Below are 114277 nucleotides of genomic sequence, written 5' to 3' on the forward strand. Positions count from 1 at the left end.
CTCGACTTGCACATCCCATGTAGGGCACTGTATAAAGCGGTTGTTATGGCTGTACAAGTGTACGTCGGATAGTTGGTCCAAAAGGTTGTCAGATGGCCAGCTCATAACTTCAGCCACCTACCACAGTTCCATTAATGCATATGATCTGAGATTTCCTTGTTTTATTTGGGTGATTACAATGCTCAGAGATTTATGATTTTATAGAACATAATTTACACTCATTTGAAGTCACTTCTGAGTTTCATATGTCGTGTGTCATCTACCTATATGGGCTCACTTGTCTTTTTTAAGAAAAAATTGTTAATACAAAACAATCTGTACATTCATTCTACTGGTTTGCCCCAGTGTGTGCAATTTTAAGGGTAGATTATTAGCAAATTTTAGTAGTCTACTAAAATTGCACATCACATACCTTTAAATTAGCACTACAATTCAGACATTTTTCTTTTCATAACATTTGGCAGCTGTTTCAGCAGCAAAATGTTTTCGATCATACAGCCATATGTCTTTTATATTCCTGCCGTTTATTTAGTCCAATTATCTACAGGAAAATATGGAAAGACCCCGAAAAACAGCGTCTGTCGTTTTATTGACGTGATGATATTTTTTTAACTCACGTCCCATTTTAATTAACTATTGTCCTTAATCATATCATTTTATCATAATTACATTTAATTGGTGTTATTATCAATAGCAAGAAAAATAATAACATGAGGGGTGCCGCAAAGGTTGTTTTATTTTTAATTATTTTTGTAAGTGGCACCTCTTTTATGACATTACGATAGTTTCAAGCGCATGGCAAAGCTGCGATTGCTGTCTGGGGAACAGCGTCATCTAGTGGACAAAGTATACTTAACGTTGGCACTGAATCCAGTACAATGGCAGGCTGGTTTGTAAAGTAAAAATGCTTTTCACCTGAAACATTTTCTTCAGGTAAAATGAAGTGGCGCTTCCGTAAACTAATCGCAATTAAGATAATGCATTTCATGCTTAGACGGTTAAACTTTAATCTGATCTCTCAAATCTATATTTGGTCACAGAGACTAAAAACACATCTGAAAAACGTAATCATATTGGCTTCGGCAAAACGCTCAGATCTATTCTTCATACAAAACGTCATGCGTTTTTCAAACAGGGACCATGTGTTTCAAGTGAGTGCAATTCATTCCGTGTGCAGTCATTCTTCATTTCCACTTACCAGTTCATGCATTGTGTGAATTTATTTTGCCATTTGAACATGACGTTCCCATTTCTTAAAATCTATCAAACGCATAGTTTGTAAAACGATCATTATTTTACGCCAATATCAGAAATGCCACACATAATTTGGTAAAGTGTCTTGACAGGATGAGTAAAAATACGAGTTTGAAAAACACACATCTGCTTAGAAAAACGTAAGGAATAGCGCTTAAGCGATTGACAAAAGTAGGCTACAATAGAACGTGTTTTGGTTACATGGACATTACATAGTTATTTTCCATATTGTTGAAAATAACCACTATATTGTTAGGATTAGGGCAACAAAAACTGGAAAATAAACAAGAAAGAGCGTGCGAAACTGTGTTTGATATCAAATCTCACGTCATATAGTCAGAACTGCCCGACATTTTTATTAACATTTGACAATTATTCACACGTTAAAGCATCGGCATTCACGTTAAGAATCTGCTTAAAAAACAATAGCCTAAAACGTGCTAACAATATAAACAGAATTTTGATTGCCCCGTGTGCCATCTGAGCTAAAAGCGAACACATAATGCAATTTTAAGTGACATTCAAACATAAGATGAATTATATCTGTATGCTAAAAACAACTAAACTCCTGCACGCCGGCGTACTATAAACAAACAAACAAACATTTTTACAGAAATAGGCCAAAACCTGCAAGTGCACGAATGCTAAAGAAACCTCATGTCGTAAGAGACGGGGTAGCCTAGTTGTTAAACGAGAACACGGCCGTGTTCTAACATTCACAGAATTAAAATGTATTTTTCCAAGCATCTGGCGAATACGGGGTCATTTCTGATAGAGTAGCCTATTAAACCCACCAGTAGCACTTGTCGTGAACTATCAAAATAAAGTTATCTAAAATGTGGTGAAAACAACAGTAAAAGGCCATCCTGTAAAAAGCCATTTCAGATACTATAATTATGCAGATGATTGTGCCAGTACTATTTGTTTTAAATACTTCACTTCGGCACAGAGGGACGCCAACTGATTCCTCAGTCCACGCTCGTTCAGTTCTGCGGTGTGTTCCGGGGGGTACGCACTTTGCGTTCCAGGCCACGGTTTTCTTGCAATTTCATTGACGTTGTTGGCAATTTTTCCAAAAACAGAAAACGCAAAGGGGCCGCTCTTGTGGGATGTGCAGGTCATAGTTTCTTCTAATGTCTCGACTTCCTCTCTGGGCGAAACGGTGCTACCAGAGTTGGACCAAGCGAAATTCAGACATTCTGCTGTCTTGTGTTGGCCGTTTTCTTGAAAATCTGTCTTTCCTGAACTCAGTGTATTTACTCCGCTTTGTACCTCGCCTCCATCTCTTGAACACAAAACGTTAGCGTCAGAGTTCGAAGAGACTTCGCTGATTGTTTCATCCATTCCTCTTGTAGAATTTTGAGTTATCGAGCGTTGGTCATTGTATAATTTGGTACCGATGGCCTTGAATCTCAATTTATGAGGTAAAAACGGCACATGTATCCCAGAATCTAGCGTCTTCTTGCTGGGCGGGCTGTCCTTAGCGTTGTTTTCGCGGGAGCTAGTGTCAAGTGCGCTGCGTTCCTGGTTCGAGTATGTCAGTTGATTTGCGAAATCGTGGGACTCGCGTCGCTCTTGCATCACGGTATTTATCGCATCATTCTTGTATGGGTACGTATCCATGTAAGTGACAGACACTGGATCTTGATTAAGGGAACAGTGCGTTTCCTTATCTAGAACTGTGTCGCATCTTACCGGGATATCGAAAGTGCTGGAGGCATAATTCCTTACTTGCAGACTGGTGTCCTCACTACGGGCACTGGTATTACTGTGACACACGTATTCATTATTTTGACCTGCCACGTAAGGACTAAGCTCTAAAGTTGTGAAAGTATTCACATTCGCTGGGGAGCTGCCATCCAGCTCAATTCTCGATGCAGTATTTACAGAAAATGTGCGACACGCGTCAGAGTTTGAAGGGACAAAACAATTCATCGACCCGGCGCAATTTGTAAATCTGTCCTGGAACAATGCTTTGGAAACTCCATAGTAAGGGCCGAATGACGGATTTGTTGTAGGGTAATGGAAGCAGGGGTCAGAACAGTCCTGGCCATTCAGCATTTTTGGAGCGATTTCACAGTTATCTCGCACTGCAGTGAAACGATAATTTACAGCCGACAGCGTCGCTTTCAACTTCTCATTCTCTCGGAGAAGTTCGACTGCGCGCGTTTCTAAAAGAAACTCTTCCATTCGCCTGCGCTGTCTTGATCTTCTGGCCGCCTCGTTATTTCTTTTCCTTTTAACCCAGTAATTGTTGTCTTTTTGCTCATCCGGCGTAAACTCTCTTTTTCTCCGCGATCCACCATTGCCCTCGCAAGTGGGAGTCGATCTTAAGCCAAAGAAACTTTTCGCACACAGCCGAAATGGGTTTCGTGGACTTTCTCCGCTGTGTAATTCTTGAGATGTAATGGGGTAGCAAGGGGAAGACGACATACTTCGAAAGGCAGAACTCTCGTTGCCCCTGTAAGTTCCAGAATCGTTGCGTACCCCTGTCATCCCACGAGGAAGTCCGTATTCAATTCCAGCAGGTTGTGAGTGCAGATCTTTGTCCATCCTTTACAGTCAATTCAAACACTTGAGGTACCGTGTGACACTATGAAATTTCTTCGGTCTTAAGTCACGCCTATACCTTCGCAAAACTGGCAGATGGCTGCACTACGATCATTGTTACTCTTTGATTGGTTTAGGTAAATCTGTATTTGATTGGTTCAGCTTTTGATTGGTTTACTTAATTGTATTAAGACACCAAAAACATCATCTTAGATGCAGAATAGGCGAAGACAAAATGTCATATGCTTCAACATCCGGGCAATCAACCTTAGCATGAGTAAAGACATTTTCACACCAAGTTCACTCGGCAAGTGATCCGCACCTGTTGCATTTTCAGACCGACTTTACATTTTCCAACTTAAGCTCGATTTCTTCAACTTCAGGAAAGTAGAACCGAATTTGAATTGACATGCAGACAAATTCAGTTTCACTTGGTGCCACAGGCGGACCAAAATTTTTATTGGTTTCCACTTTCAGTTGTGCTCAGCTTGCTTGGCGTTTTTGTGCAGCGGAAGTTCTTTGTTGAATCTACAGGTATGAAACTGGGAGGATGACGGCTCCTCACTCGATGTACTCTTGCTTTCTCCTTAGGTCACGCCAGTTAACTGCATATTTGTGGAAGACTTATCTTTTTTGAAACAGCTCAGGAGCAGTATACACAACAGGCAGTAGAAGCAAAATAACCGCCTTTTCTCAGTAAGAGTACAATTTTATGCTCAATATAAGTGGTTACTTCCCTGTTGCACCTGTTCGTTTGTTTGTTAATTTACATCCTTGCACAATTGTCAAGACTACATATGTAGCTCCAAACAAACTCAACGCCCCCTCTATTTGAATGAAATAAAACGAACCAAGTGTATAGCGCTTGAAGTCGAATTTATAGTATACGACGATCAAACTGTGAACTGGAAGGACATCCTTAATGGGAGTTCATAGTGGTCTAAACTGCGTTTTAAGCCCTGCTAATGTCGTTGCAATTAGCCTTAGGCGACCTCACATTCCTTCTTATAGTCTGGGGCTGTTTATTTATAGTTTGAATGCGGAGAAAAAAAAAATCAAGACAATGCGCATGACATCAATAGATACTGTCCAGTAAATGTGTCTCACATCTTCTCAAAATAACCAACTGAATATTTACCTACGCAGCTCACATACCGTACCTTGCAAAAGATCACAGCAGTTTTAAGATTCAAATGTATGACTGGTAAAATTTACTAAACACAATGCATATCACTGTCAAGGGGGTTAGGCATTTTGTGACGTAATTTCGGTAAGCTCTTTTGTCTTTGATTTGCCAACTATTACGCAAGTTTGTCTTGCAGAGATCTTGCAATTTGACCCTTGCTGAACGGTACAATTATTAACCTAAACGGACACGCATAAGCATCATCTAATGACACATTGTAATCTCGCCAAAAATAATATTCATAGTGCATCAAGATATCGGTGTAAATCTAAATTGCTCACAGCAAACAAGCTATATAACAGAGCAGCTGTTTTGGTTGAGAGTTACACCCAGAGCCGCCTTACCGAAACTAATGTGAATTAATGTGAACTACTTTTCTTATCAGATTGTATAAGGACTTATCTGTGACTTTACAGTGACATTATTTTGTAAAGTAATTATGAAATGAGAGAAGAATCCCAACATAGTATTCGACAAATTGAGGTATTTTTCAATTTCTGACTTTTGATTTAAGATACATGTAAAAACATATATGATAGAAATATATTTTTAATTGTTCTTGTGTTTAATGTTGACTATTCATGTATTTTATTTTTTATGATGAGTTCTGAAAGAAATATAATTGAAAATACAAATGTTAGTAAAGGGAATCACAGTAGACTTAGGCAGTGCCTCCTTCAAACAATAATGCTATTGTCACCGGTTATGGCTTAGTGTATTTGTATTGCTTGTTGAAGGTACACTCAGACAGGAAGTGAGAAGGTACTAATGTGACAATCTGCTCAGCAGATGCACTTATCATAGGTGACTTGGATAATTTATTCATTGAAGCAATTCAGGTTGAGTACCTTTGCTATAAGTTCCAACAGCAGTGCCCCAACTTGGCAATTTAACCTGCAACTTTCAGGCGATATGACCATCTCCTTAACCACTACACCACCCCATCTTCTTCACTGGCTCCTATTCATTTAGTGAATCACATTACCTAGCTTGGCTTGTATGATTACATTGTCCATTCCAAGTTCATTTCAAGCTGTCTTAAGGGGTGTAATTGACTTAAGACCTTAATAAGCACTAATCTTTAAGGTTATTAAGGGTGCGCAAAACAAGATAACCAACCATAAATTTGTGCAAGCTTGTTCTGTGGAGCTTTCCGATCTTTCAATACATTGGGTCGTTTTATGTAGTTGAATCTGGTAAGACCATTTGATTTTAGTATGTTTCTTATGGTATTCCATATGCAAAATCATTGACCTTTTATTGATTTATCAGTATTTTTTGATAGACTTGGCTCTCAACTATATTTGTCATGTTATTTTTAACTGAAATGGCTGGTAAACTTGTTTGGTTCCATATTTCCAGGATCACATTACAGAACTCAGTGTTTAAATGGGATTGCCAACAACTTCTGTTGTTCCTGGAGCAAAACAGGACTGAACATACTACAGCCTTTTTTTTAATAATGTATCATTTTATTGGATACTCCACGTGGCTGGATGTACACAATATACGGGTAACGTCCATTACAATTATAAAAGATGATGATCACTTTCGTGAGCTTTACAAAAAAAAATCATCTTTGAAACAAAAAGCAAGTACCTGTTTGCTAGGACACAAAGAGAGGTAATACCACTGGCTAAACAAACCCCTCCAAGGACGGAAGGTTAAAGACACATTACGAGCTGGGTTTTAAAAAAAATCTGTACTTCAGAAGGACAGCTATTTTAAAACATCATAAACATAAATTATAAATCTGTACAACAGGGCTTTCAGAAATGAGCAATGAGCATTAAAGAGGGATAAAATCAGATAATAGTGATGAAAGATAACCTCTAAGGGTAGCCAAAAAACGAGAGTATCCGTACCTCCCCGATGTTTCTCAGTGTGGTTTGAATATTCTGTGTAGGTGCTGGATTGCACATGAAAAGTCATGCAGAGAAATCACATGTACATGTTCAGAGAAGTTGTTTAGCAGAAAAACTCAATGCACATTAACAGTTATTGGGGTCTCTTCACCAATAATATCATTAGCAGTGTATCCATAGACATTGAAATAGCTGACCCTCAACACTCAAGTCATGTTCACTGTTTATTGAGTCAGGGTTCAGCCAACTTAAAAAATTCCAGCACTGGTGTATCAGCCTGTACCCTGAGGCTGAATAACTCTTGGGGTAATTTCTCCCTAAAAGTGAGCATGTGTACAAAAACATCATCATTTTCTCTCTCACTATAAACCACAGTATGATCTCTTTTTTTTGCACATACCAAGAAATTTAAGTCAGGAACATCAAAAGAAGGCAACTTCAGAAATCCTAGGCATAAAAGTCTTGCTTGATGTTGCACAGCAACAGTAAGAAAACAACTTCTTCTGAATGGCTTTGCAACACTTATGATAAGAAAAAACACTGTCCACCCTTCGTGCTAGCACTCTCTCCCAGAACAGAGGGGTGATAAACTTGATTCTTCATCGCAAATCAACGACAAGCAGCTTTCGGGATCCAGTTCCCAAAGCCAAGCGGCCAGGCTCCAGAGGAATGGCCTTGAGCACTGCTGGCGTGCAAATGCACCAGCAACCGCAAAGGAACCTATAAATAACATTCAGTTATTGGTCTCTTTTTTTCAATTGCATTCCCTTCACTTTATTTTTCAGCTGTCGTACTCTTTATTACAAATGAACATCTGTTGTTTCGAAGGCGGGCTTGGCTCTTCTTTTAAGGTCCGAGTTCTTGGAGGGCGTCTCCCCTCTTACGCCTCCATGTGAATTTCGGGGTCCTCCATCAAAGGGGTGTCGTTGTCCCCCAGCAGCTCCGTCTCGGGGACGGACACGTCTTCACCGTGCAGGCCGGCTTGGGACGCCCCGTCGGCCGCGTCATCCTCGGCCGCTGCCTTGGCGTCCTCCGTCAGCAGGCCAGCGCGCTCCGTCCCCGAGGCGTTGGAGGGCGCCGTGGTGACATAGCCCGTGCTGGTGGAGCCGCTGCCGCTGTGGTGTGAGCCGGCCTTGGGCGCGGCCGGTGGGTGCATCTGCTGAGGTGGCATCTGCATGGGGATCTGCATGGGGTAGAAGTTCTGCAGGTAGGGGTAGGCCGGCATGGGCTGGTAGCCATTGACGGGGATGTAGAGCTGCGGCGGCACCATGGGCCGCATCTGGCCCTTCATGGGCATGAACTGGGCCTGCGGGAAGGGCGAGGCCTTGGGCTTGGGGCTGACATAGCGGGTGGCGCTCATGTTGCTGACGGGGCTGGTGCTGAGGGAGCTGGTCTGCGTGGTGTTGCTGGCCCCTGAGGCCTGGGCTGAGCTGTTGTAGTTGGACAGGCTCTCCCAGGTGCGCAGCCTGGTGTGAATCTCCTTGAAGCGGGGCCGGCGGGCCGGGAACTCGTTCCAGCACTCCAGCATCAGCGTGTAGATCCAGGCGGGGCAGTCGTCCGGGCAGGAGAGCACCTGCCTGGTCCTCACCATCTCCATCACATCCTGGTTGGAGTAGCCGCAGTAGGGCTGGAGCCCGTAGCTGAAGATCTCCCACAGCACCACGCCGTAGGACCAGATGTCCGAGTCGGTGGAGAACTTGCCGTAGACGATGGCCTCCGGGGACATCCAGCGGATGGGGAAGGGGTTAGTCCCGGTCAGCTTGTAGTAGTCGGCCGAGTAGACATCCCGGTACAGGCCCAGGTCCAGGATCTTGACGTTGAGCTTGTCGCAGACCAGGATGTTGCGCGTGGCCAGGTCCTTGTGCACCACGTGGTGGCTGGACAGGTACTCCATCCCGGCGGCCACCTGCGTGACGATGTGCAGGAAGTCGGCCTGCTCCAGGGTGGACTTGACTGTCTTGTCATCGTCGGAGCTGCCCACGTCTGAGTGGGGCGAGCGCATGACCAGGAACTCGTGCAGGTCGCCGTGGCCTGAATAGCTGAAGATCATGCTGATTGGCTGCTCCTTGGTGACCACGCCCAGCAGGCAGACGATGTTGGGGTGCTGGAGGCGGGACCTGAGCATCGCCTCGTGACGGAACTCCTCGCGCAGGGTCCCCTCGTCCTTGTCCTTGACGGTCTTGATGGCCACCACCTGTGTCTGCTCACCGGGGGCAGTGCCGTACAGGTGACCCTTGTACACCTTCCCGAAGCGGTCCTCCCCGAGCTCCTCCATGAAGCGCACCGCTGACAGGTTGATCTCTCTCAGCTTCGTCTGAGGACGAGAGGACGGTCACAGAATGAGTTGAACCATTATGGATGGATTCATAAAGAGATTCCTTTAAGCAATATATTACAGTTAGGTTGAATTGTATACCAAATGATCCTAGGTTTTGAATAAACAGACAAACTGAGAAACAAACATTGACATGGACATTACCCTAGTTATTAGTGTGTTATTTTATAGTTCTGGTTAATGTATAGGTATGGCTATTTTGTGATATACAGATGTATTTCTGTTATGGGTGGAGAAGGTATGGTAGGTGTACAGGTGTAGTTAACGTGCGGAGTGTGGTCGTGGTTTGCCTGTGCGGTTGAGGTTGTGTTCAGTTCAGTCAACTGGGTAGGGTTGTATTTATTGTATGCAGCTGGGGTTGTGTTTAGTGTATTGGGTGTGGTTGTGCTGCGTTTAGTCTAATGGGCACAGTTAATATGTGCAGTTGTGATTAGTGTCTATGACTAGAACCCACTGCAAGCTTTCTGCAGTTGTGTTTGTAGTTAGCGTATCTGACTGGGAGTGTGTTCAATGTATTGGGTGTGTTGTGATTCGCGTGTACGACCGATGTGTGCGCGCAGCTGAGATTTCTGCACGGTCCTGGGATGGGTACCTGGTGCTTGTGCTGGTTGAGCAGGGGCAGCTCCATGTCCTGACTGGGTGAGGCAGTGAGCTGCCGGCGAGGGGGCGTGTCCGAGGACTCCTTCTGCTTGTTCCGGCACATGCAGACCAGGAAGAAGAGGCAGGCGATGACCAGCGGGATGGCGATACTGGGGATGAGGATGAACAGGATCTCCTTCTTCAGGTTCTCAGGGGGTTCTGGGAACGCAAACAACATGGAGCGCTCATGATTTACCACATGATTTACATTCCATTCCATTACGTTACATTATTCTCATTTGGAAGCACTCTTATACAGAGCGACTTACATAGGCTACAATTTTTTACATGTTATCCATTTACACAACTGGATACTTAGGCAATTGTAAGTTGAGTACCTTGCCCAAGAGTACTGCAGCAGTGGATGCTCTTTACCATTACATTACACTGCTGTCTTACATTAAAACATATATGCATTTGATACAAATGGACCAAGGATATAGCATCCCTTTCCTATGAAATTGCTTCAGATCACTATGGAGAGCTAATTATGAGGTATTGTAAGATCAACACTCATCTGCATTAGTAACATCATTGAGAGGGATAAGAATTACCAGGAATATATTACCACTAGTTCCTTTTACAAATATAGAAAACACAACACATTTCTTTCACAAAGAACTGAAAGAATACCAAACACCGATCAGTACTTGATCAACAGCTCAGACCACCCTAGATAAGAACTCAGTTTGAATGCAAACTAGCACACGCACTGTGTCTCCGGGACCAGAGCTGAAGGGTACATTCATTGCACGGCCCAGGACCAGGGCTGAGAGGTACTCACTGCAGGGCCTGACGTCACACAGGTCCACCCGCACGTGCTTATCCATGGTGAAGCACCAGGGTCCCTCCATCTGCCCCCCGGGGTTTCGGCAGAAGTTGTGGCCGCCCCTCAGCTCCGGGTACTCCATGGGCGTCAGGTGGTGGCTGTGGGGGTACTGTGTGTTCCAAGGCTGGCACCGGTAGCCCAGCTTGGTGACACTCACCGTGCCCCTGTAGTCAGCCCCGCTGCCATTGTAGCAGCTGTGATCTGGGGGAGAATCTTTCACAGGCATTGAGAATTAGCAGGGGTGCGCACTCCACTGGCTTTACACATCTCACTCACAATAATGTACACAGTGCATTTTGGAAAGTATTAATACTTGAAAGAGCACTGTTGTGCTAGCTACCGCACTCAATTCACGAGACAGTCAAGTTTGTAACCATGACCTGCCACTAGAGGGCGCACTAGACAAGCAAGTCCCCAGAAGAAATGTCCCAAAATCGCAAGTGAAGAAAAAGCCAAGTAGTACAGAGGGGGAAACAGAACCAAAGCACATTAAATGAGGAATGTTTTCAGCTCACATAAACTACAATTAGAATCTTAAAATGAAGACCTCTGTTCAATATAACTGCAATGCTCATCCTCTACTTTGAGAAATGGAGCAAGTTGAGCAAGTTTTACTTTTTTCCCCCACTTGCTCAAAGGTAACATGCCCGGCCTTGAGATTTATCAGCACAGTGCCTTACTTTTTTTCTTATTTTACAAAATGCTTTTTTTACATATATGTTATCAACCCACACTCCAGAGCTGTACAATAGATCTGGCACTGTGATGGCCAACCTGCAGGCACAATTTAGCCCATGTTCAGAGCATTTTTTCATCATTTCAATTCATTCAATTCATTCAACACTTTCAAATTCAAACTTAGGAAAAGTGAAATACAGGCAATGTTGCTTTAAATTCACCATTTGCCTCCCCCTGGCTGACTACTACATTCCTGCCTGCATGCTCCTTTTAATGCAACAAACTGCAAAACAACCTCTCTCTACATGGACAAGTCTCATTCCATTCTATTCCACTGAATTCAGTTCAGAGGGTCAAAATGGGCTGCTATCTTCCTTGTTCCTTTTTAGTGGGCACTTTAATGCCCATGAAATAAAGTTTTACCGTATTCTATTTTCAATTCAATTTTATTTGTATAGCGCTTTTTATGACATAAGTTGTCAGAAAGCAGCTTTACATTGTTACCAGGCCTGAGACCCCCTGAGAGCAAGCCTAAGGCAACACTGGCAAGGAAAAATTCCCTAACTAACAGGAAGAAATCTTGACCAGAACCCGGCTCAGAGGGGGAGCCCATCTGCTTCTGGCCGGCACCGGCAATTTTCTGTTGTATTTGGAGGGTGAGGAAGCAGGCAGCAGGGGCACCTACATTTCTCCAGCTTCTCGACAGGCACCCCGATGCGCATGCAGGTGGCGGCCTCGGGCGAGCCGGGGTGCGGCAGCAGGTGGCAGCTGGGAAGCTCCAGCTGCATGAGGATCAGTGGGTTGGAGCGGGCGATGGTGTACTCGGTGTGGCACAGGTCGTTCTCCAGGGCCTCGCACTCATCCCGGCAGAGCTGGCGCCGCCGGGGACCCCGCGCGCCCTCGTCGCACAGCGGGAAGACGTAGTGGCAGAAGGAGGGGATGGCGAACTGGGAGCACTGGTCCGACAGGTGCGTGGACGTGCCGATCATGGTGAACGCGGCTGAGGGGACACGGAGTGGAGACTGTCAGCTCCGAGGGCAGGTTACCGTGGAGACGACGGTAAGAAGAACACACGCTTAAACGGTCTTGGTTAAGAAGAACACACTTAAAACACTGAGACCCGATCAGGAGCAGAACAGAACGATACCAAACAACTGGACCCTGAGACGTCTTGTAATTTACCACAGAGACGAAACAAAGACCTTCAGTGCCTCGCCAGTCAGAATGAGTTAACACATGTCAGATGCTCTGAAAACCCAAAAGAACATTTTTTTTTTTTTACTCTCCTCTAATTGTTACACTAGCTCAAACACTGGACACACAGGGCCGGCAAACGCCTGATCATGTCTTCCGGGGTCTCTTTAGTCCAAACTCTTAATCAGTCTAATGTCCCTTGATAAATGACCACACACTACAAGTATTCTGCTGCTGGAGATTTGATCATTGGGAGGAAATTATGTAGAACTGCTGTTCTGTCACCCCTAGCTACATGGCAGCCCACCTGTTTAATTTAATGTTCTTTCTTCATTGAATTTTAGGATGGAAATTACAGTACCATTACACAGCAGTCTGAACTACTCCAGATCTTTGCAGCTAACAGTTCACATTATGCAAGACACTATGTTAATACTTCAAGTATTCCTTAATGCAACTGCAGCTACAGTCATAAAGCACATAACTTCTACATTGTTCTTACTTAAACACTAGTTCTCTTTGCTTTATCATGTGTACTATGCTTGAGAACCTCAGACCAAATGTAGACATTCATACATAAATATGAATATATTTTTGATAAGAGAACAAGCACATATTAAACTATCAACAACATCTGCAGAATTTTGAATGAAGTACATTAAGCAAGGTAGAACAGATCTCTTTTTCCATGTGTAATTTCTCTTCCTACGGTTTCCACTGGAGATAAGGACAATCTGTTCTCTGTTGAAATATTACATATGAATATAGGGTAATGAAATTAAATAAACTCAATTTCCTGAGAGAAACTAAGCCAAATATTGCCTCAGTAGAATGACTGACTTTGAGCTGACAGATTGTAGGGCATTATGTATGCACAGTTCTGTGAGTACTGCTTATGCTCTAAGACTTTGTGATATCACTGAACTTCAAAGTTTTATTGTAATGTCTTCATTGCACGATATCTTTCTGTGAATTGTTATGCAATTCCAACTGAACCTGACATCTGTTGTCATTTCTTAGTTCTCTGTGTTCCAAATGTTCCAAGCAAGCAGTTTGAAGCAGTCATGGTTTTACAGATCAGATGTGCAAAAAAAAAAAAAAAAAAATCCACCAGTCAAATTCAGTTGCATTACAAATCCATTCCCATATGTTTTCCTTGTGAAAAAATTATATCACAGTGCACCAATCTACAAACCTCTACTACTGTTCTTACCAAATCACAGAAAACGTACATGAAAGGACATGAAAGGAGACCTCTAAAGAGTGATCCAATACAATCTGAAAGGCTGGGGCTACAAAAAGCAGTCTCAGTGAGTGAGCGCAGACTTGACAGTTATCTTGCTTGACGAAGTCCTTGTTTTCATTTTTTTTTTTTGCTAAAGGTGGTTGAGACATTTCTGTTTCTTCGGGGTTTGCAATTTTGTTTTGACACATTGAGGTGGTGTTTGATGAAGAACCTGATGTAAGACATGCACCTGAAGCTTAATCCAGGAATTAAAGGAGTTTGCCGGCGGGTGGTACACAAAGACAGTGTAAGAATGGAAATCGCTTTCATTCCCAGAGCCGACACCTCTGATTCAAGTAATCATACCGACAAAGCAACACAAAAACAAACATGAACTAACTTATTCAGTCTATTCAGTCTCACCTCAAAGGGACACGCCCTTTGCTTGGAGTAATAAATTTGTGAAAGCATTACTTTTTTTTGGTTTGTTTCTTACATTACATTATTGGCATTTACCAGACCCTTTTATCCGGTGTGACTTATATAGGTTACAGCTTTTACATATTATCCATTTATACAGATGGATATTTACTGAGGCAATTCTGGGTTAAGTACTTTTCCCAAGGGTACAGCAGCAGTGAACCCAGTGGAGAATTAAACCAGCAACCTTTCGGTTACAAGCCCTGCTCCTTATCGCTATGTTAAACTGCCATCCCAAACTGTTCTTAACAAGACGTTATGTATAGAGGTCAGCAAACTGAGCAGAAACATTGAGTGAGTGATGTAAAACTTAACGCTTGCTGAAACCCCTTCCTCAAAGCTAAGGACAAAGCATGTTGGTCTTTGAATCTCTGGTGCTGGTTATCCATGACTTACCAGAAGTAGAAGGCAAATTGGAAGGTAGAAAACACTGTATTGCTACCACAAAGGCAACTTTCTCAGTGTCAATGCTGAAACATGTAGTGTTGTAATGTATTTTGGATACTTTGTTGTAGGGACTGTTGTATCATAGTATACTTGTCAGATTGCACAAGTTAACTTGTGGTAGGGCTCAAATAGTGTTGTTCTCACACTCACTGGTCTGGGAATGTTGTTATCCTAGTCTGACACCGTTGCTCATTTAACTTCAACGGATACACTTATGTTCTATTGTGCTGGAAGTTGCTCTGGATAAGAACGTCTGCTAAATGAATGTAATGTAACGTAATGTAATGTAATCTGGGTGAAATCACTCACCTGTGATGCGGTTCTCACTCTCCCCCTGCATCTGCAGGGACTCCACGTAGATGCTGCGGTTCCCGATGAACCGGGCACAGGCGATGCCACGGTACGGCTGGCAGAAGCCCTTCTCATGGGACCTGCCGGAACACAGACTGCTCATAAGCCCAGAGTCCATTTCCTGTCCGTAATTAACCAATGCCCATAGGACCCTGCAGAGGCCTGCTGTCTAATTGGACACTGGCAGCCACTGGCAGTTCCCTTACCTCTCCCATACAGGCTGTGGGTTCTACAGGCCTGCTCATTTATTTTGCACTCTATGTGAAAATGTTACATCCCCACGATCAGGGTTCGTGTGCCAGCTCACTTTTGATACTTTGATGATGATTAATTATGAAGGAAACATTTTATGTAAATCTGTGATGTTTTCTTTTAACTTTATGCAGAAAAATTATGTTTGCACTTCCAACAGCACAGTAAAACTAAGAATTTCTTCCCTGCATCACATCTGCTCCCCGGTCAAATCTTTCCCAGCACTGCCATGTTTGAGTTCAGAATCTGTTTCCAAAGCAAACGATCTGTGCCATGACTGGTGATACACTTCTCATGGGGGGGTTTGTAATGCAAAACTTCCCATTTTCATGCACTACGGAAGGTGGTTTTCGGCACTACAACCAAATGAGAAAACTTTACGCTTCTCCTGTAATGTAATATCCCCCTTCAGAGCAGCTGCCATCAAATTGGCACCAGGTTGGTATTTTAATTAGATTGCTTGCTCTAGAAGAGGTACTTTATTTCCCCTGTGCAACAGGACCCATATGTCAGCCTGAAAGGGGAGGGTCACATATGGACCAATGCATGACAATAACATGACACAAAGTGTTTGAGCCGCAGTGAATTATGTCATGAGGAAAAAAAGCAAAAACGCAAGCAACCATTAACTTGAATTTGCATTTCTGGAAATAAAGATATTCATTAAATAATAAAGAAAAAATGTTCAGCATTTTTGGTGGGGAATGAGGTGTAACACTGGAAAAATGGGGGAAGAAGTCTGTAGGAAAGATCTTACACCGCAAAACACGAACAGCCAATGCTTGTGGGTACTTATATATGTGCTGAGGAAAATAGGACTTAAGAGTGTTACTTTGGAGCATTCACTCCATCAACTCTAAAATGAACTTTTAACTAATTACTTTTGATTGTAATGTGACTGAAAATACAACTGTTCTTACGATAATCCACAGGTAAGATTTTCCACCGCGATGAGAAGAGAAACAATGTGTGAGGGTTACAGAGCGTCACATGCTACGCATCTCCCAGTCTGTCTGTGCAGAATCCTGCCACTTAACCGGGAAAAACAAACAAACTGCTGAATTTAACATGCAGTCTGAGGCACAGAGAAGTTGCTTATATGGGCAAAATGCTATTAACTGATTAGCACCTTCAGCAGCCCTGCCTGTTACAGAGGTGTGAAGGGGGAACCTGAGGTGAACGGAGTTTTTTGTGCCTTCTGCTCTAGGGAGCTGAATTGCAGTGTGCTACCTGAAGTCAGGCGTGCCGCTTGCTCTAGTTCCACCATGCAACATTTTTACAGGACTGAATGAGCTGCAAGTAAGGGATAATAAACACATTCTAAATCTTCACTGCTGAAGCCTTTGAAATGGCAATTTGCACTGGAGAGGGACTGGTCCCTTTCAGAGTGTGCCAAACGATTTTTCACACATTTGTCCAAAACGCAAATCAAATCTGTTTTTCTTCTCAGCTTCAGACTGAAATCTGTTTTTGAGACACAAAGAATCATCTGAGCTGGTTCCACTTCAATCTGGAGAGAAACTACTCCAGGAAGAGTGTTTTTTCCTCTTTGAGCCCTTTAAATTACAGCTACAAGGATATATCTCTTAACTGCCTACAGTACATTAATTACAGCCCTGTGAGAAATCCCCTGGGCAGACATGAAGTTGAAATTTCCTTTACCCATCTTTTAGACATCTCTGGCCTTGTTTGTGTCTCCCTGTCTGACTCTACTCCGGGGGAAAAACAAAGCACAGAGGGCAACCATGACAAGACGCTCCGGAGACAGGGCCGAGATTCCGAGTGACAGCTCCGGAGAGTTTTACGGGCTGCGAGAGAGTCGAGGAACATGGGGTTCGGAACACTGAGGGTCGACGAGGGGCGGCAAAGGCCTGAATTCTCCATTAGCGTCGGAGCGGCGTTCCCCACGGGCGGCGCACTGGAGGCGGTCCCCATCCCTCAGATCCGGGCGGAGAGGAACGTCTGGCAGGCTGTAATTTATGTCACCACGACATTATCCCTTTCAACAACGAAGGGGAGCCGGACGGGAAACACAGCGAACTCGAAAACTGTCTGCGCTGGGAAGGCGTTTCAGTGACCTTTCAGCCAGCCACTTCGCATGCATAAAAACATCTCATAGCACTAGGGAGGGAAGCTGCAACGCTGTACGGGTTGTCTACACCATCGTGTTACCTTCGACATTATGCAGCAGGGACAAAAAAAAGGGAAAAACTGGAAAAAGCATGGCAATAACGTGGTTTGGTGGTGAGCGCAATGGACTGCGGAGCTGAGGATTGTGGGATTGAACTCTCAGTGGGACACTGCTGTTTTCCTTACAGCGGAGCTCTTTCCCCGACATGTTCAAATTAACTCAACAAAACTATCAGCGAGCAATACTGCGGATGAGAGCAAAAAATGACCGATCCGCCGCTAAATACCAGCACCACTCACGAACGACAGCCCAGGGGGCAAGGCCGAAATGACTTGCAGGCCGAATGTGGTGCTGCATTCAGACCGATGATAAGTCTGATGGAGTGTTGCACAGTGACTGAGGATGCTGGTGTTGAGATGCTGGGGGGAATATGGGCCACTCCTCTGGTGAACACTGCCTTCACAACACACACACACACACACACACACACACACACACACCGGGGATGTGACACGTGATCTGAACACCGAACGAGGTCAGGAAAAGAACAGGCCTGACTCACTGCTGTGAGGAAAACAGCCAGCGTTTGCTGGCGGCCCCCTCCGCCAGCACGGCTTAATCAGCTACAGACCTTTTCAAAGCAAATCCAGTACTTCAGAGACACGTTTGGTCGTACATTAATCTGTGTTTGTACTCCAAGTTAGTTTTGCTCAATATTTTTGCGTACACATGTTGAATATTTTATTTGAGTCCATCTGATATTGTAGTCACTGTCATCGTCATTAACAAAGCAATCAAACACCTTGATGGCTTATTAGTTCTAGGTTTCTGGAGTTCCATCACAGATTATGCTGTCAGGACTACCCAAGATGCTTTGCTTACAAAAGACATACTAGCAGCTGAGCTCTGTGCCCTGTCAAGAGAGTATGGGGGAATCAAACACAAGAAAGCACTATTCAAGACACAAAGGCTGCAGACAAGGACAATTTTGTTCCTCTGAGCTACTCTGGTGGCTTACATGTGAACATGATACATTAATTGCAAACACTCGGTGAATTTCCATTGCGAGACAAAAGGGCAAAAACACTCAACGGCCAAAAGCTGCAAGGAAAAGCGATGCAACTCGCCAGCGAAGGCATAACTCATCCGGATAAAAGCGCAAAAAAAAAAAAAAAAAAATCAACCTGAGAAGTTGCTGCTTTGCCTTAATATGGATTCAACAGAAGGGCTGGGTAAGATCAGCTGATGACAATCATCTGGCGAAGCAGCAAAGGGCACTTTCTGTAAAACATCCTTCCCCCAGCATTCAATATTCCCAGCTCTGCCCACCCATACCGTAAACAAAAACAGAGTGATCAGTACCAGACAACCCTGTGCTCGCGCTCGAGTCCTCAGACTGTGGCAGCACACAGACCCCACCAGATACCTCCCAAATCACTGAGGAGGGGTTCACTGTCACCTCTCAAAGCTCAAGGCTGTATTACGTCTATAAATCAGGTCCACGGTTTCGCTGCCAGTTCAGAGAACATGTCAGGCCTCTACTACATCTTTCACTTGTTTCAACCTCACGACTCTGTGAGTGGACATGGCACAGAAGCTAGAATCGCCCAGCGTTTTTCATTTTTCATTTTCTTCAAGCAACGCACCACTATTTGCCAAAGGAGCTGTCAATGCCTAAACCCGCAGTTCTTACAGAGTCAATAACATATGGTTACAATTTCTGTGCAGTTTGGATTGACTGCAGGGGTTGTTTTTTTTTCAAGCTCATGTTTGAAAAGAGGGGGCTTAACAAGAATTAGATTTACTTCCCTGTTAGCCAAAATATGGAAAAAGGTAGAACAAATAAATACATAAATAAATAAGGGACGTAAGAAAACAAATGGAAACCGTTGCGAGGGCCTCCGATGTTGCTGCAGCCTAAACCTGCTCATGAGAGTTCATGAGATTTCAATGGCTGGCCGTGGTTTCAAAACCAGAGCAGTGCTTATAACAGCTTGAAGTGGGGAATCATGGGTAAACACCTAACATCTGACAGCGAGTATTCTCAAACACAGTCCCAAGGATCAACAAGGATGGGGGGGATGCATTGCATTCATGTTTCTGTGTTTTCACAGGTGTACAGAAAAACACATTTATTATGTTCTCCCAGATGCACACATGCAATTCCAGCATCTAGAACTACAGTACTTGCACACATGCTGATGTGTTTGATAACTGCTTACATGGCAATAGTCAACATCTTTTGAGCATGAACATGGGAGACTGTTAAAGTGCTATTGTTTGCTGTCCTTCTCAATAATGTATTTCTCCATGCAAAGTACAGCAGTGGCACTGACATCCATGAGTGTATTATAACCCAGATGTGCTGTCTTGTGGTATTGCTTTTTCATTGTTGCCTCTGTTCCTTAACTTGTAGCATGTCCACTCTTGAAAACATCCTTTCATTCACATTTTGAACTGCTGATTATCCATGCAATTGCACAAAACAGAAGAAGTCTGCAAACTGTATTTATGTAAAAAGGTCTTAAGACTGTAAAACTTCAAAGCAACTGCAGTCATGGTGTGGTTTTCTAAACCACGCAGAAAGGAAAACTAATTTATCTACAACTTCCAAGGCTGGCTGTGCTAAAACTGGCATGGCTGGTTATGCTTTATTTGTTTCCTTTTTTACAAAGGATGGGAAAGGCCGCAGGAGAACAGGTCGGACAGTGGTGACCATTAAGGTTGTATCCTCCCCTGCGCCTGTTATGAAAACATGTTAACTTCATTTAACATCAAACGTCCACTTTGTGCGTCACTGAAAACTCGCGCACTTAAACGTCTTCCTTTCGGATGCTAGGAGCAAGGCAGCTAGGAATACGAAATGCCCTCCCTTGAAATTCAATCCTCAGAAATGCCAGTCTGAGATTTCACAGAGGGATCCAAACTCCCGACTTGTGGAGAGGCCCTGAACAGAGGACTATTTGTGCGACTCCGAATAGGGCACGTAAGCAGGTCGCGTAAAAAGAGGCGGAGAAACAGAGGAACCTATTTCAGGAACATTTTACCTGCAGCAAGTTAAAGTGCACATTACTTTCGGTCGGAAACGCACTGACAACGCTTTAGAAAATAAAAAGTATGTTCTAGAGCCATAAAACACTTTTTTGGTTTGCGGCAGACCGTGTTTAGAGGTCTTTTTCTTCGGCCAAGACGATCCCACACAGATATGATGGGTAATTGAATTACCGATAAAAGATGTTGCTTGGAAACAACACGTAAGTAGACCGTTTTGTTAAAAATACAGCACAACAAAACAGTGTGCTCTGTCTGAGAAAGCCCCCATTGGACAAGACGTAGTTTTCTCGGTCCGCAGCCAGCGCGTCTCTGATGTTCTCCACATGGCCCCACTCCAATTCGGTATATTGTGAAGATGCTGAATAAAGGACTATGGCCTCATAGAGTTGTCTCCGTTTTAAAATATTCCAGCCTTTACAGTTTTATTAGTTCAGGAAAACACACGGCATTAATCTGTCCAATGAACACAAGGCCACACAATCGGCATTTAAAAACGAGAAGGACACACTATTTTTTCTGACGAACAATCAGACATGATCTCTTAAGGAATGAGATAATAAAGCCACGCTTACAAGAACTCACACAGGCAGGTTTTGAATATTTTGATGCTTTCTGAGATGTTTTTGAGAAGTCTAGGTACACAGGAATAACGAACTGGGAGGATCAATTAAACCCTACACAAATAAACAAGCTAATTACTGGTAAGTTCTATAAAAGATCGCATTTTTCTGGGAAAACAGAACAAAAACTTTGTGTAACAGAGAACGCAGACTACGCGGTTCAGAAATATAGTACAAAATGGCTACAATTGTATCCGTCCAGGGCACGGCGCTGACAGCGAATAATGCGTGTAAATATATTAGATTTACCTTAGCAAAATATTTTTCCCAGTCACCAAATCACCTTTAATTGTATTCATATGCGAAACCGATTTAGTGCTGGCAGAAATGATAACGTCTAAACGTTTAAATAACGTCTTCATAGATAATACTCTTGAGATATGCCATTCCGTTCTAAATGGCATTCAGATGAAAAGCGTGGACTTTTAAACTATCACTTGTGTGATCAGAGAAACAAAACCATCTGGTAGGCTACACAAAGAAGCTGGGATAAAATCATGATGAGGACTGAAGCCGTTCTTTAAATGTTAGAAATCTAATGGAGATATTTATTTTTATCTTCATTTTGGCTTCTTAGCTTATCTTCCTTTCACAACATTTCACCAAGAATACTACAGTCAACCATTGAAAGACTCTACAGTCTGGCCCAAGATGCATGCAACCGCAAGGTGGCGACACTTCACCCACAAGAGTGAAGATCACGATAAAGGGGGGCTGGCAAAAAAACAAAAAAAACACTCATCAATGCCTTCCATAATACGGAGTCAAGGGTTAACAGGCGAACGTTATTCTTTATCATACAAATAGTACCGACAGAGCATTGGGAATCCCATAGAACTATGTCTGCCCAATAAAATGGGAGAGAAATGTCTATGACATCTTTACTACAGCTCACTTAAACCTGCACTGACGTCTTTCCCCTCTGGCGGAATCGAGAAAGGACGCGGGGCTCGTCTCTTTCCTTTCATGGGCAGCGTGTCTCTCGAACTCGCTCGCGGCACCAGGGCGGGAGGCCAAAACCGAGCGCGCTGGAGGGCTCTGATTCAGAGATACAAAGGCATTCCTGCAGTCTGGAATTTATGACAGCGGACTAATCCGCCTGTGACCTGCGTCTGAAGAAAGCATTAGCACCCCGTTATATTACTGCAGGGGCCTGCGGGAGCATCCTCGCGCGGACCCAGTCATCGCAAGCCTCGCGGCTACCTCTGAGCAGCGTTGCAGCGCAGGAGCGCGAGGGCCACAGGGTGTTTTCTCGACGGACCGCGTTTGGGAACTAAATGAGATCTAAACTTGCTGCTAATCAAATTCGCAAACAGGCCAAGCACTGATTCTCTCACGTGTTCTGTCGTTCTACACATATATAACTTTGTATACGTCATTTGACACTAACTGCACAGATAAGTGGGGAAAAATAACGCAGTACCATTTCAAACAAAGACTCTACCTCCTTGAAAACGCCAAAGCTACCAACGTTGAGCACAAAGAAATGAAACATAACCAAGTGATGATGCATCTTGACCAAGTTAAACATTCCCTGGCTGCAAATGCAATGAGGCTGTAAGGACAGCTAAGTGGTCCAAGAATCTGGTGCCAGCAGACCTGTTACATTACCTCTTTATAGAGCTCTTTATACGCTCAGAGCTGGACTACAATTTGGCTTTAAAATACCGCCCAAAGAGCTGGGACATGCCGTGAGTTTCCTTTAAAAAAAACGGACCCAAAATGTTCCTGTTCTGGGTTCCTGTTCGCCAAACGTTTCCTGTTTTACTTGTTTTATTCGCTTCTGTGAGAGCCGCTTTTCATTCAGACATTGTGCTATTTATTTTAACGTATGTAGGGACAATTAGGACCCTGCCTCACGTTTTCATTCCTAAACAGAGAGTGACTGCTGGCTTTCTTCGCTCTCAGATAAATTAGGCAGAGCCGGGCCCATGACAGAATGGCCCTTTTGTTCTGTCTAAAAGGGTCCCAAACAACCCTCCACTACACCTTTGCAAGGTTCTCGGGTCTGTCCCTTCCCATTAACCCCCCAACCCCCTCCCCCCCACTACCACCACCCCCAAGGTAGGCTTTGTTAGACTCTGAATCCAATAAGAGATCTCAGAAGGGGACACTCTAGAAGCACTGCAGGGGTTTGTGTCCACGGGTTAAACTGTGGGATCCAAGGGGATTGTGGGTCTGTTTGGTTAAGCATGTCCTTGAGGTCAGCGGAGTGAAATTATAGCCTGTAACACCAGGTCTTGCTGTGCAGGGGAGGCCAGTGAACCATCAGACAGACACATTTCCTATACAGTCCCAATTATATCATTTGTTAGTTAAGAGTATTGAAAAGTCAGACATGTAAGAACTGGAGTTTGGTTTGGCCTAGAAACACATTTACAGTAGGTTTACGGCTTGTTCTTGACTTGTTTCCCATATTCAGGCAATAGAATTGCTTGAGTACTAAACTTACTGTCAGTGTTGTGCAGGCCATATATTCAACAATGTGGCAGGGTTGGGGAAGATGAGATTGTAGGTGGGGGTGACTAGAGTACAAAATAACTCAGCTACAAACATCTGTAACCTTTAGATTTAACAGGCCTACTCTTAACATGAATCAATGTTCTTTCCCATTCGGAGCAACCCACTGCTGTCTGACTTCCTTTGATGAAATCTGTGGTTACATTCGCGCAATAAAGTCACAGTCTACATGTCTGTAGTACACACTACAAAAGTGCCAAGAATTCAATGTTAAGGCAAGTCTGCAGGAGTATGCAGATCTTAGATGGATGATTAGTTAGTCTAGATGCTACTGTTAGTGTACTGTAAGGCTGTGATGTGGTGTCACACACATGCATGTGCGCGCACACACACACACACACACACACACACACACACACATAAAAAAAGCTACTCACGGGTCATCTGGGCCATGTGTCGGAGACTGCCCTGTAGAATGGAAGGAGGAGAGGAGTGAGAAAGGGGGGGGGAGGTGGAGGAGTGTGCCTAACATTGTCCAGTCACTTCCTCTACACACCACTGCTTCAGCTGCATGCTTTTGTATTTCTGTTCCAAACACATAATCACAGTCCAAGAGACAAGCTGTAGGAATTACCATAGTGTGACAGGGTTTTTTTTTTTTTTTTGTAGAAGAATTAGCGCTGTGAGACAGCATGGAGTCCCCAGAAGTGACATCTTGTTTTTTGACATGGTTGTCAACCTACTGACAATGTTCAGAGTGGGTATTCTACCACACCATAATTGTGTGGTTATTTATTTCTAATGTAGCAAAATAATAATAATAATAATAATAATAATAATAATAAATAATAGCTAAAACCCATCATTATCATCTTATATATGTTTACAAAAGCACAATAATTATAATTAAAATATAATGTAATTCAAACCATTGTGTAAACCACATTGTGTTTGCTTTGCACATTAAAAGTGAATAGATTTTTAAATTGTATATGTAAGGCAGATGTGCTCAATATACTTTGTAGAAACTATAGATGCACCTCCAGAAGACAGGTTCATGTACCAAGCAAACACAGCTGGGAAAAGACAACACAGGTGGTATCTGGGAAGTTTGTAATTAGCATGTGGCTTTAGTTCTCAATGTGGAACTCCTTTATCATGCGGTCTGTATGAAACATACTGTCTTCTGACCAACTCTTACAGACACTTTCCAGCACTTGGACGAGGAGCAGTTTATATTTCTCCCTGTGACACTGTTTACGTCAAGTGGTTTTGTCCGTTTCCCTCGAACAGAAAGGCTCTGACTGTCCACTCTTTCATCTAAGTTACTTCAGTGTTGAAAGACTGGAACTTTGTGGAGTCTTGTTTAAAACAAAAAACACTTGTTTTTACAAAGAGGACTTTGTAGACAAGAAAGTCTTGTTCTTTACAAAGCTCTTTACTTTGTAGACAAGCAGCTTCCTGAATACACTTGAAAAAATACTCATGGATGTGCTTTAGAATGCCACTGGGACAACTGGAAATGTTGCCATCTGAATACAATCATAACGTAAGTGTTTTGTTAAAAAAAAAAAAAAAAAACATTGTAGATTTGTCAGCATCCAGCAAAATGGCAGATTGTACTTGGATGTAAACGGGGAGATTTATACTGGTGCCCTCAAATAAATCAATACCAATGCCAGGGTAAGATTTTCTACAGATGGCCCTTGTTTAAATACTGACATGGTACTGTTCCAGCCCTCTCTGACACATGATTTTCCCAAATAATGACCGCAAATAACCAGGCAGGAAAGAAAATATAATAAGTGCTATGATGGAATAAAGATTGGTTATATAAAAGCAAACCAGTAGTGCCTGACTGAATGCATGGATTCATCCTTACATCCACTAAGCAGAGAGAGCAGATGTATGTTAAGTGAAAAACCTAATTATAACAAATCTTTTGATATTTCAATAAGATTTTTGTCTTTTCATGTCTGATGGACACCAAGCTGCATATGTCCACGAAACACAATTTTTAATGTTTTGAGAGGAAGATTCTGATATAATTTAAAGGCATGAAATCTGTAAATCTGTAAAAACCATTTGCTGTAATTTTTACCCTGTGTTACAGAATTTACTGAAAATCTGGTTTCTTCTTCTCATTCAAATCATGGCCATATTTCAATTCAGTTACAGTTTACAGTTGCTGGAGCAAATATTTGGCATGAATATGAATATGCACTTTATGCAACTGTAAATTACATTTGCTCTTCTTTCAGGTGGTAAAATTATTTGTTAAACGGTGAAAGAAACTAAGTAAAGATATTGAAAAAGCAGAGGAAAAAGCAAAAGAGGGAGGACAGCACAAATGAGTGTGACACAGACTGTGTATGAGAGCTAGCATAATAGAAAGAGTGTAAGGGTTTGAAAGAGCCAGAGAGAGGGGGAGTGTGTGTGCATGTGAGCGAGAGAGAGGGATAGAAAGAGTGTGAGAGGGAGAGAGAGAGTGTGTGACAGTGTGTGTGTGTGTGTGTGTGAGAGAGAGAGAGGGGGAGAGGTGTGAGAGAGAAAACCTCAGTCTCTTACCAAGTCTGACATAGAGAACTCCCGTGGCAGAGATGACCTTCACGGAGTTGGAGGCCACGCACTGGTAGTACCCCGTGTCGGTGGTGTCCAGGTCCTGGATCCGCAGCTTGGAGCCGGACTCGGTCTTCCTGATGGAGATCCGGCCCTGCTCTGGCACCACCGGGGCATCATTTTTCAGCCACTTGATGTTGGGCTTGGGGTTCCCCATCACCTTGCAGTGCAGCGTGGCCGTCTGGCCCTGCACTATGGTGATATTGTTCACCGGCTCCAGAAACTCCAAGTAGTACCCTAGTGGGGGGAGAGGGTCAGAAAGGGTCAGAGGTCAGGGCCCAGAAGATGAATGTAGGCTTTAATAGCTCACCCCCCCACCCCCCCCTTTTCCCCCAGCCCCTCAGTTCACTCAGCCGGTTTGGAAATTGCTGCCTGGAATGAGCCGCTGAAAGAGCCTCGCTCCGAGCCAGAGGAGCAAATTGCCTTCCTGTTCGTGTTGGATACAGGCACCGCATTCCCATTCCAGATACCTCTCCTCTCAGAGAACAGGATAAACACGACATGACCGGTCAGCATCTGTTCGCTACGGCGCTGACCTCCCCGTTTGATGGCCTAATCCCGCCCTGAACGGGTGAACTCGGGACCACGCAAGCGGCGACATCTGGATGAAGTAACTTTTCAGCGAGACAAACTTCTTCCAGCAAAAAGGACCACCCCCACCCCCCCACCCCCACGGACCCGCGTGAGGATAAACGTGAAATGTTGCATTACAGTTCAGCTTAATTTCGCAACAGACAAGTTTCATAATTCAAGTAGCTGTTATTTTGCTATTCTATCACGCAGCAATTTGTTCTGTCTGCAGGCGAGGATGTTCTGTAGTGTTGATTCCCCTGGCTCAAACCTCTTAAAAATACATGGCCTGTAAAAGAGTGGCCATTATTCAATTACTCAAAAAAAGAGAAAACTATTCAAAGCATTAACCACATCCTCTTATGCTAGAGGGGGGGATTCAAATGTTTTATTCTTTCAGTAGATCTCTTCCAACAATGCTACATTGTGATGAATAAAAGACCTCCATACCTGCAAGATGTTTGCTCACATGCCTTTCAAACCAAGGGGAAATTTTGAGGGGTTGAAAAAAATTTGTCGCATTCCATCACAGCCAATGGTATCTTCTATACCCCCACCCCCATCCCCATCCCCACAATTTGGGGGCCACAATTTTGAATAATGTATTAAAACCAACCCCCAGGTTCATACCTAAAGATGTGGTAACTGCAGCTATCATAAATCATAAGCTTTCACAGTTTGAATTAGTAGATGGGTCACTTGCCAATTTCAACCCACCCAAAGCCTTGCACATAAGCCCACAGTCCCACTGCAAAGTCCTTCTGGTAAGGAAATGCTATGCCACAATTCAAGGTATCACAGGTGAATAACTGCAGGCAATCTTTAGTTTGGGAGCACAGTGCCTCAAAGCTTCATCCTGAATGTCTGTTCTTTTGTTCAGCGGACCTGAACGGCGTGGACTTTTCCCGGCTGCCCGTGGAGATGTGACGGCGAAGGCAACACATCTGAGAGGTGAGGAATGGCACAGCTGTGGGCTTTGTCACCTCCCTTTTTACCGTCTACAAAGGGTAAAGGACGGAGGTGACAGGTACTGCCCACACGCCAGAGAGCTTAGAGCTCGTCACGTGACCAGCGTGGCCAATCACAAACCAATGGGCCTTCATGGGACAGGCGGGCAGGTCTTTAAAGTTCAAACCCCTGGCCACCCTTCCAAAAATCTATCCCAGCATGCCTCCTACACTTCCTCCAGTCATGTGATATCAGCAATAAGGTGGCTGTCACTAACAAGCAGGCAACCAATAGCAACACTCTGGCAAAGACCAGGGGGTGGAGCTTTATACCAAATGAGGTAACCTGACCTTACGTCACCACCACTCCAAGCAGCTGCGCAGATGTGAGCCGAATGCACAAAGGCGTTGCTAGAGAAAGCGAAAAAAAAAAAAACCTAAACAAAAACAAACTGAAACCCACTACACTTAAAACGACGAAAGCCGCCACATCATGCAGAAAGTATTACTGTTCTCTGCCACTGAAGTAGAAACAACCGTTCTGAGAGGGCCGTTGTTATCGGGGGGTGTAATGACAGGATGTGCATCACTTAAGCAAAGGGGGAGCTGGCAGATGCTGATCTCTGACTAGAGGAGACGAGTCTGCATCTGTGTATGGGTGGGTGGGGGGTGAGATCCTGGTTCAGGGGGGGCAGGTTCAAACAGGCTCGTCGGAGCAGCGGGCGTAACAGATCTCGGCCCGCTCCTGTGGGCATGGTCTGTTAACTTTCGGCGTGAAGAGGAGCCGGTGAGCACGCGAGCCTCCGCTGACCCCCCCCCATTCCTGGCGGGAAGGACAGTGCAGGACTAGACCCAGCAAACGCATCCAACGCAAGAGGATTCTTATCTTAAAAACATTCCGGCAGATTTCTTGAAGAAGAGGACCGGAGGTCTGTTCTCTGTAAAGATATTTGAAAGAAGACAGTTTTCTCTTATCCCCTGCCCCCTTAGCATGTGCATATAACTGGAATTTGTAAGTAATGTTAACTCTTTTCTCCAAGAGTTTAATGGGATGCACAATGCCTATACACTAAATTGATGTGCATACATCACAGGCAGACTCAAGTAATCAAGTGCTTTGTGCTTAACCAGTGAGTGTTAGCTCCCTCCAGCTTTGTGATAGGGATGTTTCATGTCTGGTTGTGAAAGATTAAGGAATATACTCTTATATATGATCTTATATATACTCACACGGTTTGTAATAGTGTACATCCACACACATTTGGCATTAAGCCAATACTAACAACAAAGTATCTCCTAGCTTGCATTTTTAGTCCTATACTTTGTGACCAAGAACTCAGAGAGACTGCTGTAATTTCAATAATTAGATTGATTAACCTCAATTAAGAGTGCAGCACAACACATTCTAATCAAATTTTAAACCATTCTTAAAATGTCAGAGTTTATAGTCTGCCAAAAATGGCTATGCTTTGCTCTTACTCGGTCATGAAATCTCCTCCAAATAATCGTACATACAACAGCACAGGCAGAATGCCATTGCTGCAGTAAGGAAATAAACCCTTACCAATGTGTGACACAGTGGGTATGTTCACATCACTGACTGCAGCCAAAGATGGTGGGCGTACTGACATTTTTTTATAATGTGTAATGCAAGGAGATTACTAAGTATGAATGCCCGTGTTGTTATTCTATGGTCCTTGTTGAAGTAATACTAACTGACGCATGCTTTATCCTTGGACATAAAACACAGGCATAACCCACAGGTTGTGGCTTCAAAGAAATGCGATCTGCTGATCCGATATGGCAGATCTGAAAATACAATTCAATTCAACAATTTGCCTTTTCACAAAGGGCTCGATGTTAACTCAAGCAGCCAAAATGTAACTCAAATGTCAACCTCCCACATTAACCAATACCAGCATACTAGATTAGTGGGCCAAACAGAGAGCAAGGAAAATGTGAACACTCCAAATTGACAATAATTTAATCGCTATGGTGTTTCTTTAATTTTTTTTTTTCTTTTTATCCTGGAGGGCATGAGGGTGTTGGCTGCCTTACAGCTGTTGATTCAGGCAAATCCACAAGAAAGCTCTCTCAGAAGAAGGGCAGAGGGACAATCGCTGCTTGGCATGGGATTCTCGAGTTCAGACAGCTGACCTGGAGTCCAAAAGTCACCTGTAGGTCCTGTAATGTGATTAATCATTTTACCACCATAATCCCTGTTACACACAGGGCGTGATGGAGACACAAATAGCTCCACAGTGCTGGGCCAAAGGTTTTCCCATGATTCTCGGTGACGTTTCAGGACATCCACACCGGACAAGTTTACCCGACACCTTTTAAGCAGTTGTTTGTGTAACTCAAATGCTGATCAAATTTTGTCAACCAATTCAAGTGGACAAAATGCCTTTAAAAGACTTAAGTAGGTGTAATGACCTAAGGTATGGCTCTGAGGAAAAAAAAGCGTGGAATACCTGGCAATGTAGGCAAGAGAACAAAAAAGTACAATGTCACTTTCTTCTGGGAAGTGATGATTAAGATTTCAACTCAGACTTCATCCGAATGGCTAAAGTAATCATGAACACTGCCACTAAGTCTATTCTCACTGAAAAGCACAATGTTGGCTACATATCACTACTAATCTCCCACATGAATAATGAATACCTTTGTAGGAAGATGGATGGCGGGTGATGCCCAGCAAGGCCAAGGCTTTAAACGGAAAGGTGCTACCAACAAAGTTGGACCTTAATTGGTTGTGTGTAATGCTTACACCTAAAACATTTTTAGGGGGCTTTACTTGTTTTCTCCTCTTACAGCTAAGCTTTATTCTGCTGTGCCGTCAGTATACTGGGTCAGGGCATGTAGCTTGGGTAATGGTGGGGGGTGGAGGGAGAGGGGATAACATGCCAGGTACTAAACTGAGTCATGCCCATTCTCCATTTCATACTTCGGTAGGGGAGGCCTTATCGCCAGTCTTGCCTCACTTGGAGCTGCCTTCGCTTCAGTGCATGAGTCTACCTGGCAGCTGCCTGCTGTTCTGAAGCCAGCTTTCATATCACCTCTGAGGTGGTTTAAAGCCAGGTCTGAACTGACAACTGTGCAATGACAATGGAGCTAGAGAAGCGCTGGCAATAATGTGCATTTGTGCACATTTTACATTCCGATGAGTCATTTTATATTGGTTCATCAGCACTCCAGAACACTATACTCCCTTAGCTAGCAGTGCTTCCTGTGTGTTTGTTCAAAAGGACACTTAGCGGTCTCCTTTGGACCTCACCCTTCCAGCAGGTTCATACATTCCCCATCTTTCTTATTTATCCTCAGAAGAGGTCTCTGCATTTCCTGCGCTTGGAACGTCAACTGTTCCTGTCCCAGCATGCTAGATAACACGCCACAAGCAAAACGTCACACTGGGTTTTCCCCCTGATGTATACACTAGTGACACAGTTGGAAAAAAATTCTGTTTACCTCTGTTTGGGTCACAACGGTGTCAAAAAGTGCCTTTTTGCACTTTTAACTTGTGTGGTTTTAATTTAGTTGGTAATAAATATTAATGAAGGCATCTGATTTCTTTTCCAAATGTTAAGATCAAGAACTTACTCAGATGGGTGTGTGGAAAAGTCTCACATTCGTGTAATTAGCTGTCATCATTAATAATAACACAATATTTATTGAGGGACTCTGAACACAACCAAACATCAAATATGTTCACATGTGAGGAAAAGATGTGAAAAGAGCAAAGCAATAGATAATTGAAAGGTTCAGAGGATTTGAAAATAAACTATAAATCATACACAAATATATACAAAGACAACAAAATTTAAGAGTTTTGAAGGTGGTGGTTTTTCCTGGTGCAGTGTGAATAGTACCACAGCAGCAATTTGCCATCGTTTTGCCAACATCAGTCCCTAGTGTGAATAGTAACCAGTGGGTAAAGACAGCTTTTCAACACCTACAAACCACCTATACGTCTGATGTGAGAGGCTCTTTCATGTCTCTTTATTGACCCCAGGTCAGCGTTAATTAGGAATATCTTGAAGGTGCATGTCCCCCGCTTTGATGGACTGCAGAGTATACTTAATTCGCTTTCTCCAAAGGTATGCTCACCTCATCTTACTGATTACAGCTCAGTAGAGAAACAAGGGAATACCGCAGCAAACACAAAGCACAGTTTCCAACCAACTAATGCACCAGAAATGTGGCTGTCCAACGGGTCATGCACGGCCTGACGACAAACGCAATGGAAACAAATCTGAAGGGGCCAATCACGGCAGACCTCTCTCTGGTGATGTCACTGTCTCTAGGTTTAATTAGAGCTGCTCCCCCTCACCACCGCCACTACTTGAAATGCAGCCATTTTTGAAGCAACAGCAGCTGGCTCACAGATACAAAAATGTTCGCCTGCTTTTTCAGCAGTTGCTGGGACGATGAGCAAAACCAGGGGTGATGACATGAGATCGGGGACTTGAAAAATTACTTGAAGAGTTTTTTCTTTCTCCCTATTAGCCAAAGCTCAGCCAAAAAAACTAACAGCATTATGAGGGAATAGAGACACAAGAGGGTCTTTTTTGGACAGACATTTACAATATGGGGCAACACATTGCATAGCAGTTGTTTTGATGTAAATGTACTCCCGGATTAAAAAAAAAAAACAACCAAATTTAGATAAGAAATATGTTATACATATGACCAGATGACACCAACAGAGCCCTTTTATTTACAACCGAAAAGCAATAAGAAGATAAATTTCCAGATGCTGTGGTGTATCGGCTTGAAACTGTGCCTAACTCATAAATCCCTAGGCGAACTTCTTCATCAATACTGGCCAAAAGCTAAACCCCTTTATGGCCGGGCCATCTACATATCAAATAGCAATGGGGCGCACTCGATTGGTTCGGCTCTTCCGAGAGGAATAACGAGAGGAGGGGGAGGAGGGTGGGGACAGCCACAGGGAGCGCAGAGCTTCTCGGCGGTTAGCCTGAACGGTCACCCCCACACAACTAATGCAGTCTGACCACGCAGAGAAATAAACACTGATTGCTGTCTTCACAAGGCCACCCTCTGCACACAGGCCCACCAGAATGAATATCTGATGGTTTTCATCTCTGTGCCCTCCAGGATACCAACGGCAGAGCCGCCTGAACCAAGTATCTGCGATGACTCTGCATACAGACAAACTGAAAATCATTTCAAGGTGACTGATGGGTAAGTACAGGTAGGATGGGAGTTTGGGACACGGCGCTGGGTTACCTAACAAGCGGGAACTGCTACTGTAGAGTAGTCACATATGAGCTTTAAACACTGTCACATGCTACACTGAAAGTTAAATGTTAGGCATAAGAAGACTGTTACACTGAAAAATTATAAACTGAACTTAAGAGAACAGGATGGTGGTGGAGTTATTAAAAAAAGAGAAAAATACTCCTCAGTGGATGTGGTCCATTACATCATTTAATTGCCATTTCCCCATCAGACAAAGAATCTTGACTCTCAGCAACTGGGCTGTATTTTTGTAGTCTGACCAAGAGGACGCTGTTGATGAGGACCAATCAGGAGCCAGAATGAGTGAAAAAAACCTCTAAAACACACCCCTTCCCATGTTAAACCCGCAATGCAGAGAGAATACACATGATGGGAGGTTAAATCCACCGTGATTAAAAGTCTGAATTGGCTGCTTTCCTAAAACACACCTATAAATCCAGGACCGGCGCAGCTCTCGAGAACATGAGCTGCCCTCTGTTGATATGTCCAATTAAGCCAATCATTTAATCATAGTAACCGTGCCAAACGCTGCCACAACAGTGCTTAATAAAGCCAGACAAATTACACATTAAAGCACGGTACCAAGCCTGTACCAGTGAATCATTTGTCAGTCACAACGGAGGAGGCTGGAGAGCCTTTGAAGCTTCAGAAAAGCAGAGAAAACATGCGGGAATTCCCACAATGCAATTCTTCCCTCATAGCAGCGCAATCGCATTGTATGCCGACAAAATCAAATGCAAAAAATTATGTACAATAACTCACCCTGTGCATAATCAATCACTGACACAAGCCATGTGATTTTTATTTCACAGACACAAACAAGAAGAAAAAGAAAAAGGGGAAAAAGCATTTCCAAAACAAGCTGACCCACAAAGGGAGCTGCATACCAAGAGGGCTTGTGCTGACCCTACAAGACTCGTCAGCTGTGGGGAAATCGTGACCAGATATAATTAGATAAAAGGGCCATGACATGCTATGTGAAATCGAACTGACATGTCTTGGGTTAGCACACACGTAGTACTTCAGAGTTTGAGTAGTAAACCCAAAACAAGAAATGGATGACAGTAATTCAGACGTTATACTGAATGCGATATTCCCTAAAGGTATGGTCGATGTGTCATTAGGGAAAAAAAATGGAGACCCAAAGTCTGATTGCAGAGCACATGATACCAAAGAGACTGCCGACCACAACTCATCACGCTGACTCCCTCTGACGTGACAAATCTTGACCCAGCAATCACGTCACGACAACCTGATTTTCCCCCAGAACCGTCTTGCTGGAAGGAATAGTCTTACTGTCAGCCCGGCTTAAAATTCCACTGTTTGGCGATGTCTCAGGACGCAGACCCTTTCAGATTCTCAGTGGAATCCGCTTCTGTGGGAAAATTCAACTCCTTGGTGCACAAACACCTCAGAGCAATACACCAGAACAGCACGTACACCAATCAGGTTCCATTTCCTCCTTAAACTAGCAGCTTCAAATGTCACGTGCACATACATTTCTTTCATATTTTAAGGGTATTATACAGAAAGGACTGTATGGTCAAAACACAAACACAGAGCAGAGCCATTGATTTTTCTGATTCCAAGTTCAGTTATTGGATGCTTTTCACTATTTTACTTCACAGAGAAATACACTTTTCACACCTTTCATTGTGGAAAAAGCGCACTTTTAACATGACATCAGACTTTAGGATATCATACTGAGACCTAAAATAAGCCCCTGAAATGACCATATGTGGTTATATAACAGTTTTGAGCGACTGTGCTTTAGGTGCATGCTGACCGGGGTTGGCTCTCAAAAACATCGGCCTCTGGTCATTTTCCCCCCCTCACCCAGAGCCGTCACTACCGTGAAGGTGGAGGGGCTCAATTTCTCTCTGAGGGCTGGGGTTCGTTTTCAAAACGGACGTCCCTCGAAACGCCGCGCCTGCACGCCTCCGCCGCCAGCGCCTTCGAAAACTATTACTGCTTACTCTAGTCCTGAGCCCCTAGACGGGTGGCCAACGCAAACAGTCTCCTTGGTGCAGCATTCTATTTTCCCCTCCCTGGTATTAAACAGACCTGCCAAGGCGAAGTGGTAGGTTTTCCTGAAATTACGCCGTGATTTATGCGCACTGCACATGCAGGCGCGTGAAACGCACACAGAGCCACACACCCCCCAAACAAATATTAAAGCCCCGCGGATCAAGGCCGTGATCTTCAAACTCCTGTCGGTAATATACAGTTTGACATCCGTGTAATTACCCAGAACGCTATAAACATTCATAGAGTCATTAATTACGCTAATACGCAGCGCTGTGTGGCTGCGGCCCTGTCTGCCATCACGCAGTTTGTTTCGACTCAGGGGCTTGTGGAGTGGGGCACTGCAAGGGTCCTGCCATGCAGGCCAGGTTACCAGTTTACAGTATTTGGAGGAAAAGGATGGGGGGGGATGGAGGAAAATTTTTTTTTTAAAAAGGCTATCGGGACAAATGTTTTATTCCACCATAATTGCTTCCTTGGTCTGCAATCACAGAGAGTTAGTGAAGCGTGTGGGGAGGCCTAGGTTTGGGGGAATGGGGGGGGGTGTGTACGCCCTACTTGCCTCAAGCTCTAATTGCAGCGTCCCCTTAAAGGGAAACGTAATCCAAACTCCATTGAAACGGCAGTGGAATAGCTGGCCGGTTTCGGTAAGGAGAGAGCATGACAAAAGAGAACAGAGGACACCAGGGGCTGAAGAACAGAGGGCCTCTTCCCCGGCCGGAGTTTTAGAGAGAGTGGGCCAAGCCTGGAAGCAAGTCAAAGGCCCATCCTTTCTTCCCTCCCGAATACGTGAGGCCCGAAACATCACACGAGCCCCGCCATAATGCAAACTGTTATTCTCCAGAGGGAGATAAGAGCGCACATCCATCACTGGGTTTGTCCTGCTGATGGCACACAGCTGTGGAGCTGGTTCACTCCGCCCATTCAGGGTTCACGGCTCCCTCTTCTAAGGGCCCCGATTTGTGCGTTGACAGAGGGGGAGAGTTACCTTGGGACGTTGGCAGGCCTCCGCTCTGTGCTTCAGCCAGGCCCTCGCTGTCTCCAGGCTGGGACAGGTTTGCATCCGCTACAGAGGCAGGAGACAGAACACACAAACACATTAGTGTGAGCTTTCCACTTGCATTACACAAAACCTTAACGTATGTTACTGTGGGCATTCCACTTGCATTACACAGAAGACAGAGGCACATTACTGTGAGCGTTCAACTCGCATTACCCAGAACATTACACAAGACACATGTGTGAGATTTCCATTCGTGCTACACAGAAGACAAAGGCATGCACCCTCTCCTGCTTTCCTTGGGATTTGTTCCAATTACTTTCACACCTTAAACACAAAGATGATGTCAAAACACCAGAGGGACCCACAAAATCAGAACTCAGAGCCTAAATATTAATTATAAATTGTGCAACCTAATCTAATGTAAAATGTGTTCAAGGCAGTAACTGGGATCGTGCAGCACTGTGGACAAAACATTGGGCCATATTTCAGTTGCTGACAGGAAGTGAGGTCCAGCTGTAGTTTAAAGGTACCATATATATTCCAGCCATGGACTTCATTTCCCATAAGCACCATCCCAAACCACTGCATAAAATTGTGTCTATTAAACTCAGTCCAGGTTATTAGTGAATAAAGGACAGGTCAATGCTTCTGATCTGTTGCTGCGTGGTTTCAACCTCCTTTAAGTGCAAAGGGAGTTTGGTCTGATATAACGGAAATTGCACTTGGAGTACTCTTCGCCAGACAACCCCCGCTGTGGTTCATCCGGGGGCAGAAATGCCGTTTCTGAAAATTAATTGCGCGATTAACGATTAAGCTATTTGATGACTGAGTCGTGGTTAACCAGATCAGCTGGCAGGACTCTGGATGGCCGTGTGCGCGCAGCTCGAGCGTGCCTGCTGAAAAGAGCACGGAGAGGAGCATCCAGAAACGCTGCGATGGGACGAGGTGAACTCGCAACGAGGACTTAATTTGATACAGCTGCTTCGAGAAATGACGGGAAAAAAAAACGATAGGAGGAGTCTAAAGGGATCTGACATTTACTGAGAAACTACAATTGCCAACAGCATAAGGAGACAGAGACTTAATGAAACAAAAGATATTTCATCCTTACAACATCCATGACCAATAAAGTTATCGTTCATTCTCACAAAAAAAGGAAAAAAAAATGGGATGCAGTTCAACTGTTTCTGAGAGTTGGGGGGGGAGATCATGATAACTCATGTAGTCCTGACAAATTTAAACATAAAAAATATCAGCTTTGGGCTTTGATTCAAAGGGAAAAAAGACTGAATAAGAATTCCTGAGGGAAAAGAATACCAGATACTTCAAATTCACAGGCTTTTTTTGAACCAAAAAAGCTAGGGGGCTACAATGATACAACATTGGTACATTGGTAAGAGCTCCATCTTCACACATGTCCATGGATAATTACATCACTAAATGGCTGTTCTGCTGATGTTTAAGAAGCATACCAGATGTAATCACAGCCTAATTACATACTTAGTTAATACCAAAATGACTTCCTTTGTACAATAAATGATACGTGCGAAAAAAATTATAGATGTGTTAGGTGAGGGATAACTTATGTCTTCTGGTCAAAGGTAGGAATGACGAGTTATTTCTCCAAACAATAAGAAAAAAAAAAATCAAACATTCCTCTTCTACCCCCACACAGATCTTTTTCACCCCAACCTGAAGAGATCTCTTCTTTTCAGACAGCTGCTCTCTTTCATCTAGCCCAAAAGACATGAGAAAGATCAACACTGCAGTCAGAATTATGTAACCGTAAATGCCCCCCCCCCCCCCCGCCAAACTTTACGGCAGTTCAGTTTCTCTTGTTTAACGTGCCTCCAAGACCATATGTATAAAACCGCATTCGGCGTTCCGTTAGCAGCTGGACAGGCTGAGGTCATCCATATAATTACCCAGCGCTGCTTTCCCGCAGCCCGGTCGGGAATGAGTGGTGGGGCGGGCGATTAGCGCATTAATGATCATGTAGCTATGGCGACGCTCCTACTCTGCCCCTGTGTCCTTCGATCCCCCCCCCCACCCCCTACCCCTGAGCCTTGCATGAGAGAAGCTGACGCCGCCACTGGGGACGGGCGGCGCTTAAGACTGCATCCTAAATGACCTCACACGCAATTCCATTACCGTTAGCGTGCGGCCTTCAGATGCGATCACTGCCGCTCAGGGGTCTGCTCCCAACCATACCTCCGAAACTTAAATATTTCAAATACTTTCCTCCCAGACCTCTGGCAGGCCTTAAAAGATGTCCTGCCTTTGATTGAACTGGGACTGGGAATTCCTGCATGGGAGTTGGAACGCTGACCCCGGTGTCCAAGACTGATTGCACAGTAAGCCGTGCTGGAAGAGAGCGGCCTATTGTGAGTGCTGACCACCGCAGGCACGCTCCCCCAGTTATCACGGTCTATTAAGTTCATAAAAGACACCCTATTCAATCCTAAAAGGCCAGAGATACGCAAGAGGCCCTTTAATGAAATTGATTCAATTTGATTACCTCAATCACAATATTTTGCATTGTTCTAAAATCTTTCGCAGAGGGACATGGTATTGCAGCAGAATCCTCTTCAACATCTGCACCTGTTCTACTACCTGAAACTGGGCAAAATGTCCAGAGTTACACCATTTCTATCAACTAGATACTAAGATAAGCAGTGAAAGAAGGTACCTTTTTTTCTACAACTATTACTGTCTGTATCTGTTACTGTTACCATTTCTGTGTTTCTGTATCAAAGCGAATTTATCAACAGGCTGTTTGGCAGATGTGATCACAGGCCTGCTATGCCAGGATAAATCATTGTACAGCCTCTGCTTACAAAATGTAAAAACTAATCAAACAGTGCGCCCTGGGAGTGTTATTTCTGGACGGAAGAGGCTGGTTGGCTGGCGGCAGGCAGAGCCAACGGTATCAGTAGTCAGTCGACAGGGATACGCCGGGCTGCGACGAGACTTATCCATGTGTTGTGAAGTGGGAGGATAAGTAATGGGTCTGCCTGTGGCCAAAACAAACAGGCAGAGGAGTTTCCATGTCAAATTATCATTCCTTTGTCACGGTAATACCACTGGGGTTTGTTTTACAATGTATGCGTAGCCTTTCTTTGAGCGTTCAAAGCTGATAAAAAAAGAACAGCAGATTCCTTTGTACAGTTTAAATGCTGAGAGGAGAAAATTAGGCATACCTTGTTTGCCTTTAAAGTGTGTGCAACCGTGTAGGAGTATGTTACTAGAATCTGCGAAATGCTAAAGGCTGGAGTCGGATTGAGAGCACAGAGCGCGTGGTAGAGTGTTCAGCTTCCCAGGGGAAAATGGCAGGATGAATGAGCCACTCTGCTAAACGGCCAGCAATCAAAGTCATTTAATTCCAGCCTCGAACCGACAAATTAAGACAAAAAAAGCTGATAATTGGTTCAATGTTAACAAATAAAACCGGGCAACTTCCTTTTGAACTGGGGTTCAGGCTGCCCTCTAAAGAGGAAGTGACTGTCACACAAGCTCACCAAGCACATGGGCCCGTAACCAACACTAATATGTTCACAGCATAACATTCAAGCATTTTTCACCCTCTGCTTATTCAAGTGGATACAGCGCTCCTTACTGTGTGCCATAAAAAGTCAGAAGCTTCAAACATGGCAATCAAGGAGCCTAACATGTCTATTCTTACAGCAGCAAAAAAGTATTGTTTATTCATAATTTGTCATAATCTGGTACTGTCACACTCCACCGCCTGGATTGACTGAGTAAACAGTGCTTTGAGACGTCTGCTTTACATCAAACGTGCACTTTAAGTCAGTCACCCCTCCCCCATTAGCTGTTGTTACTCATTAAATCAAGCTCGCCTCTACAATTAAGACCCCACCCTGATAATACACCTTTTTTTCTGCATGAACACCATGTTTAAACATTCTACCCCTCACCCCGCACCCCTTCCCGACCTGAGACTGAGCACTGCGGCCTGCGCTGAGGGCCCCGGGGCAGAGGGTGCTTCGCCCCCAACAAAAGGGCCAGTGTGGAGGCCAGGACCGGGCCGCTGATCTGATTACTTTGGCTCTGCCGGCCCCCGCGCTCCCGGGCCCTCTGAATCGCGGCCTTTCAGGGAACGTTCTCCTTTTTCAACATCCGGCGCTCCTGGCAACCGGGCCAAGCGGGACGCCCCGCACGCTCGTAAAGGAGGGAAGGCAAACAACACAGGCCGCTGCCCCCAGCCAGCCACCCCCCCACACCCCTCAACCCCCCCCAAAAAAAACCCATACCAGGGGCGCCAGGGCCCCGAAACGAGGGGAGAGAACCCTTGGCCCATCCGAATGTAGGAGCTTGTTAACACTCCGTTCTCCTCCTCCCCATGAGAGCCATTGTGGGGAGGACCGTTTGCCAGGGTGATAAAACGAAGAAATGAAAATTTTTGGAGCCGACGGGTCCCTCGCCTGGAGTTGGAAAAACAGGTCATGCCATGTCAACAACAAAAGCCCCAGGACGCTTCTTAAAAACGCCTGTGCAACTGCAGCACTGTTTTGGTCCTCGATTCCATGGATCTTTTTCCCCTGTGTCCAAGAGACGTTGTATCCTTGGGCACCATGTGACCCAAGATTTCAAGTCCAGTTTCCATGCTATTATTAAGCTTCTGTAAGTAGTCAATGAAATTCCCTTTATTAGTGCCTTGCTGGAAGTTGTCTATGCAAAAAGCTTACACATCAAGAACTTTCCCTCTGTGCAACAGCATTGTCTTTTTAATATTTGCTGGTGCAACCGCTCAGCACAAATGGTATCACTCAGGCAAAAGTGAGCAAACGTGTGAATACCTTCGCATGTCTGCAAATGTACTTAAAATAAGGTGACGGACCTGAAAAAAAAAAACAGCTGCCGCTGGAGGTGAACACCATATAGTGCAATAACATACGGATGGTTTGACCTAGAAGAGCTGAGTGAGAAGCTTATAGAAAAGTTTGGAAATAACAACCACAGCTGTTCAATTCATTTCTGCGGGGCCAAAATGACAAACAAAACCACAACAGCTAGATTTACCTTGATGGAGCCCAGCCACCTTCAGATCATATGCAGACAAACCAGAATATTCCAGTACCTGGAGGTGGCTTGTACACTTGGAGTTACTGTGGTGGAACTGGGCAAACGAACATAATATTTTCTAAAACAGATACTAGAATAGTACAAGTTTCAATAATAGCCAAACTACCCCAGTACAATCCCAGGTTACAAATTAACCCACAGTAGAGCATCAAGTGTGCCATGTTGTGTCATATTGACAGACACACTAGAAGAACATGTCTTTTTTATGGACCTAATTCCAAAAACATTCCAACAAAATAAAATTAAGGAAACGGTGTGGTACTGTGGCCAAGGAGCTTGGCACACGTTTGGAAGCAGGTTTGATTACTAGGTGGAGTACTGCTGTCTTTCCTTTGCACAAGGTATCCAACTTGAACTGACTGCTTCAGTAAGTATGAAATTGCATCTACAAAAAACGTTAAATACGCACATTGTCCTGGATAGGACAGGATAGGATTCTATTAAATAATACTAAAAAACATTTACAAATGGAAGAACCTGCAACTGCCCTGAGAAAAGAGCAGGGTCCTATTAAGCGTGTCTATTATGTTTGCATCTCATTGCCCAGAATCCTCTGGGGCCCTGAAGAAACATGCAGGGTGGCTGCCACCCCGTATGGGTGTGCTTGTGCTCTCTTCATCTTCACACACAACACACGGCCATCAAGGACTTGCCAATGAAGTGAGCTACGTGGGGCTTCAAGACCAATCAGAGGAGAGTGAGCACTGTGTACGGGGGAGTAAAGCAACATGACACCAGTTAGTCCTGCAGGCTGTTCTACAGGCTACCTGTCAGCACGAGGGGCCTGCCCACCATGCCAGGTCTGCCAACAGCTCCTGTTATCACCCTGTAATCCTCTCACATCTCCTCTACCATCAGGCCAGGGCATTGGCAGACATCTGCCCAATCTCAACAAACAAAAGGGCTTCAGTTGACCTGAACACACTTCTCTCTTTCTCCCTTTCTCTTTCTCATTCTCTCTCTCTTGCTCTCTCTCTCTGACTCCTACAAAGTTCACTGACATGGTATGTTCAATTCAAATGGACATTAAAATGTAACGCTCAAGTACATCGCCAGCAAACTAATATGAACATGCAACAGCATGTCTGGCCCTGAGCACAATCTTATCTCAGTGATCAAAATATGCCTGTGATCAATGACGAATTATGAATTCAGTACTGTGACCTGAAAAGGAATTCAAACCAGAGAAGCCTACCCCATAAATGCTGGCAATTTTCTAAGCAAAATAAACTGAACTGAGTCAATCCCGCCAACCATGCATTTATGATAGACAATTTATAGAACAAAATATACAGTAAGGAGCGAACTAATGAGGAAATATATCAGTTTTACGTCAGGTCTTGGTAGACCAAACTGTGTATTTGCTGGCAAAAATACATTTTTTGCCTTTCTCAACCACATTTGTTATATATAAAAAAATAAATCTGCAGTAATTATGCATCCACTTAAATTTGAGTCAAAATCTGCAACACAGTAATGGTTGTAAATTGTCCTTCACATAGCACAGCAATTTATCAGCTTGAGTGGATCAGACCGCTGTGGGAAAAAAAAGTTCATGATGTAAAAAATATGGTTAAACTATTTTAAATGCTTACGAGGAAAACATAATTATGAATGTCAATTCATGGAAGTGCCATGAAAAATAATATTTAGTCAGCCACCCAATGAACCTCTACAATGTATGTCTGCACGGTCTCACAGGGTTAAAAACGACGCAAAGCGGCAAGTCAATGACCAGATTTCTGGAAAAGGCGAACGCGTAAATCAGTTAATTCCATGGTCACTGCCAGAAAACACAGACCACCGCTGAAGACCGTTCTTCCTTAACAGATTGGGTCTTGGCCTGGGTGGTGGAAAAAGACAACGAGCACACAGTTGTGTTTGGTTGAGCGTGTTTGGTTGAGGAGAGGAACATCAGCAACACTTCATTATGGCCGGGCGATTGTTAACACTGAAGGTCATTACATGAGGCACTTGCTATGCAGGCACTGCTACCCAGGTTACATTCATGTGCTTTATATTTTTTGTTTATGCAATAGATTTTTCTACTAGGCCATTGAGAACTAGCAAGTTGTTCAAGGCTGCAACAACAATGTCCCCAGCTGGGATTCAAACCGGCAATCCCACTCACAAGCCAGCGTCTTAATCATTATACCACATGCTGCCTCTGTAGGCTCCACATGACAGCTCACGCAAACCAATCCTCATCAGGACCGGTCCTTTAACTGACGTGTGCAGGCTCTTAATGTGACATCTAAGGCCTCATCTGAGATGAAGCTGTGAGAGCAGTTGTGGAGGAACTGACTTCAGCTCTTTACACACAATGCAGTTCAGAATAGCTCAGCTCTCTGGATTGCTGCTTATGACAAATTTACACCCATGCAATGCCACAAGAGCTCCCCCCCAGCCCCCCAAATGGAATGCGATGAGCATCCACTGAAACATCCTCTTTTTTTGCTCTTGTGTAACATGACATAGCTGCCACGCTAAAAATACGGCAGAAAACGTCGATGCCAGGCAAAAGCTCCTCGGAGCTGCGCGTTTCTAGCCAAGCGTAATTACACAGCAGCGCGCAGAACGCAGCTCCTCAGATCCTCCACACAAATTACAGGATAATGACAGCGCTCTCCACAGACATAAACTCCACTCCGAGGAACTCTTGAGGTTCTGTGTTTATCGTCAGGAATTCTGGTAGTCATAACAAGGCCTCTATATTTAAAAGTGCAACAGGTCATTAGACAAATGGAGAACATGGAACAAAAAAGTGTTAACACCACGGCTGGGTACAGTGCCTGCCACTGCGTACCCCCGACCCTTCTTCATTAGGGCTGCATGATGCAGTAGGGTTTGGGGCATACTGAACGATTAAATGGCGGAGGTTATGGACTAAACCTGAGGCTGGGGCCATTTTAATAACCCACAAGAACAAAAAACCGCCTTGATCAATCTCATCAAGTATCAGGATCAAGAAAAATGCTTAAGTTATTCCTACTCTAAGTGAAAACACAGTACATTGCATCAAATACATACATGTGTTTGAAGCTCTTTTAGCATGGACAAACACTGCCCATAGTGACCGTGACCATACAATGCTGTGCCACACTCACCACTTCCAACTACAAGATGAATGGCTTCATGCAGCCAATGAAGTAATTCAATAAAAAATGTTCATCCATGAGTAAGAATTATGTTCTGCTGTGGTTTTCTGAAGCGAAAAGAGCGTTTGGCCTCCGCTCAAAAAAGACAACACAATTACCGGCGCGTTACTTCGCATTCTGTCATGAACACAACGGAATTCCTGCAATCCAATTACACCATTGCTCTTCTGACCACTGGTGCTGCCATGAAGCTGCACTGCTGAATTACAGAGCTTCTTCATTTCCGCAGTTGGAAAACGAAGGCCGAATTGCTCGGTGCCAGTGGCCTTGTCCGAATCTGACCCGCGAACGAGCCAAATTCCTGGGGTCTGAACATTTCTGGTGTCCAGCCTTACAAACATCATCTTTTAATGCAAAGGTTTCATTCTTGGCGGAGGGTGGTGGAGTGAGAGAGTCTATTGGTGAGTGCCAAGTCTTGGATGCGCATTCATTGACCAGACTAATTTCTTTTCTGCATGTTCATCAGTGTGAGTGAAGGCTGGTGGTGAGGGGTTGGAAGCGGTCCCCCCCTCCCGATTGGACGCCATCCTGAGCATTTCCTCCACAACCCAGAGGACTACCAGCCTCCAGATCCATCTAACACTCAAACAGCTAATGCTGTCTTCCTGTGTCACAATGTTTTCTCTCTCTGTCTCTGGCGCTCTCTCTCTGTCTCTCTCTCTCTCGCTCTTTTTCAGACCTTCCAGACAGATCAAAAGGCTATTAGGATGGTTTTCCATGAGAACATATGTAATTCCTCAGAAAAAATAAATTGGGGTCACATTTAACCCTTAAACTGCCAACACATACAATTATGCATTTATTTTTGGATAAAACGGGAGGATGCCAGAGTGCTAATCCTGTGATATAGAGTATTAAAATTTTGACTGAATTGCGACCAGTGTATATATGTGGTGAGAAACATTTCCAGTCTTTTGACTGCTTGTCGCCATTATTTGCAATAAATAACCATATACATTTATTTACATTCTATCAAATGGCATTCTAATTAATAATTAGGCCTGAGGAGTTAGTAAGCTAAATAACAGCATGTTCCCCATGTGCCATTTATAAAGGATCTTTAACTGAATATACAGTAAGCACATTCAACATCAGCAGCATCAGAGATAAATGCGTGTCAGCTATGGTTTGTCAAGACGCAAGTTAAAACCCTCAATTACAGATCTCACATTTATTTTTCCAGCCCCTTGCCTGTCAGTGGGACAAGGTGAACAAACATGATGAACGCTGTGGGTAAACAGTTTAAAACCTGATTACAGAAAATTACAGCAGAGGTTTTTATGGGCTGGCAGTTAAGATTTTTTTGTTTTCCTTTCTTTTTTTTTTTTTTTTTTTTTACAAACAATTAAGTCAACATCAATTCATAAGTCAACATAATTTAATCTCTTGAAGTTCCTGCAGTGGGGGGAAAAAAAGCTGTCAGCTTTTGCCAGTGAAAACATTAAGGACATGAGTTATCTCTGCGGGCGCGCTCAGATCAAAGCACGCTGCCGCCTTGGGAGTCTCAGAGGAACACTCCCCATGGGCAGCAAAGACTGGGACGGCGTCATGGCCCTGTCTGAAGGGCCCAGCTCAGAGGCCACTAATGCCCTGTAAGATTATATATTTCCACCCCTGAACCGTGGGCCGTGGGCCAAGGTGCGTCCAGGACGCCCGGCCAGGGTCACTCTTTCTGAGCGTGGACGTCGCTGATTGGATGGTGTCTGATCAGGGAGGGGTTACAGCCAAGCCATTCAGAGAGACAGTTGCTCTTTCCACTCTGTCAAACGGAAGGGCTAAATGTTTGTGTAAGAATTCTCATGCCTGCATGCTCCGTTTGTGTTAAGGATGGGATTGGACCGTGGTACATGGGACATGGGGTCATTTGTCACTGTCCGTGGTTTAGAAGGACTGGCTTTTTGAGGATCTGGGAACACAAGATACATCTGTGGCTCATTTCAGAGTATTAAAAAAATTATTCCCTGACCTTGAAAGAGTGTGTCACTCTCTATATACCCAGCTTTTTTCCCCAAACACAAGAAGATGACTGAGGATCTGCAAGGACACAGTACATTCTAATAAATGACCATACCCCCACTTCAACAATCTGACCACTGTAAATTGCTGATATACATCCAACACATACCAGGAACACCACACAACTTGCAATGAGCGGCTAAAATGACCGTAGCCGCCATTTTAAACATGCGCATTCCAGCAGCCTGGCACGCTAATGACGTATGTTCCTGCAGATTTCCAGAAGATTCAGTAAACATCAAGCCCTGCCACTGAGCTTCCTTTACTCCATCTTCCTCTGCTACCCATATAAGGTTACATCGGGGGCCGTGAAACAAAAGCAGCTTATCCCTCAGATCCATGATGACAGAGGAGGGAGCCTGTGAGCAGGGAGTGTTGGAAGTTTGCAGAACATATGCCCCTTAGTGTTGTTCTGTCCTATCACTTTAATTGCGGTTTCCAAAGCAACAAATCTTGGTGGGTTTTTTTTTTTTTTTTTATGCAGGTGAGTATTAAGTCTATGGGAAGACGGGCGCATAGCTGAGGTCTGGTGTGCCTTCATCGCTGAGGAATGCACAGCGCACAGCTCGTAAACATCTGCGCAGGGCCGCGTAAACAGGGCGAGGAGTCCGCATCGACTAATTACAAAAAGACAAACCGTCGCTTTGAACCGACGCCGAGTTGCGCGAGAGGGAACGGAACGAGCCGCCAGAAAGAAAGCTGGTGACCGTTTGGAGAGCGCAGGCATGAGCTGGGCAAGGGGAGAGGGCGTGACAGTGACTGTGGGATTGCGAAGGGTTAACCTGGGGGGGGGGGGGGGGGGGGGGGGGTTTATGGAACACAGACTTTTCTCAGGGGACCAGGAAAAAAAAAAAAATCCATGTGAACCTTTCTGGTTGGAAATTCAGGATAAATAAACATGTCCAGGAAAATGCGCCTAAGGCAAGGACTCCAACGAGTTAATCTCCTCATGCTGGAAACTGTTTACCGGCATGGGAGCAGCCAGTAAACGGCCGAAGAGCATCTTTTCACTGAGTCACAAATGGGCCACTTCCAATGGGGCCTTTTTTTTTTGTTCTTACGCACCGGAATTTTATTTGTGTAAGATTTGTATACCCTCTTCCTTTTACAGCTCAGTAATGACAGCGCTAAGAAAATAGCTCCTTCCTCCAGTGACCTATTTTGGGTTAGCCAATAGGCTCTCTGCCATGTTAGACGAGACCTGCATTTATGAGGATTGTCAGGTTACCAGACAGACTCCAAGAGCTAAGCTGAGCTGGGGCAGCTGAAAATGGGCTCACGCATTTTTGGGATAGGAAAAAAAAAAGTTTTACCTCCCGTGCTTTGATTTGATTTTCACAAACTGCCCCCGCCCCTTTCGGTGACCTCAGCAGGAAAGAAAGGATTTGTCTACTCAAGCCACGCCCCCAAAGCTATGCCTCACGCCTTCCTCTGGTTTCCTCTGCATTTTTCAAAACTCTGATTCATCAAAATAGGTCCCATAATCACCAGGTCTGCACCACTGTGAAACTTGTACATGTATGGGGAGGGGGGCAATCAAATCAGAGTCTTGCGATGTCAAGGCCTGCGCTCTGGGAAGCCAAAGTGAATGCTTGTGCAGTGGCATGGTCTGCTCTTCACCCTCCACCCCATGCAAATGTTGTCCGACAGCAAAGCCCCTTATAATTTCAATCATACTGGCAGACAGCAGCTGGTTGTGACCGAATCGTGAACCCTCACATCTTTCATCCAACGTATTTCCACAAGTCCCCCATGAAAAAAAGCATCTTTTTCCTGCTAGATTGGACTGTCCCATTCCCTCCGCAAACCCAGTTCCTTTTTTTAAAACATTGGCTGCAATTAAGTATTGCCGTATAAAACTGAGTGCAACAGGCTGTATGGTAAAACTTCAAGAATGAAAACAAATACATATTCACCAATACACATGTTATATTAATAAAATACATCTGTCCCCGTTAAACCCAACACAGAAAAATATAGGTTAGCAGTTTATGATTATCTGACTCCATTTAAGTTTCCATGGTTTTCATAGCTTTGGCAGAGCTTTGGACTCTAAAAAACCAACAGGCATATTTCCTCATTTTAAATGGTAGGGGAAAAAAAACTAACTGGCATTCTAGGCATTTACAACACTTGAGTGCGTCTACTAAAATCTAGCCTATACCACCATTAGGGGGTCAGTTGCATTTTTATGGTTTTAAATCTGTAGTGGTCTATCCACAATCACTTACCTTCCACAAAAATGTATAAAAAAATAATCATTTTGAAAACTATTTTGTGTAACGCTCACAGCTAGCCCATGAAAAAAATCCCTGGACTTCAATCATCACACGCATATATCACCACAGAATAATTATAAAATCTAGAAACAACATCAACAAAGTCAAATCAACAAAGATGGGAGGAAGCTGGTAATGTAATATACTGAAACTAGCAAATGAAATGGATAGTTTATTGGCAAATGTGAAATCTAAGCTTGTCAGAGGTGTGTAACAACGCCTATTTATCCCCATGTGACCACGAGGAAGCATCCAGGGTCATTTTATTAAATCCCTGTGAAGACAACTCGATGTCTGCAGCACATATAGATTGAGATAATGAACGCATTTTGTGCTTTGTGCGTACTAAATACTCACCCTAGAGTTGATTTCCGGACATTTTGTAACGTCATGGAAAGTTCATTTCAGGCTCCACTTAGACAGACATGTTCACTGAGAATGATAAGGTAAACATCTAGTAAATATTTTGGTGAATGGCTGCAGAGAACTGCTTTATGTGCTATTTCAAGGGGGAGAAAGCAACGGGCACATTAGTGTAACTGAGCTATGGGCTGAACCCATGTGACTACCTCCAGCTTGCAGCGTGAAGGCTGGGTGTGAGAAAGTTTACTCAAACTCCTCCACTTGTTTGTGTCTTGAGGGGAGGCCTGACTATCTTTCTGCTTGAAGACGTGTTGTTCCTCCCTCATATAACATCAGATTAAACACAAGAAGACCAGTATGCTTTCAAAAACTTCTCTGGAGAGAAACAGTCTTTTGTTTGATGTAATAAACCAGGAGAGGAAAAAAACCTGCAGATCTTTCCAAGATCATTACAACAGCCTACAACATATACTGAATCTTTCATCCAAATGACGCTCAGTTAATTGACACCAGCACAGTTCGCCTGTGCGTCAACATTAGGATCACATAACGAAAAGTACTTTTAAGCAAATTTGACTAGTTCTTTGAATTAGTCAAACAACCTTGATGAATTTTCACCCTTGCAGTAAGGCAGAAATCGGTAAAGGAAACCAAGCTAGGTGATCACACAGCAGGGAGCACATCGCATGGCAATAGCAGGGTGGGGACTGTGTGGAGAACACAACTGACAATACCGTCAATTGTATTTACAGAAAAAAAAAATCAAATTTTTCCTTTAAACACCGTGAAAATTGCCCAAGTACATGGTGCCCTGCAAGCCTTCAGGCATGGCAATCCAAACCCAAAATCGTGCACCAGACTCAAGCCGCCTCTGGCCTGGGTTGCTGACATGCAGCTAGACAGGCAGAAATGAATCGGCTTCTTGTCTTTTGGGTGGCGAGCTTCACCACCAGAGCAAACCCACGGCTCCGGCCCTTTCCACCACCCCACGCTACTCAGCAACCGTGAACGAACGGACTCTATAAACGCCCTTCTCGTATTTTTTTCCCCGAGCCAGACAGATGGTCTAATGTCACAAACCACTGAGAACGATTCATGTCCGTCTCCAGCAAAGCAGAGCTCTACGCCTTTTTTTTTTTTTTGCATCGCGCGTGTGAAGTATGTGTTGGCATCGTATGTTCTGCGCTCCTGTCTGAGGGCCTGCCGTCTCTATGGCCACTGGAACAGGAGGCACCAGTGCTGCGGTTCGAGTCCGCCAACATTTTCAAAATGTAGGAGAGATGAAAAGAGAAATTACAGGGCTTGTGACTCGCATTGCTACGGAAACATGTGGGAACATTTAATGTGATATTTTAAAAACCCCCAATAACTGTCCTTTTGAACCCTCCCTTTCAAAGAGCTACCAATTTCCTTTCACTCGCCATTGATGGCTAAATTATTCTTAGATGTTCTGCCGGATCTGGGGAGACTGTCCAAAGAACGTCCTTTTTGGGCGAGGCGAGACGGCAGAAGGTGATTGTCACTGCAGTGGGAGGGCTCTAACGCACGCATATGTTTCCCCCTGTGCGGATTTAGCATTACCAGCTGGTCTCGGAGTGTAGGGCCCGTTCAACCGAAAGCCGTTCTACAGTCTTTAATGCCGTTTCTGCTGCTGTTTGCTGGAAGGGTGACAAAACACACATTTACCGAATGTCAGCTCGCTGCAGCCCATCTCCTCAGCACACTTCAGGCTGCGAGGAGTCATAAATTAGAGCTGCTGACACCTGCATAACCTAAACTTTCCACCCAGGAGAATGGCCTCTGCTGTCCATTACTGCCCTGCGTGCAGATGAGTAATCTAATGTTTGCAATAGTGCCAGGAACAGGACAGCGCCTCAGAGGGTAGGCGCAATTTCTGTTGGCCCGGCTGGGGTTCGGGGGGGAGGGAGGGAGGGACTTTGGGGAACTTTGGGCCAGGATTCAGAAGTGAGACGCCGCAGAGCCGAACTTCAGCCATCTGTCACACGTGACATTGTCCATTGGCAATTGCTTACTTAGAGGAAACCGTCCCCTGAACCGCTTAAGCTGAATGTAAACTCCTCTGACACAAGGTGGTCTCTCTACGGTTATTTATACATCTCATAGTCTTTGCGAGCCACCTCCTTACTTTCCCTTCGCACACAGAGAGGAGCGGTACAGACCAATGCACGTGAACACATTTCAGCACATCACCTTATTTTAGAAAAAAGTCTTGACTTGTCATTCATCAAAAGTAAGATTACCTTCCGGTGACTGATCAAGTGTACCCTGGTAAAAAAAAAAAAAAAAAAAACAAGGGATGGGCACAGTGAACATTCTCCAGGCGGGGATAAACTTGCTCAGGCCGGCCTTTGCTTCCCAGCTGGGTCTTATAAGGCAGCTTCCTGGTCTTTATCGCTTCAAAGGTGTTGAAGGCAAACTATTGCCCTCTAGGCCCTGGCCCAACAGCACGACGCAGAGACGACTTGTGATGTGCAACTTCCAAAACACAGCTGCAGTGTTCAGGACGTCCGCCTTGCTGCTCACGTGTTGTGCAAGAGACGCGGCGGCATGTTGAATGCAACTGGAATGACACAGCAAACACATCAACCAACACAACCTCTGAAAAACGCAGCAAGGCAGTGGATACGATGACCAGAAAAAAAAACATTACAGATATATCCACTTATACAGCTGGATATATGTACTGAGATAACTGAAGGTTGCGCAAGGGCACAACAGCAGTGCCCCAGTGGGGAATCAAACCAGCAACCCTTCGGTTAGAAGTCCTGCTCCTTACCACTACACCACACTGCTGCCACTGCTGCTGACTGAATCACATAAGGGAAAGAGGGAGCGAGGGAGCAAGAGGAGAAAGGGAGAGAGAGGTAACGTATTCTGCATCGCTATACTGGTAGAGGTGGATCTGCTTTCAAAGCTTTCAGTGTTTAACTTTTGATCACCAGGAATATTTCCACCGAGGCACTCAAATGACAGCCAGATGAGGCTCCCTTTATGGGGAGACCCTCGTCCTGGCAGCGACGGGCCATTCAGGCCCCGTGAGATTGTATACATCTTCCTCTGTGCGCCGTTCTTTACTCCCGCTGGGTGTAAACATTCCCCCTCTCATAATCTCAGCAGAAGAGAGCGGCCAAATATTCCCTCACTGTGACGTTCCCCTCGATTTCTGCACATCCTATCGTAAACAGAGAGAAGCCAAATGGCATATCTTCCAGACACGCCTCCCCAAGATTTTACTTGTTGCATGGAAAAAATAAATAAATAAATAAAATAAAAGCTCGGGAAACAAAGTAACCTACATTCACAAACGCAGTTGCTTAGCAGATGCGCCGTATCCAGAGCGACTTACGCATTACATATTTATACAGCTGGATATTTACTGAAACAAATCCAGGCTGAGTACCCCGCTCAAGGCTACAGCCGTACTGTCCCACCTGGGAAGTGAACCAGCAACCTTTTTAGGTTTCAAGGCCCAATCCTTACCACTAAGCCACCCAGCTGCAGGGCCTCTGGGGCGCTTAACACGGAAGTATGCTTTATTTTGGAATTTAAGGAAACAGCAAAAGGTGCAAGTCTGTGCCCCTGGATGAAGCGTGGCTGGTAGGGCCCGCTGGCTCCATAGCAGCGCGTAGGTAATAATTCTTTTCGTGTTTCCTTTATGGACTGTGCTCGTCCCCCTAGGGGGATCCCCCTCCATCTGTTCCCGGCCAATCGGCCGAGCCGTAAATCACAAGCTGTCCGAGGCAGTCGCACTGAAAAACGGATACAAGGCGGAGTGTGGGGGGACAAACCTGTTTTTTTTTCCCTTTTTGTCTCAGTTAGCGTACCCCTCAAACACTGCATCGCAGAACCACGCTTGTTACACAGTCATCTGACTCCGAATAAAGTCCCGGGGATGATGACTTGTCACAAGGCGTCAGGCTGTATTGCCAAGTCAAATGTTTCATCTTAAAATGTCTATAAAAAAAAAAAAAAAAAAAAAAAACTTTTTCATGGATTCGAACAAGGGGTTAATTCTTTGCGTCAATACCAATACAGGATAAAGTGATTCAGTTGCAAACTCACTTTTCTCATTTAAGCAGATAACCGAATGCAGCGGGGTTAAGTACAGGCTCCAGAAAAATAGCTTTTAATGAAGTGGAATGTGTCTTTATTACTTCTAAATTGAGGTCTAATCTCCGCATTTGGGATTAGTTGAGACTCCACAAGTAAAGCGGTCAGATATTTACAGGGGGAACAAAAAGAGCTTAAAGAGGGTTTGAGCAAAGTGTGGGAAGGAGTATTCACTATAAGCAAAGCATGAACAATTAACCTCTGCAGGAAAGCAGGTTAAAAAAAAAACAAAACATATAGCAAACACCCGGCATCTAGTCAACTTAAATCAGAACCATCTCAGTCAACAGAAAGCTAATTTATGCATGAATTAATAAAGTCCATTGTTGGGAAAGTCAGAAGCTGGTCACTACGAGACAACCGGTCCCCCAGGTCACCTGGGGATGCCATTGTCAAGGGGTGCAAAATGCCAGTTCAAAATTGAATTTCTAGGCTGTAAATTACAAGACAAATTGTATAACTTTGTTTTCCTTTTTTTGAGCACTCTCCTCTTTTAGCATTCTTGGAAGGGGGAGGGGGTAGGTGGACTGGTGGGTGGGGGGTGGAGAGGCACTAAAAGCTAATGGGGGTGTTGTGTCATACCCAGGAAGCGTAGAGGTAATTTGCCTCAGACAGCGTCGACAATGCCTCGGGGGGAGGGGGGTGGGGGCCCTCTCGTTTTTAGGGCCCTGAAATGACGACGACTTCACTGTACAGCTGTGTGAGACACGTCCCGAGTCTGAAGGGGGTCAGACTGGGAGCTCAGCGGGCACAAACATCATTCTTCAACCACTTCCTCTGGCCTTCCCCAAAACGTGCTTCCAGACAACCCCCCCTCCCCCCCACATACACACACACCACCTCCTAGCATTAAAAACCAAGCTTGCCACACATGGGGAAATCGAGCCATTCTTGACAAAAAGCCATTTTTTTATTGCTCTCTCTGCAGCAGAGGCATGCCTCGCACGTGGGACGGCTTACTTGTAACGGGTCACGACATGCAGGGCCTGCCAATTTTTTTGCGGTCATTTTTGATGACCTCCCCCTCCCCACCCCCATCTCATTTCTCTAAATGACTGAATTTACCAAAGTAGAAGAGGCGAGAATCTTCGGTTGGTCACAAGGACATGGTAGTGATCATAGTCAACACGGGAGTCTGCTTTTTCAGTGTATTTCAGGAACAGCGAGGGACCGATGGCATTTACAACGTAAAGACAGATTTATGGCCTTAAGCGCTGTAGGCTAAACAAGCGTAAGCACACAGTTTCTTGGCGTTAGCGTAAGTACACAGCTTAGTGCTCCTCAAGGCCTTGATTACGCTCCCGGTTCTATTTGATCACAACGCTGGAATCAGCTGCCAAAAATTCTGTTTGCTTTCAGTAGCAAAAAAAAAAAGAAGAGAGTCAACAAAATGCAAGCATTTAATCTGTTAATCACATCCTCTGGTGACAGAGGAAGGAGGAAACCACTAGTTTGGCCAACATTAAGGAAAAGCCACTGAGCATTAATTGTCCCCTTGAGGGGACTACTCATAGAAACTTGATAATCCAATGTGCACTGAATAAGTAGTGTGAGACGCAGCCTACTTTGTGATATAAATCTGGCCCACGACATCAAAGCGCCAATAAACTTTAATGGCATCATGAGTTGGCCTATGCATTTCATACGCAAGAGGGCGAGGCAGTCTCAGCCGAGTTCATGACCTGTTTTTTAAAACAATTATGTATCTAATTGAAACGCCACCACAATGGGGTGCATTGTACAGCCCTGCATTCATAACAATATCCGAGACACTGCATTGAGTCCAATCCAAACACCAACTGAATCAAGAGTACTTTTACATTCTTCGGCGTATGCTTCCTCAGGTTCCCGGAACCAGAACGGAGACTTTGGCCAGGTCTTCTGAATGTCACACAGCTGACTTCACCTCAGACCAGAGCGAAATGGGGCTCTGGTCTGAGGTGCTGATAAGGAATTTAAACCCAACTCATTTCATGATTAATTGGCTTTTACTCGAGACTTTAAAAAAAGGGTATAATCTGTTCTGAGACTGTTTCTCGGGCTGCTCCATGCAAATCTTTGATGTTCACCACAGGATTAGGTGGCAAGAAATAAGCCAAAACGAAATAATACTTTTCAGCTGCGACGGGGCGGCTCTCTGTAAACCCCACTCCGCAGAGCAGAAATGAAAAAGATTCGAGGGGGGCAGACGAGCGTCGCAATGTTAATAAAATGTCCGCAAGGTTTACGTTTGATGGCGTGACTGAAGACTCCAGAATGGCTTATGTATAGAGAAGCAGCGAGGCTTTAGCCGCCACCCCCCCACACCTCACAAACCAAACAGTTGTGTTGATTTAAGGACCCCACACTATCCAGCGCCGTATATCACCCAAGAGGTCCTGCACCACTACAGGTCACTGGGAAATGAAATGGGACTAAACAAAACTTCACCCACCAGAGACTCAGCCCTACACTTCATATATGTTGGGTGGGGGGGCTGAGGTCTTGACCACTCAGCAGCATAGGAAATGAGCTGTAGCTCCAGTTGTATACATTTCCAAGAGGGTAGCATGTAGATTCCACAAACCTCCAACCAAACTAGAGTGCAGCTCCTCCAGGACTGGAGAGTCTGTCTCAGTCTGACGACTTAACTCCAGGCAGCCAAAGATCACTGTCGCGGTCTCCCAGTGACACTCCCCCTCTGGACGTACGCATTTCACAGCCTGCTTTATGCAGGTGAAGGGAGGAACCACGAAACGCAATGAAGTTTTACACCAATGCTTCTGATTTCCTTCCAGCAAAGGTCCTGCTAAACATGAGGGCAGGGTTTTTGTGCTTGGGGGGGGGGGGGACTTCTTGTGGTGTGGTATTAAAAACTTTAAGTGGCACTGCTCATACCCCAGATTCTTGAGTCCTTTGGAAAAAAAGGTTTATGAAATGCAGTACACGTCAGAGCACTGGTACTCATGTGGTGCTGGCACTCTTAGAATTAATAAGTAGCTCAACTGCAAATTCCTAAATGATTCTTATAAGCTCATCACTTCTCCTGTGATAAATCTTTGAAATAAGTCATGCCTCAACAATAAAAAAAAAGATGAAAAACAGATGCTGGAGGCCCCAGTGTTAAAAATCATCACTGAGGTTCTGATGTCTAAAGTGAGCCGAAAGGGCTGGAAAGGAAAACATGTGATCATTTTCATGCATGAACATTTTAACTGAGCGACTGAGCACTTGATTATTTTTGACACTGCAGGAAGGTTCCACTGGCATGCTGCAATGGAACAAAACTTGAAGACAATTCAACAGTATGGTCTCTGAGCCCGCATCCCGAAAGTAGAAATAAACCCGGGTTCGAGGCTGTACCATGGGATGAAAGAAACCGAAATCAACATGGAATAACCCATCTGTAAACAGAATACGCGAAGACCAACGTCCAGGAAAACAGGAAAACATGATCCCTCTGACCACAGCATAGCTGAGACTCCTTAACAGATGAAGGACTTTGGCATCAAAATGGAGAAACTAGAGAACAGAAGAGGCTCCCTGGTAGACTGAAATTATATACTTAAACATATACACACACATATGTGCGTGCAAACACACACATATGCACACACACACACACACACACACACAGAAAGTTTGGACTAGGCTTTGACCCTAAAAAAAGAATGCTTTTCAAAACCTTAGGAGGAAATGTGTCCTTACAGCACCTGCAGAGGCCAGAGATGTTGCTTACTCCAACTCAAAGACGAAAATGCAGAAACGGCCCTACGAGGTAACAGATGACTGAAACTGTAGTTCTGCTGGAGGTTGGCCACTGCCTGTGCGGGTCCTGGAAAGCCACATTGTCTGCTGGTTTTTACACTACTCAAACGCTTAACAACTTATGACTCTCTCCATTCATTGAACCAATCAAAGCATTCGTACCTATTCCGAGGAGGCTGGTGACTGGAAGAAAATCGAAAAAAAAAAAAACCATAACAAGGCTACAGGAGCCCAAGCTTCAGTCTTGCGACTTGGAATCCTGTAGTGACTGCTGACAGATGGTTGAGAATTTGTGACATGGGGAAATTTCACGAATTTTGGATCCAGAAGACCTAAACAGGCAGGACGAATGTGCTGTCTGACGCGGTGTCCAACGCGGAGGCTGCAGCCTACCACGACCCTGATTAAGCAGCTTTGCTACAGAGCGACTATTCTTGTCTTGTGAGGCCTCTGTTAGCCGCAGTGCAACATAATGCATGGGAGATGACTTCCCCCCCCAACTCTGTCCTCTGGTTGACCTACAGAGCCAACATAATACCCACAGCACAAGCCATGTATTTTTTTTTAAGAGTGCAAATGTGCTTTGGGCCCTGGTGTTAGGCTGCTACTGTGGTTGGACTCTTTGCAGTGATGGGAACATGCGGAGTTTCACTTATGGTGTGCTTAGCCTCACACTGCAGCACGTGAACCGTGCCATCCCCCCCCCGCTTGGCAGTGTGCAAAGACGGTGGTCTGGATTTCCACTGATGCACTCAACTTCAGCCTGGAAACACACGTACATGCAAATTTCTCACTGGGGTCATCATATAATCCTTGAGGTTAAGAGGTATTGAGCTCTTTCTCTCCTGGGGCAAGTTTCAGTTTTCCATTCTTGTTTCATTTTGGATTCAAAGCCCTCCTAATTTTCATTCTAATTCTCCCCACCACACTTTTTTCCCCCACATTTACCCAATGACAAGCAATAATGATGAGAGATTGAAGTTTTGTGAACCCCTGATGAACAGGTGGAGCTACCCTAATGCCACCAATCATGAACTGCGAACCTATCAGAAAACTTTGTCTATCACAACTGCACACTATCATTGGTTCAGATAAGTGAGACATTGACAATACATGACAGCACTATCATTTTCAGGCTCCCATCACTACTTTTACCAAGACCAGTCTACCCTGACAGTAAGCATCAGGAACAGGTACCCCATGCTGACACACAGTGCGGGGGGGCTTCCAACTGGAGTGCTGCCAGTTGAAATGCTGCTTCTGTCTCAAAAGGATGACCTTGCAAACCAGAGTTAATAGAGTTATGCATCAGTTATGGATGCAACCTCCATACCATGTGAGAGACACATCAGAATGCAAAAGATATTCAAGTGTCATTCAAGTGAAATGAAGACACAATGAACGGAAAAATCCTGCTCTTCTGTAAGCAAAGTACAATTGTGGCCAAATTCCACAATACTGTGAACATACAAATTTCACTCTGGCACTGACTTTTGAATTCAAGGTAATTTCCAGGAACCTCCCCTAAAAAAAGCTAACTGGTTTTTAAGGTTTTTGGGGACTTAAACAGCTCTTTTTGAAATTCAAGCACTTACAAGAACTTCAAAGATCTGCACGAACCCTCATTATATTAGGACTGATGTAGAGTTCATTTGTTAAGGTCAATCCAATGGATCCCTTTGTGGTGTACTGTAATGTGTCACAACACAGTTTACATAAAACTTATTTGCACCTGTTTAAAATGCATAGTTAAAGCTGGTTTTAATTTGGAGGCACTTTTCATGAGAAAAACAAATACTCCCCCCTAAAAACAAAGGCTAATGGTGTATATTCCAGGCAGGAAACCACTCTTGTTCCCCCAGGAAGTAACTACTTTCAAAGCCCAATGTAAGCATAGGGTATGGACATCACTGGCAAGGTCTTTGGTTACAGATCACCTATGACTGGAAGGAATCTATAAAATGAAAGCCAAGGTTCCGGCTCGGTAAAACAGTGCAAGGACTGGGACTTCACTGGAACCATGTCCAGCGACAAAATAAAATTTCTGATCCAATTCACTGCACATCAATGTCCAATGAAACCATAAAGATCGATCGTTACTTTCTTTTATTTCCAGACTCTCAGAGTCCTTTTCATGTGCTGACAAGTTCTATAAACTTCAGTTCAGTGGACCTAATATGGGATTCAGAACATATGAGAAAACACAAATGACTTGTGCTGGTGGTATTGCATTAACTCTCCGACTCATTAATGCCACCCCATACTCCTTTAATTTAGATATATTTTGTGTCATTTCTTCCTGGAATGTTGCACATGTGCTGTGTTTCTTTGTGCTTTGCACCATTGATGGGAAACATATCGCAGAGAGAGAGAGAGAGAAAGAGGGAGCAAGAGACATCAAACGGGATTCTAGGATTCAGAGGAAGAGGAACTGATCAAAGTCTCTCTACAGAAGGCTTCTGTTTGAGATTGTCTGCTTCAGTTTAGACGAATCTGTTGTTTCTGAGAAGAGAAGGGAGCAGGGTAAAAATAACAGAACTGCGCAGGCACATATCCCGTCAATCACACAAATGAGCGGGAAAGCTCCCCAGCCACTTTTTTTGGGGAATGGCGTCTCAAAAAATCTTGTTCCTACTTCTTAGTTTGACTTTTGCTCCTTGGGTGCGAGACAAGCCTCTTACACAGAGGTCAAAAAGTGCTCTCACGGCCCGGTGAGGTGGTCTGTGTTTCCAGGTTGTAAAACATTGAAAATTTTAAAGTGCAACGGGGAGTTTATTGCTTTTACCAGCCCTGGCACACATATTTACAGAATTAAGAAACTGTGGCAGCATGACATCATTTACCTGGTGTGAGATGGACCTGCATGGGAAGCTGTGGTTTTTACAGTCGAGGTTCAGGACCATTGTGTGGTTAGTTTTCTCAATACAGCTAATGGATCTAGATCCAGTAATAACCACTGGACAAAATATTATCATTCAAGAATCTATCGAACCACAAAACTACTATCAAAATGCAAGATATTCAGAATTTTAATAGCCTAGCAACCTACTCATTCACCTGTGACCTGGATGGGTGATGCAAGGTTTAAAGTGCACAAACAACACCCTGTTCTACCTCCGTGCCCTATTTATGAAGAGGAGAGGAGATTTCACCGTCAGAGGTCCAGCACATGAATATCAGATTTAATCTTTGCCACTTGTTTCTAATGAGTAACAGGGGCGCACAGCCATATTGGTACCTTTATCAGCAAGACTCCAGTCCCCATTTTCTGGTCTTGCACGACCATGTGCTCAGCAGATGTGGGGGAAGGGGGGTAGAGGGGGGGGAGATTTAACAAAGCGCATGCTTTTCTTTTGTACTCCCAGCTCTTCTTTCTGTCCTGTGGTTTTGCCCCTGCAACATTCTGACAGTGACCTCCATAAATGTCCGTTAATAAAACACTGATTTCAATTTGCTCAGCTGAGAAGGTACTTTCAGGCTGAGCCTGGAGATCACCCATTTTTAACGAACCTTAAAATTTATTTGGATTTTCTGGAGTGAAATATGGGAGTTCTGCTCTTCCAGTCTCTGCCTCTCCCGCTCTCTCCTAAAACACCGCAAACCATAAATGACACAATGCATGTCTAAATTTACTTTAGAATCAATAACTACATCCAAAGCACTGACTGTACGTAAATTTACTGCTAACCAACTAAGTCCCTGTAAGAACAAGCACAGAGAGTGACAAGGATGGTTTTATTCAGCCAAGTTACTGAGGATTACCAATGCACAAAAAGCTGGCAGTACATTTCATAACAAAACCATTTTTGTCCCAGGCATAACATTTCTTGCCTTGGTACAAAAACTACACCCCAACAGCATAACCTGAATGCAAATCTCAGAATCTCGATCTCTGGAACTCACACACCCGATTTACCATTTCGGAAAGAGTTGTGGCTTCCCTTAAATCCGATGCAGTACATCACAAACCTCACATTCAGGGCCCAATTTAAAAAACTCCAGTGTCCACTTGTGTGTACGTGTCAAGCACAGGAAAAATAATAAAAAAAAAATACAACATTTCCTTCTCCTCAGCCTGCATGCTATCGCTATTCGCCACTTCATAATCTTGTATTTATGATCAGATAGGCTCGATTTCCTCTGATTTGTTCCCAGCTGAGTAGGACCCCCAATAGACCATGTTTTGTTTTTTTTTTCCCTTCCTTGTAAGTCACTGAATAACAAATGCAAAACAAACCGACCAAGAGTGAATCACAGAAAAGCATTTATGGTTTAGGAGTCACAAGAGGAAGTCTTTACTGTCTGCGAACAACTGCAATTAAACTTAAAAGAACCTAAGGCTCCTGGCAAATGAATGTTTCTCTTTCCTCCAGCTAACAAAAATAGCCCCTCAAGCGAATGTTATAACACAGGAAAAAGTTGTTTTAAAAAAAAAAAAAAAAAATGAACACCATCTTTAAAAATGGTCTTTTCCTACATCAGCAATTGGTGGGACAACTGTCAATCAACACAGTAAATAGAGTATTTACCAAAACCCTATTCATTCATCCTCCTGAATAACAGCGGCATTTGGTGTGTTATCCTACTGTAAACAGGTGAAGAAATGGCAAATATTGGGCTGTTACTCAACCTATTATTCCCTCTTTAGAGAGAACACTGAATCCCAGCACAAGCGGGAGCCCACAGCAGCGAATCTGCTCCCGCTGCATTCCATTTGCCCGCTACCCCGGCAATGAAAGAGCCCATTCAGAGAGGAGGACTACACTGCTCCATCTACTGGGGCATCAGAGAGAGCCATCTGGTCATCCATAGCCCCATTCTCTCTCTCACTCTCACAATCACTCTGTGTTACTGGAGTCTACGCCCTGCTCTTTTTGTAAGTGTACACTTTAATCCTTTTGTTTGCTCCAATTAGTGAAGGGAGAATGACGTTTCATGCCCCCCCCCCCCCAGCTGGGAATAATCATGTGTTATCAGTGACTCCCCATTTCAACAAAATCATAGTATTTCACCGGACAAAACAAGGTTGATTGGTTGACACAGGTCAGTGATTGACAGCACACGGTAGCCCCACCCAGTACGCAGGTCATGAAGTCTCACTCTCTCATTGGTCGTTCTGACCTTCCACCAGCTGTTGTCATTAGAGACAAGCCTTTGATGAGCCCTTGTAAACTGTGTTCTGTGTCACTTTCAGCCCACTTTCAGTGGTAAATACCAGCTGACCTTAAGTAACAGAGGGCTCTACCAATGAGCCTCAGACTTTAGCCAGTATGATGACAGAGTGGTTAATAAGTTAGGAAACCTGGGGTATTTAAGTACAGCTGTCTCCACCCTAACAGTGGTCAGTGGCATGAAGTAACTGTGGCCAAAAATGTGTGCCTCCATTTTTTGTCCACAAAGACTGCAAACATTAAACTGTAAAACATTTAGCCACAGCTGTAACGGCAACACCTGTATTAGACCACTTCAAATCAGGCATCCTGTAATTACATTATACAGAGACTGAACACGAGAGACTTGAAACAGGAATTTAGGCTGTTATTTGAGAACACTCTCCCTCATGATCTTTTTTTAAAATCTCAGATTTGTGAAAAAATAGGCTTATGGGTATTGTCAATCTTTAAAAGAAAATCCAAATGAAAAAAGAATGTAAATAAAAATATGACTTCAAATGTCTAATTTATGAAGGATAACATCAGTGGGTCAACTTAACAGAAGTAATTCCATTTGGGCAAGTGCATGATAAGAATGCTTGTGAAACCAATACAGCTGCTTAGAAAGGCAGCTACAGCAGAAAGTTCAAAACCCTCATCACTGCTTGTAGCCCTCTTATTGGTTGGACCCTGAATAAATAAACTTCTCACGAGACTGCTTCCTTAAGAGCCTTGAAATACTGCTAAAATAATATTATAATAAAGATATGATAAAATGATATTATCATGCACTTTCAAATGTACAACTGTATTTTCATTTCATAATCTGAAAAAAAAAAACTTGCTTCAGTCTGAAAGAGTTTACATCACACTGACATGGCAGACCACACACCACTGTTTCTTACAAATTTCTGGAAATATAAATGGTTGCGTCCTGCCCCCTTGGCCACTCTGAGCCCTACCACAACACAGCAATAAACAATTTCTGAACAATGTGATTTTTACGTGTGATCTCATAATCATTTCATTTTCCACACACGATCCACAACTGGGCCGATCATGCTTTGGGGGTCTTTAGTGGCTTCATTTGTGTATCTCCCAGCACCTCGCGCCAAGTACACAGTCATTCCAAGCCTCCTCGGAGATCGAGCTATTCTCTCCTGTTTAGCTTAGTATAAACATTGCGGGAGTTGGGCCAGGCGATGTGGGGGTTAGCGGGCACCCTTGGCCACCTGTGGCCGGACGCCAGAGCTCCTGACACGCCACTGTCACACGCCCCTGGCAATGGTTTCCACTACATCCAACACCCCCCCCCTCCCCCATCAGCATGAGATCCTGCCATAAGGCCAATCAAAAAGAGGCGACAAGCCTTAGCTTTGAAGCTGAGACCCCCACGAGTTGAGCGCGAGGGGAATCGGGTTTCGCACGGTGACTGGAAAACACGGCAAAAGACGATAATGTTGCCTTTGATCGTTCTCGTGCCTAACGCGCCCAGCCAAACCGCATCATAAGAGGCTCACAATAAAATCTGGTTAGCGTCTCTCGGAGATCACACTGGATCGCTCCCAGGGCCAGATTTGCGTGGAACTCTGGTACACATTGTTTTTGTGCAAAATGTCTTTATTCTTAACTTGGCCTATAAAACATAATAAAACAGTTTACATGGTCTGGATCCAGTAAAGAAATCATCTCATCTAACAGAAACAAAGCTGCCGCTCTCTGAACACAAAAGGCTGAGGAATGTAAAATCCTGACAACCATGAACATATGATTGAAGTCGGCACCTTTGCAGCTATCAAATAAAGATGAGCCCGAAACACAATTTAGCATTTGCAAATAGTAGGATGGTTATGGGTAAGGCCATGTGAGGTTCGGTTAGAGTCTGAAGGTTTATAACACCAACCACTTTCTAACAATAAACGATTTGTCAGGCCATAACTCAAAGCCAACAGTTTTTGTAACACTGAAGACAGCCATAGCTCATTTTAACAGCAGTACCGTAACCATGACATAAAACATTCCACTGAGGTCCTTTTCCATGGAAAAGATGGTAGGTTACCCATTTGTTCCTGAGAATGAGATTTCTGTTCACATTTCAGATTTGTACTGCATACGACTCTGACATTACATATAAAAGAAAGCTACATACTTAAATGATGGTCTCACATGGCAGTGAAAGGCTTCTCCTGTGCTGCCCCCCACTTCAAAATAAACACGTGCGAGATTCATTCCTAGAGCAGGACCTTTTAGGTCTACCTTGAAAATGTAATTTGTCCCCAGCTCTCCTCATTAGGACATCTGGTTGCCATTTCCACCTTTGCAAAATGGTTTTTAATTGCTGCATTAATCAGATGTCTGTGTCACTACAGGGGTCATAGCATAAACCTGGTGTTTATTTGATGAACGCTTGTCATAACAAGTCAGAATGGTCAAGCCCTGCCGAAAAAACCTCACTAATTCTGGCTCACTGCATATTAAGTAATTAGTACCGTTCAACAGGAAAAAAAGGTTAAAATACCTTTACTGTCACCATCCTGAATTAGATACCTATTTACGTGTAAATGACCCTAATACCTACTTAAAACGTTTTTTGCACAGATGTTTGCATGAGCGAAACTTGTTCATAGAAGCCAAATGCTGTAGGACTCCTGTACAATTTGACTCTGCTATGAAATAAGGAGTGAGTAAAAAATCAAAACCAAGATTCACATACCCACCAATTTTACCACATGGTTAGAAAATTTGCCATTGTATAAAAATTGCATTTCTGCATATCAAGAGCTAAGCCAGAACATAAAGAGCGCATGGATTTATTCCATCTTGGGGAACAACCCTGGCACACAGGCAAGCTTTACTCTTTAACCACTGGAGAAATGAGGTCCATCAGACCTAACAATCCCCAGGTCACAAGCTGGTGTGCTCCAAGGCTCAGCTGGAGAGGAAAGTAGACTGATTCACACCATTGGGGAATACTGAAACTACACAGGAAAAGGAGGTGGTGATGGGGGGGGGGGGGGGTGTACACCCACCAAAGACCGATTCCTCAGCACAAATCACCACGGCAACCTTAAAACAGGTGTGCACCAGCAGCGGGCGTCTGATTTAGTGCGGCCTTGTTTAACGGCTGCGCTGCTCGGAGCCTGGCGAGCACGGCCGCCAGCGTTTACGGCCGCACCGTTCCCCCACTTGGCCCATTGGCCGTTCTTTATAAATACCTGTAAAATAAACAGGGCAAAGTTAAATCGTCCAAGTACCTTAGCAGACGCTATAAATAGAATGAGTCAGGGAGGCTGGCCTCCTTTTTGGACATGCAAGGGGTGGTCTGCAATGCTGGAAACACTGACGGGGGTTAGCCCCCGCACCTAAACTTGGGAGGTTGTGCGAGTCTTTTCCCAATTAGCCCAGGGGGCATTAAGTATCATGCAAAGCAGCGAGGCCAAAACAGGTGCGGTCAAGAGCGAGGGCCTTATTCCTCCATGGACACAAGAGGCAGCGTGTGTATATATGCCTGGGTCTGGTTCTTGTTGGCCGCGTGCGTGCGTTCCCCCTCGGAAGCATTGCTCTTTAATTACGATGAAAGGCGGTAACTCGATATCGCGCAAATCCGGGTGTTGCGATAATGAAAGGCGAGTTATTTTCTTGGAAAGCGGAGTCACACATGGTCTCTCGTGCCCCGGTTTGAGCTCCGGCTTCCTGTTGGGTTTAGCCAAAAAGCTCAGAGGGGCTTTGGGTCGCGTTTGCGGAGCCTTGCAGCGATTTAGCCCCAACACGGATCAACCAGGGGGTACCTCCGGGTCATATTTGCCCAAACGTCTGCGCAGGCCTGTGGGTCAGGCCCCGATCACAGCTGCTTCGCGTTATCTTTTGGGCTTGGGCGGCCAATCATGACACTCCTTCACGGGGGTGGGGGGGTGGGGGGAGTTGGGGGGCTAATCTCAAGCCGCCTTCAGCCGAGCACATCAGCTCAGTGACTTTCTCACTGAGCTGATCACGATCTGGGAGCAGCGGAGCGCAGTTGGCACCGATCCCCAAATACCTCAGAACAGTTTCATATCTGTCCATCTGTTGCCGGCCCGCTTTCAAAAGGTAGGGACCCCGTGGTGCTCGCATACCAAGCGTCTGCCACATTAGACACATCTTCTCTTTCACAGACCCTCTGCTGCAGCACAAGGCACTGCTTTTACTGAGAGGGGGGAAAAAGTGAGCGAAGTAATGAATTAATACCCAGCACGTCAGAACACAACTTATGTCTATGGAGGGGAATTCTAAAAATTCAGATGAGGGCAAAAAAGGCCACAGGAATGGGTGGGGAGGGGGACTTTTTTCACGCTGCGAATTAAAGAAATGCCCTGACTGCAGTCATACACTTTCAAAATGTTACCCTGAGGTGTGCCAGCTCGTCTGTCCTGAGCTAGTCATGAAAACACCTGTTTGACCTGCAGGCCAGGTATTCAAGCTGACATTTCCACAATGGTTTAAGGACCCGAGGTAGCATCAAGAAATATTAAATATTAGGTCAAGATATAAGCCTTGTTTTTGAACAAGGCCCTCTTCAGATTAAATCTCAGTCTGTCTACAGGCAGCTCTTGGTGAGCTGAAACAGTGACCACTATGACTGCATGGAAACTTACATGCAGAGTCACAAATTTGACATACAGAGTTTACAGCACTGCTGACTTTAATGTAGAGGATGAAGCAGTCAGGAGTCAAATTCCATGCAGCACTAATCAGGTGTACCCAGAGGACCCAGAGCTCTGCGCAAACCAGACTCTGCATTTTGTCACGAGATTGGCCGCGGACCACCTGTACCTTCAAATGGTCGAAAGGACCTCATTACTCATTCGTAAAATCTGGTCTACACGTCATCCCGTCTCTGCGCAGACCTCCGACCCCTGACGTCTGCATTGCGGCAGAGGGCAGGTGTCGCCCAGAACATCCCTGAACGCGGAGTGTTCATCTTCGCAGCTACCGCTCTGAATCCCACTATGAGCCGCAGAAGAGGTGGCAAACCACAGGCACGTGCCTCGGTCGCGGCAAAAGAGGAAATTTACAAATCGTTAAAAAGCACGATCCCAAAGCTCCAGAACGTTTCGGGTGGGGGCGAAAAAAAAAGAGAGAGAAAAGGGGTCAGGCTTGGACTCAGATGCAAATGAGGAAATGGATATGTAATCACATCCTGCTTCTGAAGGCCCCAAACCATCCATAAATCATTTAGTTCTACCAGTGAAGGACTGCAAGTGCTATAAACCTTGTTTCATGTTCAGCTATTTGCTAATTGCTACGTTTGATCAGCTACAACCTGTGATTGAAAGAATCCGAGGACGAGAGTTGTGTACGCGTATGTGAGTGTATGTGTGCACGCATCTGTCAAAAAAGAAAAAAGTGTACTATTTAAGAGCAATTTCCCCAAATCTGGGATAATGGGGAATTATCCAGTAACCATATCAGGTTTTAATTCATTGAGCACACTGCAATACTGAGGTCAGTATCATTATTAGATATTTTCTAATTGTCTAGATATTGGCCAAGGCCTCAGCCAATAAACAGACATTGGTATGAAGTAGGCTATTAATTGATATGAAAGTACGGGACAGGGCCTTGTGCCCCGTAATTAACCCATAATATTAAAAAATGAATAAGACTATAGAATAAGCATAAAAAATGACCAAGCACTACTACTCTACCATAAATTATAACACAGATGTAACTTAATACACTAACCTATCGGTATAAAAAAATGAAATGTGATGTACTGTAACATCAATCTGAATATAGACTGAAGCTGGGGAGAGATAAATCTGCAGTTCCTCCTTTTCCGAGACTTGTGGTCGAGCGGCGTTTCGGAGGCGTTTAAACGGGACACGGAACCGTAAAACGTGCAGAGCTAAAACCCTGGGAATCCAACACCGGTTTTTCTTCTCCCCAAGAATGTGATGGGTTCATGAAGTGTTTTATTAATTTCTTTAGATTTATGAGAAGTTATGATGTACATCCAGGGCGCTGATACCCTTCCAACATTAACATCACGGGAATATTAAACTTGGACAAACAGCAGAACTGACAGGAATGGCGGGCTCTGGTATTGTTCAGGCCCTTAATGAGAAAAGCATGTCTGTTCACCGGCTAAACATAAAACGCTACTTTAACCTATAAGGTTTAAGTGTACAGATCTAACCTTTTACAGCTCTCAGTCATAGCTACATATATTTATAAATACAATGAATTCACTATCTAAAATGTTGCATGTTTTGCTATGCTTCCTAAGCACTACAATGTTTTCTTCAGGAACTAAAACTCTGTTCGGTTGTTTTGCCTCTCCTTTATGACATGCACCTGGCCAACCACACCCTCACTCTCGCTTTCAGGTGGCCATCAGCAGGCCCCATCCCAGGGACCACCTGTCCCAGGTGAATTTTCTCACTGGTGCTTTCCAATTTCACCAAACAGACAACACCCCTCAAAAACTACATATGGCTGCACACAAGTTTCTTCAAGATTCTAAACAGAAGGTCACCTGACCACCACATCATTCATTTTCCCTGACATCATACCTGGCTATCATCTCTGGATACGTCTGGTGCAGCAGTAAACATAGCCAGCCATTGATTCTGCTGGTTTTTAATCAAGTTTGCCTGGCACGTGCCAGACAACACACTGTAGGAAAACACATGCAGAGACAAATTCACAAGATGTTAAATCACTAGCTCCAAAATGCTTGTACAATACACATACACCATCCAGTATATCTGACAAGCTACTATTCTTACTGCACACTTTACGATTAATTCTGTGCACTACTAAACACATTCCACAACATCTTATCCAACACGTTTTCAAGTTCAGGGTGCACAAGACAAGAAAATGATCTAGCTGGACAAGTGATTGAGTAAAATTTTTATTGCAGAAATATGTTCTGTGCATACAGACGTAAAGCCTTGGAGTATCCTGGTCTGAACTAGCAGACTGATTGTGTCATTTGTTATCCTCTATAATATTTAACTTTCTCCATGTGTTCGCATTTTTCTTCTTCTGCAGTTTTGGTCAACACTTACTTTTACTCTCAATTTGTCCTTCAACGAGGACATTCTCACTCAAGACATGTTTATTCTACAATGACATCACCACTCCTCTCATCTTGAGGCAACTCAACATACCCAGTTTACAAATGTGATTAACTAATAGCCTAATTAGTGAGAAACTGTTTATAAATAATGGTTAATATGTGGGGCCACACCCAAAGGAAGGCCGTTCAAATCCGCTACACATGGGTGATAGCTTTCTTTGTCTTTTCCTGATTTAGTACTTCCCTTTTTGGACATGCCAACATAATAATCCTTCTAAGCTTTTGCAGTCAACCCTCAAGAGTGCCTTGGACTTGTGGGATGAGCGATTTTTTCCAGACTTTAAATTTGGACTTGTGATCACCAGACCATTCCTCGTCCTGCTTTTGTTTATTGAAGTACCTTGGATCTTGGAATGTGCTGCCTATTTTTAATTTTTTTTTTTTTATCATTCATTTATCTCAATTTGTACCCCGAAGAGCACTTCATTTTCTTATCTAATCTAACATCACATCCTAGCCATTTTTCACTTAAGATCTAATCACAAACCATGACAAATCGCTGGGAAACGTCACACTGGAGAGGGCTGTGTGAAGCTCTTTTCTCAGAGAGCAACTATGAGCAACAATCAAATTAGGCCACTTCCACATGAATTAACACATACCAAATGGTTTTGATTTGTAGTACTCAAAGGAATCTATACAAAGAATTTGTATAATATTTAGAGCCCCCTACGTGAGTTCAGACATAAAAAACAGAAAAAAATGAAGATTTTTCACTTTCTGAGGGGGATAATAGCCAGGTGGGTGGCCTGAAACCAAATGTTTTGGCATCACCTGAAACACTGTTTCATACTTTGTTCTTACTTTTCCTTCAAATTCCCTACAAGATTTACTGAAGCTAAATATGCTAACTTCACTCTCATCTTGCGACCTACATGCGAGTTAAGGCTATGACACATTCTCTACTGCAAAACACATGTCTGCAAGAGAAACCATTGCAAGTGGATTTGTGCAAGTGGGTTTTGGTTCACTTTTGACTAGTCACAGCTTGAAGATGAAATTAAAAACATAAAGGAACAGGTATTAATTTTGAATTTGCCACCTTTTCAAAACCCCTCAAAGACATTTTAAGGAAAATCTGAGATGTGCAACAAATGCTCTTTATCTGTAATGCAATGACCCTAAATGCAGAAAAGGACTGCGCAATGCACCCCATATACATCACACAGCCAGTATACCAGACAACACCACTTTGTGTTCAATGTATCATACAGACGGTGGCACAGTTCACTCAGTGCTCATGCCCGGAGGACTGGAACCAGTGCAGACCATGCCCTGTTGTTTCAGCATGGCCAAACACCACTCGAGATGAATGTGGTGGACTGGCAGCCCTGGCCTCTCTCTCTCTGGGCTGCGGGCATCTATTCCCCTGGCATTGTGGGGCACGCATCTGTGCCAACAGCTACACCAGGGGCGGGTCTCCGGTCCCCCACTCCACCCGTTTCCACTCCTGTCACTCAGATTTATCGCTTCCTTATTTCCGCCCCACCCCGCTTGAAAACCAACCACAGTCCATGAAGGACTCATTTAATTCGCTTTGCTAATGTTATTTCCATTTTAACATAAACCCATCAGAGACCATATGGACAGATAAGACACAGTAATCGTAGAAGATGCCATTACATGTTTTCAGCAGACAAGTGAAACCCCAATTCACTGTCACTTGACATTTACTTGTATTCATCTGACTCATGGTTGAATATGGAGAACTTATTTAATCTTGCAACCTTCAGTTAGTGGTACGCTAAAACATTTTTTTTTCTTTACGACACACACATTTCTTTCCTCCAGGGTCTGCACATCATCACTTATCAATATTCGGATCAGAAATTCAGTGAAATGGTGCGCCTTGGGGAGCTATGAAATATGCCATGAACATGAAGCCAAAAATAAACACTGCTCAGGTGATGATCTTTCATTTCTAGGACTAAATCATAGCTGTTCTTCATTCTCCAGAAGGGCTGAAGCAACGCTGGATATGTTGATCAGGGAACCCAATCCCTCTGACCTCCTCTGCCTTCCCGTCTTATGGCATTCAAAAGTAGGAATGAAAAAAAAAAATATTCGCTTCAACTTCCTGGCTAAAGGATGCCCGGTCTAGACTGCTCAACCATCCGACTGACATAGCTGAAGCATTATATCTCCACACCGCTGAAATCCATCAGGACATCTTGCAGAGTTCTCAGTGATGTCATACACAGGTGCAGCCATGGCAACACTTCCATCAGCCCATGTTTGAGTGATTGAGATGGGCCGTGCAAGGTTGTCTTCTTATGACCAAAGCAGATACAGTCTGGCGATCTCCATTACAGGTACATACAGACAAGAAGAACGCACAACAATGAAGCCATCATGCAAGATCCAGCTGAGAGAAACATGATAAAAAAATCTTGTACTTAATTCTCCTTTTGACTTTCCTTTAATACTTTATCACCTTCAGCTGATTACCCCTACAATTCACAGGCAAAACTGGCAATTGCAAAGCCTCTGTAATACTGGCTGGTAACTATGGGTCCAAACAATCACGTACATAAAGAAGTATATAAAAGCGCCAAAAACTGTAATTAGTTAAAACAGGTAAAATCTTAACCATAATAAGTTGCTTCTGTCAGCCCAGGGAGCCAAGACAGTAGCAATCAGCTGGAAACGGTGGTCTACAGTAGGCAAAAATAGCTGCCGCAATCAGCAGGCCCCCGAGATAAGAGCCCCTTCACAACAGTGGTGAAGCTCTCCAAAATGCCTTTTGTTAGAGTAATCCAGTAAGTCCGCAGCGCATCGCACAGAAAGGAAACAGCGAGCCGAGTGAGTGCGTGGAACAGAGGGGAGGCACTTGGGGGGAACAATGGCCATCCGTTTCGGGTTACAGCGGCCGTAAGGGGAGAGCCTGATGGGGGAATTCGTCGGGACGCGTTGATAATGCGGCCCCTCGGCTGCGAGGCCCGTCGCTGCAGATTGCGGCACAAAGGGATTCCTTTGAGAGCCCCGACATCTTTAAGTATCGCCTGGCAAAGTCTGCGCGCTCCAGCGGGCCGCGGGTCAAGTGGCAACTTAACGGCATCAATGCCCCGTTCCCTCAGACGGCTTAGGAAAGAGGGCGGTGCTCTGGTAATGTGTGTCTCCCATCTACTTGCTGTTGGTTTGCCAATTAATTTATTTCCAGACATTAAGACGGAGAAAAAAAAAATCACTGCAGGTTCAAATGAATAAGGCTGTCAATAAAAAACCAAAGTGATGACTAATTTGTTTTGTACATGTCTGGATAGAAAATTAAACAAACAATTCAAATTGTTTCAACTTTTTTTTCCTATTATTCATGCATAAATACTAACTTATTTTATATGCCATCATGACAGTAAGCTGAGGACTCTGAAAATGAAAAACAAATGCAGATGAAGGGACAAGCAATAACTTTTTGCTCAGTGGTCATCTTATTAAAATAACATGTCACTCTTCTGTGGGAAAGAGCAAAAACAAACAGCAAATGCTGTTTGGGAAAATTGTAGTTTGATGACACTGTGGTGGCGATTTTGTTTCAAATAAGAGATTTAATAACACTTCCATAAACCAAGCTTGTCAATTGTCTAACGGGTCTCATGGGGGGTGGGCTGTTTAAGCATTTGCTCAAGCATGAAATTCAATGACTCATGGATCAAACAATCTTGAATAAAATGGACTGAGAAACTGTGCTAATGACAACAAAGATGATCAACTTAAAAACAAACAGGTGTCAAGCAACTGTCTTTATATACATCTAATTATACATTTTTCCCAAAACAGCATGTCTTACTATTTTCCCATAGCTTAAAACGAATAATAAGGAGTTCATGTCTGAATCAAATAAAAATTCCTTGATGTTGCAGCAACATTAAAAAGCAATTGAGTGAGTATAAATTGCTTTCACCCTCAATCAAACAGGTCACGCCTGTATTTTTATAATAGTTAATCATTCCTGGACACTGAAACAGAGCATTTTTATATTCCCCTTGGATATCACTCTTAACCCAATAATGTATCTTTCAGTAACAAAACACACTAAAGTGTTTTATTATAATAATGCCTTTTGAAAGAATTCACCTTGGCTTTCGCAGGATTAAGAAAAAAATCTGGTTTTCGCATTCACCGCAAAACCACATCAAAGGCTCATCTTTTGGGAAACTCATTTACACTCTGCCGTCTTCCAACTGACAGCATTGCCTGGCCGCCAGAACCAGAGAGACTCCTCTGAAAACCCAAAAGCAGCTGAAAGCCACAAATCTTCGCCTCTACCTGAAGAATAACCTCAGCAGCAGTTCCAAAAAGGAAGCCAGGAGCGCTGCTTCTACGCTCCTACGCCGTACAAAGAAAACACACAGGGGCTGTGCAGTTCCTGTCAGGACTCACCTGAAGGCACGACCCATTAAACCCATCCTGCAAAGTGCAGCAAATAGTTAACGTTGCACGCGCTGTGAAAACCGGGCGTCATTAGAAGCACTGAAAACGTGCCATCTGGAAAAATCATTTTTGCGATTCAACAATCCCTATCCTTTTTCCAGAAGACACTGTACAGTAAGGCGATATCACCACCAGGGGCTGGTGCTGTCTTTAAGGGGGCCTTTATGCCCCCATGTTTAATAACAAACAGGCTCGGGTTTAATGTGCTGAGGCCATTTATTTTTAATAGGTCAAATTATGCATTTTTCGATCCAGCTCCAGTTCCGCGGCTTTCAAATTCATCATAATTTTTCCTAAAAAAAAAATCATATTCAAATCTAATTGAAAATGGATACCTCAGCTGTGCTGTTCAAATAACTTGAATTTGATGAACCTAAATTGACTTTGAGGGTCTGTTACTTTCCGCCTATGAGAAAATAAAAGGAAAAATCGTCTCGCACGTCAGAGGTATTTTGGCAAACGGCCGGTTTGGACAGGTGGATAAAGAATACAAGTGCTGGTGGCTTAAGGAGCCAAATAAAGCTGGAATACGGCCTGAGGACATGTTGAGAAAGGGAGAAATTAATGAACAGAAAGGAGTGAGAACTTAGCCAGTCCTCCCACCTTTCCCCCTGCCCTGCTCTGCTCTTTCCCCGAGAAACAGCGAGGCCTTCGAGACCGGGGTCTACGCTCGCTCCAGAGCTCTGCAATTTCCCTGCCACAGCCGTCCTACGTCATCCTGCTTCACCTGACATAACCCCTCAAAGGTGAGGCCAAACGACAGATGGGGAAGAACACTTGAGGAGGGGTCCCAGAAAACCCTGGTTAACCACATTTCCAAAACAAAATTTTTCCTCCACGCTAACCCCACTTCAGCAGTATAGGACAAACAGTGTTTGCCTCAAGACAGTTCACATTCCATTGGTAGAAGGCAGGACTGACAATAGGAAAACCCACACTCATCCTGCCAATCAAACCGGTGTTTCACAAAGAAAATCAACTGTGTGGGTTTCCCCAGGAGTCTCACACACACAGAACAGCAAAAAGACTAAGTCTTTGGCTGCACAAAATATTCTTAATTCAAACCAGAGTAGTCCACTCCAAAATGAGAACAAACTATGAAATATCAATTATCAATACACATCATGTATACACACATGCATGTATTCACAATGCGATTATTGTACTTAAAAGATTACACAGGACAGGTGCACAATTTGCATTTTTCACCAAAATAATTTTAAAAGGCAGTAACACTTGAATTTCACATCCGTGTGTTTACGGTTGCTTGTTTTCTTTCCAATTCTAATTCCAAAATCCTCCTTCCCCTTATTGTAGTACTAATCCTTTGTGTACTGACCACTAATAGGTTGGGACCAACTAACCTAAAACAATGATGACCTTTGGTGTGGCTATCATGGGTATAACCATACACACATTGCCCTGGCTCTCCTCTTTACAGCTGGAATACAGAGCTGTGGTGGTTTTTTTTTGGTTATTTTCACTGCTTGTGCCAGCATTAAGCAACACTACTTCTGCTGCAGACTTTGACTGCCAGCATAATTTTAATCTAATTGGCAAACAAACCCTTAAGCCATTGAAAACAACTTCCACGGAGGATCGAGCAGCCCCTCCATTGAGATGAAGTGAATTTCTCCTTTTAAGAGCGGAGTAAATCCCAGGATCAGAGATGCCATGTTAAGACTGGGGTTAGGGTGGAACTTTTTAATGTATACACTCTGGCTCCACAGTCCTCTGTGTATAAAATGCCCCCTTTTCCTGTTTGATTGGTGGATTTGCTGTGCAAAACCCTGCACCTACCCCACTTCTCCAGAGGGATCACCAAGGGCCTGGTCAGAGATTAATGCATTCTTTAGCATCACATGTCAGCTGGATCGCAGTGCATTTCACAGGAGTGTGCAAATTGCACTGACTCCAGATAATCCCTTTATTTACACACAACCACACCGGACACGCATGTCTGGCCATGGTCAATCTTTTCCTTATTTTAACAAACAGAGATTCTATGACCCCAGCATAAGAATAAAGCCCATAGCTGTGGATTGCTTCTGCTGCCACAGAATGCCTTTGTGCCTTTGCTGAGTTTTCCAATTAACTACGGCAGTCATTCTGAAAACCAGCACACGAACTATGCTCTCTTAACAGTGAGGAGTGTAAGCAATGCAGAAAACATTCCAACACAATCAATACACTCAGAAAATCAATGATTTTGCCATTTACACTATGTATTCTATTTTACGTCATTTCAACACATGAACGTTTGCTGTATACAATAACCTTGGTTCACTTCGAAGATGAAGCAGACCAAATTGCTAAAGTGTGAAAGTTGCCTGACAATTCAATCAGGTACCATGTTAACACCCCATCATCCATGGAAAGGAATCAGGGCCTGTGTTCCCTGAGCAAGAACTTGAGTTTCACATATGTTTGAGTCATATAAACAGCAGCTAATACATTCTTTCACTGTTTAGAGCACTCAGATACCTAAATTATGAACTATAGCCTGCAACAGATAATTTTTGTCCATAACTGCAAGTATTACATTCATGATAAATATATGGATATATTTATCCATGTAAACATAGGGTTGTGACTCTTCCTGTTTATGCAGTGAATTCTGGGAATAGTTTTAGAAATAGAATAGAAAAGTTTTCTGCACAACAAATGAAGTATGTCTTCACATATAGCCATGTGTTGTATTATTATCCATTTTTCCCCCCATTGGAGTGTTTTAATACACTCTAACAGACACACACTGGAAACTACAGCTTACTGAACACTGAAATTTTAAACACTGAGATACAACTGTTAACCGTTTCCTGGTTGCCTCCGGTTCGCAAGTTGTGATTTCACTGTGGGAATTTGGCAGGAAATAATGGAAAGTTTTGGGTCTTTTTTTTTTAAACCATGAGCAAGCGGAGCACTGATTCTAATCACAGGGGGGAGCTGTAAACATCATGACATCAGAGTCTTGCAGACCCTGACATCGGGTACGGAGTGATTGCAGAGCGTGGGTAATTAAAAGCAGATGCCACCCACAGGATTTTTTCCCTGCTCTGCCTCCACGTTAATGAAAGAATCTGTCTTTCCTTTTTCTCCCTGCTGACTTCACGCAGCACCAGGAAAACAAAAGCGCAATTCACCATTACAAGTCAATTTGTGCAACAAAAGGTATGCTGCAAACTGGGTGTGCATGCGTGGTTTATTTTCATAATGTTTCTCCAGTCTAATTACTTGCATAGGAACTACAGAGAGGCCAAAGCTGTCATATTTTATTGATTAACACATAAGGCATTGGGCTACACCAGGAGTTTACAACAATCATTTCCAAGATATAAGCCAGTGTCAAACCATTGTTGTTTTGAAAAAGAAGTCCTCTGGAAGTCTTATGTAACTTTAATGCATAGAGTTATGTTCTGTTGTCATGGAAATTGCTCTGGATAAGGGCATCAGCCAGATGCATGTAATGTAATGAATCTCACCACTGACGCATCATCAGTTCTACAGCTTCTGCAACCCAGTGCTTCCAGTTACATCAAATGGTCTCCACCATATTCAAAATGCACCTTGGGTGGGTTATACTAGAAAATGACCTTCGCTAAAGTGTCTGTTTGGCTGTCCTAAGGGAATATCTATCAGTTTTGTCAGGGCCACTGGTTGGTGAATATGGTATGTCTGTCTAAACACTTTCCCTCGGATTCACGATCACATGACGTAAGAAAAATTAATTTCATGTCTCCTTACACCTTTGAGTGAAATTAAAACTACAGAAAATGACTGATCATTGTTTGAGAATGTCCCTAAGTGACATTTCAAAGCATATCCAGCCAGCCTGATTCTGTGATATCCTATTCTATTGACATCTCCATCAACCACAGATACTTCCAGCCCTTGACAGACCTGTCACACTTTTTATCTTGCCGAGCAAATCACATGCCACTGCTATTTTGGAACAGTCACCGGTCCTCAACCACAACAGAAGTACTTACTGTGTGTAAGTGGTCTCTCTGCCATTTCAAGGCTCTGACCCTAAATGGCCAGTGTGGACACAGTATTTATCACGTTTTGGCTGTAGCCTGACTGTAGTTTTCCACTTGCAGTAAGATGCTATCAGCCGCCGGCGTACAAATGGTATTCGCCCCACCCTCCGCAAATTCAGATCCTATCTCCAACCAGCAACATGGCTAACCCTCATCTTCAAGGTAGCTTACGAGCGGTAATTTCATCCGAGTGGCTGGGTTAAAACAACAAAGCCCATCTCATAAATGGAGGCCCTGCCCTTTGAAGCTCCTGCCACTTAGAAGCTAAAAGACAAAGACTTGAATGAGGCGAGGAGCAAGAGTTGTGAAAGCGCCGACCATTCCTCCCTTTGTGGTGCACACTTGTGTTTCATCACTGCTTGTAGTACAGTCTGAGTGACTGAGGCTTAATCAGTGGTCAGTCAGTGGCATAAAAAAAAACAATTTCATATTTACATTCACATCTTTTATAATAAACAAATTCAGGCCAAGTAACCTCCGACCTACTTCACAGCAGGGAGAAAACAGTTCCAACCAGGGAAAGCCTGACTGACTACTTTAACTGGGGTTCAACTTTAAAAAGCAATGAAGGATCTGTCCTGCCTGGCTCCTATAACTTATTCATGCGGGGGAGCTTGAGAACGCTAAATAAAATAACTGGTATTGAATCCTTATTATTTATTTTCCTTCCACTAAGGCTGAGTGAATGCAGACTTAAGTCCGCAGGGAGCCATTATTTACAGAGAAACAGCTTGTGGAGTACTTGTAGGGGGGGGATATGTGAAGGGCCACCTATTTAAATATTCAGCCTACTCTCTGTAAAATGTTTCAATGTTGAATTAATCGAAATGTACATCTCCACCACATAAACACGTTGGAATATGCTGGCAGGAGCCGGTTAGCGGAGTAACGTTTCCTCGGCGAATATTTTGTGTCCTAACTAAACACATTTTGACACACTCCCCTCAGTCAACCTTCTGCTGGCTCCCACCCCCAAAGCCATGATTTACAAAGCAGGGGCAGACAGAGCTTATCTGAAAGCTTGTTAAACTGCTGCTATGTGCATGTCATTTTTCTGCTCCACCAGAGACAATTTAAACTCTTCCGTGAAAGAAAAACACCAGGAGCGAATGGAGCAGGACAGGTCGGTCTGGAGGGCCCTCTCGGCTCCAGCATCTGTTGGGCGATGGAAGTTTCGCCCGTCCTACACGGCAAAAGGCAGATGGTTTTAAACACTGATGACCTCTCTCTCTCCCCCCCTCTTTTGCGAAGTGGCTAAACTTCCTGGTTTTGGAAGTACATTCAATCAAGTGTTTTTTTCACCACTTTTTGGATATACTTTCTTTTCACTTCAGAGAGGGTTGAGATCAAAAGGAAGGCATGAGAACAGGCACGTGTTTGGAGCGGTTCCCATTCGCTTTAATTGCGTTAAGGAGGAAGCAAAAAAGAGCCAGGGGCTTGCAGAGAAAATATACATAAATACATAAAACAGGCGGTTTATTTTAAACAAGGTTACACAGTTGTGGAAATATGCGCTATCAAACATTAGACAACGTCCTGTGGCTGTTTAGGGGGGAGATTGGAAACAGATTCAAGTACTCTGCCTAATGGCTTATTACAGACCAAAACGGCTCAGCAATCTAAACAGAGACATTTCATTAAATCCCTAAACAGAGATTGTGAACGCAATTGATGAATACATATCTATCCGCACAGAAGTGGATATCAATCTCCTACATTCACGCCGAATGGAAAAAGTGATATATCATAATCAGCAAAACAAAAGGACTGCAACAAGCTTTATTTCCTATGAAACGCTAAGTGTGGAAATCGATCATCCATGCACATGACAAACATTTTGAAAACCGATTAATCCACAGCTTTTCAAAGTCCGATAATCAGTTAACTGGCCACATATTTTACGCTGCGAGTTTTCATCGATTTTATGTGTATTTCCACACGCATTTTTCTTTCTATGAAGATTCTGCCTTAAACTTTCCAAGGCACTCATCAGCTTTGCCAACAGTATACGCAAGAGCTAACAAATCCTTCCTTCCTGTCAATCTTTAATTTTGCTACTTATGGTCAAGGCAGGAGAGCAGGAATGTTTAAAAAGAAAACACTTTCGCATGAATAAAATGATCAGCGCTCTCCATTAGTGCAGTCTGAATAATGGACTCTTCTTCAGACTCATTTTGGTCAGTGAGAGTTAAAGGAATGTGCTCAAAAGAAATGCACTCTCCTTTATGATGTCATCAGGACAAAAAAAAAAGCAAAAACGAAATGAACAATGGGCAAAAATCTATTTTAGCTGATGATTTGCAAGTTTTCCTCAACTATATTCACTTAATTTTTTTTACCTAATATTTTGCAGTCCTGACACAGCTTGAAATGAAATTTTCAAAAATGCAACAGCTGCATTGAAATATGTGCCATTGAACAGAGAAACAGCTGTCGAGTGGAGCAGATAAAAGGTTTCTAAATTGTCAGCCAAAGGTTTAAACCATTTTCACTGCTTTTAAATTAAAGCTAGACAGCTACATTAGAGACAAAACAGCTCTATCATTAATATAAGAAAATTATCACCGTTTCAGTAAACCGAAGATAATCTCTTTGATGTTGCTAAGATAGTAGTCAGCATATGCGATGGATGATCTACAATATGAGCAGATGTTGTCTCCACTGTCAGGTCAAGTCAGGAGTGCTGACCAGACTTCATGCTGTTGTAGTATTCAAACTTGTGCATTCAGCCATACTGAAGTAAGTGACCTTCTGACGGTCTCATCTTCCTGTTCTTCACAAATGGACAAAAGCAAGCAGCTTGACCAATGACTTCCTGTGACACATTTAAACCCAGGATGGAATGCCAAAAAATAAACAGTTAAAAGTCAACGAAAGAAAAAAAAATATCACCAACATTTCAGACTGGGGAATTTCCCAAAGGCTGTAGGAATTTCTAGGACAGATGCAGAGAGCGGGGCTACCGTGCTGGAGAACACGACTAGGCACAGTGCTGAGAATACATTTAAACTTCTAGTTTAACGGGACAAGAGTAACCACTGTAACTGCCCCCCCCCCCCCCCCCCAGCCTGAAGTCTCTAGTGGTTTCCAATGTAGTTCACAAGGAACAGTGAATGGCACATGTTTAAAAAAATGCCTTACAGCTGTCAAAGGGGAAGAAAGTGACAAAGGGGGAAAAAAACTTGCTGTAGTTGAAAAAAAGGCCCTTTTTTGCAAACGGGGTCCAGAGCGCGGAACATTCTGAGACATCTGGGGAAATTCCTCACCAGAAACGAGGAGCTGAAAGAATGTAATCTTTCTGCTATCACTTTCGAGACTATATTGCATTCCTGCATTTTAATTCCCTTTCAAGTTTATTACAGGGCCGCCAGGGAGCTGGCTGGAACAGCAGGACACCTGGCATACCTGGTCTTAATGAGGCCCCTGGTGCAGCGCGGACAGGTATGTGATGGACGCGATCAAAATCTTACCTTCCTTACCTTTTCTTATCAGTTGAAGCCCTGGATTCATCCAAAATGAAAGCGCTCCGCTCGCCCTCATAGGCACGGTAGATAATCTTAGGTGAGACAGCAAAAAGCTTACCAGACATCGGGCAAGATGGGTCAACAAACAGAATAAAAATGTGCAAATAAAAAACGTTCCGCTAATCAAAAGTCACTAAGCAGGAATGAGAAACTACACACGCCATGGTTACTCTAACACCTACCTGGCAGTGCCTTACAGGCAGGCACTGTCCATTCTCCTTTATTCCTGTCACATACTTGTAATCTCCTCACTTGGCATAATATGCCCCTCATAGTCAATAAAAATATATTGCAGTCAACCTCGACTATCCTTTCCCCTTCAGACCATTCTAAATGACACGTATTGAGGATGAAAATTCTTGACTCCCACCCAACACCCAAAGCATGCCATTTTTGCTTCCACTCAGCAGACTCATTGTAATACTCCAGCATGACTCATGACACTCATGACACTGTCAGTGTTGCGGTCATGCTTGAAGCGCCACAAATGTTGCTGCAACATTTCAGAAACATTTAAAGAACATTATGTGTTAGCTGGGATTCCATCTTTATTCCCACATTAGTTTAAGCCCTCTCTTTCTTCAGCTTCTTCACTGTGCCCTGCATTGGCTTACTGACTTTTAAAAAGTGCTGGAGATCAGCCATTCTTTACCTAAATCCACGCCTTAATCCTTGCATTTAATCTTTGAGAAACCATTGTTCTGTCCAGTGCCTTTTGCCAGCCACTCATTTGCATTAGTGGTGAACGAATTGCACAAGCATATTCTGTGACAAAATACATTTTTAACCCAAGGATGCCAGAACACTTTCCCTTGATTTATCTGATGTGTTATTTCGCTTTTTAACCGGAGCCACTCAACAGGTTACAATGGACATTGCACCAGCTCTCAGCAGAGTTACAAGTAGGCAACCACTGCCTGTTCTGAGACCATTTCTTTTTCATGAAGTAACACTCAGAACTAAAGAGGTTATGTTCTTCCTCTCTAAAATTCTGCAGCACTCCTTTTCCCTTTCATGTCCTTCACAATCTAGCCAAGACACCCCTTGCCAAATCTCTCGACCAGACTGTCCTCTTTTTCTTGCCCAACTCCCTTTTCTTTTCAACTTTTGAATCATCCCTTATCTTTAGGGGGCAGGTTACACCCTTCCCCTTCTTTTCTCCAACATTCCATATCTTCTTCCTCTCTCCCTCTATCACCAGCAGAGGAGCCTCAGCACCCCCCCCCCCCCCCCACACACACACATACACACACCCACCCCCAACCCCCAAATCGTACCCCCCATCCCCCTTTGAGTGCGCTGCTCTTGTTGGTGCAATCTCCAACGGAACAGCATGAGCTCTTGATTGGAGACCTTCTGGGTGCTGTGTTAAAGCAACCATATAGGCCCTGAAAACTCTCCAACTGCAGAATTGGGCATTTCCTCCACACAACACTCACAGCAGTATTTATTGCGGAGCGCTGCTGGTTTTCTGTGTACCTCTCCCAGCAGGAAAGGGTCTCCTTCAATTCAGTATTACAGGCAATTAGCTGGACGTCTTTGTATTTTAAGCAAGCATGCAAGCTTCAGTGTTACATGCAATCAAGATTCCTTTTCCCCTTCCAAGGCGTCAACATGTGTTGCTGCCAGAAAAATAAAATAAAAGCCCTGCAGTTTAAGAACTAAGACTAATTATCTTTAAGTATGTAGCCATTACAATTGTTGAATTTTTTTGGCAAGGCAATCGCACCGGGGGGAGCCTGGCTTTGCCTTCAATTCAGCATATGATTTTACTATCTGTGTCACGAGAACAGTCAAAGTAAGGAGTTTATCAAGAACAGCTTTTGTCTGACCTCAAAGAAAATAATCACTGAATATTGTAAAAAATCAGACATGTCTGCATTTCACAGCATTTCTTCCCATGCATGAATTTAATGCAAAAGTAATTTCTGGGATCACGGGTAGTTTGGTCGTTGATGACACCAGGGACGACTGGATTGGGTTATGGTCAAAAATGTTTCAAAATAATATCACTTATGTGGCAAAAGTACATAAATGTATTTTTCCAGGTCCTTAGACAGATACAGTTACAACAAAAACTGAATGGAACAGAGATTCAACAACACGAAACACAGAACTTCTGCTGCTAAATAAACACAATTAATCATATGTCCTATGCAATTCACTGCAATTTAAATTGTACAATCGAAATATAATCCGCTCTCAGAGAATGAAACAGTTTGAGGTGGCAGCTAGCCTAATATCTGAGAACTTTTAATAACTTCAGATTTGCATTTGTTTGTCTTTCTGTGCCTCGGGCTAAAATCTCAGGAAGGAGAGTGGGGAAAATCGCTCTGAAAACATTTTGCATTACCTTCGCATTAGCGTGGCACCAGGGACCACAGATGCGGTCCAACTTTCCAACTGAAGGCAACCGCACTAATGTTCCTTTCCACTGAAAACACGGCGCACTTACTGATGGACCTGGACCGCTTCGTCTACGAAACCACCGCGTCAGCTCCTCTCGCTGTTCGGGCAGCTCAGAATCTGGAACCTTCTTCATGTTCCTTACCACTGTATCAGAGCACTTCCTACACTAAACACGGGCCACGGCAATATGACTTGCACATGTTACCATCAAGGGCTCTTCTATCTAACCACAATGCGCTCTGTCCTTAACTGTTCAGCGTAAATTTAAAAACTGTGTCTTTTTAACAGCAGGAAATTCTGTCAACTCTAAGGAGTAATCACTGATGTGAACACTGACATCAGTGAAAACTGTAAATGTTATAAAGATAACACAGGGCCAAGCACCAAATGCACAGTGGTTACACTGAATGCAGCCTCCTCTATAAACAGAACTGCCTTCTGCCATCTGACATTATAGCCTTCCCCAACAAAAGCCTTCAGGGTACTGTGGTCTAGACAAATGAGTAATCCAAACAGCAAGACAACGTATATTGTTTGAAAGCATTGCTTCAGACTAATTAGTGGCACTTTGCTATCACTTTGATCAGTGTCTGCACTTCTGTTAGATGTACTAGACTCACTTCTCAAGTGTCAGTGTGGAAACACAGTTCAGCCAGGTGAATGGAAATAGGTATACTTCACATTTAATTCTTGATGCCTTGACTTCCTATATTCTGCTCTACCATCTTCATACCTTTATGCGTAGTTAGCGCAAGGGAAGTGCGGCCAATGAGAATATTTGCAACCTGACTCTGACCAAACTCCCCCATTCACAACAGACAGCTCCATCACAGCGCTCGTCTTTCATCCAGGAGTGCTTTTAAAACTCAACCGTGAATTCTGCAGGGTCCCTATTATGCAAACCCAGAAAAGCGCTAACAAGATTGTTAATGTTCCTCTGAGCAGCGTACCCCCCCCCCCCACCTCTGCCTGTTGGCACAGATTACAGTATCCAGTAACAGTCCTGGAAGGCTCTCTCTTGGAAAGTCTCAGCTCAAACCACTAGGGTCGGACCCAGTGCGTGGTAAAAGAAAAAAAAAAAAAAAAAGCAAGTCGAATCGCAACAAGCACGCCTTCAGGGAGGAAGGGCTTGTGGTCCAAATTACAAAACATGCATTTGTGCCCCTAACATGTTCCCCTTCCAGACAAGACGTTTTCGATGTCACCATAAATGTGTTCTTTCAGATCATGTGAAAAGATACCCTTTTGCGAGGGAAGGAAAGGAAACCGTGGAACACTACAGGGCTGTTATTCATTTGTGTTGATCCCTGGCTATGCTCCGTTTCGTAGCCACAGGTTTTTTTTTTTTTTTGGGGGGGGGGGGGGGGTCTATTTCTGAACTCTTGATTTGGGTGGCCTTTGGAAAACTGTCACTTTTGGTGGTTTAATGTGGTGCGCGGAAGGGTTAGGGCCAGTTTCTGCCAAAGGAAATCAGAATGAGTTTGAGAGTCAGCGAAATTCCTCGGTCGACAGCCATCCAACAACAGGCAGTAAAAAAAATAAAAAACACAAAAACTCAAGCTCAGAACATGTTTGGCACAGAGGGTCCAAACTGTCAAAATGTAAAAGTTATCCCTGGCGGATCATGTTGGGTGCTACATGTGTACTGACTGACACAAATGTAGAATGATTTTGGCATTCACATTTCACGCTAAACTGTCCAACAGTACAGGATGCGGATTGCTGCACGCTTAACAATGGCACAAGTAGCCAAAGAACCTGTGCCTCTCAAGACAGCGCTGCTTAGCAGTATTTAATTTCTGAGCAGAGGCTTGGGCAAATACAATGTCTTTCCTTCCCCCAGAGGAATGATGTTATGCTGGTACCAGTTAAAAACAAGCTGATGTGCTTTTATCTGAATTCCAGCTCTGGACAATGACTCACTGGAATGGATCTTAACATAAAAAAGTCATGTTTGGACCTGAATCTTTTGGAGTCCCAATCAGCCACCTCTCCTCCGCCATGCAGATGAGCTATATTTACACATAGGCCTCTCAGGGTCCATTAGCTCACCATGTTTGGCCTAACAATGGTTGTTACAAACAACCGCAATGCTTTGTGCAATTGTTTACACACAGGCACACACACAGAGTACAGGAGCAAGGCCAGTTCCAGTTACAGAATTTGCAATGCTTCACAAGACAACATAGCACACCATGTGCCACATCTTTGGAAAGGAACCTACACAATGCTTTTTCATTCATTTCTACCACCACTGAATTCGTTCGATCTACAAAATGAAACATGGCAACAAACTTGATTAAATGTGTTGTTCAAAGTTAAGGAGAGAGAGCATTGCAGTAGGGGTAATCAAAGTCTCTACTCTACTTACACACCAGACTTTAGATACAGCTTACAGTCCTGCCACCTGCAGAAGTTCTCAGATGACTCTGCCATTGTGGGCTGTATCTGCATGGAACAGGAGGCCGAGTACAGAGGGGTGGTGGACAGCTACATGAGGCGGTGTGAGCGGAATCACCTGGAACTCAATTTGTGGATATTGTGGAGGATTAGAAATATCTGGGTGTCTACATTGACCAAAAACTTGGACTAAGAACACTGATGCTCTGTACAGGAAGGGTCAGAGCCACTTGTATTCTCTCAGGAGGCTCAGATCCTTCAATGTGTGTAGAACCATGCTGCAAATATTTTACCACTCGGTGGGGTAGACTCGCTGGAGTCTCTGGTGGAGGTGTCGGAGAGGAGGATGCTGCAGAAACTATGCAGGATCATGGACAATGCCTCTCACCCCCTGTATGCCACACTGCACTCGTGTCAGAGCACCTTCAGTCGCGGGCTGAGACCACCGAGGTGCACTATGGAACGCACCAAACTGTACAACTCCTCCCCCTTCTGCAAAGAGAACAGCTGAACCAATGAAAAGTGGACAGTACATGCAACCATAACCGTTCCCCAATCGTTCGTCAATATCTATATGTTCATGTCAACATCTTCCTTGCACAATATGTACATGTCCATCAACATCTACCTCGTGCAATATAAGTATCTCAAACATATACTGTGTAATATGTGAGGCAATATTAGTAAAACACTTAATGGTTGTGCAATACCCTACCTGTTACTTGAATATTTCATTCTGTATTTACTGTGTCATTCTTACTTATTTATATATATTATTTTACCCTCTCGTTTTTCATTTACTGCATTGCTTGTCTATTTTATTTTTATTTCTATTTTTATTTTTATCTTCATTGTTTCAGATACTGTAATGTGAGCAATCTCTGGCACAATAATTTCCTTAGGGATCAATAAAGTCTTATCTTACTCAAGCCTCAAAGGACTGTGAGGTCAAAAGGTCACCCTACAGACAGTTCTATGGCTTACTGTCACACACGCACATACAGAAATCCCATCATGCATCTCTTGGTGCTGGTCCCTCCTGCTCAATCACAGAGGAGATTGTTCTCCTTTTTCCCCATCCATCCTCCACCTCTCCTCCTCTCTTCCATTGGCCATACTCCAGATTTCACCACATGTGTCAAATTATCTAGTGACGTGATGCTGAAAACTCATTTCCAGCAGAGACTTCTGGATTACTGGGGATTTTTTCCCCCCTAACCTCAGGTATGCTCAAAAGCCACGCCTCCACAATCTGATCCCACCACTTTTTGCCGCCTCGTCTGCCCAACAAACGCTCATCGGGGTGTCTTTTTCTAAGGCTTTCCCGTTTTCATTTCGCATGCTTTTGACAAACACGGGGATAGCCAAGAATGTTTTTTAAATAACCTAATTTCAGTCTTGCACACAACCACTGACCACGGCCTAGTCTGACAGACGTCCTCAACTAGGACAGGCCAGTGAAGTCTCTGAAATGCTGTTTCCCCTGCCCACACTTATAGTTCTTCCTTTGCAGGGATGCCTAACATGGCAACTCTCGAGCAGCTCCCATCGAAAAATCTCGCACTGAATCAAAAGGTGGTACTAAAACGCCATTAAGCCAGAGCTGTTATCCAACAGGTTGCGGTGCAAGCTGTAGCTGCTGTTCACAAGCACACTTTTGCCCTTCCCTCGTTCAGTTTTGCTCCGCTTGCCCGAGAACACCACGAACATTTCGACAACAGGCATCTCTTATCAGCCTCACTACACTTGCCGCGTTTGTCACCGGCTGGTAATTACGTTTAAAACTGAGAACAAAGCTTCAGCTAATGTTCGCCATACCGCGCATGTACGCACAAAGAACAACTCCCTTGGGCTTCTCGGGAGGCACTTTGATAAGTAACCCCGCAACGGGCTCAGCTTCGTTCTGTCGGAGACAAAACGTATTGTAGGTTGCAAGATATTACATTTTGCTTAAATGTGTCAATAGGTAAAACACAACAAACACTGAACATATATGAAAATACAACGACAGCAGAGTATCCATCCTTTAACCTAATCTTAATCCGAGAAACCAGACACAAATGACGTGAATTAATGATAAGGATCGTTTTTTTTTGTAGATACTTGTGGGAGTACATTTTGCTGAACTCAGAAAGCTGGCGGCTTTGAAGATTTTTCCCACCGCCTCGGTCAACACCAGATTAACAGACTGAACTCTGGCTAACTTTTCAACCACGTCCGGTCATACTACGCTCGCCTCATTAACTACATGACGTTGCAGCAAGAAGTGGGCGGCCTTGCACATGACATTACTAAAGCTTACCTTATACATGTCTGTCTTCTCGTTCCCATCACCCCCGTCACTTTACAAATTACACTCTAACAAGTCACACACGCTGATCTGGTATGGTGAAGGCTGTCCCCGGGTGCACAGAAATTGAATTTTAACAAGTATGGGTAGGTACATAAACCACAGCTGTGGTCAGGCTAACCATGACAGATCTGTTTTGAGCCCTTAATCTCATTTGATTATCACATTAGAAAGGACTTCTATGCGAGCAAGGCTGGTATAATCCACACAGACAGAAACCTGGCATCATTTATACCGGGTGTCTTATTTTCATTTTCTTGCCTGTATTACAATTATGTATTATGAGAACAAAGGATAGCCTGTCGGCCAGACTTTTCGGAAATACTTGAGGTCTTCACGTGAACATCCATTCTGTGAAGGGACCAAATCCCGAATTAGCATTGCTGAGTACCTGCAAAATAGGTCGTACACCAGCGATACCCTTACACGCCTTTAAAGGTCCACGAACTGACGATCAATATAACAAAGGGAAAATAAGCGGAGAGCTGACAGCATAACTTAGTTTCCTAAAACGCAGGGACCAATTTTGCACTAGGTAAAGTTGGTGTTGAACTACGGTGGAAAAAATATAACCTCCACATTCTCGGCGAAACAATTACATTTTCAGATTAATGCCTCTTTAGAAATCCCCCATTGTTTGGTGCCAACACAATACACTGTAGGTTCAAGGACTGTTATTAGCAAGTGAATCAATTACCATGTCAATGCACTGACTGAATAGGCCCCCCAACACCTTTTGATAGGGGGTTACCGCTGTGCAAAAAAAAAGCGCACCTCCTGCGGACAAGACAAAAGCGCATCCTTACAAGAGGAGGCAAACCTTCAGCCCTTTTCCCTCTGGAATGTTTGTGTACGTAACTTGGTTTGCAAAACCACACGAAATTTGCACATTAGAAATCCTTAGCACTAAACACAAAGTTAGTGGTCAATTTTCGGTGACGGAGGTGTTACCAAAATAATTAGATATATTTGCTAATTTCCTCCAGGGGGCATTTGTTTATTTGTTTGTTTGTGGTTTCTGCCGAGGAAAAAAATATTTAAACGTAAAGCCATGAAAGTATGGGGGAGGGGTCCGTGTAAAATTAACTCGGTTGGCACGGTTCTAAATTGTCCTTATCCCATCCCCCTAGTCCTGATACCAAATGGCAAAACCCCAGCACCCTAAACCGACAACAGGAAATCTCGACATCTGTCACCCCCCGTAGAGAGATAAATGGATTAGCAAGACCGTCAAAGGCTAGAGATCACTTTCAAATATGCATCTGATTAACACGTCCACTAGTTTAGGCCTATACAATTCTATAACTGTGGCCTATAGAGCTTTTTTTTTCGTTTTGAGTTTGCATGTGCTTCTCAATAGCAATTCAGGCCACGGTGTCGAACTGTATAGATTTATTTTAAGCAAACATTCCATACGCCTCAATAGTGCGTGAATGGCAACCTGATGCAACAAGACTGCGCACGAAGGCTTAGTCCTCACTTTCCAGCCTTCCTGCTTCGGACAAAACGCTTTAGCTATAAATAATGGACAGGAAAACGCCCTCTCGCCTCCAGAGTCTATGGACCCTTTTCAGAAAGATGCTAACTGAAGCTCTTCAAACGACCCCGGGTCAGATGTTAACAACCTGAGTTTATCTAGCTCTAAAAACAATTGCAGTGCTTGTTGAACCGAATCATAATGTTTCCTGGATACCAAAACTAGGAGTTTTAGCTCTATATAGCCAAAATGCAGGAAACAGATCTTCTAAAATCATCTTGAGCCTGTATGCCTTGCTATAATTTTGGAAAAGTTGGCAAAAATCCCAATGTATGAAAAACATGTGAATATTGTAAAAATCCCGACTTACATTTACGTTTAGTTATTTCAATTCATTGGAACCCAACGCCCACATACGTTTTAAACACATTTAACAAGAAACCCAACATTTCATAAAATTCGTTTACTCTGTCCAATAAAGTAACATTTGCGTGGCTTGGCAAACTAATGATTCCACAACAAACGCAAAGCAAAGTAAACTTACCTGAGCATCTCAGGCTCGGGACCAAAAAACCCAACAGCATCAGAGTTTTAAATAACCTGAATAAAACACCCGACGTTATCCTTGATTTGTACATCGTTCCTCCGTCCAGGGCTCCCTTCGTGCAATCGTACGGAACGAGAACGTGCCTATGGAAATCGCATCCGATATGCAGAGATTAGCCTCAAATCACTTTCTTGCCCAGCAAGCTACTTCGTAAAAAAGACGTCTCTCGCACGCTGCACTGTATAAGTTTGGAAGAACAGACCATTCAACGTGTTTCAGAATTTCAGGTGTGTGATAAATGAAAGTCCCGTTTTTGATATTTTGTCTGCAAAATAACGGTGCATTTCATCCCGCAAAATCAAAGGGAGACCATATGCAGTCGGTATCGCTTCCCAGTGTTTTCTGAAGTATCTACTTCAAAAAAAAAACTGAACCAAGAAACTCTCCAACCACCCATGACGTAGCGCAGAACTCTCCCAGGGGAGGGTAACACGTTTCTGGACGTTGTGTGCGCTGTGGCGCACACGCCACCTACGGGCGAGATCCTCATACGCATGGCACAAAAAATCAATCTACGTCGCTGTATCTCGGCCTTGCTTCTGGCAGACCACTGTGCTTGCCAGATTTACCTGCGATCCACCACTTCTCAATCCCGTCATGGGAACGCACATTGTACGTTTGCTTTCATTCCACCTGAGTTACCAAGTAATTCGTTTCGAACGGTATATCGATACGGCATATCACGATTTAATCTGCTAAATATTATTTGTGAAATAAATTTGACTTGTTTGCAAACATGAAGAAAATGTAAAATTCATAAACATACTGTGGTGAATATCTGCCTCTTACAAGTTTCACAAACAGCGCAGCTGTCTCAATAAAGCGTACTTATTTGTTCTATCATTTGTTCTTGGATCCATTCAACTACCATCCTTCATAAATTAACATGAATGCTAGTTTGTATGGGTAATGTAATTAAAGGAATCGTGAATAAAATAATTTACAGAAACATCCCACTATCCCACATCTGTAAAACAGAACTAACAGAGTATATTTAAGTGATGTCAAATGGAGTTAAAAGCTAACTCAGCTTAAAGCTTGATTGAACCTAATCATTGAGGGCTCAGCGGGAATTCAAACCAGCTTGCAGGGCGGATCCTCGGGGACAGCGTTGCCTAATACAATGCTATACTGTGCTATCAATTTAGTGTAAGAAATGGCTAATCAGCGCAATAAAACAAGGAATAAGATAAACACGTTTCAAATAAAGTGGATTCACAGAAAGCCGCAGAACTAAGTTTTCACCTAGATCTCAGGTACCATCTCAGATACCAGTGTTGTACAAAGCTATTATTCTTGAAAACACTTTAAAATATTAATAAATTGCTGTTGATTGATTTAACATATGAATTGTGATCCATGTCCCTTAGGCAATAAATATGAATTTAAAAGTCTGACATTATCAGAACATATTTCCGTTATTTAGAGTTGAGGATAAAGCAAGAGGTGCATTTGGCTCTGTTCATTTACTTTCAATCCCATGTCAGAAGCAATACATGCACAGAGCTGACATTGCACCATGGCCTATGAACTTGTAGCTTTATTGCACAGACAGACATCAAGACATGCTTCTTTCCCCCATTTATTTGATCAGTATTATCTGAAACAAACAGTACAGTCAGCAGCAACAAAAAAGGCACATTATAAACTGCATATTGAGAAGTGTTGAAGGAAGATGGCAAACAGCACTTCCAGTACAAAACAGACCTTAAGAAAGCAATCTGTAATAAAGATGCATAAAGACATGACACTCAAAGGGCAACTGGGGTGGATGTGTACTATAATAAATGCTTGTGCAAATATATTCATTTTCTATTAAAGCTTACATAATCTGTAGTAATAAAATATGTAAAATTCCATTTAATGAGTTGAATGTCAATTTAAAAGTGCACGTGAGCACGTAACATTCATTATAGCGAAAACATCACTGTACAGTGAAATTAACTGCTGAAATAGTTTTGAAAATATTACTTTAGTGATCATTAGCAAAGCGTTATGTAAAATACCATATTTAATTCCATCATATGTAAAAAAAAAAAAAAACCCACTTTTCAATTATTAACTTAAATATTAATTTGCATATAATAGCACAATCAATCTTTGAGAAAATATTCTCCCTCACAAGTACAGTGGTTGCATCAAGAGAAGGTGAAAAATATATTCTCAAGTGGAGTGGGGTTGGGGGGCAGGGGAGGGGGGCTTTAAAATATTTTACTTATAGTTATTAAAAAGTGTGTTCCCTTGAACTAGATATAGTAGTTTGTAAGAAAAAAAAATACAACGCGCACTACACCACAGTGCAAGAATGTAATCAGTGAAATAATTTTTTTAGACAAAATCTGAACTTTGGTCAAAAGAACAGCAAAAGAAATTATACACCAGCAATTTGGTTTCTGTAGTTCATGTGAAATAAATAACTTAGTGAAGAAATAAGTCAAATCAAACAACACATTTATAAAAGTCATTTGACGTATAAAATTCTCTTAGATCTACAGTGTTTATAGACATTTATTTGAGGTGATATCTCGAGACCATCGATCGAGGCAGAGGGTAACTAAACAGCAGATGCATAACAAGGGGATCGATACAGATAATGAAATGGTGAGTGAGGTCTGCAAGCTCACCCTGATATGAGACAGGCATTTTATACCGTGGTTGAATGCTAAACCAATTGAACAGAGGAAAAAAACAAACCACAGGTGCAACAATGATGTTCCTCTCGTTAATCTGCTGAAGTTCTGCGTGTCTTGAAGTGACACGTGGTGAACACTCATTCTTCCTTTAGCTCATGGATGATGGAGAACTGGACAGTGGCACAGTCGTTCCCCTTAATGGCTAGTCATGTCACCCCATAGTATGGTACAGGCGGACTCTGTGAATGACTGGATGTTTGGAGTGTTCCAGGTCTCGTTCTGACCAGGGAAGCTACTTCAGGATGGCCACCGCCGCTTCTCGGATGAGGGCCGCGGCTTTTCCGATCTCCTCCTCGGTCTGCTCAATGGTCACCACCACCCGGATTCTGGGGGAACATTCCACCATTAGCGACAGACACAGCGCACGTTGTTTACAGAAAATCCGCCACAGCTGGTTTCATTTAGCGATTACGCAGAGATATTTGGCCAGAAATATGATATACCAAAACTAGAACCCCCGACCAAATCAATCCACACAATAATGACTTTTATGAAATGTATCCTTGAACTTAAGGCTTACTTTTATTCCACAGCAGATAATTGAAAGTTATATGGATAAAGGAAACCCTGCATTAAGATTCCAAAGAATAACTTGTTCACACTCCTGGAACAATTTTTGGAAACTAAAGGCTTTCTACAGCTATTTTGAAAGATTGTACCTTCCTAATTATTTGCAACCGATGAGACAAGACAAAATCCTGAAAGAGTAACAAACTGTACAACAATCTCTTCATTAAGGCTTTCATTAGAACACAAAAAAGGAAAGCTGTGGGGTCCTTACGTTGGTGGTGGGAGAAACCGTTCCTCTTTCTCCAAGTAGCGGGCCTGGGTGAGTGCTATCTGTCGTTCCAAACACTGATCCACCCCAAACACAAGCACAAACAAACAAGCTGAAGTTAACAACTTAGAGCACGACACTGAGTATTCTCCTTCAGGTGAACTCTACGTAAAAGACTACATCAGAAGAGGGTAAATAAGACTGAAGTGTCCCTCTTTTTCTGACTTAGCCTTTAGTGAGTTGGGTATCATACAGTACATATAAAAACACTTCAGAAATTGAACAGCCATAAAACATACAGGGATGGTTTGAAAACTCTGACCCCAACTACCGTCCTCCAGATATATAACTGTCAATGGCTCTATATCTTGAAAATGTTTCTGCACCTCTTACCTTTCAGTTTCCTCCATTTTCCACACTCGTTCTCACACCGTCAGCTAATTTAGTAATGACCCTGACCACTGAGATAACATACCATCACCAGATGCTTTGGTGCACTACGTGACAGTTTATGCACAACCATTTCAAACTGCCACGAGGAGACGGATTTCTGGGCGAGGCAGAGGCACTTTTTGATCCGCCCTCGTAAACTAAGCCACATTCGGCATCTGTGCATGCCTGAGCGGTTTCTTCGTGACTCACATATTCTACAATGCTCCTTAGCGTCTTCACATCGGTGTCCCGGGATCCAGAGCTTTTCTCCAGCTGGAGGTGCAGCGCTGGAGTGAAAGATTCCCCTACCACTCTCAGGCCAGGAATTCTACCGGAGGAGAAAAAAGCACGTTCATATCATACATACCTTTCAGGACCATCTTTTATCTGTGTGCATGGCTCCCAGATCGCCAGTTTATACTGTCTTTACTTGTTTAGTCTTTACTCTTCCCTTGCCTGGTTTAGCGAAGGTTTGAGGACTCGCATGCCTTTTTTGAGCAAATATCAAACAATGCCAGCTTGCGAATGTGGCGGATAATATATAGTAAAGTCGTCGTCCAAAGCATCCTGGAGACATACTGAATTATTCCAGATCTAAACTTAACGTGCAGGAAAACAGGGAGCAGAGACAAAGGCTCTTAAAAGGGCACTGCAAACATACAATCAAAATATTGGAGAGCATATGTATGTATAAATAAATACGTATTAAGTAGTTAGCGCATACCTAGTGAGCCTAGCCAGACAGTGCTAAAGTGCTCTAGAAAAATCAAAGCCAAAATTAGGCAGCATGTGCAATCAGGTCTGGTTTTTAAATGCAATCATATAACTGAACTGCACTGATGGATTTTTAAACGTTACTGGCTACAGCCAATCTCTACAATACTGTGACTCAGAATGTAGAACTGTCTGTTTAAAAGCGCACTAGTCAATCTGTTCGGTTCTGACACGCCCACTTTGTTCTATCTTTCACTGTGGGAACGAGCCCATTCCAGAACATTGCCTATCACTGACGAACTGTGTTTAACTAACATCTTGCCAAGTTAGAAATTGCTGGCTGTGAAGGGCTCGCCAGACAGCTAGCGACAACGTCCTGACATAGTCCAGCCTCCAACATACCAGGGGCACAGAGGTATTGTTGCCTTGATAACCAGGTTATGCCGTAGTGGCATATTCCTCTGTGTATTCCTCTGTCTATATTTCTTTACTGATTTTTACAAGGTATGACATTCACCAGGTTAAATCTCTCCACTTCCTGTCCCTGACCACCTTTCTGAATAATGAAGTGATCTAATGTCTATGCAACTTTCAGACACAAAAACATACCATGAGTCATGTAAAATCAATTAACTAAACTGAAACTATCTAGTGAGAGCAAATGACGGATCCATCTTGAAAACTAAGAAGTACGTTAAAGTCTCAGAAAGTGCTGAAAGTAAAATTGCAGAAGTGCAAGCGCATTACATGAATGAGACATTTCTGCAGGAGCCAAGTCACTTTTTCAGAAGGCCAATTCAAAGCTGAGCTGTGCGCTGAAGCCGACTGCCAAAGGACTCCCAACATAAAACTGAGTGCATCAGTTTTGACAGCAAAAGACCACAAAGAAATCTGAATGCAGTGACGCCCAAACTGTAATGAATAAATTGACTTGCTGGAGACAGTTCAGGCTGTTCTTTGGAGCACAACTGCATACTGTAAAACACAGGCCCTCAGCTGGGTCCGAAAGCACAGGGTGTTATACATGAAATATTTTCAACACCTCTCTTCAGGACAGGGTGTCATTATTCACATCTGACTCTACACTCTGGGGTGCAGGGGATTTACTGGGTCTCACAGGTGTGCTAACACCCAGTAAAAATAGACCTGGACCTGGAGAAGTGTTTGTGATTTAAAGCCCTGACAGGTACATACAAGGCAACAGCGGCAGCAACGCAAATATGGATATGACTGCTGCTGTGTTCTACCTCAATTATATCCGTTTCTCCTTTAATGAAAGCATTATAACCATTAGCATACTTCCAAAGTGGTATCTTAAAGGCAAGCAACAGTCAAGTTAGAACGATGTGTCCTAATGCAGACGTCATTCTTACTGGGTGATATAGTGTGAACTGGTGAATTTAACAAACTACCTTCCCCGGAGAGCACTATAACATACACTCTTTTTCTTTTTGTCGAAAGAGAAACAATATTTCCATTTTGCTTCGCAAACCAATGCTAAAACAGAACATTTCCACTGAGTTTTCCCGTGGTCTGATATGAGCTCACCATTCAGATTAATCTGCTCTGAAGGACAACTGCCAAGTTTTGCTGGAGTTGCATGAATAGGCTAAAAGGCATTGTTTTGCATTCTCATATAATTAAATTCAGCAGCCAGTTTGTACACTTGGGGTGGAATCAGAACAAGCCAGCATGGATAAATGAAGACTTAAAGGCCACTTTGTTCTTTGAAAAATTACCAGTAATCTAAATAACAAGTAGTCATTAACTAATAATTTAACATGTTTATATAATTGGAGCTTTAAATTATTGTGAGCATTTGCAGAAAAGCAATATGAGACAATGCTGAAAACCCATCCCCAAGCAAAGAGCTCTGTTAAAGGTACCAAGCACTTAACAAGTCAACGGCCCCAGAGAATGCAAATTTGTATGTTCTTGGCACATCCAAACAAGCCCTTTCCCTAAGTTTTATTTACTCAACTCCAGCTCCCTTTCGAGCCCAGACATAATTCTTTGCGGCCGATTTGTTGATTAAGCGGCAAACAGCACAATAATGGCCAGGAACTATAACTGTTTGGGATGTGGGAAGGGGTTCCAAATCATTTCAATGGAATACTGGAGCAAAGCAGCTTCAACACAATAAATGCTTATCCTTAGAGGATGGTGCCATTATTTACACCATAACAGCAAGACATTGCCAATTCCTTAGTCTCAAAATACAATAATTTTCTCCATTTATTGAGCACACATGTGAAACGCTTAGATTTTATGCTGAGACTATTGGCCTTACTGCAAGTGCTGGAAATTACAGACATTCGAGCCAACATCACGACTCTTTCCATGGAAAAATATATTAACTTACCCTTGCAGGGCTTTGTGGACGTGTTTGCATTTTTCCCTCAGGAGGGTAAAAATCTCTGCAAGAAACAAAGAGGGGTAAAACTATCTGCAGCATTTTAATCCTCTTATTCTCAGTTTGAGGACCCTCTCCAGTGGACTTCCAGCTGGTGGGCGGTAATTAGTTTACCTTGGCCGGTCCAAGTCTGGGGGCCCAATCAGCACAAGTCTGCTGTGACTTGGTAAGAGGGGATGGCCTCGTCCCACCCCACGCTGCGAGACCCTCAATGCTAACCAGCCCTGATCGCTCCACAGGGGAGGGTCACCTCTGCCAATCATCCTCACTGTCATTAAGGCTTGAAGGTGCTAAAACTACAGGTCGTCTTTGGATGGAGGCCCGCAAGCCAAGCCCACTGTTTTCCTAACGTCTGGAAGATTCTTCCCCATGCATGCCAAAATATAAAGGAGTAAAAAAAAATAATAACGTACAGACAATGCCCAGGTTGGGAGCGGTGCATATGGTCTGAATAAACAGCGTTGCGTGCCGTTTCACTGAAGCCTGGCCAATTCACCAGAGAGCGTCGAAAGGACGCCTTCAGATATACGATACTTTTGAAATCTATGAGCTCTGTTCTGTTTGAACAGATCTCGCAAGGTAGGTTATGTAAAGAAAATTAAGAATTTATGTATGGTCAACATTGCATCCATATGTGTGAGAGAGTGGCGTGTGCTTGTGCGGTGTATGTCGGAGTATGAGAGAGCTTACTTGTATGTGTGTGTGTGTGTGTGTGTGTGTGTGTGTTTGTGTTTCTGCACAAATAAGAGATTTCTATTCCTTACCTGGGTCTTCCTCCATAATGTTGAGTGCCTCTATAGCAGCAGCTGCCAACATTGGTGGCAGGGAGGCAGAGAAGCAGTAGCCTTGCCCAGACAGACGCTGTAAGACAAACAAAAAAATATACCACTTTTCACTGAGTGTTTTATTACATTACGACATTTTGCGCGCAACAGCCACCACAGTTCTGATAACTCAAAATTCACTTGACAAATATGAAATGTGTATATGACACTACTACTGAAAATAAATGGTTTTTAAAATATTTTCCTACACAGACATTAAGGCTTATGATTTAACACAATTGTGGTGAGATTACTCATGTCTAATTAGGCAGGCTAGCTGTAGCTGTTTATTTTGGGCTTTCCACATCTTCATGACTGAGACTGGCTCCGCAAAGAACTGTGGATGACTTTCCATCTCTTCCTGCCCTTCAAAAACTTTTCAAAAACATGTGGAACCTAATGTGGGTGTTATTTTGTCATTTTGGGAACCTCTAAGCCTTGTGTGCCTTTCCTAAATTATTTGGGAAGTCTATTTGTGGAGATTAATACTTCAAATGTTTTGTTAAAGTACATGAATCAACAAACACAATTTGAAAAGCCCTCATGAAAGGGTATACAGAAGCAGTTTTATATAGCTTTATATAAACAGTTGGAGCAACTTGTTCCTGCTCAACACATTGATTAAGCCATCTTTTTTACCACTGAACAGCTGTAAAAGGCACCTACATGTTAATACAACATGGCATAGGCATTTTGCCAATACAAATATCATGATGAAATTATCATCATGAAAAAGTTCAAGCCAATGTACCAGTGACGGCGGCTTAAATTCTAAGCATAAACAAATGTTAAAGTTGAAAGAAATCAAAAGCCACTCTAACATTCTGTAAGACAAACTGGACATACAGTAGCTAACCAGGCAGCAGAATTGTCAGTTGCTAGCAAGTCACATCCCTTGTAAATACTGTACTAAAATAATGTTGTACTTCTTATACATGACAAATACAGGGGAAATCAGACTTTCTAAGTTTTTAAGCTGTTTTCAGTTTCAAATGGTGAATGGGTTAACCTAAACCTGAGAATTTTGTAAGATCTGGATTCAAAGGGAAAGCATTTGTTGTAATGAAACCATAGTTTTCTACCCAGCAGCTCACCTTAAGAAAAAAGAGGTAGGAAATTTGTCACTCTGAGTGGAAATACCTGATGGTCTATGACGAAGGATCGTCCACAGCAGAAGCCACCAATAGAGGCCACTGCGTTCTCCATGTTTGCGCTAATGAGGTCGATGTCATCAATCTGACAGGAAAGGAAAAGCAGTAAATCAAAATCAGAGAAAGAATACACTAAAACAAATCATATTCAGAGATTCGTGCCCATCTATCTCAGGACAGGCTACCATTTTGAAGGGCCAGTTTAGCTGATAAGTGAGAGCCTACTCACATTGACCCCAAAGTGCTCTGTGACCCCTCGCCCGTGCTCTCCCAGCACGCCGAAGGACATGCTCTCCTCCAGGAAGATCCGGACCTTGTACTTGTACTTTAGCTTCACCTGTTGATGATGAGGAGAGTATTTCAGATATGTAGCACTCTACTGGTTATCGAATACCAAATCTCAGGCATCACTTTATATAAAAATACTTAAGAATATTAAATAGCTAGAGCTGTGCACTAAATGAGAAAGTTATGACAAAAAAATTCTGAAGCATCACACAAGAAATGACCTTACTTCCATTAGGAATTCAAAATAATCCAAATCAGTGTTGCGTTTCTGTACACAAATCACCAAGCGTTTTTAAATTCTCTAAAACTTCTAATATAGAGCTATGTGCATGCATTTTAACAGTCCTTGGAGACCAACAGCTGAGGAGAAGGAAATATTTTATGTACATTTTTCATTGCTGTGTCACAATTACAGACAGAAGGCATGTACAAGTTGTTAAATCCAATACAGAATGTAAATAAAGATGATAAAGCAGACTTCTAGATACTACAGTTTGTTCTTCATCAAGAATGACAAATTACAGTTACGCATGAATACTCCAATTAGAGAGAATTATCTTAATTAGCTCAGAATGCTGCCTGCTCCCATATTGAGAATTGATTACCATGTATGGGAAAACTGAAGTGCAAGAAACCGCCATCTGTGACTAAAACAAAACAATGCACTCTTCTGACAACACTTGATGAATTGCTTTCTGCGAGCTGTTTTTCACCATGATCCTAATTCTTTCCATGATTCTATACCACAAACTGGGCAAAGTTTTCAAACGGAAGAATACACAAGCCCAGTGTGAATTCAGGTCATGAATTCAAGAACTGTATACAAAAATGAATGTACAGTGCAGGGGATCTTACCAGCTCTGGAAGGGGACAAACATCTCCCGTGTTTATGTACAGACCCTCCACAACAATGAACCTCCTGGTGACACGAGCCTTCCGAGGATTCTACAACAAAGAGCACAAATCTATCACCATGTTCTAGAACTGTGTACGGTTTGCTATGGCAGAATTCCAGCACACTGTTCTCACCTTCTGGTCCTCGAGTTCCTGCTCTTTGAGTAACCTCTCCAGGTCTTCCATGTCATTGTGTTTGAAGTACTTGATAAAACTTCGAGAGGCCTGGAGTCCCTTCTGGATGGAGAAACACGCCGCCTCGTCTCTGGGTCAGCAACAAATTCACAGCCTCCTCAGACACGATGAATCGCTTTTCATATAGCCTCATGTGGCTTTTTAAATCAATGCTGTTTTGAGGAAGGTTCAGTACTCACACAAATACAATGTCCCCCCTCTTGGAGTATGCAGGGATAGCGCTAGCTATTGTTGCAAAGCCATATGAGTAGATAATTGCTTCCTCTGTTCTCATGAATTTCGCCAAGCGATCCTCCAACTCCAAGTGAACATCTAGGTGAGCATAAGTCTCAGGTCAGAGCTACATCCAGGTTAAGGGTGAAATAAAATAATACAGGACTAGGTATACAAGGCTGATATGTTTAAAAACATTTCTGGTTATTTGTTTTTTACAGTACCAAGTACCAAACAGAGTACCAAAACTGAACATATTTCATATTTGCCAGAAATTCTCCAAAAAAAAAAAAAAAACAAACAAACCGTTGGTCTACTTTGGTACTAACCAAAAGTTCCGTAAAATCCTCTTGGGCCACAGGTACCGACACCGTACTTTTTTAGAGATGCTAATGCTTTTTTCTGTGAAGACGGGAAAACAAACAGTTATGAGTATCCGATGACTTTTCCTCCCCTTATACTGGCATTTCAGTCAAATATAAACTGAAGAACAGGGACACATTCACCACAGTTAGGAGTTACCTGAACACCTCTCTGCACTGATTTCAGTATGGTTACCCTCCAATTGTTGTTTCATGCCAGTTGAATCATTAGAGCAGTGGTCCTTTGTCCCGGAATTGTTTCAGCCCAGGGCTTTAAACCACATACCCCTTTATGATGTCTGTCCCCTCAGTTTTACTACATGTGATTATTAACCTTGATCCCAATTACCTGCTACAACCCTTTGAAGTACCCCTGGGGGCACGGGTACCCCTGGCTGGAAACCTCTGCATTACCGCATTTAGATTGCATACACTGAATAAATAACCATACTGAGAGAGAGGAAAAAAAGGGAGAGGAAGGGAGGGGGAGGGAGAGACGGAGGGAAGGCAGAGAGAGATTTATCTGTAAATAAAATGCCAGTTTTTCTTTCAGAATGACCCCGCTGGCGTTTTGATGTCTCCTGCAAATGCAATCACTCGCCAGTCTGCAGAACATGAGTAATTTCTATCCTAATCCAAAAACAACTTGGTTACATGGTGCAATCAGTCATGCAAATTAAATCCACAGGCAAAACTCCCTATTAGCTTGGAAAACAAATTAGGCCGGTGTCTGCGCTAAAAACAAATACCGACCTTCACTCGCTCATTGTCTAGGAGACCCAAGAAGTTAAACGAGGCAAAGTTAATGCACTCTTTTCCATTGACGACGATCTTGTGGCTTGGCGGCCTGTCAAAGTAAAACAGTGTAATTAGCTAAAACAAACACAGCTCACTGGATGGGCTTCGTTTCATATTCCATCTCCAAAATACAGATCCTCTTTGTGCTGCTAATCCACTGATTTGACAGCCTAACAAGAAAATAAATATTGCATGACCTTACAGTATATCATAAATATAAAGCATGTTTACTTGGATGAAATATTACATTTGGGACACATGACTGTAGCCTTTTGTTCAGAAATGTTTTTACAATAAGGCGGCAGGTGGTCTACAACCAGTAAAAATGTCGCCATTGAGAGGCAGATTTCTGAATGATGCTTTTGGAATTGGGGGGGATGGTTGGTCAACAGCACCAAACCATGTCTTCATCAATAAATGGCCACTCCTTCACAAAGTCTCAATATGGGGAGGCACATACATACGTATGGTACATACCCAGTGACGATGTCATAATTGAGGGACGGGTGGTCCTTGGACACAGGTGGGACAAGGGGTTCCGGCTGCCACTCTTCGATCAGTTCCTCCTTTTCCTGTAACACAGGAAGCCAAAACATAAAGTGGGCTCTCCATCTCCCTAAGCCCCCTGGATGTTTCCACATTTTGATTATACTTTTTTTTATCAGTATCCAAAACAAGTACTCAATCCATCAATCAAGCTTTCTACTATTAAACAAATGTTACCATTTCAAACCCATAACAAGGGATGACCGGACACCCCTCATCACAGCTGCCCTGCTTTACCTTCTCTGTGAGGTCCGACCTCTCCTGTAACTTGTACGTCTTTGAAAACAGAAGCCGAATAATCCACAAAATGAGGATGCCCTCCAAGATCAAATGGTACGCAGGTGCCTGAAGGAGGAAAAGAACATTGTAAACGGTGACATGACAGTTCTTAGAAGACCCCTTTAACCAGTGCAACTTAGTTGTTATTATTTGCTTTTCCCCCTTTGTGCACCTGTCTTTTTTGGGAATCACCCATTGAACATTGCAGTCTGTCACTCTGACATCCAATGGACTCATGCAGGAGTGCAAGGCTAGTAAATGCAATCCTCCAATAGACTCCAACCGTTTTTCACGCTGCAAGTCACTTTCACTTGCCCTGATCTAGTTCTGCTCTCACCTCACTGGAACAGCCTGACTGACATCCGGATAAAGAAAAAGAAACATAATGAAGAGCGATACTACAATAATATGAAGATTTAAAGGATGCTGTTTGGTCCTCAGCCCCCTCCACATTTTAAAAATGAAAAATACCCGAATATCTGTTTGAAGAGTATGCTGTACTTATTGGATTAGGGAATTCAACACCAGGCCCCGTACTGCCAGTATGATCACAACACAAGTTTCAAAGGCACCAAGGACTATCCCCTTAAAAACACCTCAAAATGTTACAATACAATTATTACATGTTTCTATCTATCATTACTCAAAATGAATGTGAGTGACCCCTATGGGCTCTGTGTTTCACCAAACGCAGTTGATCACCTGTATATATTAAGTCTAATACCTGACACAATCATGCGACGGAGAACGTGGATGGGGGAAAAAGAAACATAACCAGCATTGCAGGGCCAGGATTGTCTACATTTGATCTGAACCAACTCTTTGGGCTGAACTACTGGAGTGAACCCAAGGTGTCTTTCACACATGGCAGGTAACAGATCGGGAACTTGTGTTTTACTTTTTGATTTCAGAACATCTACTGTGCTTACGCTATCACTTACTGAGACCCTTTCAGACAGTTCCATGTCACAAAAAAAGGGAAACAAGATCCTCAAGTGTTTTCTGTTCTGCACATGAGCGGTACATAAGTACCTGAAGTAACACCAAATGTGCCCACCAAAGTGTTATGAAGGGTCAATGTATTTTTGAATGTGTGAAACAAGAAAGAAAACAACTCAGATGAAATGAATGAACTGCTTAATTGCTGCACATTTGACCAGTATCATGAACTCTGTTAGTGTTTTAATGTTACTGTCTGCGCTCTTTACACCGACCTTTCTTTTAATTTTAGATCTAATTTGATTAGACATTTAAGGATCAAGCATGACACTGTTTTTTACTAAATCAACCCTTAAATTAGGTTGCTATCTGGTTTTATTGGTATATCGGTCAACATACCAAAAATGGGAAGATTAACCCTGAAAAACGAATCTTAACCTCACTGTTTTCTTCCATCTTCTTATAATGATGTGTTCAGAGACCAAGGTTGTGTCCTCAATTCTGAAGCCTTCAATTAGGCCATATTTGAACAGCAGTTCAAAGGAACTGGAAATACTTGCTGGTAACCAAAATACCACTAGCCACAATATTCAACCACATTTATTTCTTCACGAATATTTAGAAGGTCTAGAGTACAGAAATTCCGTTCTAATTTCTGTTCTGTAAAATCTCCCTTCTTTAATCAAATCATGCCATTGTAACAGTTGGTGTTAATTTAATACACATAACCGATTAGCTCTTCACGCTCACGAGAGATTTACGAATGAATGCAGCCAATAGTAAAATGGAAGTTTCTGGTTGTAGCAGCAAGCTTGTATGTAATCACATTTAAGTAAATTCGCGAGATTTGTCCATCTATCCCAAATTCCCAAATCTTAAAATGTTGCAGTCATTGTCATGGAAACGATGCAGACAGTGTGCTAGATGTAGCTACAGCTGTTCATTGTCACACTTATTCTCTTTGGCGGTTATTCAACAACGGCTAGCTACCTAGCTAACTAACATTTCAGTCACTGGTGTCTTCTTTTTTAAGAAGCATAGCGAAATGTTCTTTTGCGATTATATTTAACGATCTATCGAGGGTGGTACCCCCAGATAACTGGACTCACATGTTAAGCAAAATAATGAGTCTTAGTAACAAAGAAGGACGCTAGTCTTGTTAGCTAGGTAGTTAACCTGCTTGCTAGTTTGGGAAGGTGATTTGATTGTAGCAAGACCAAGCCTGCCATGAATATCATGGTCTAATTACCTAACAGCAAATGGTTACTAACGTCGAGCTGGAACCAAAGACACTGAGTTAGCTAACGTTACACCAGAGTTTTCTAGTTAAAGGCACTGAGTAATAAAAGTTGCTGAATAAAGTGAAATCGATTACAAAACCGACTGATGTGCTCCAAAACCGCACTGGCTTCCTGCTTGTTTTAAAGCACACCTTTCTTTATTCGCTATTGGTCTATTGTGAGAGTGCTTTTCAATGATAGGACCGTCAACACCCTTCCTCGAAAGACTATTGGTTCACATTTTGCCCCTGGTTTTTGGTGATGCCAACAAGACTTCCTGATTGAACGCACGAGTTTCACAAATTAACTTATTTCTGTTGTCCTTGCTCTATTTTACTAAAACATACCTACACAACAGGCAAATTTTACTGTGTCCAATTAATCAAACGCCGTACTTTTACAAGAACAATATAAATATGTTCCATAGTTACCTCGTAGAAAGCCTGCACCATCTCAACTAACACCCACTGTTGCCCGGACGCCATCTTGGTAACAAAGCCACGTGATCTTTCACGATAACGTCATCGACTCTGAAGAAACGACATTGCGCATGCGTCGCTAGTAGGTTAGTGGAATATAGCGCTTGATTCGCATTCTCATTTTATTAGTTTATGTTTACCACGTGATACATTTTGACGAATCAAAGCCGAGCACTCACTATATGCGATGATAAATGCAACGCGCCTGCATACGTAAACCCGGATTTTGCATCGAGAGACGTCTGACTCTTGAGACAGAAGGGTGACTGGGTTTTCAATTAGTTTGCAGAAGTTACATCATTCTAAAAATCGAGCGACTTGTTTCTTAGGTTAAAAATAAAGAAAAGGGACACCATAACATGATGAAAGCATGTCATTACTCTGGTCAGCGAGGGAGGTAACACATGACCGCTGTAAATGTACAGTTTGACAGATTTTGTCTCCCTACAGCTCTGAAAATTATCTTTCATTGAAGGGTGTCCTCTCGAGAAAGAAGATACTTATATTTGTATTTTGTGAAGTATTCTGACATCATCAATAACATGAAATTTGTCAAGGAATAATTTAATTGTTATCTGTTAATTGCTGATCTATATATAAGCCTATAAAGTGTTGGAAATTCAAGTAATGAAGAAGAAAATGACGTCACCCATGTCGTCGTTAGCGTTCTCTCAATCATTCGCCTTTAATGTTCAGTCTTTTGCAGAAGTCGTGTGGGTAACTTTTTTAAGGACGCATCTAAACTGCCTTGTTTTTAACTAGCATGATTTTAGTTGCTTCTAGTACAGAAAGCTACATCACCGGTGTCTCTATTTATCCAAACCTATAGCTGACGTAGTACTTAGACGTCACGTGGGTTGTTATAAGGGTTTCTAGTTTCCAATTAAAATTATACAATGGATATAGCAATTCAATGTTAGGACGTAAATTTCCAGGGGGTGCCCTTGGTGAAATTACTGTTGATGCACATTGATCTTGGAATAAATATTCATATTTTAGCCAAGCAAAATCCCATTGAGTTGTTAGGAATTTTGAATGGGCCAATTTTTTTTTCTCTTTTGGCCTGGCCATCTCGACTTCATTAGAGAGAAGGGCCGTGGCAGTCACCAGAGCTAAAACCTTCCTATGAAAACTAAACTCCCTGAATTTTGGTAAACCATAATGTATGGCGAGGTGGATTAGATTTCACTTCAAAAACTTCAGTTGACACTCCTCTATTAACACCTTGAAACATGAAAAGACTCATTGCAAAGACAAAAACAGCAAAGTAAAAGGCATCGTATCAGTAAATCCCTTCAGATCCCTCCGGGGTAACCTGCCTAATTTTGTTTTGGGAAGTTTAATATGCAATTTTAAAATGAAATAAAAGATTCATTCTTTGGACTGGTCTCTGATGGAGTCATTATGAAGTGATTCTGCTGTGCCCCTGGTTTTGGAAAATGCTGATATAATGATTTATTCCACTTTCTCCTACTTTATGTTTCCCTTCAGCCCTAATGTGCACAATGTGTGCACTCTTGATTAAGAACAGAAACCTTTTTTTTTTCAATAGGGTTTTGATGTCCTAGGATATTTTTTGAACACACTTTAGATTAAAAACAGATATTCCATCATGTGATTAAAAAATGGAGACAAGAAGTATTTTTGAGCTTCCCTTTTTCCTTTAAGTCATGGTTAAACTGTCAGAGCTGTGGTTATGGAATGAAGCTTGCAAATTGTTGCCAGAATTTGTAGCCAATCGAGGTTTTACAGGAGAGAGCATTCGATAATTGACGGATTTCCCTGAAAATGAGACTGGTTTAGTTGTTGTTGTTATTGCCGATCTAGAGTTAACTGAATGTAGGGGGACAATATTGCCAGCAAAGGATATTCCACTGGAAAATGTAGAACTTTCATTTCAAAATAAAAAACAAGGTTCTTGTCCATTTCCATACAGCGATACAACAATCAACAATATCATGAACAGAAAACCTCACATGGAAGCCCCACGAATGAGGCTGAGTCAAATTCAAAACTCTTGATGGGTTTAACAACAATAATAATTATAATCAAAATGCATAAATATGCTTTGGGGTTCTTCAAGAAAAATCTTTGTCACTAAATTTCCATGAACTCTAAATCAAGCTAAAGTGGAAAAAAGACCTTGAGCACTTTTTCCTTCCGTGAGCAGGCATGTAGTTTTTTATTCAGGCCCTAGAAGACATTGAAAAATAATATAATTTGATCACATGGATGTAAGGCATCTTGGCAGCATTAAACGTTTCTGCTGGAATTGGAACACTGTTGTAAATTGTGCAGTGGAACTCTTCTTATTGCCATAATCCTCCACCAGGGAAATCCCTACAATGACAAATCCATATAACAGCTTTGTCTTGGCTACTCAATCCAAATAATTTAAAATAAATATTTGTGTGAACTTGTAGTTTACAGTGTGGATTTATTTAGGAAATATATTTTTATTTGATTGAAAATCATCCATTTGGAGATGGAGAAACTTGTTCTGTGGTTGATTTGACAGAAAAAAAAACTCATGCATTCATGGGAAACAGACCATTTTCTGTTGTGGCAAAAAGCATAAATTAAAATATGCAATAATTATTTTAAAACAAAAGGATTAAAGTTTTATTGGAGGGGCTAAATTTAAACTAATACATGAATGAAGACTGGACCTTGCAGCAGACACTGCAATTTTAAGAATCATTTACTCACATTTACTCAGAGCTGTTATTATGGTGATGATTCTTATGATGATGCTTAGTGAGGAATGGAAAAGATAAAATGGCTGCGCTACTGTATACTGACAGTTAAAACGTAGCAATGCCCGTAGGACTTCATTCAGTTACTTTTTGGAGAACGTGATACAAAGTTAGCCACTAGATGGGAGTGTTGCATCTCACATCAATGATGCACCAATTTAAGTGACATTATTTCCTTATGGTCTCCAGCAACTACCATGGGGCCTCATGTTTGCACCATATGTTAAAGGCATGAGATGAAATCTTTGTGAAAGCTAAACAATGAGAGGAAATTCCCCAGAGGAAGTCCTCTCTGTACTTATGATATTATAATAGGATGAAAGTACCTTTTTTTTTTGGATATGTCAGGATATCGCATATATATTCTATTTATTATGGCCCTATATTCATCTCTGTGTGTTTCACATTTGAAGGGTCTCTCTGTCATCATAGAAGCTATAACTATTTTCATTTTATGGCTTGTTATGAACATTCTTGAAGGAGCATGGTCTAAAGCAAGAGATCCACGGTTAACACATGTGAGCAAACAGCACCAGAACCTCCTGTTTCCAACTGGAACCTTAAAATGGAAGAATGGAAGGAATGCAGGAACTGAACATCTGGTCATAATACATAGAATATCTATGAGGATACCATCACAAGCTACCTCTCTCTCCGAAGGCTATGGAATTGAGAACATTTTTTCAGACAAAGCTCCCGTGATACAAACAGAGACAAATTCTCAGTAGTTAGATGAGAGGTTGTAAATCTGTCAAGCCAAAACCCCATAAGCATGAGGCCGATGACGTCCCCAGTAAGCTGTCAGAACCAGGCGTGTCCTTGAATGCCCCGGGTGTGGCCGGGGAGAGCGCTGCAGCTCATTTTTTGTCAGCGAAAACATTTCTCTCATGAGGAAGGTGACTAAAATGCCTGGCACGTAGTGTGAAATCAGGCTTGCGCCAATGCGCTCCTGTTCCACCACCGTGTCTGTTGCTCCGCCTGGGTAAATCAATTTTGCCATTAAGGACTCCTGCTTGAGGTTAAAATCCCAAAGCAATTGGGTAATTCAATGTCCTTGTCTGGGACCCCAGGGCTGGCAATGAAGTACTTGCACCGTCTGTCTTCTACCAATGCATTGTTTATGTGTTTGGCAGACATCCTTTGCTGGGGCATCTTACATAACTTACATTTTAGGCTGTTGCCCATTTATTCAACAGGAAGCTGGCTGAGGTGAGGCTGGTTAAGTAACTTGCCTTACCTTACCTTGCAGTAGCTGAGCTGCAATCGGGTATCAAACCTGCAACATACAGAATACAAGCCCAGTTTCATCATACCACACTGGCATACCAACAGTATCAGAACAGGAGTGCTTGTTTAGATGGCCCAGTTAGGATTAGGAACAGTTTAATTCAGCATTTTAGTGTTACGCCTGTACATACCGGACCTGCTTGGCCTGGTTTAAGAGTGTTATTTCATATCCTGTGATGTACATTCAAGCAAATTTTATTGTGCATCCTCCAGCAAAACATATATCCTCAGTCAATCACCAAACAGAAGTGCCTCTGTGCATCCTCTGGTATACCTCGATAACAATGAGTGTCTCTATCCCTGTGTTCCCAAAGAGATTGTATATCACCTTTTCCGACTGCTCAACCGCAGCCTGCGTTGAAGGTCTCCGTGAAATACTACCGCAGCGTCTCTCCACACTTCTGCAAAGTTCTGAGGCTGTTTGCCCAACGGAGGTCACGAAGTTCAGGCTTGGCGGTGCACTTAAATGTAATGAATTAAGTCATATCATCATGCGGCCAAACTGTCATTCTAGAGCACACATTCAAGGTGGGTGGCATTCCAAATGAGCAATAAAGCACTGGTCTGCTGTCTCTGTTGCTGTTTAAATGTCTTCTGTGACATCTGGGTGGTTTCTACCTGTAAGAAACTAAAAAGAATCACCAATTATAACATGCAATGAACACATATGGATTAAAGAGTAAAAAAGGCTGATGTCTGATTGATAGCCTCTTTGCATGAATCTAATTTCTCAAAGGAGCAGCACTTAGGCCCACTAGTAAAAAAAAAAAGCTGAGCATAATGTCTGGTGATTAATTTGCATCTGAAATGGCCTCTGCTTTGCAGACAGAATGGATTGGTCTGACACATTAGCCAAGCCATTTCTGTTGATCAAGTGACACAGGGGAACTTTTATTTTGGCAGGAAAGCACAACATTAAAAAGTTTAATTTCGCTAATTGAATGCTCAATACTTTTATTGCAAAGTTTCTACAAAAGTCAACAATAAAACTGCAGTATTTAATGTCACTGGCCTACAATATGTGTGTAAAAGAATGTCCAGGGATGCCTTTTAAAATTTGGCAGTGAAATCCCAGCAGATCAGGGCACTGCTTGACACAAATAATCATGTAAGCTCTTTGCCACAGATATATTGTGTCTGATCCTCCATCATTGCAACTAATTATTTTGATGTGCTACTAAAATATCCCACCTATGAAAGCATTCTTTTAAGAGCACAGCTCTTAAAGCTTCTTCTGAATTGTGCAGACTGGATGGACCCCTTTCTCTGTTTGTTTAACTTGAGGGATGGTACCTCTACCTCCTTCACAAAAACAGACAGTTGATAAATGAAACTGCGGTTTGGCAGCTAGAAAAGTCCTGCGGCATGACGCGAGAAGGGATTCATGGCATTGGGTTACCCAACGGACACGGTGCTACACACCATGGGAATACCTGACCTCACCGATTTAATTCATCTCTTTTTTAACCTCCATTTGTATATATTGTATGTCAAGATATATTAGATATCCGAGGAAGCCATCCATAAAATTACACAGGTCAGACTAAACAAATTGCTGAGGTAAAATGAACCAGCCTGTATGTGAGGTCTGGGCAGCCTTTGTTGGAAGACAGCTGGCAAAGATTGCTCAGCATCTAGATGTACAATCTTGGTAGAAGGTGAAGGATAAGATGAGGGAAAAGAAGACTGGCTAAATTTAATTGGGTAGATCTTTTTATACCTTCATCTTTCAAGCTTAAATATGAGCCAATTATTCTATTCTGTTCACTGTAGTAGTTTTTTTGCAGCTTTATTTGATGAATGTGTGTGCATCTGTGCATGTGTCGCAGAATTTGCTCATTTTACGCCAACTGGTCCCTGCTGGTAAATGCAATAACATTTTTTACCACCAGGTGGTGAAGGAGAGACACTTGAGCAATTTAGGCATAGCCTTCATCTCTCATTGCTATCCACTCGGCTGTCAGAGAGATGACCCATCAAGCAAAATACAGAGGTCTGCCCTTCTGACAAGCATTTTTTGGGAAGGGAGCCGGAAGTCCATCCTCAAAGTGCATGTTCTGTGAACCTGCAACCAACAATCACTGTACCTCACAATCATAACATTGAAAGCTGTAATGACGTTAAATCACAACCTTTCAGAAAACTCACTTACAGGACTGCTTTATATCTATTTCAAGGCTTTTTTTTTGCATGAATTTGCTTTTCAAATGGAGTCACCATTGTGTTTTATTTCCATCCTTTCCGGTATGTAAAAGAGCAACACTCTAAAGTCAGAGTGCAAGCTCGCACAGTTTCAGGAGGGCAGGAAAAAAGGTCAGTGATTAGTCACTGGAACAGCTGTGAGAAGCCAGGGAGCCCAAGAGAGTGGCTCACCCCACTGGTGGTGGTCACTGAGATTAACAAAAAATGTCTCTGGAAATAACAGGAGCAAAGCGCACATGATTACAGATACCCTATACTATGGCACCAGTATATATTACTATCTGCAAATGCAGAGAGTATCTCTTTATTTCATGTTATACTGTGTGTGTGTGTGTTTGTGTGTGTGTACAAACACACACACACATACTTATATATACATCATTAACGTGAGACTTGAGATTTGTCAGATTTGTTCTTATTTTAAACAATTTCATAAGGCCGCTTCTTCAGTTCATTCCCTTGATAAGAGCTCAGACAGACCGCAGTAAGGGGAATCAGGAGCTGCTTGCAGTGGCTCTCTCTTCAGGCTGTTGACATGTGACGTCCGTAAATGTTTCAGAGAGTCCCTTAACTTGTAGCACATGCTCTGCAATGAATCGCGGCTAACGCCTAGTTCCGCAGGCTGCACGGTGAAGGGCACAGAATGCAGATTACCGAGCAGGATGTTCGAGTGTAGTGCTTCTGGAAATCCCACTCGAAGGAGGCAGAACTTCTGAGTGCTTGCCTTCAGACTTCCCTGTAGAGATGTGAGCTTTGACATAATCCAGTCTTCTTTAGCAACGAATGAGCAAGAATTTTATAATATCCAGGGGATGATTAAAAGTCAGTGGTCCACAGTGTTGAGGTCTGCGATTATTTAAAATGATGTCACCTCTGAGGGCCCTGGACTATTACTGTACATTACTGTAAAGTGAGATGACATCATCATGGAAATAATGTATTGAAGGGGAGAAGGGGTGGGTGAGTGGGATGGTGAGCAGTATTTGTGTGCTATTCATTTATGCCAAAGTTTGATTAATTTGGACAGGTCAGGTCTATAATTAGAGCCTAACCTAATTTTGACCGTCCATCTAAAGCAAATGGAAAATAGAAATATTTAAATAAGTGTGTTTATAAGTCATGAAGTCCCACAGGTTCTTAGGTTGGGGGGAGAAGAACCACAGGAGTCAGTACATTTGCATGAACTAGATTTTTGGTTAAAAAAAACTGCAGTCAACAAGATAGGGCATAAACGACCCTTTTCCTCATACTTGCCTTGCGCATGTTGTTTCCTGTTATGGAAACATCTCATCTTGCTGCTTTTCAGAGAGCTGTCTCCGCTGACAAAATCCACTTTTTAAACTGTTTCAACAGGCTTATTTCAGTACTTGTGAGGCCAAACAACCCCTGCTGCCATGACAACTCATTGCTCAATCAAACCCATTAATGAGTCATAATAACTTTATTACACAGCATTAAAGCAAATTGGCTTCACCCACATGTGAAAAGCACATTATTGACATTGAACACTGAAATGACCCAAATGTTATTGAAGGCAGAAACAGGTACAATGAGGAATTGGATTTCATGCTGTATGTTTCATGGGGATGATAAATCATTGAAATGAAGTGCCACATATGGAGTGAAATAATTGTCCTCTAGGATCACATAACACACACACACACACACACACACACACACACACACACACACACACACACGCACACACACAAAACATTTGACATGAGTCGAATGACATATTTTCAGAGGATGGTGTGAACTGGGAAACAGGGAAGGCCTGAATATGGTTTAGTGCTTTTTTCACAAATTATCAATATTCTACCTAGTGGTAGATAACAACTGTACTAAGTCAATGTCCCTGCTGGTTGGTGAGAAACACTAAAAAGTACCACAATTAAAGTGAATCTGCTGACTTCCTATAAAACGTCAGCTGTGGAATCTTTTTGCGCACTCATTTACGCAAGGCTTGACACTTTCCAACCAGGGAGTTTTACCCATGGGTCACTCCTGTGACAGGATAGGCACCTTTTTATCCACCTCATTTCCCTGTTCTACACACATGGTAAACGCAGGTTGGAGACCAACATTAACTACTCATGATTTTTCAACGTTCTTTTGAAGCCAAACCTTTGAAGTTATTTCCAGTGACGGGCGTCTAATTCAGCTGGAAGTTTTTGTTCTTAGTTTTGTAAATAGTTGACTTTGCTTGGTTTTGTTCTTATCCGTGGCTGCCTGTCTGCCCTTGTTGATAAAGGTGTATTGTATATGCCGGTATTCTACAGGCCTGAGGCCACATAGTATTTTGTAAATATTGACTTTGCAAGTCACTGCCTGAATGACCCCGCAAGTGTATTACTTGCGCACCAACCTTTCATCTCAGCTTTCTCTCTGTTTCGAGGGTTAGCTGGATATGACTTTTCTGTAAATATTTTTATGGAATATAGACTAATAAAGTAAAATCAAGCTT

General features: G+C 43.1%; 2 protein-coding genes across 2 annotated transcripts; both read right to left on the reverse strand.

Annotated features, from left to right (window-relative positions):
• Positions 1–7445: 7445 nt before the first annotated feature.
• On the reverse strand, positions 7446–90275 carry ror2 (receptor tyrosine kinase-like orphan receptor 2). The gene is made up of 9 exons (XM_036529253.1): positions 90225–90275; positions 35962–36039; positions 26119–26406; positions 23988–24018; positions 14992–15113; positions 12022–12336; positions 10614–10871; positions 9783–9988; positions 7446–9169 (listed from the first exon to the last, which is right to left on the reverse strand). Exons 1-9 carry the CDS (start codon positions 90262–90264, stop codon positions 7736–7738), a joined length of 2772 nt encoding a protein of 923 aa, XP_036385146.1. The 5' UTR covers positions 90265–90275; the 3' UTR covers positions 7446–7735.
• A 2532-nt stretch (positions 90276–92807) lies between these two features.
• On the reverse strand, positions 92808–105571 carry sptlc1 (serine palmitoyltransferase, long chain base subunit 1). The gene is made up of 15 exons (XM_036529202.1): positions 105518–105571; positions 102826–102933; positions 102520–102614; positions 101998–102091; positions 101212–101284; positions 100849–100981; positions 100610–100739; positions 100436–100525; positions 99522–99629; positions 99282–99377; positions 98082–98178; positions 97267–97321; positions 94401–94518; positions 93762–93835; positions 92808–93306 (listed from the first exon to the last, which is right to left on the reverse strand). Exons 1-15 carry the CDS (start codon positions 105569–105571, stop codon positions 93213–93215), a joined length of 1419 nt encoding a protein of 472 aa, XP_036385095.1. The 3' UTR covers positions 92808–93212.
• Between the last annotated feature and the right edge of the window lie 8706 nt (positions 105572–114277).

Source organism: Megalops cyprinoides, chromosome 5 (assembly GCF_013368585.1).
Source record: "Megalops cyprinoides isolate fMegCyp1 chromosome 5, fMegCyp1.pri, whole genome shotgun sequence".
NCBI classification, from domain to species: Eukaryota; Metazoa; Chordata; class Actinopteri; order Elopiformes; family Megalopidae; genus Megalops; species Megalops cyprinoides.

What these genes read in the sequence shown, in the direction of transcription:
- ror2 (XM_036529253.1), bottom strand. Translation starts at nt 90,264, where the DNA reads ATGCTGTTGGGTTTTTTGGTCCCGAGCCTGAGATGCTCAG. An exon ending in AGGCCTGCCAACGTCCCAAG is followed by an intron (nt 26,407 to 35,961) that starts GTAACTCTCCCC and finishes TCCCCCCACTAG; the next exon opens with GGTACTACTTGGAGTTTCTG. An exon ending in AGTTCTCTATGTCAGACTTG is followed by an intron (nt 24,019 to 26,118) that starts GTAAGAGACTGA and finishes TCCATTCTACAG; the next exon opens with GGCAGTCTCCGACACATGGC.
- sptlc1 (XM_036529202.1), bottom strand. Translation starts at nt 105,571, where the DNA reads ATGGCGTCCGGGCAACAGTGGGTGTTAGTTGAGATGGTGCAGGCTTTC. An exon ending in TAGACAATGAGCGAGTGAAG is followed by an intron (nt 101,285 to 101,997) that starts GTCGGTATTTGT and finishes CCGTCTTCACAG; the next exon opens with AAAAAAGCATTAGCATCTCT. An exon ending in GTCCACAAAGCCCTGCAAGG is followed by an intron (nt 94,519 to 97,266) that starts GTAAGTTAATAT and finishes CTCCTCCGGTAG; the next exon opens with AATTCCTGGCCTGAGAGTGG.